We start from the raw sequence: 144,179 nt of genomic DNA, 5'->3' as shown, positions 1-144,179 counted from the left end.
AATATACCATAATATACATGGAGTATACTGTAGTATATCTGTTAGGTCCAAGGTTTCACTTATTAATTTTGATGATAACAAACCAATATAATTATTAATAAAAGAATATTTACTTGTGGTAAATTTATTTTGGTATAGGTTTATTTGATGAGTTAAGGATTTGCGAAGATCTAATCAAATATGGAAAAGAAGATATTACGAGACGGAATTATGGAAGAAGATGGAAGAAAAATACTTACTCAAATCAAGGTGCAAGAATTAGGGAAAGAATATTTACTACAATCCTATGGAAGGAAAAAATATTCTAGAAAAGGAAAAGATCAGATCAATTTGTTACTTTCAATAAGGTCCACAAATCTATGGAGTATCAAGATATGCCAAAAGTCGAAGTGCATAAAAGTGTTCATGTTCGGAGGATTAAAGTCCAAACGTTGTACACGAACGTGATTACATTCAAATTGATGTAAATCAAGATCCAAGGTAAAATGAAGATGATCTTGAAATTCTCTTCGGGTTTCCTAAATAAAAGCTCGTATTTGTAAAAATCGAAGACAAGAGCGTAGAAACTAATGGGAAGAATATTACTTATTTTGGGTTAAGATATTCAAATTTGAATATATCTACCGCAAGCTTGGAAAGAGGGTGGATGGATTTACTACAATATTAAGGAAAGACTATTCAAGTTATTTGGTAAATTGCTACAAGTTTCTTTATGGAAATAAATTATACTTCCAAGATCTATGCATGGAAAGAAAGCACTTATGGAATAAATTATTTTTAAGATTGACACAAGATTTAGAAATGGAAAGAAATATTATTGCATCAGATGGATGGTAAATATTCATTTCGTGATATAAAAGATCTTCATATATTGACTAAGGTTGAAATTACGTGGTGTTCGTGATGATTGAGTTATATTTTTGGAAATAAGACTTTTGCTTGAATTAATATTTAAATAAATAGAAGTTTCAAGCAAAGAGGCCATCAAGGAAGTAAATATAAAGGATATGTTTTTGACATCACGTGGAGAAGAATTGAAATTGAGAGGACTTACTATATTGATGGAACATTAATATTTTACTACAAAAGGAAAAGTCTTTTGGAATGATGATTCCTTTCCTTACCAATACAACTGAATCGAAGCACGAATCAAGACATACATCAAGACCGCAACAAGGAACGTCGTTAAAAGTCAAGAAAAGGAAATTCTTTTCCAAAGTTAGAAGACCAGTCAACAACATAGACTATTCAAGACTAAGTATAAAAGACAAGACAAGTGCAACAATTTAATTTACGTGCCCACTTATATTTCGTCTCAATCTTCTCAAGTTCTTTGCTCTAAGCATTGTAATCCCGAGTGACTTCATCGTGTAAACAAAAAAGAGAGGAGAGATATAGTATAGTTGGCAGAGGCTTTGTATTGAGCGGTTGTGCCATTGTTCGTTTTGTGGAGCGAGTAAACCAAACGCTCGGTCTGCGAGCGAGTGAAAAACCAACTTACAAGACGTAGCGTGTCAAAACCAACCCTTGTTCGTCGTCGGTGAGCGAGTGAAAACCAAACTTGTAAACGTTAGTGGTGAACGAGGAAAACCACAAAGGTCGTATCAACTCAAACTACAAAGAGCTTAAAGAGATAATCTCCAGAACCCAAGTGGACCGGATTAGGATACCACATTGGTTCCGAAATCCGCATAAAATTCCCGGTGTCATTTATTTTATTGCTCTCATATTATATTCTGCACCCTTATTATTTGTTGGGGTTTATACTTTTAAAAATCAAAGGACTAATAATTTTGTGCAGTGTCGTCTTCGCTATCGCCGACCGGGCACCAAACAAGAGTCGACTAGATTTTTTAATAGGTTTACAATTCACCCCCTCTCTTGTACTTTCATTTCGTACCTTTCTATCACATAACAAACAGCATTTGTAATTACCGATTTCTAAATAATGTCCCAAGTCCGCACCTTGGTGCACCATTGGATCAGCCTTCTTCCCACACGTATCTCTGCATGATTGGTTCTTGTGTGTTCCTCACCTTAATCAAAGCATGGTCCATGTACTAACAAATTCTCTCATAGATTGAGCACACAGTGATAATACCACTGCACAAGAACATGTCAATATACAAATCATGTTTGATCTTTGGAAAAATCAAGCCACCGGATTTTAATTATTGAAACTTGGAGTTGAGTGAATTGTATTTGCCTGACTATGTATCATATCATCTTTATTATGCATAGGATCAACGACACAATGAAAATCTATAGTTCCTGCTAAAACCAGTTCCAAGTCATGTCCTGACAAAGTAGGATCCTTGATTTCCAGTCTTGAAGTATCTCCATAAACCTTGTGTTGCACTGAATTGGATGCTTACTTATCATATCCTGTGCAAGGATCAAAGAGGAATTGTCACAACCTCTATTGCACCACCTTCCGAGTCATGCCATTTCCAAGCGACGAACAAGATCAATGACATATTACCAGCACTTAAGGTCTGATTGCTGGAGTTCCTGATTGTTTTCTTCATACAAATTCCATCTTTGATCAAGCTGTAACCTACAAAAAAGAAAAATATATTAGTAGTATTAACTCCATCTTACTTTCCTCCAAAATGAGTTGAGCAAGATAAGACAGTATCCCCATCCTTCTATAAACCTCCATTATCAATATATATTTTTTTGTCCCGATTCTTAAATAGGGACATAGCCTTTGTCACTATTAAGAATCCTTCTCCCCTTTGAGTCTAGTTTTGTAAAACAATTAGCTACCACTTCTCCAACATCAAGAGCAACATTGGCCAAGTAGTCTGCAAGTTGATTGCCCTCCCTCATGATATGCAGAACTTTAACCTCTGCACTGTCTACTATATCCAGCAGTTCTTCTACTACAAAAGTAATGTTCCATGGTGGCCTCCACTCCTTATCCAAAATCTTCTTCATCATCATAGAGTATGTTTCAAGTATGAAAGAGTACATATGCTTGGACAAACAATACTTAGCAGCCTCCAATAAAGCCAAAGCTTCTGATTCTGTATTTACAGCTTCTCCCATTTCCTTAGCTCTTGCATGTATTAAATCACCTGAAGTATCTCTTATACAAAATGCATAGCTGCTTCTACCAAGGTTTCCCTTAGTAACACCATCAGTATTGCATTTCCATCACCCATCACGAGGCGCTCTACAAAAACTTCGAGTCACTCAAGCTTTGGCTTATATCGCTCCAAGATTTTTTAATATCAACCCATTTATGCGGTACCTTTGTGCTAGGTTTCCTAACTTTCACCGACCGCCGTATGTTAACGGGAAGCTCGTATAGTACCCTTGCATTAGAAACCTTGTTATTTTGCATATCTCCATTTCTCTTCTTCCACAACTGCCATATAATGATAGAAGGGTCTGCATAAAACAACTGCTTCATTCTTGGCATAACATCAACATTCCACCAGGTCGTGATTTATCTACGTAATCGCATTCGCAATATTCAATCTCATGGTAAGCAAAGTAAACCCAAGTTCTTTGTGCAACCTCACACTTTAAGAAAATATGTGGAACAGTTTCCTCTTTAGGCTCAGCAGGACAACACAAACATTTTGATGGAACTCTTCACTACATTATCCAAAGGTACTTTAAAGAGCCAAACTCTCCACATAGTGGATGTTATTTTGAATGGAAGTCCTTTCACCTAAATCATGTTGTACACCTCCAGCTTCTCACCCCTATTTCTAACAAGATCCCATGCTGACTTCACTGTGAATTCCTTATTAGGCTCAAGCATCCACCGTAGTTTATCAATTTCACCTTCTCTTGCAGGAGGTTTGATCCCATTGATAATGAAATCTGCCAGTTCTGCAGGCAAGTTGTTTTCCAAACCAGCTTCATTCCATCTTACTTGTGTTACAACATCACTCACATTCTGAATATCCTTATTGCAATAAAAGTCAGGTGGACTTATGAAATACAAGGGACTAGCACCAATCCAGTTGTCTAACCAAAACAAAGAAGATCTCATCCTCAACTGCCACTATATATGATGATCAATATGATCTCTAGCCTCCAACATTTTCCTCCAAGATAATAATCCTTGTTTCAAAGGAACTAGAACTGAGTTATTCTTCTTGAGGTACTTATTTCCCATAAATGCACTTCATAGGGAAGGCTTAGTCCTGAAGTTCCACCAGAGTTTGGCAAATAAAGCCAAGGACATGTCATTTAAAAATCTAAACCCAAGACTACCTTCCTGTTGAGGTAAGCATATTGTGTGCCATCTAGTCCAATGTCTTCTCCATTCTCCATTAGAGTTGCCCCAAAAGAATTGAGCAAAAATCTTGTGTAATTTTTTAATCACAAAGGATGGAGTATATATTGCAGGTAACAAATGCATAGGCATAGCTTGCAGGACATGTTTCAACAATATTGCTCTACCACCAAATGAGAGTAGCTTCCCTTTCCATCCTTGCAGCTTGTCCCTTATTTTTTTTATCAAATCTGAATAGAATAACATCTTAGCCCTGCTATAATAAATAGGACAACCTAGATATATAACAGGAAAAACCTGTTTTCCAATACCAGTTATCTTTTCAACCCTTTGAAACTCAATCTCATCAACTCTATTATGCAAGTACACTGCACTTTTTGCCTTATTAATCAACTGTCCTGAAGCCTTCTCATAGTCTGCAAGAATCTGCATGTTCACTGTCAAACACATCTCACAAGCTGATGAAAAAACAATGGTATCATCTGCATAGCATAAATGATTGATTCTTGGACTCCATTTTGGCAAACCAAATCCATGTGTATCCCGGATTTTGATGCAACGAAGTCAAGGTTTCGAAAAGAACTTCTCAGCCTATTATAAACAAGGTAGGCATAAATGATCACCTTGTTTAACACCTCTAGTGGAGTAAAAAAATCCATGTGGTTGACCATTGATCAACACTGAATACCAATTATTAGCAACCAACTCCGATATATGTCCAATAATTTTCTCTCCAAATCCCATTTTCCTTAGAACACTAGTCAACAATCCCCGTGACAGCCTATCATAGGCTTTAGTCATATCCAACTTCATAACTACATTAGGAGCAAACTACTTATTACTTCTTTTAGTTCTTAGCCTCATGTCTGTAATAATCTCATGTGTCAACAATATATTCTCCACTATACTCATTCCTTTTACAAATCCTGCTTGATTTGGAGAAATCAAGTCAGGTAGTAAAGCTGCAAGTCTGTTATGAATCATCCTTGAGAATACTTGGTTTATGAAATTACTAAGGTTGATTGACCTCATCCTTCTTCTTTGGCAATAAAACAAGATTAGTATGAGTCACATACCTTGGAAGTTCTTTGCCTTAGAAGAAAGGAAGTAACATCCTGAAAATATCATTTCCAACCACCTCCCAACAAGTTTGAAAAAAACAAACCCGTATATCCATCAGGTGCACCAGCACTTGTAGGATTGTGCCAAAAACAACATCTTTCACCATTTGTATGATAGGCATAGCCACCAGTATCTGGTTTTGTTCTGCAGTTATGATAGGATCAACAACATCTTTCACCTCTTGTATGATAGGCATAGCCACCAGTATCTGGTTTTGTTCTGCAGTTATGATAGGATCAACATGCTGAAGAATATCAAACTCAGTAGAACTAGTAGTTTCATGAAATTGGTCCTGGTAGAATCTAACTGCCTCCTCAGCAATTTCCTGATCAGTCTCTAGCCATACACAACCACTGACGAGCATCTGGCGTATATATATTTTAACTCGTACTTTGTCAAATAATAGTATAGAAAGATATCGATCCCACAGAGATTGGAATATTTAATGCTCTACCTTGACTACTACCGTAAAAATATAATGACTTTTCGCTTGATAATCCTTATGAAAGTAATAAAATTAAAGTATCGTGATTAGAATTTACCAAATGGAAAAGATGTTGGAAATTGTGATTTCACTTGTTAATTTCATTGAGATACGAGTCCTTTGGCGAATTAATTATTTCTTGCGAATATAATTAAATCGTATAATTCATAAATTATATTCTTTTCAGATATATAATTTAATTATAAAATGATTACAAGGAGATACCTGCTATAATTCTTAGATTTAAAGATGACTCCTTTCGGATATCAAAATTAATATATTTCATTACATTAATTTCTTTTTCGCAAATAAAAATTGATATAATAAGGTAAAAGAGATAAATCATAAAATCAGTAGCAAGTAATTAGGCTTATTGTATCCCAATTTAATTAACTAGATCCATCATATTTCCAACTGTTAAAGAATTAGTTCATTTTTTCGCAAGATAAGAATGTAAAAGACGACGCAATATAATGCATAATAGTGAGTAGCAACAAATGACGTTAACAACAAAATATATATATAGTAATTTTATTTCATGGTATTATCTCCCTTTTGACAACACAGCTTCTTGAATTCTTCATAGTACATCCCAAGGGTAGCTTCACTGTTGAGAATTCTTTTCCATTAAGGAAGTTCCCACGTATTAAAATCACTTCTTGAATCTAGCTTCCTAAAAGAGAATGATTTCCCAAAGTGGGCCCTTTCATTTCTTCTATGAAGACTTTTCAAAACAAGTAGAGAAAGGCAACTTAAAAAGTAGAAAAGAAAACTTTTGGTGTCTCTTGGTAAGTGTTTTCCTTTTTGTATCTCAGCACCTCTTTTTATAGGTTTTAAAATGTATAGCACGTTGCAGGCTTTAACTCTTCTTTAGCTCATTTGCAGATATTGATCATTGAATGTACAGCGCGTTGCAGGCCTTAACTTTTCTTTAGCTCATTTGCAGATATTGATCATTGAGCTCGATGTAATATATGAACTTTTCATCTGTTCTATCTTTTGTGTATCAACCTTGCAATTTCTCTTTTTTGTAAAACACGTTATAAATTGCTTATTCTCTTCGAAAAGTACTTTTTACCGTAAAAATAGAAAATTAATCAGAGAAAATATAAAATATGTAAATAAAAATAGGTAAATATTCAACATTATTTAAGTGCTATCAACCACTACTTTAAATTCTTCTAAGTTGCAAGAACTTCCTTCTACTATTGACTTGAGCATGAAAGAATTTGGAGTTTTTATCCCTATCTTGGAACCAAGACATTCCAGCCTTTTGCTTCTAATATTTTTCCTCAATAGCTAACACTTGTGTATACTCAGCATTAACTTTATTGAGTTTTTCTTTGTTCACAAATGAAGGATTTGCTTCAAACATAGACACTTGAGCCCTGATAACCTCCTCCATGTTTGTTACTTTCTGAAAAAAGTTTCCATAAGTAGATCTACTCCAAGCTGACAACATTCTCCTCATATTCTTCATTCTCAAATTAAATCTCCAGAAAGAATTGCCTTCAACTTCAATGTTCCAATTTTCCTCAACCACATCCATGAAAGATTCATCTTTGGTCCAGAAATTCAAAAACTTGAATGGCTTCTTGAATTGTGGCACTTCTTTTTTTTGAAATCAAGCAACATGGGAGAATGATCCGAACCATTTTTGATCAAATGACTCACCTCTAGGCCTGGATACAATTCAAAACTGCCTAGACACCTATCAAATCTTTTGAACACACAATCATCACCACCTTTCCCATTCCACCGTGTATAAATATTGCCTTTGTACCCCAAATCGTGAAATGCAAAATCGAATATAGTGTCTAAAGTCTTCAACCTTAGCTGATGATACTGGAAAACCACCATGTATAAATATTGCCTTTGTACCCCAAATCTGTCAAATTGTAGGTCTGAATACAATGTCTAAAGTCTTCAACCTCAGCTAATGATACTAGCAAACCACCATGTATAAATATTGCCTTTGTACCCCAAATCTGTCAAATTGCAGGTTTGAATACAACGTCTAAAGTCTTCAACCTCAGCTAATGATACTGGCAAATCACCATGTTTCTTCTCCTCATCAACAATCACATTAAAATCACCTCCAACTAGCCAAGGTGTTGTCATATATGAGGCCAAATAAGACAGGGAATCCCACAGTTCTACTCTCTCTGCGTCACACATTTAGCATAAACTAAAGTAACCACCAACTCTATATCAAGATCCCAATTAAATAACTTCAAAGTGAGCTGTTGCACACTGTCAATAAGAATTGTACCTTCATACTCTTCATCCACAAATGCCCAAATCTTGCCAAACACATTAGCTATGCATTCTAGAATATTCCTAACAAAAAAGGAAGCAAATATTTCTATCACTAATTAAATCATGAAGCAGTTGGAAAGTAAATTTTAACAATACAATCTTATTAAATGAGCAAGTCATAATTCATAACGAAATTAATACCTTTCTAATAAATACAAGGGAAAAGGTTCAAAACACACTCAAACTATGGCCAAAGTTTCCATAACACACCTGAACTTTGCGGGGGTCCTATGAGCCCCCTGTACTTATTTTTTATGTATTTTGTACGCCTTTATATGGTGACCTGTACAAGCGATTGTACTTACTCTCTTTGAGCGCGTAAGATTCCATATAAAAGTGAATATAATACACAAAAATAAGTCCAAAGTGGGGTCATAGGACCCCGCAAAGTTCGTGTGTTATGGCAACTTTGCCAAAATAAGCAAAAAGAAATTATCGTTCATCTTCTTCATAGAGAACTGGACTGAAATTTGATCCTAATGCACTTCAAATCTCAACCAAACATCACCAAATTTCAGATTCGAATTCCTCTCGATGTTTCAGTTCTTTTGATATATCACCCACTCAAAATGGGGCTCATTTGCGGGAACCCGAAAATTCGAGTTCGAAGCTTCAAGCTTTGTTCATGGCAGTCATGGAGTCATTCAATTCTTCTTCACATTCTAGACGTCTTCTAAGCTCGAGTTCAGCTTCAAACAATCAGCAACCAAGGATTTATTCATCAAATCCGGAATTTGAAGACCCAGATCTGAAAGCTTCAAGTCGAAACTCGACGTCCCTAATGGAGTTTTTGTTTCGGTTCTACTATCTTAATCCACTATTATTAATCATGTTTTCAATGTCGACAATGTCACAAATCCTATATAATATCAAAAAGAGCCGTTTGATTTGGTCGTTACAATGGAGTTTTTTTGGGTTTGAAATTTTGGAAAGTGGAGAAATGAAAAATACCCAATTGAAGAATAATTAAATCTTTTATCCTCAACACAAAGGAAAGCAAAAGGCACATATTCTTGAACAGGCAACACAAAGGAAAGCAAAAGACACAAATTCTTGAACAGGCAACACAAATTCTTGAACATGCAACACAAAGGAAAGCAAAAGGCACAAATTCTTGAACAGGCACAAACTCAACACAAAAAGCACAAAGCAAAAGGCACGATAATTGAAACAAATATTAGCTCTAACGACTGGAAAAAAATTTGGTCACTATAAGTGCACTTATAACGACCGGATTCATCTCCCTTCGTTAAGCAAGTTGATCGCTAAAAATCAAATTTCCGTAGTGGAGCGTGCATACACTCAAACGAGTTTGGTGACTTTATCTATTTGAAAGCGTAGATAATACACAAAAAATAAGTCCAGGGGGTCATAGGACCCCCGCAAAGTTCAGGTGTGTTATGACAACTTTGGCCATAGTTTGAGTGTGTTTTGAACCCTTTTCCCTAAATACAACATCAATTGATCAAACTTTAAAATTTAACATAAAGAGTAATGTAACTGCTCTTAATATAATCCTCCCACATGGTATCAACATAAATAATGGTTGGTAGAAGTTAATAACATTGATAAAAGATTGGTGCGAATAATTATTAAAAATATCTAACTACTCATTCTTTTACAAAATATAAATTTATGGATCAAGTTTATATTTAAAAATTTCACAATTATGATTTAAAATACTAAATCATACATTTTTTAAATGATTTGACATTTCATGAAATCGCATGTCCAAAAGCCTAAAAAAAAAAAAGAAATTTCAAATGTGGAAAATGAAAAATTGTCGACTACCAAAAATACCCTCTCCTCCATTCCAAGCATTGCAAGCTTCTGGCAATTTCCCATTTCCCTCTTTTCCTATAAATAAATACATTTTCAATTGATCCCTCGATTTTTCTTCTCTAAATTATATATACACCAAAAATTAACTTAAGATTTTCCTCAAATTATTCATCAAATGACTCCTCTTCCTACAGATGTAAGTCTCAATATTCTTGCTCTCTCTATGTTATTCTACTCACTACACACATAACACATATTTTCATTTGGTTGTTTCAAAGTTATAGTTTTTTTAACCTTCTTAATTCAATTTTGTGCTTCTTTTTGCCTATGGGTTTTCGTTGTTCTCATTTTTTACTTTGTGTATATTGTTTTAGACAATATACAGACACATATATACACATGTTGTATTGGTGGTTTCAATCTTTTTATAATCAAAATTTAGTGGTTTTGTTGATTTCAGTTTTTTTACCTTATGTATATTGTTTTAGGCTGTATACATAAACATACAGTTTTTTTTTTACCTTGTGTATATTGCTTTAGACAGTATACATACACATGTTCTATTTTTCTTGGAGTTCAAGTTTTTTTCTTTTTAAAATCAATTTAGTTGTACTTCTTTTTGCTTCTTGGTTTTTGTTGATTGCATTTTTTTACTTAATGCATATTGTTGTAGACAGTATACATACACATACACACATGTTGTATTGCTGGTTTCGATTTTTGTTGGAGTTTTAGTTTTTTTTTAATTAATTTGGTGGTTTTTATTCTATTAGTGGTTTCGATTTTTTCTTAAAGTTTTAGTCTTTTTTAATCAATACAAAATTCAATTTTGGTGGTTTTTGTTGATTTATGTTGGGTGTAGCAAGAAGATGAGGAGATGCTAGTTCCGCGTTCAGATTTGGTATTTGAAGGACCTCAGCCTATGGAAGGTAAATTTTGAAGTATTTAATTTATGCGTTTCTTTTACACTACTACATTGCTAGGAATTTGGAGACATTGAAGTTGTGCATGTACCGGGATTTATAGCCTGTTTGGCCAAGCTTCTCCAAGGCCAAAAGTGTTTTTACCCCCAAAAAAAGTGCATTTTTTTTTCAAAGTTGAGGTGTTTGACCAAGCTTTTAGGGAAAGAAAAAGTGCTTTTGAGTAGAAAAGCTGTTTTTGAGAAGCTAAATATAGTAGTTTTTCTCTGATACACTTAAAAACACATTTTAAAAGCTTGACCAAAAACTAATTGCTGCTCAGAAGTGCTTTTCAAAATTAATTAGCCAAACACAAACTGCTTCTCACCGAAAAGCACTTTTCAAAATAAGTTGATTTTAGAAGCTTTGCCAAACAGATTATTAAGTGGCTCTCTTAGTCTTAAGGTGACATGTTGGCAAAAAGAGAAAAGCAAGGGAAAAGGAAACAAGGAGATAATTTGTTTGTAATGTTTCTAAGCAACTGAGGCAATAGTTTAAGTAGGAAATATGTTTCTGCCTTGTAGTTTTGGTGGTTATTTTTATTGATACCACATTGGTAATGGCTGAAGCTTGTCTTAAGGTAGTTTTTCTCTTAAAAAATTTAAGGATTAAGAAGACGACAAATTTTGTCGTATCTGTATTGTCTGCCAAATGTTGTATCTAAATGTGCTAGAATAGTTTAAGTTCTTACTTTGGTCAGTCAGTATATTTTGACGATTTCTCTGAAGATGTATTTGATGAATGACATGTGGGAAATTTGAAGATTTTTAACTCTTCGAAAGTATTTGTTTAACGTTGAACAGGAGTCACTTTTATGTTTCCAGTGTATCTTAACTTTTCTGTTACTCTCCTCGGTTATCTACCAAAGTGGTGGAAAAAATGCAGATATAGGGAGTGGGAAAGGATCACGAAATGCAGCTTAACCACAGCCTGCTAAATTTTATGATATTCAGACCTCAGTTGATTGTTCACTGTATCAATCATGCTATTTTCTTGAGAATGGGCTTGTCAAGGTTTTTTTCTGATAATTTCTCCATAATTACTTGTTAGCACAAGCAGAAACCGGCAATGATGTCGAAAAGCAGCCACCAGAGGATCCTCAAACTTCAAGATTTACTTGGAAGATAGAGAACTTCTCTAGGTTGAATGTAAAGAAACTATACTCTGATACTTTTGTTGTTGGTGGCTACAAATGGTATTGGTTTATCTCTCCATGCTACTTGCTAGGTTAAAACTACTTCCATAATCCCATGATGACCTCTTTTCTGCTGTTTTTGTTGCCAGGCGGATTTTAACTTTTCCCAAGGGGAACAATGTTGATTACCTGTCCATGTATCTGGATGTTGCTGATGCGGCTAGTTTACCTTACGGGTGGAGTAGATATGCCCAGTTCAGCTTGACAATAGTTAACCAAATTCATAACAAGTACTCCATCAGAAAAGGTACTTCAGTAAGAATCCAAAATTCTGATGATCTCAGCTGATAATAGAAAAATTAGATTCAGTGGTTTACTTTATGGTGTGCTTCCACGGATGATTTTATATTCTGTCCTATGACCTTGGGTGTTGGTTGTCCTTGTATGCCATAAAAGAGGTGGTATTTTATGCTTTCCAAAACAGTTCCATTAGATATTTTGGTTCTCGGCCTTTTGGCTATATTTTGTTGAGGAGGCAAGCATCATATTGTCTTTCTACTGTCGATTTGTTTTTAGAGCAAACACTTCTTGATTATTTCTTTGATACATTTTAATGACAAATGCGAATATGTCTCGCCATGTATTTGGTGCAACCTGATCAGCTTAATGTAATTATTTCCCTAAAAACAGAATTGCAATAAAAAACTTGCTTTCCTAGTCGTGGTCATTAGCTGCAAGAGTGGGGCCTGTCATAATAGAAACACAATATCTCGGGGATCGGTTGACTAATATTTGCAATGATTAACCTCTCAGTTTATATCCCAGTACCTTCATCTCATGTTTCTTTACTTCTAAATTGCTTTTTCTAGTAAGGAAGTAAACAATGCACAGATAAGGAGTTTGAGACCCCCTTCTTTTTCTTTTTCCTTGATGGTTTTTCAGATCTAAGCTTTTGTGGAACGATAGTGTACTCAGGAGCTGAGTTCTAGTTGCAGTCAAGTATTGTCATTTCTTACATCGTTGGTTGGTTTCTACCAGGTCACTAAAGTAGATAAACTATTTGTTTTTAGCCTAAAGCTTTTATACTTAAAGAAACCCCTAGTTTAACCTGGTGGCTGAATTTTCCATCTTGAACAAAAATGATGTCTATTGGCTCTTCGCAAAGAACCTAAGAAATGAGAAATCAAGAAAAGCAATGAAGCAAAACAACCAAATACATAGCCAAGCCTAGTTTGGTTATTCTCTCAGCATTCTGTCTCCATATTTAAAAGCATGTCAGCACAACCATAAGTTCTTGCTTTGCATTTGTGAAATACCAAAAAAATAAGCGTACCCCTGTTTGAATGGGACGTATTTGGTCAAATTTCTTGAAGTTTTGCTGTTTTGAGATAAACAACAATTACGCCTCGGTCTCAAACAAGTTAGTGTCGGCTATATGAATCCTCACTAACCATGTTTCTCCATTTAAGCTCAACTCATATCACCATCATACTAAATAAAAATAAAAGTGAATTATAAGTTAAATATGTATATAAAGAATAGTAGTAATAATAGTGATCCTAAAATTTCACTGGCATATAAGGCATATAAATCTATGACTGGTCATTTTTGTGCTTAAAATGCTCAAAAAAATCGACCCAAAAACAAAAAGTTTAAAATCAATGTACTAACAAGACTAAAAGACTAATTCCTATTCCTAGAAAAACAAAAAGTTTAAAATCAATGTACTAACAAGACTAAAACCTATTCCCAACTAGCAGATATCACCTATATGGAACATTTTTTCTTCCATTGCGCCCTATCTTTAGCCAAGTCTGCATTGATTTCAAGAAATTGTAGGCCTTTTGAGACAACTCCCTTCCATTTAATTTTAGGTCTAGCTCATCCCTCTTCAACACTTTCCTTCACCATAGTTTCACACTTACGAACCGGTGCATCTGTAGGTCGATGCATGACATGACCAAACCATCTCAAACGACCTTCTCTCATTTTATCCTCAATGCGTGCTACTTGCACCTTCTGGTGAATGTGGTCATTTTAAATCTTATCTAATCTTATATGACCACACATCAATCTTCACATTCACATAGCTGCAACATTCATCTTGTGAATATGTTGGACTTTAGCGGCCCAACATTCACTGTGATATAACATTGCCGGTGAAAAAAATTATTGTATAGAACTTAACTTTCACTTTGGTGGGCATCCTTCTATCACATGACACTTTGGTAGCACTTCTCCATCTCAACGATCAGGTTTTAATTTATGAATAACGACTTCAGCTATCATTCCATTCTCTTGAAACTATGTGCGTAGATATCTAAATTATTTGCATTTTGGACTACAGTTCGGTCTAGTCTCACCTCAACTTTGCTGTTCTCATGTTGACTAAACTCGCAGTGCATGTATTCGGTCTTACTTCTACCTCTTCTAAACTCCTTACTCTCTAAAGTGCTTCTCCATAGTTCAAGCTTTTGTTGACACACTCTTGGTTTCGTCAATTGATACAATATATCAGTAGATAACATGTAGCATGGGACCTCATCTTGTATTGTATTGAATTGCTGTTTCGAGATAGATATTATAAAAACTATGGGACGAAGGTCCTTTAACAGTCAGGTCACTCACATATTTAATTGTTTCTAAAGGGAAAATTTAGCAGATAGAGCATGGAGGGAATGGTACCCATATGCAATTAAATGCACAGAGGCCCAAGAAACATAGTAATCCAAAAATAGCGCTACATATAACCCTTTGGACTAGTAATCTCCCCTTACAAGAACTAAACCATGCATCAGGTTCTTAAACATTTGATTTGATATGAAACAATTGTGACTTTCTTTTCTTATCAATAAGCATTTAATTTGATATTATTGTTGAGGAATGTCTAGGCTGTGAGTCCCCTACTTATTTTTGGAGGGATAGAGGCGATTATGAAAGGTCCAACTGAATAGTTTGAAGCCTGTTGTAGTAGCAACTAGCAACTTGTTTGTGGCTGAGGAGTAGTTGTTGTTGTGGACTATTATGTAAATGTTAATGAAAGAAATATTTCATTCATCTGGAAAATGATTCCTAGCTGCATTTTTTGGAGTGTTTGGATAGAAAGGAATAGAAGATGTTTTGATGGGATTTTAACTCCTATCTCAGTGCTTAAGGCTAGATGTCTGTTACAGTTTTAAATTATACCTTATGAAAAAAAAAAGATGTCTGTTACAGCTTTTTAGTTGGACTAATTTTGCTCCTGTAAATGGTGTAGGTTCTTTTGTAGATTTCATTGGCTCTCTGAGCTTGGCTTAATAGCCCTCCTTTGCTTTTGGTTAGCTCCCTATGCTTTAAGGCCTATTGTTGTTGGAGCTAACATCTCTTTTGTAACTTTGCATCTATACAACATCTTAATTCATCTAAAAATAATAATTTGTATTTCATTTAAGTTAGTTTTGGAATTTTTGCATATTATATCTGCTTCTATAAGTGAGACTAAGTGAGATCCATGTTGCAACCAAAGATTATTTGGTGGCAAAAAATGTTTTTTTTTGGTGAAAAGGGTATGAGTTAGACAGCGTTTACGTGGTTACTGAACTGCTTGTGCTTGGAATTGGTTGTAGCTTTAAAGATTCTCCCGCGAATAACTAGGAAAACTTTCTTACCGTCATTTTGTTCTTAGTAGATATATACTCCATTCTCTCCCTTTAAGTTAAAAAGAAACTATGCTGTCACTGAATGGCCTATTGAATCAATTGGGTACAAAATTTAGCATCTCTTTTCTTGTTTTTGCTGCGATGTTTAAGCTCTTTATCGTAGAATTTAGAGGGGAAAAGGTCATATATCTCATGTAAAGTTTAGATGTCTTCAAGTCTATATTACTGGTGTAGGAGAAGCACTGAAAAATGCTGAGAAAATATCCTGGAGCTGTTAGACTTGTTTCAGGCATAGAAGGAGCCTACCAGGCAATTTTGCCTGTACAAGTACCTCATCTCTGGGGATGGTATTCTTTGTTTAGGTCTTCCAATTGAAATTTCATTATGCGCTGAACAAATCTCTTCATCGTTTGGAGTCGATTGATTACTCAATCTAGTCCTAATTTGAAGTATCTAAAGATATGAACAAAAATCGTTTTACGAAGTTCTTCTGCTCTAATATCAGAAATAAGTTCAACTTATAGTATTGACTCACGCAAAACTGCTTCTCTAAAGATGGAGTAAGGAACTGTCCACCCAGTTCCATGCACTCTCAGTGAGAAAATATAAGTTTGAAAGGCACATTGCCTCTGTCTTTGCAATTGTTCGGTAATCATAGTATAGTGGAAAAATTCCACACTTGCGCAATAGGTGCATGATCTAGTCATTCTGAGTTTGAGCTCTTAGGCAGTATGAGGTGGTTTGTAATGTAAATGTAGGCAGATAATCAAATATTGACATAACTCTTTTTAGGTTAGTTCCAGTTGTGTGATTATTGATGTCAGGCTGTTTCAGCCAAGGCCACAACTATTTGAAACTGTCATAGTTGCATTCATGGTCTATTAGGTTTATGTAAATGTTGTGCTCTCATGCTTTACAGAGACGCAACACCAATTCAATGCCAGAGAAAGTGATTGGGGTTTCACATCCTTTATGCCACTTGGTGAACTATATGATCCAAACAGAGGTTATCTTGTTGATGGTACATGTGTTGTTGAGGCTGAGGTTGCTGTCCGAAAAATTGTTGACTATTGGTCATATGACTCAAAAAAAGAAACTGGCTTTGTCGGACTGAAGAACCAAGGAGCTACCTGTTATATGAACTCGCTTCTCCAAACTCTCTACCATATTCCTTACTTCAGGAAGGTTAGCGACTCTTTTCCATTCTATTATGGGGCTGATTATTAAATTTGTATCAATTGATTATAAAGTTCGATTTTAAACTCAGGCTGTATACCACATGCCTACAACTGTAAATGATATGCCCTCTGCTAGTATCCCTCTAGCGTTGCAAAGCTTATTCTATAAGCTCCAGTATAGTGACAACAGTGTTGCAACAAAGGAGTTGACAAAATCATTTGGATGGGACACATATGATTCTTTCATGCAGCATGATGTGCAAGAACTCAATCGCGTTCTCTGTGAAAAGCTTGAAGAAAAAATGAAGGTAAATCAAACTTCAGTTGGTTATCTGTGCTTGCGTAACTTCTAATTAACATGATTGCTCTTTGCTGCTGTTAGGGAACTGTTGTGGAAGGCTCTATACAGCAGTTATTTGAAGGGCACCATATGAACTATATTGAGTGCATCAATGTGGACTACAAATCTACCAGAAAGGAGTCATATTATGGTTTAGTAGATCAGACAAGCTCCTGATGTTGTCTTCTATAGCCATTTAAGTCTTGCACCTTATGGTTTTCTGTATATATTGTGTGTTGGCAGATCTTCAGCTTGATGTCAAAGGCTGTGCTGATGTTTATGCTTCTTTTGATAAATATGTTGAAGTTGAACGTCTTGAAGGAGATAACAAGTACCACGCAGAACAATATGGTTTGCAGGTAAGATAGCACACTAGTTTTGCAGTTCCAAGTGCTCCTTTAGTTACTCTGGGAAAAATTCGCAAAAAGTTCTTTAAAATTAAGCTGCAAGGCTGCACCTTACATTTGCCAACGTGGTCTCATATTTCTTCCAGCTTCTCCAGTTGGTTGCACTATTGAGGGTTAGGCTATTTTTCCCAGATTCACTTATCTAATGTTGATAATTGGTTGTTTCAGGATGCTAAGAAGGGTGTCTTATTCATTGATTTCCCCCCCGTCCTGCAGCTTCAGTTAAAACGCTTTGAATATGATTTTTCGCGGGACACTATGGTAAAGGTCAGTAGTAAAAGGTCCAGCAGATTCCAGTTTTATAATGGTCCACAATTTCTAATCTTTATGCTGAAGACTGTTCTTCAGCTCTAATGCCCTGCAATTGGAAGCATGGAGCATCGGAGTGTACATAGTTTTAGAATTCAAACGTAAGGTTACTGCAACGGAAGACCGTCAAATCACAAAATCAGCCCAAAATAACGGGAAAGGAAAGTATACTAGGACTTCATCAGAGCTCGAAATTAGGTAGAAGATCACAAAATTTGATTGGTTTGTCTGAGGTCTTGATCTTCTAATGAAGCAAGCTAAGATTTTGCTCATCTAAAAAGCAAGCCAGTAGCTAGACATCTTTAATCATATCGCAAAGCAATCATTAGTAAAAGTTCTGTTCTAGAAGATAATGGTACAGATTTCTGTAAGAACAATGAAATATTCTGTTTACGTTAAGCAATACATGGAACTCCCCATATAACAGTACAAGCAAGACGTGTAGGTGGATCGACTCATCATTTTCCAATTGAAATAGGATCCACAAGGAAAAGCACTTTCCATTCAATGACTCTGCAGATGAAAATTATGGGTTCATTTAAATATTTCTTATTCATCTTCAAGAAGTTTTAATATATAAAGCCGGATCTCGTTCTTGAATCTTGACAGCAGTAGGTTAAATACCTTTGCATTGTTAATCATGGAACCATGACATTTTTATGAAAATCTTGAGAAAAGGAGCACTCATTGATCCAGTACTTTCATCTTGATGATAATTTACTTAATGATGCTTGAAGAGTGTACTTCTGGGGTGCGTAAATATCATCAAGGGTGGTATTCTTCTGTTTATTCTCTTAAGAGATAAACCAGCTTATCATCATCAAAAGAGATAAAGCAGCTTATATTTTATGCTGTGAAGTGTCAGTAGTGCTTTTATTTAATACAACTTCTGCAGTATTCAGTTGTTACACACAATGGTTTCCACAACTAAGGGTAAATGGTTGCTAATGTTAGAAAGGTAGAAGCCATTGAGTTGGGGGTTCTAAAAGAGATGGAGAAGATGGAGAAAAGCAGTTCTCGTACCTGTTCAGATCCATAACCTGCTCTTTGCAGTCTCCGTTGGAAAAGGAAACCAAAAAAGGATGGAAGGATTATCCTGCTGCTTACCAGTGTCAAATTGGAAAAAGAAACGAAAACAGGAAGGACTATTGGGCTGCGGCATTGATTGTGGGAAGTGAAAGTTGAGAAGAAGTTTTTTCTAACAAAAGGGAAAATAACTGGTGAACAATAAGTTATGCCGAAAAAGAAAAGCAAAGTATTTGTTGAACCTATTAACAATAATTTAAACTGGATCATTATAACTTAATCACTAGTGTCAATCCCAAGCTAGTCGAGTCACCTGTGCATTTGACAGCCATTTACTCGTAGTTACTTCTAGACAATCAGTAGAAACTTGATGGTGATATTTTCCAAACTTCTGTATGACCCTGTCATTTAAAGCCTAATGTAGGTGCATGAACTATTTGTAGTCCTTTAGGTTATTTCTTTCAATAACATTTTAATGATATTTGATGTTTTCTACAAATGTTATTCGATATTCGCATTTCTTGATCAATCTGATATGGTGGTGCTCTTGTTAAAGTCGCGTGTAACTATTGGTGATGCATGTAAGAGGAATTTTCTATATACAATCATCTTTTGTTCCAATTTAACCCTTTCTAGAGCTAACTGCACAATGGCCTTGCACATAAGGTGTATCCTTCTTGGCCCTCTGTTAGACAAAGTACCATCAGTAGGATGAGAGTTAAAGAAAAAGCAGCAAAAAGTTCTTGTTGGATTGCTGACATTCATCAATTAATACGATCTTATTGTTTGCTGATGCAATGTAGATAAATGACAGATATGAATTCCCTCTGCAACTCGATCTAGATAGAGAGAATGGTAAATACTTGTCACCCGACGCTGATAGAATTGTCAGAAACCTTTACACACTTCACAGGTATCGGATGCTGAAGAAAATCTTCATTATGATGCGTATACTTCTTTCGCCGCAATCAGCTTTCTGCTTCTATGTGCTGATAAGAGGTTATATCTTATTGTACTAAAATGTATATTTAATATTCCAGTTCAAGGCATATAATTTAGATGTATAACTATTTCCCTCTCAGTTTGGTGAAACTCCTAATTCTTTAATTGCTAGTGGAGGTAAGGTCTGCGTACACTTTACCCTCCCCAGACCCCACATTGTGGGATTCAACTGGGTATGTTGTTGTTGTTGTCTTCAACGAGTTTTGAGTTGCAACATCACTAGATGGGATAGGGAGTTTTAGAATTTTATTTTTGTTTTTAAGTACTCTTCCTTTAATTTTCTTATGTCACCCTTTTCAGCGGTAATGGGTTAGCATCTTGCTTGAAGTTTTTGTTTTAGCCATTTGATTTTGAACAAACAAGTACATGGATGTCCTGAGTAAGGGTGCATGCCTTCATCCTTCTTGTTTAGTCTGTGAATGACCTTACTCAAGAATTAGCTGTCTCTTGAAGGATTGCAATGGATTTCAAACAGTGTTTATATTGTTTTTACTTCAGTAGTATTTCCAAATTTAGTTAGAGTTCTACCGCTGTGAGTGACTGCCTAAAATTCAAGGCTCGCCAGGCCCTAATCTAAATATTTCCCCAATTTCTCACTTGGAAATGAGAATATCTCAGTCTTATATATATATATATATTTTTTTGTGTGGGGGGGGGGGGGGGGGGTTTCTTGCATTGAAGTTTTGGCTTTGAGTCCTATTGGTTGTAAAGCAGGAAAGAATAATGGGCGATGCTATAACAACTGGCTATGCTATAACAACTGGCTATGCTGTTTATGGATGAGCAAGTAATTCCTGATTATGAAGTTCAACGCAACTATGGTTGGCCTAGTCTATCAAAACAGACTCTGCATGCCTAAATCATATATCAGATTGTCTACTAATTTAGTGTCTTATGTGTATTTTAAGCTGCGAATTCAGATAGAATTCTTTAGCTCATTCATTCATTTTTCTGGCCTTATCATCTTTTTCTTTTTTTCGGGGCAATTTTTTCCATCTGCAGCGTATTAGTCCACAGCGGTGGTGTGCATGGTGGGCACTATTATGCTTTCATAAGGCCAACTCTTTCAGATGAATGGTAAACATTTTATATCTTAGTTTGTATCTGTGCTCCTGAACTTTTTGTATGACAGAATCATAAGGACAGCTGTATTCTTTTTTCATAGAAAAACAGATATTGAGTTGCCTTCCCCTTTTGGTGGCAGATAAAAGTAATAGTAGACTAGTAGCTGATAATCTGCTAACAATGTTTTTGAGATTCTGCTTTGTAGAAGCCACCCATAAACTATCTTCACTTTACTCGTTTTTGTTTTCTCAATAAGGTGATAGTTTAACTGAATATGTAAAAGATGTGGGATTCCATCTACTAGCAGTATGCCAAGAAGTAGATAAGCTACACAAACAATTAGTTGCCTACAAAAGTCATCCAATCTGCAATTTACTAAAAATGAGAGGTTATTCATCAAATGAACACAACTAGGATGTGTCCCTTCAAACACTCCCCTATTCCTTTCTTTTCAAATGACCCACATGAGAGCTGAAGGAGCAAGTACCCATGCCTTGTGTCTCCTCCTCCTCATGAAAGCCTTTTGCTCTTCTTTTGTTCCCTCACCTGATAATACTTTTGGCCTTTGAATTATAGTACATTCAGTTGTATTTTGCAACTTTTGAGTTTTCTGCTCCTACTGTCCAATGTCCTATTAACCTGGCAATGCAACTTAATGCTTCTTTTGGGGCATCCTAAGCAGTTCCCTGGAGGAGAAATATTCCCGAAATGCAGGAAATCCCCAGGGCTGATAGTGATTGACACCTCTATTTGTTGTAATGATTAGAGGCCAAGAGACCAGACAGTCTTCTAATATAGGAAGTTCTACTTCATTGGGCTTAGCTTGGGACCTTTACAGTTTTATCATCCTTTAGTCTGTATAAAGCCAAAACTGTCTTTTTGGTATATGATTTTAAGATTACTCATATAAACTGGTTGCCAACCTATTAGATCAGTACCTGCTAGCACTAACTTGTAGGGAGGATTTTGTTGGAACTTGGAGGGTAACTTTTGAGAGGAGCCTGTATCACTACCTGTATTTTGGAGTAAATGTAGTGATTGGTTTTCTGAAAGGAACACAAAATTGGTAAGGTTGGCACCTGCTGGAGAGCAAACTGCAATTATAACACACACTTAAGTGAAAAGAAAATGCACAAATGAAAAAAAAAAAAACTATATGGGCTGCGAAATGCGTGAAATAAGAAAATGGTGTTAGTTAAACCGAAACTGTTTTAAATTTATGATTCCAGTGCAAAGCCACAAGTTTAAGTTTCTAATTCGGACAAGTGACTATTTTTAATTTTATTTTTCTGATCTCTGTTAACTCTGTTACAAATCACTAACCTATATTACATATTCATCCATAACCTTCTTAATATCTGATTTAGGTTTTTCCCAGCTCTATCAATCTTTAGTGCTACCATATTGAAGACAAAACCCATTATTGTTGAAGCGCACACCTTACCGTCTTGGTACTTGCACTAAAGCACCGCATAACCAAGGCAAAGACATCCAGCAAGTTTCAGGGACTAAACATGCCTCAAGCATGCTTGTAACAACATTGCTTACCACTGTTACCAACTTACCATCGATATTCTCTTACTACATCTTCTTTAGAGCTGGTTTTATCATGGGTGTCTTGATGGAAATTGGTATCAAGTTATTCTGTTCATTTTGCAATTCCTTTTTTAAAAAATAAAATCATCTTTTCCACTTTTCCCATGCTCATTTTGCTGAAAGGTTAGCTTTAATCACTCAGCTAATCCTATTAGCATTATTTAATGGGAACTTTTGACTATAACCTCGCTGGAGTTACTCCTGTTGGAATAATTTCTTTCTAATGCTTAAATCATTGGTGACTAGTCCATTTTCGTGTTCAAAATGGACCTAATAAAGTTGCTTATAGTTGTGGTGCATGAAATACCGTGTGAGGTAATATCTGTGTGTGGCATGATCATAATCAAGATACACTAGTTGGATAATCTACTTGAAACTCCACTAATGTCCTCTTGACTTTTTAGTCCACGATTTTGTAGGATGAGTATTTTATGATTCAATATTTTGCTAATTCTTATACTTTTATGTACCTGGTTTTTTGGGACTTCAAAGTTTTGTGCTTCGGATTGAAATATATACCATGTTTCAGCATGTCTCTTTTTCTTGCACGTCAAAGTAACCTGATTTTTCCAGGTATAAATTTGACGATGAACGTGTGACTAAGGAAGATGTGAAAAGAGCTCTAGAAGAGCAATATGGAGGTGAAGAAGAGGTGATTCTTGATTTGCTTTTACTCATTGGCATCTTTTCTTTGGATTGCAGATTTTCTCTCTTTTTTTTTTTTTTTGATTTATCGTCTCTTTTTAATTCACATAGCAGTTGCCACAGACAAATCCTGGATTCAATAATACTCCCTTCAAATTTACAAAGTACTCAAATGCTTACATGCTGGTCTATATACGGGAAAGTGACAAGGAGAAGATAATGTGTAGTGTTGATGAGAAGGACATTGCTGAGCATGTCAGGGTAAGTTGCTGACTGCCATATGAGTTGTTTTACTTTATGTTGTTGCATTTGTTCACCTATTGGTTTGACGCTGACTAGACTAATGAACATGTTCCAGACAAGGTTAAAGAGAGAACAAGAAGGGAAAGAACAGAAGAAGAAGGAGAAAGCAGAGGCACACCTTTACACAATTATAAAGGTATTTTATTTAAATATTCCACCATTTTCAGTGATTACTGGGACAAAAGCATGGGTGTTTAAGTTGAGAACGTCTGTACCTAATACATCACCTTTTTAGGTTGCTCGTGATGAAGACCTCAGACAACAGATTGGGAAGGACATACATTTTGATGTAGTGGATCATGACAAAGTTGGGAGTTTTCGCATTCAGAAGCAGACACCTTTTAGCATTTTTAAGGTACTGGGATATTCTTTTAAGCTATACCTCTATTTGGTTCCTAGGTGTTGTCAGCTTGTATCTTGATTTAACAGGAGTATTGAATTAAAGCTGAGCTTTTATAAATTCAAATTGAAGTAGGTGTAGGTGTGGAGAAAAAGTTAGCTTTCTTAAACCTATGCTTTGATTAGCATAGCCATCTCTGGCTTTGTTTTGAACTATGGCTGCCCGAAGTAATATTAATTCTGTGGTTTTGTGTCCATTATTGATGCAACATAAGTTTAGGTTGCGATTCATTTTCTTAGACTTTAAACTAGTTAAAATCTGTCTTGACTTATGAAAATTAAGAATTAGTTGAAATCTGTATCGACTCTTGAGGCCTTTAAACTTTTTACATGGAATCAAGCTTAGATGTAAGAGTCACAATATCTCTATTGACTAATTATGTTGCTGCATGCAGGAGGAGGTTGCCAAAGAATTTGGTGTACCAGTGCAATTTCAACGTTTCTGGCTATGGGCAAAGCGCCAGAATCATACATATCGTCCAAATCGGCCATTGACACATCTCGAAGAAGCTCAAACTGTAAATACTTCTCTTTTAGTTATTAGACAGGTCGAGTGAAGTGTCCTTTTACCAAGATGTTTATAGACTAAAATCGGATGTTCCATACATTAGGCTCCACATCTAGGGTTTGTGGAGACTTAAAGTTGTATAACCTCATCTAGGGTGAATATGCAACATAGACATACTGTATCTTTTTTCATAAAAAAAAGAAAAAAAAAAGAAGAAGAAGTCTGTCTCCTCTAACAATTTATCTGATTGCTCAATTACCTGATAAGTTCTACACGAATTTAGGTTGGACAGTTGAAGGAAGTATCAAATAAGGTTCAAAATGCAGAGCTAAAATTGTACTTGGAAGTGGAGCTTGGACTGGTAAAATATTCTTTACAAGTTTTTCGCTGTGAAATGAAAATTTAAAGTTTTCTTTTTATCAACATTATTTAATAGTTTGTGCGTGATTATAAGGATTTGAGGCACCTCCCTCCACCTGACAAGACGAAAGATGATATTCTGCTATTCTTCAAGCTTTATGATCCTGAGAAAGAAGAGCTGAGGTAATATTAATTATCTTCTTTATTTTTCGTTTTAATGAAACAATTGGTTTTGTTGATTGATGATTTCTCTCTTGTACGGAAGGTATGCTGGAAGAATCTTTGTAAAGGGAACGAGTAACCCAACTGAAATCTTGAACAAACTAAATGAAATGGCTGGCTATGCCCCCGATCAAGAGATTGAACTTTATGAGGTTTGTTCCTAGACCATCTCTGGGTATTATTTGATGCTCATTTAGTGAGTATCATAATTAGAAGTTTTGGATGATGCATTAGATAGGAATCCATGCTACTCCAAAACTTGCAGCTGCTCTTCCGGTTGTTTCCTTCTTATACTGGTCGTCATCCAATAGTATCTGGATCCCCTTCGTTTAGCCACCTATGCCTGCACTTTCTTCTGCCTAGGGCCAGGACTAAGTAAAGGGTAAAATGTCTTAGCTTTTCTCCTTCAGGTTCTTATTAAGTGCTCCCCCCCACCCCCTCCCCCCGCCTCCTCCTTTCGTACAGTTGTCGAAGTGGAGGCTTTTAAGAGTTGTTATATTACTCAATTTTATTTATTTATTTTATTTATTTTATTTTTTTTGGATTTAAGATCAAATCCTTGAAGGGGAGCCTTGGAGCAACGCTAAAAGTTGTCTCCTTGTGACCTATAGGTCACGGGTTCGAGACGTGGAAGCAGCCACTAATGCTTGCATTAGGGTAGGTTGTCTACATCACACCCCTTTGGTGCGGCCCTTCCCCAAACCCTGCTAACGCGGGATGCTTTGTGCACCGGGCTGGCCTTTTTTGTTTAAGACCAGATCCTTGGTTTAGAGAATGTGTATAACTTTAAACAAACTTAGCAATTCATGAGAAAATAGAAGATCCCTTTTTAGCTAAAAGAAAAAATAGGAATACAGAATAGCATTATATGTGCAGACCCAGCAACTTGAGGCCTAAAGCTAAAGTGCAGAATAAGACCAAATTGGTTATAGTTTTTGTTATAAAAATTTGGACGGTAGAATATAATATTGTTAGGGATTGTAGTGATAGGACTTCCAATTTAAAGGAAGAGTGTAAAGCAGAAAGGCTCGTATGTGGTCAAACATGTAGGTTCCTCTAGAAGCTTATGTTCCTGATGGGTTCTTAAATCTTTCCTTCTATTTTATAACTTGTGTGTGGGCCAAATTTATGTCTAGGAGCTTATTTCCTGATGGGATCCTATACAATCTCGACATATCATAGAATTTGTATGATCTTAATTCTTTTCTGCCATTTCTAGTTTGCTTTTGGATCAGAATTGCTTTCCATAATTTGGCGGCCTAACAATGCCAAGTGCAATAGTACTATCTTGAAGGAGACTGGGTTTGTCCATTTCACTAGTTCATTGATATATTTATAAGCAAGGTCTAGTGTATAGTATCACATGCTATAGACAGTCTAGGGCTGATGAATTCCAGAAAGTTGTGCTAAATCTCACTTTTGCTTAATTTTGTTTAGGAAATAAAATTTGAACCGAGTGTCATGTGTGAACTTATCAACAAGAAATTTGCTTTCCAATCAAGCCAGGTAAACCTAAACTACCATTAATTGTGTATTGACAAGAGATTTCGTTGATTTCTATGATATTCATTTTTGTGCAGCTTGATGATGGTGATATAGTATGCTATCAGAAATCCCTTTCTCCTGAAAGTCGCCAAAAGTTCCGCTATCCAGATGTTCCTTCTTTCCTGGAATATGTTCATAATCGCCAGGTAATCTATGTATAGATTGACTTAGATGGATTCATCAGCTAGTTTTCTCTTCCATTTTGTCCTGTTAGTTATGTTTTCAACATTACTAGTAATGGATCACCAGATATTGCTTTTTATTGCCTTAGATAATGGGATATTGATTAGTGGCCCTAGTGGCTGAGATTACTTGTATCAACTTAATAGAAGAGAGACATCTATATTGAGAAAACTTGCCGACTTCTCTCATAATTGCTAAGAAGTCTTTGATAGGCCTAGCTGCTGAACTTTAATATCTTATCAGATTGCATTGTTCGAGCTGGTTTCTTCTGTTTAGAATCTTTGTAACAACTCACAGTCTCAAATTTAGGGTTCCCTAATGGGGTAGTTTAATCTGATTGCAAAATATCTATCTATTTTAGTTCTGTATTAGGCCGGAGGCCATAGCTGACTTTCTTAGTTCTTTGCGTTCACTGTAAAGTAACTTCTTTTTGGATGTACTATACACCAACATTCCCTTTTTGCTGGTTTACATCAATAATACACTTACATTACTTATCGAAAAAAAAGTTTTAACTGTTGGTTCCCTGGTGACAAAGTCAAGTTCTGTTTATATCAAACAGAAATTTGCATCTGAGGCTTAGCATAAATAGACCTTACTTCCAAAAGCCGTTCTGTCGTGTCCTTATCGTGTGCCATGTTCAATGAAATATGACATTGAAATTTGTCTTTGGCTTTACTATTCTTTGTTAATTATCAATTTCTGATAATATGATATGTCTTACAGGTTGTTCACTTCCGATCCTTAGAAAAATCCAAGGCTGATGATTTCATTTTAGAGCTGTATGTTCTAAAACTTCGCATATGCTAATAATGTCGTTTTACTCTCTTGTTTTTCTTTTTATCATAAAGGTAGACTAGATGATTCGCCACTATGTTTATTCACCATTTCTTTCTCAAACATTTTCTTGTTAATGGAAAGGTCAAAGATTAATACATATGATGAAGTTGTGGAAAGAGTAGCTCAGCAACTTGGCTTGGATGATCCATCTAAAATTAGGCTTACGCCCCATAATTGTTACTCTCAGCAACCTAAACCGCAGCCAATTAAGTACCGAGGTGCAAACACCCTTGTAGATATGCTGGTCCACTACAATCAGGTGTGTTAACATTGACTGATAATAATGAGCAATTAGTTCCTGAAATTCTAACTATTTAAATTATTGTGGACAGACATCTGATATTTTGTACTATGAGGTACTGGACATTCCTTTGCCAGAATTGCAAGGTTTAAAAACCTTAAAAGTAGCTTTTCATCATGCTAACAAAGATGAAGTAAGCATGCAGCTCTGATTTTCATTGGTTTAATCTTTTACCTTTCTCTATCCGAGAGCACGATTTTTTCCTTTTAATAATTCCTCGAATTTCTCCTCCTTCGCTATCTAGGTCACTTACACTATCAGATTACCAAAACAATCTACTGTGGGTGATGTAATTAATGATCTGAAGACAAAGGTAAAATGGTAAACTTGGTATGGTATTGCCTCGTTTCAACTTATCTCTGAATTGAAAACTTACTCTTCTCCTTTATTGATGCTTCTATATTGTTAGCTTTACTTGATGCTACTCTACTGTGCTGCATAACAGGTAGAGTTGTCAAATCCAGATGCAGAATTAAGATTGCTAGAGGTCTTCTGCCACAAAATTTATAAGGTATTGGTTTCAATCCTTTGACATTTGCTTTATTTTATACTTCTTAACTAGGTCCTTTTATATTGTTGCCAGAAATATTTGCCTCTGGAAAAGTCCTAGTCGTTATGACATAAGCTCAGAAACTGTTGAAGTCGACAAATAATATAAATAGTTTACTGATATATTTGTTTGTAGGCATCGTCTTTGTCTGCATTAAATTTTCCTCTTGTTGTAATGATCTTTTATGCAGATATTTCCAACAAGTGAGAAGATAGATAACATAAATGACCAGTACTGGACATTACGGGCCGAAGAGGTTCTCTCTTACACTCCCCTTTCCAAATTCTCCACTTCTGTCCCTACTGTATCTGCATGTGTCTTTATACTGTGGCCATTATGGTGGGTAGGTTAGTGAGTTTTATATTTATCATCAAGGAAGTTATGAAGGAGTAACATGCCAATAATATTCGATACCTGACATTTAGCATTAGCTATTACTATTTGACACTGATAAATTGCAGTTTATTAGTTTGGATCTTTTCTATCTTCCTTGCAGATTCCTGAAGAAGAGAAAAATCTAGGCCCGAATGATCGTTTGATTCATGTGTATCACTTCACTAAAGAGACTGCACAAAACCAAATGGTGAGATTCTCTCCACCCATATCCAACCTCACAGGGAAAAGGGGAAAAAGAAAAAAGGAATTTTGTCTCATGCAGCGTTGTTTATTTCTTGACATTTGAAACAGCAAATTCAGAATTTTGGGGAACCTTTTCTCTTGGTTATCTATGAGGGTGAGACTTTAGCTCAGGTAAAGGTGCGAATACTGAAGAAATTGCAGGTCCCAGATGAAGAGTTTGCTAAGGTATTCTGCAACTTGACATTGCTTGATCTTCCAATGAATGAATATTGTATTTAGACTAATTCTGTATAATCGCCTCCCAATTTAAGCGTATATTGGTTAGTATTTGTTTTTTGTGTGTGTGTGTGTGTGTTTTTTTCCCAGTTGGGTGATCGGGAATGGTTTGGATTAGTATGTATGTAGCTGATGCTTGGTTTCTTACTTTTGTTTTGCATATAACTTTCAGTGGAAATTTGCATTCCTCTCACTTGGCCGCCCTGCGTACCTCGAGGACTCAGATATATTGTCCAACCGTTTCCAGGTAGTAAGCTCTAACTCCCTCCACCGCTAAAAGAAATGTGCAAAAGTGAAGGAGAGAAAAATCCGTCATCTACTCTCATATTCTCACTAAATGACTCTGTAATTATGCATATTTGGATCTTTTTGTTAACATGCAGCGAAGGGATGTTTATGGTGCTTGGGAGCAGTATCTCGGCTTGGAACATCCTGACAATGCCCCTAAAAGGACTCATGCAGCATATCAGGTAATCTCAATGTTCGGTTCTTACACGTGGGCATACTCTGTATTTGGTAAAAGAAACAACAAATTAACAGCTTAAATACGTAAAGTTAGTTCCAGAGAGATTTAACTCGCGGATTCTGAGGTTTCTTTGTCATGTCCTTGTCATGTTGCAAGACCAAGATTTGTCTTTCTGTGCAGCTTATGGTCCATAGTTGTCATTGCTCACAGGATGAAGGCAAACTTTTAACTGCTTTAGATTTATCTGATTTACTGTAGAATACCCATGTGACGATGATGTCACACATCGTATTCAGGTGGATGAAATGGAGGCTCGCTCTCGAGTGCTATGTGATAAGAAAGTGACCCACTTAAGGGCAAGTTCTACAAAGTGGTGGTTAGACCGACCATGTTGTCGATTAAGATCTCTCATGTTCAAAAGATGATTAGTCCGAGAGCTTGAGAATGTTGAGATGGATGTGGATTAGGAATCAGGTGGGAGTGGCCTCGGTGGAAGACAAGATGCGGGGAAACGAGGGCGAGATGGTTTGGACATGTTGAATTGGGGAGGGTGCGGGATATAAACTTACCGAGGACATGACCTTAGATAGGAGGGTATGGAGGACTCGGATTTAGAAGGCTAGTAGATAGTAAATCCTTTCTGTTTACTTTGATTATCTTATTGCTTTACCGCTCCTTTACAAACTCGCTTCATCATGGCTTAGTCGCTTTAGTTATTTGATTGACTGTAGACCTCGTGTTATACCCAGCGAGGGTCTTTTCTGTCGGTGCTTCACCCGGGAACACGTTGTGGGATTTCACTGGGTTGTTGTTGTACTGTAGAATACCCAGCTTCTGTCGGTGCTTCACCCGGGAACATAACCTAGTTACACTAGTAGAATCGTTGGAAGGAATTGGATAGATCAGATTTCTAGTATTGAATGCAAAAATGGCTTAACAACTGTATAAACAATTGATTTTCCCATTGAATGTATGTATAAATTGCAATGTCGTACTTCAGTATGCTCCTGTTGTCGGCTCTCTTTTTCTCCGTGGGATGCGCTTTGGTCTCTAGCTGAACCTATCCTTTACTGAGTATTCAAATAAATGGGACTTCCTTATCTCTCAATAATACCTACTCTTTTGTTTCATGTCGCAGAACCGCCACACGTATGAGAAGCCTGTTAAAATTTACAACTAGTAACGCTGCTGAAACTGAAGATTGTGGGATGGTTCAATGCTACGAATGACTCATTGCATTTGTCGCTGAAGTTTAGAAGCCAGTTTGAGTAGTCTGTACATGGTTTTTGATTTTTGTTATTGGAGCATCTTGTATTATGATATGGATGTGAAGTTTGATCCTAATGCAACATCCATATCTTTAATACTTGATCTCAACTGTTGCACAATGACCTATTGATAACTCTCAGTTCAATTGTAAGTGTAAGCGAGCCATACGTAGGCGCAGAATTTTGAACAGAAGAATGATTACAAAATGAATATATTGTGCTTGATTCAATTCTGAGGAGAGTACTAAACTTTCTGACATTTTTGGGGCTTTGCCTTTGAATTTGTAACTACAAGAAAGTTTGGTAATTTCTTGCTATTGTAATTAACCAGTAATGAAGAGTGACCAATTGTTTGTTGTAAGTACGTACTTATCCCAAGAACATTATGCATGTTTCATGCAATATGCGACTTGAAATAATTTCTGCGATTGTATAGCAATTTACTCCCTTAATTAGATTTCTTGGCAACATAATCCTCGAACCATTTAATTTAGCAGAATCAAGAAATTCAATTAATTAGGATAAGTTGCAACAAAATTGATCATTGGATAATCTAGGGAACACTCCACAATTAAATATTTAGTAACTTTCTAATTGTCAATATTTGATATATTTCGTCCCAAAATTTGTTATATTCAAGGCATCAAATAAGATAGTAAAATTGACAAAATTGAAGATAAAAGAAAAAACCATCAAAGACTATGGTGGGGGTCATTTGCACTTTTGGCCCTATTTTGCATTAAATATTTGTTTACTCCTGAATCTTAGCCATATCTCTCAATTTTGTCCAGGAAATGAAGTCAGTCTTTGGTAGGAAGTTTCTGTTTTTTATAGTGAGACTTTCGATGCGAATTTGGATTAGTCAATTCTTAAAGCCTATATTGGATGCGAATCTAAATTAGTCGAGTTTTAGGAGCCGTTTGGATATGATTTGAAATTCCAAATCATGCCTTTTTGGATGATTTGGGATTTCATCTCATGACATGAAACCATGAGATGAAATCGCATGTTCAAAAGCCTACTTAGCTGGACTCCAGGTGGAAAATTATAATATATAATAATAATAAAAGAAGAAACCATTAAAGGTCATGACGTGGTGGTAAGTAGGGATACATACTCCTCTATCATCAACCAAAGGTCCCGGGTTCACATCATGGGATGGGGAGCGTTTTACCTCCTAAAATAGGATTTTACGACGTGAATCTGAAATAGTCAAGTCGTAAAGCTCACCTCCTAAAGTGAAATTTTACGGCATGAATCTGAATTAGTCGAGTCCTAAAGCTAATATTAGAGAGAATTTTAACTCCCCAAGTGAGATTTTACTGTGTGAATCCAAATTAGTCGAGTTCTAAAGCGGAAAATTAGAGAACACAAATTAAAGTGGGACTTTCTGACGTGACTTCAGATTAGTCGAGTTCTAAAGGAGAAACTAAAAAGCATTTTACCTACTAAAGTGAGATTTGTAACATGAATTCGAATTAGACAAATCCTAAAATGAATATCGGACACCAGATAGAAAATCAACCAAAAAAGAAAAAGAAAAAAAGAAGAAATTTTCTTTAAAAACCAAAAAAAAAAAAAAAAAGTGAGAGAGTGAGCATAAACAGAGCTCTGAGCTCCACAAATTTAGTTCCAATGGCAACACTCTCTCACTCCTCACTCTATCCATTCCATTCTCTCTCTTCTTCAACAATTTGTTCATCTTTATTTCATTTTACTTGTTGTCCTTCATTTTCTTGTTTTCCAACAAAGCTTGAAATCCCAATCTTGTCATCATCATCATCATCATGTTGTTCACAATTCTTCCCATTACTTACAAATCATCATCATCATCATCCAATTTTGCTTTTCATTGGTTTTGAGTCACCCCCTTTAGATACTCAAACATTTCTTGCCACTTTCAGTGTTTTAACTGCCATTGCTCTCTCCCTCTTTCTTGGCCTCAAGGTACAAAAAAAAAAAAAAAAAAATCCCTTTCTTGTATTTGCTAACAATTTTTCTCTCTTTTCTTTCAATGGGTTTCATAAAGTTCTCTTTTTTTATTGTTTTTACAAGCTGCCTGAGGTTTTTTTTTTTTTTTTTTAAATCTTGATTTTTATCATAAGTTTCACAAAGTTCCTTTTTTTAAAATTGCATTTCTTTCATTTTCCAAAGATTCTTGTTTTCAGTTTATGGGTCAATTTCTTTATCTTGGGTTTCATAAAGTTCCCCTTTTTTATTGCTTTACTAAGCTGTCTGAGGTTTGTTAATATGTTGCTCGGACTCTCTAAAAATATTGTCGTACGCGTGTCAAATTTTCCAAAAATGCAATATTTTTGGAGGATTTGACATGCCCCCGGCAGCTATGTTGCTCGATCCTCCAAAAGTAGTGGTGCTTTTTTGGAGGATCCGACACGGGTGCGGTAGTATTTTTGGAGAATCCGAGCAACATTGCCCGGCTACATTTTTTAAGAGTCCGAACAGCATAACATCCTATAGCATTTATTATTAGCAGTTTCTTTTTATCCTCACACTGTTGTCATAAATAGTGTGTAGATCTTCAGGAAAAAGCATGTTAACTTAGGCTTCACAAAGTTCCTCTTTTTAATTGCATTTCTTGCATTTGCCAAATTATTTTTTCTCTCTTTTCTTTCAATGGTATTCATAAAGTTCCCTTTTTTATTGCTTTAGCAAGCTGCCTGAGGTTTTGTTAAAGTTGGGTTTTTTTGTTAATATATTTGCAGGGAGATCCAGTTCCTTGTGATAGGTGTGCTGGGAATGGTGAGCCTTTTAACTTATGCACTTTGCAAGTTTTATCCCCTTTGTACACCACTTTTTTGTTTTTAATTCTGCTAATTGACATGGCTACCACTTTAAGTATTATGATTTCTTTAAAATATCTAACATAAAATTCTGACTTCACCCCAACGAGGGGCAGAGCTAGAGGTGCGCAAGGGTTCATCAGAACTCCCTCTATCAGAAAATTACACCTTATTGATAAGGTTGAATTGTTGTGTGTGTGTATAATTGATGTTGAATCTTGTTGGTTTCGTCGTGTCTTTACTTCTTTATATTTTGAATCTTCATAGAGAAAATCTTGGCCCCGCCACTGCCTCTGACGCTTGGAACACCCCCAGGAATGGTAATATTTTAGGATTTGATGAAGTAATGAAACTTAAAGAAGCTATTGTTAAATACAGTACGTAGTACCATTTTCTTTTAGTAATTCTGTGTTTGGTGGAACCAACAGTGGTATACATATAATTTCTCATGTAGAGTGATGTAATTGAGCTGAGAAATACCTATGTCTACTAACCAATTCCAACTGTTTAATTAAGAATCTGTGCAAGATATCTCAATTCATAACCAATATTGGTTACCAAATCAATTTAACTACTTGTAAGGTATCATAAAGTCATGTAAGAGTTCCTCCAGTAGCCATTTAGATGCTGCATCGATAACTAGTAAGAACTTATATGCTATGTTAGGTCCTGTTTTTTTTATTTATTCAGGCAACTTTCAGGATTTTGATATTATAATTCTAAATAAGTGGATTGGTAATTTCTCTAACTTCGTGATGGAGTGGAAGAGTATGTTCTGATTAGCCACACATGCTGGGAAAAGACAGGCCCTGGAGGTGGCACTTATTAATCTATGATGTATTCAAACATTGATTTTGGTTTAGGAAGTTGTTGTGTGTGTTTCATCAGGAGAAATGCAACAACTCTGCAGTCAAATATTAGTAGATTGAAACAATAAATAAGAAAAAAGGAGTCTAATTCTTCTTCAGTCTTCATTTCTTCCCTAGGCTAACAGCTTCTTGAAAGTATTAAAGGAGGATTGTAAGGAGAAAGATGCTAATTCTTCCGTTAGTAATTGTGGGAGAGCATACTGATGTTGTATGTGATAGTTTCCGGGTTAATGAAACCTAATGGTTTGAGAATAACCGCTTTACCGGTGCACTGAGTGGATTGTATATTGACCCTTGGTTGTGGGCTCCGGTTCTCCATTCGCCCTTTGTTTCTGAACCAACTCTGCTACTTACATTTGGTGGTGGACCGCACTGTATGGATAGAAGCAAACCCCGAGGGCGGGTTTGAGAAGTTCGGTAAGGCCATAGTTTAGTTTGGCTACAAACGGTGCGCTTTTGATCACACTAATTTCGTAATAAAGGGTGAGAAAGTGAGCCAGATCATAGTAAAGGACTCTGATTGTTGTTGTTTTCTTTTCTTTTTTTTTTCCTTAATTCCCTCCCACCCCTCTCTCTCTTTTTTGGTCGAGGAAGGGGGTAGCGAGAGGAAAGTTTGGACATCTTTTTGGTGCAGCCAATTCTGTTTTAGGTTTTAACATCACAGATGAAACTAACGAAAAGGTCTAACACAAGCCCGAAAGTGTAAAATGATGAGCATATATTCTTCTTATAGATTTCATTGCGCTGTCCCTTTTTGTTCCAAAAGGGAAAGAAGATTCAAGTTAATAAATTTGTCTTGATGCATAGGTGGGACGAAGTGCGTCTTTTGCAACGATGGTAAGATGAAGAACGAAAAAGGATTAGTCGACTGCAAAGTTTGCAAGGGTGCAGGTACCATTCAGCTGAAATTTCTTTGCGACCAATTTAAAGTAATCGGGAAATTTGGAATGCTTATAGCATATCATATTACAGATTTAGATGAACTCTGAATTTGGTTTAGATCATGACATGAAAGAATTTAGATAGTTTATTCCCATCCGTCAAGTTAGTATGTACCCACGCTCCTGTTTATTATTTTCTAGAACCTCAGGAACTATCTTTCTGGCTGCCCCCTCACCCTCAGCTTTGGCCTACGGTTTGTCGACCAACCTGGCATGTTTTGACCGGCACCCTGGATGATGATGTAGTCGAACTAATATATGGTCTCAAGTAGAGTGCATCGAATGATCATTACATTTAATGTTGGTTTTTTTTTCTTTTTCTTTTTCTTTTTCTTTTTCTTTTTCTTTTTCTTTTTCTTTTTCTTTCAGGATTAATACTCTGCAAGAAATGTGCTGGTTCTGGATACTCAAGAAGGCTATGACATATACTACTTGTTCTCTTTTCCCCTGTAGTTATTGACTTGTGTTCTTGAGGCTAATTCACATATACATGAATATTTAAAGCTCACATATGAGGCTATGTCATTTTGTTTAAATATTTTGCTTTCATATATTTTTGTATAAAGAAAAAGGGTTAACAACACTTTTGATCCCTCGAGTATTGGTAATTATGAGGTTAGTCCCTATGATATTTGCCTAAGCACACTAAACCTTCGACTAATTGAATTATTGTGCATATTTGACCCCTTTACTTGTGAATAATCACAAATTTACCATAATTACTAACCGTTCCACGACTTATTGTTCATGTGTTATGTTAAATTTGGAGCATTTCGTGCACTGGTTAAAGCTCCATGTCCTTTTGTTTGTGGTTAAATTTTAATAACCTTCAACTGTGAGAAATGTTTCTAATGAGAAGCGAGAAAATGCATTTCTTGATAATATTATGCCATTATGCCACATGAGTTTTCAGTCTTTCATCTGCAACTTTACAATGTCCTTATGTCAGATAGCAATTATGCAGCTTATGATGTGTGGGTTAGGCACGCATCATGAGTTTGAACAGTGTCGTAGAGGGAAAAACTTAGTATTAAGTCGAGAAGTATAGAGATGCGGATTCATAATCCTTTGAGTTTTGAACTGTGCGTCACACTGGTCCTCGTGAATTTCTCGATTATAAAAAAAAACTATTAAAACACCAAAATGTTAGAGCAAAAGTATGGGAGCTTATTACATTGTATCCATTATTGTGCAAAGTCTCTACTTATGGGCAATTAGAAGCTTTGGATCATAATTTTACAATACGAAATGCAGATAAATTTCTAGAGAACCCCAAAGGCTTCCATGTAAAAAGTATTGTTGAGCTTTTGTCAACTAGCATTTGCCTGCACACAAAACTATATACATTCTTTTGCCATAAGGTCTTTTTTCGTCCATCAGCATTGTATTCTGTGACAAACCTAATCCATATGTGATCACACGATGTGACAAACAGATACAAATAGAACAACAAAACAAAGAAACCACCCTCTATTAACTTTTCCTTTGTAATTTTCTCCCCTCCTCCTATATTTTTAACACACACTAAGTCACTCTCATACACCAGCAAGAACACACATTGAGAGTGATGGAAGAGAGTAAATATGTAGTGGAAGAATGTAGAGGTGTTCTTAGGGTATATAGTGATGGAACTATAGTAAGATCAACTAAGCCAAGCTTTGAAGTGCCTATACATGATGATGGCTCAATTCTTTGGAAAGATGTTGTGTTTGAAGCCATGCATAACCTTCAACTCCGGCTCTACAAGCCGGCTTTTCCCACCTCGACGGCTAAGCTCCCCGTCTTCTACTACATTCACGGTGGTGGCTTCTGCATTGGATCTCGTGCGTGGCCGAATTGTCAAAACTATTGTTTCAAACTCGCTTCTGAGCTCCAAGCCGTGGTTATCTCCCCTGACTATCAGTTGGCTCCTGAGAACCGGCTCCCAGCTGCCATCGAAGACGGTTACGCGGCCGTTAAATGGCTCCAGGATCAAGCCGTGTCCGATGAGCCGGACACGTGGCTTACGGACGTTGCTGACTTTAGCCGAGTGTTTATTTCGGGTGACTCAGCAGGTGGCAACATCGCGCATAATTTGGCTGTTCGGCTTAAAGCCGGCTCAGCCGAGCTGGATCCGGTTCGAGTTAGGGGTTATGTATATTTGCTTCCTTTCTTTGGAGGGACTGTAAGAACAAAGTTTGAAGCTGAGGGACCTAAAGAAGCTTTCTTAAACATTGAGCTCATTGACAGGTTCTCTAAAATTCCAGTTTTTAATTGTTTGTTATATTTTGTTTCATAATCAAATAACTTTAAGTGTCTTTGTTAAGATTTATAATTGAAATGGTTTAGGCATTAAACTCTAAATTCTTTAAACTTACCTTTTTCCTTTGCGATTTCAATCAACAAGTATTTTGTTTAAGGAACTCTTAACTTGGAAATCTACCTTATGCGATTAAAAAAAGAGAGGAAAAACTTAGCTTAAATACATCATCATTTTAGGTTTAAACAGTTTCGCTTTTCTATTAATTATCACCAAAAACTATGGGCTTAAAGTGTAAATGATGAGGTCATCTAATTGGTTAAAGTATGCGAAAATTTGCACAAATATGAGCATTTCTGGGCCGTTTTTAAGTTTTGTCCCCCGTTTATGGAATTTGTCCAAAAATAGCTCCGGTGCTACAACACAGGCATGTATTGTCAATCTGACAAGACTTGTGAACAGTTTAACAAGATGCAAGAATTAAGATTGTACTCAAGTTATGTTCTGACCCGCCCGTCATAACTTTTGAATAACTGAAAAGTACGCTAGTTTTGTCTATCCATCAAGATTTGTGAACAATTTAATAAGATATGAGAATGAAGATTGTACTGACGTTATGACACGTCTGTCATAACTTTGTGAACAATATTAAACACAAGTCATTGTCGCCTATCCGACAAGATCTATGAACAATTTAACAAGACACGAGAATAAAGATCGTACCAAAGTTACAACTTGTTTGTCATATAACCTGTTCATGATTTTCCATTCTTTTAGGTGAGTATACGTCCAGAGCATTTTAGCACAAATTCCTTAGACGAGGACAAAGGTTAAACACCCGACATTAAATGATCCAATTTTGCAAATCATCCTAAAATATGTTACCTGTAAAAGGTCTATTTTTCCTAATTTTGGTGCTATTTTCCTAATTTACAGGTTTTGGAGGCTATCAATACCAATTGGATCAACAGCTGACCATCCACTTGTGAATCCATTTGGGCCCAACAGCCCAAATTTGGAAAAAATTGATCTTGACCCAATTCTTGTGATTGTTGGAGGATGTGATCTTCTTAAAGATAGGGCCATAGACTATGCAAATAAATTGAAAAATTATGGAAAAAAGATTGATTATGTGGAATTTGAAGGACAACAACATGGTTTTTTCACTATTAATCCAAATTCAGAACCTTCCAAGAAGTTGATGCTTATCATCAAGAAGTTCATTCAAGACAATTCTTCTTAAGGGGGAATAAAAAAAAAGCAAGATTTTTTTTTTCCCCTCATTAAAATGCAATTGTTCTTGTTTTTCTTTGTTGGGTGGTTGGCTTGTTTTTGTTTGTTTGTTGGTTAGTGGCTTGTATTTTGCTCTATATGTAGTAATTTAATTAAGGGGTCCTTTTTATGTATGTGTGTGTATTAAGTTTAGACCTGCAAAGTCAGAGCCTATATTAGCAAAGTATTTGTGAATCAAACACTAATTTTTCTGCTTTTGTTATGAAATAAAACTGGAAGAGGAATAATATACAGAGAAATTCAGGTGCATATGTAGCCTAAGTTCATGCAAACAAATTTGAACTTAAGACAGAGCTATTTGAATTTATGCTCTTTATTTGGGTATTCTAAAGACAAACTCCAAACATACATTGACAAGCTTAAATTCAGAAATTTATGTTGGAAGTTCCTATAGCTGAAATAAACGCCTAAAATTCAAACATCCAATTTTCTCTTGCCAATAGTCCTACAAAAATGTCAAAAATTTTAAGACAAAAATGTAGGAAGTTTGCTGCTAAATTTTATACACAAATTTTTGCAACTTCAATCGCAAATCCTAAAATTGATTTAGTAGGCCTTTGACCATAGGATTTGAGGTTCAAATTTAAAATCAACGTTTGATTATGATTCGCGAACAAAACTTTAACTTCAATTTCAAATCATGATTTGAAATCCCAAATTCTCCAAAAAGTAGGATTTCAAATTCCAGATTGCGATTTCATTTTTTTAAAATATAAAACTTGACCCATAAGTTTTTATTTTGCAAAAAAAAAAAAAAAACCCATAAGTTTAAATATGCAAAAATAAAATAAAAAATGCTTGAGGTGAAAAGGTTGTCCATACCACGAGGGTTAAATAATAACACTAGTTACTACTATTGTTCATTTATTGGACCAGTGAATCTTAGTAAAATTATGTGTATTCCAAACTTCGTAATAGCACATAATTGCAAGCATTTATTTATAAAAAGAACACGGAGATATACGATTTATTAATGCAACGCCTTAGGACCCGATACATTCTTTTTAAGCTATAATTTGCTCATTTAATAAGTTTGTATAAGAGTTGAGAACTTTTCATAGTTTTCACAAATTGTGGGGGTCTTCAAATCAACCTAATTCCAAATCAAATGATTAAACTTGCAATGTCCAAAGTCCAAACCAGTCCTTAAAAGTGGCTAAAATTGCAAATATTTCATACATTGTGGCTATAACTTAAATCATCACCTATTGGTCCACCTTCCCCCTCTTGCAAATTGGCTCCATATAACCATTCAAATTTTTCAAATTCCTCTCAAACGGTCTCTTCTTCCATTCCTCTCAACAATTTCAAATCCACCCCACCCCCCTTTTACCCCCCTACCCCCACCCCCCCAAATAGCTACTTCAAATCTCCTTAATCTTCACCCTAATAATCGACAATGCCATTATTTTCTGAAACTCCAAGTGTAATTAAGTCCAGATTCGGGTCAATGGATTCGGGTCACAATACAGCAGCAACACCGATGGATAATACGGCGTCGTTTTTAACGATGTCGTCAGTAAAGAGCACACCTAATCTCAGATTATTCAAACCAGCTGTTAAGGACAAAATCGACATTTCAGAGAACAACAAGGATGTGCTGGAATCGAATCGGAGTTTTGAGTTTCGCGAAGATCCTTCGTTCTGGAAGGATCACAATGTTCAGGTAAAAATAGATGTCCACTTTTACTTGTCCAGTTTAGAAAAAGACTAGAAGCAGAATTTAACGCTTAGTTCCTAATTTACCCTTATTATTTCCTACTGTGCTTTTATGGAAATGATATTTGGAAAAAAGTATAGTTAGGATTTTGAGAGTCAAACGAGAAATTTTTTTGACCGTGATTTATTCGTATGCGCTTTAAATATTTTGAATTGTTAATTATTGTGACTTGTAGTATTTTTTATGTAGTTTATAAATATGTAAATTATTTTTTGAAAAAAAAATTAAAGATTGTATGTCTGAATTCACAGTCAAAATATAGAAGTTGGAACTCTTGAAATTTGAACTGTATCACATAAATTGGGACAAAGGGAGTAGTATTTGGAAAAAAGTTGAAAATGGTATTTAGAAATTGGGGTTGTGTTTGGACATGGATACAACTTGGGAAAATGTTGAATTTTGTGAGTGATCTGGAGTGCAAAATGTGAAAACAGGTATTTGGAGTTTTTTCGAATTCCGGAAAGTTGAATTCCGGAAAATTGTAACAATTCTATGTCCAAAAATGAAAAAAAGTGAAAATTATCCATGGTTAAACGGGCACTTAGAATCTAGATAAGAAATTTGGACTCTTAACATTTAAAAAATGTATACTACAAAGGGAGTACTCGGTGTTCGACAAAAGAGGGAGAATTTGATAAGGATATGTTGGAGTCTTAGTGTCTAACCGGAGTTTCGAGTTCCTTCGAAGATCCTTCGTTCTGGAAGGAGCACAATGTTCAAGCAATCACTCGGGTTTTGCTGTCTAAATATATCAATTGTGGTTTTACGGAAATGCTATTTTTATATTTTTAATCCATAGAAAGATGTAAAGAAAATTTGAATGTTAACATGTGAAAGATATACACATGTTTTAGGACTTTAGAAGACATGTTTGAGTCTCCAAAGAGTAACTGTAAAACAAAATAGGACAATGGGAGTACTTGGAAATAGGTAGATTTTGGTTAATCCAATTGTTTATGTTCTACAGTATTAATTAATTCAGCATTCCAGGTAAGGTAAAATTCCTTTTTCTAAATTTTGTTTTGGGATTGAGGCGTAATTGCTGTTCCAAAAAGAAAATGATTCCATTTAGAGTTCCATTTGGAGTAAAGGTCAAAGTTATCTAATCTTAATTTCCATTAAGGACCTCTCATTTCATTGATGTTATGAATACAAATTTATATATTCCAAAGTTAATTTAAGAAGTCTTACAAACTGGATGTTTAAAAAGTAAAGTGTTTTCCGTTCTCGGTTCTGGTCCAGAAATTCACAGTAAAATAAAAGTTGATTGTATTGGTGTTCGACAAAACCAAAATAAATGGGAACGAATTAGGTTGAAAATGCTGTACAGCGAGTTGCTAACTATCTCCCTGGTAGAATAGACAGTAGTTTTTTCGGTTATATCTTACTGAATCAGGATAGAATAATAACTCATGAGGTAGTGTTCTTCTGTTTGACTGACTTATGCAGGTTATTATAAGAATACGCCCGTTGAGTAACTCTGAGATATCTTTACAAGGGCATGGTAAATGTGTAAGACAAGAAAGCTCTCAGACAATCACTTGGACAGGGCACCCAGAATCACGTTTTACATTTGACATGGTTGCTGATGAGAATGTCACTCAGGTTTGCTTTTCTTGGCTATTGTCTTTCCTTTGTCAGCATCTTTGCTGTGGTCTGTTCTCATTTCTTTAGATTTACAGGAGATGCTCTTTAAAGCTGCTGGAGTGCCAATGGTGGAAAATTGCATGGAAGGCTACAATAGCTGTGTGTTTGCCTATGGCCAAGTATGTTGCTCAGTTATACGGCTTAAGATCTCAAATATCTGCTTTCAGCAGTACTGTCCAACTTTCATGTCGAAATGTGAAAATGACTTGAACTTTTTACTGGTTTTATATTTAGCAACTCTATGTCTCTCTTTGCAGACTGGAAGTGGAAAAACACACACCATGCTTGGAGATATTGAAGGAGGCACCCGAAGACATAGTGTAAATTGTGGGATGACACCTAGGGTATTTGAGTACTTGTTTTCAAGAATTCAAAAGGTAAGGATATTGCATTAGTAATGAATGATTATTAAGGATAGGAAGCATTTGGTATATATTGTTGCTATATCAAAATTTTATATAATAATACTTCATTGTGGACCAGAACCACAAATGACTTAGTTTGAAACTAAGCAGGTTTGTTTTGATATACTATTGAGAGGAAACTTCGATGTTATCTGAATGAATCAAATTAATCACCTATGTACTTTTCAAATGGAAGAGATTTTAAAGGTTATTGATCTGCTTCCATGTCACAGTGTTGGGTATAAGTGTTGGATATGGGTATACTTGGAACAAATACAAGTCCAACTTCTAGCTGTTTCTTTGGGGTTTCTTCCCCTTTTTGTGGTAATAAAGTCCTTTATATATGCTGGTTTGTGTAATATAGATGTTCTTTAGATTACTTCTTGCCTTCAACTTTAATGTAAAATTTTCTTGATTGGAATAAAAGAGTGATCAGATTTTCACTTAGAAGGTTGAGCTTATGTTTCAATTTTAAGTTTGATGAATTTTATTTTGGTCACAGGAAAGAGAGGCACGCAGGGAGGAAAATATAAAGTTCACTTGTAGATGCTCTTTCTTAGAAATATATAACGAACAGATTCTCGACCTTTTGGATCCTTCCTCTGTGAACTTGCAGGTACTGATCATGAATTTTAGCATTTTGTCTAATTTATTAATTAATTGAAGTCTGGTCCAAATAATCATGAATTTATTTCTGTGTCTGGGAGTTAGATGTTGTTTTCTATTGTTGATCATACTTCTTCTGGATATTGTTCATCATTTTTAACAAGGTGAAATAGTGTCCTATCTTTTATGAGGACCTTGAAATTAGTGAGCACATGGATTAGTGCAAATTGCTCACAATCCTGTTCCCTTAAGGCTCAACTAGGTACTCCACCATGATGCATCAGATCAAATGAGTGTATAATATTTGCATTCCTCATTTCTAAATGCAGCCAACACATTGCTTGAACTAAAGCGAATGTGTGCAATTTGTTTTATGCCTTTATCTAAAATGAATATTTGCAAACTGCATTGCCCAAGTGGAAGAAGACAACTGAAGATTTTGCTTGTACTCTACAGATAAGGGAAGATACTAAAAAGGGGATTCATGTAGAAGATCTCAAAGAAATAGAAGTTACAAGTGCTCGAGATGTGATGCAGCAGCTTCTTCAGGTATATTCTCACTCCTAAGAATCAATTATTATTATTGCTTGTGAATCTCTCTACTGTAAACTCCACCTGCGAGTAAGTACTGAGGAAAAGAAGCTGTTGATAGTTCTTGAGGTGGTTATACAAGTCCACATGCACATTCTAAGCATGACATTCGCTGAAGATTTTGGAGATATAAATATGAGTTCCTCACAACTGATAAAGAATACCATAATTAATAGTCAGTTTTAATAAAGTTCGTGTTGTTACTTCCACTTATCATTATGTTTCGTAAGCATGCACATATTTGACATGAAGAGAGTGAGAGGGTTAGCAGGTTGTATCTTTTGTTGTTACTAGCAAGTGGAATTGCTGGCAATGAAAAGTTAAAGGGGTGTGCTTGTTCCCAAAGTTAAAATACAGTCTTTTGTTTATATCCTCAAGATCATTGTTCCAAATCCACATATTGATGAGAGGTTCTTATTGTTCCATGCGTTTAACGTGCTGTAATCCCACCCACCATCATTTACCTAATGTAGAAGTTGTATGATCTATATCGTTATTACTATTGATAGATCTAATGATTTACTAAAGGTGCTTTATATCCTCAATATTTCATTGTTCGGGGATTCCACATATTGATGAGTTTGGTTCTTATTGTTCCATGCGTTTAACGTTGCTGTAATCCAACCCACCATCATTTACCTAATGTAGAAGTTAAGTTAAATGGTCTATTATTTTTTTACTATTGATAGATCTAATGATTTTAAAGGTGCTAAACACTAATATTTACGATATGTTCAGGGATTCTATGAACTAGATCATATCTGGTTTTGACCTAGTTTTCATAATCTGTTACCGATGACTTTAGGTTTGTCTACTAATTCCTGTGGAAATCCGTCTAGGACACTGATAGTAGAACTATCGGGTATGTCGGATATACATTAATGCTACAACTCAAATTGTGCGACATTTTCTTCTTCTTTTTTCCTTTAATTTATTGATGATTAATAAATATATAAATGATAAGGTAAAAATGTGCATACAGTTCGGAAGCTTATAATTTTGGATCAAAGCATTCGCACCAAACTTCCTTATAACCAGAACTGCATTAATCGATGATTAAATAAGTATATAAATGATAAGGTAAAAATGTGCATACAGAGCGCTCTAGTTCGGAAGCTTATAATTTTTGGATCAAAGCATTCACACCAAACTTCCTTATAATCAGAACTGCATGCAAATGTAGTCAAACTTGGCCAAGCTTCATCACAGTATAGACCAGATTAATGTGACACAACCTCATACTCACCATACAATTATTAATTTTTAAATGGAAGATCATAAAAAAAACGAGAACGAAGCTAAAATAGTTGCTCGAAAAATTAAATGCACCAATTTTTTGTTAGTTATGGTTATGATGTTCATACTGTTCTTTTACTTTGCATTACAGGGTGCTGCAAACAGAAAGGTAGCTGCCACCAATATGAATCGTGCTAGTAGCCGTTCACACAGTGTCTTTACATGTGTGATAGAGAGCAAAGTAAGTTCTATCTCTTAACTTCAGCCATCAGATTTAGTCTTTTTGTACCATATCCCCCTCCATACTGGTACATAATTTAAACATAACCTATTTGCAGTGGGAATCCCAAGGAGTAACTCACCATCGATTTGCCCGTTTTAACCTTGTCGACTTGGCAGGATCTGAAAGGTAAGGAGGCTAATTATGAAAAAACGAGAAGATAATTTATGTTGAAATTTTCTTCTAACTGCAATTGTTAAATCACAGGCAGAAAAGCTCAGGAGCTGAAGGTGAACGTCTAAAGGAAGCTACTAACATCAACAAATCTCTTTCAACATTGGGGTAGTTATTATGTTTCATCCTTACTCATTTATGGTTCTTCGGTTCTAGTCTTGTCTTTCAAGTACAGTACTCATCTGATTCTTTAATGTGCAGATTAGTGATCATGAACCTGGTTAGCATATCTAATGGAAAATCACACCATGTTCCCTACCGAGATTCAAAGCTCACATTTCTACTCCAGGTGAATATTGGTGTATCTTAGCTTTATAAGGAGAATCAATTGTTTTCTTTGTGAGTTAATGTGAAGACATCTATACTCTTGCGAGATGCACTTTTAAGTTAGTCCGGAAATAGTCACATTTTGAACATGTTAGTCTTCTTATTGTTCTGCATTCAGAGATTTTACTTTTCTGGTTTTGACCTGTTGCTCTGCACTGATTATTAATAACAACATTATGTGAAGTCTTTCTCAGTTCATCTTCTCTGCTATAGGCTAGTAGGTTTAAGTGGCAGTAACCTTTTCGAGCCTCTTGCTTCGTGTTTTCTTAACATAGAAAACATAGTTTATTAATGTGCTGAAGAATGTCTTCCTTTTAATTCTGGACCGGCTGCACAATATGTAAATTTTTCGTTGGGTTTGACATTATATTTCTTCTTTCTTTTCAGGATTCGTTGGGAGGGAATGCAAAAACATGTATAATTGCAAATATTAGTCCTTCCAGCTGGTATGTAATTTTACTGGTCACCACTAAGATTTCAATTTACTGGCCTTAACAAATGCTGTATTTTTGAAGCACGTGATGTTGTATTGTATAACACATGATTGTGGACTATTGCAGCTGTTCATTGGAGACTCTAAGCACACTGAAGTTTGCTCAACGTGCCAAATTCATCAAAAATCATGTATGCTACTCTTGGACAATAGTGGCTTTCTTATGGTCATTCCACTATCAAATCACGTGATCATCTACTACCTGCTTACAATTTTTTTTTTTTCGATGAAATCACCTAATAGTTTATCGCCTTTTCAAATGGGTGTTTAAATAATCAGCTAACTATTAGCGACAACATATTTGAAAGTTAAATACTAGTACTCTGGATATGCCACTTTATCTGACGTGTGCATTTCAAATATATTATGCATTTATTTTCTCATTTCTCTGTGCATAGAAGTTTTCAAAAATCTTATTTTTGTATGATATTGATAAAGATATGTGCTTTCATTTCTTACTTTCCTATAATTGATTAGAAGGCTGAACAGTTTTCCTTATGCCCTGATAAATATTTACTTCCCCAGGCTTTCGTAAATGAAGATGCTTCGGGAGACGTTCTTGCAATGAGGATACAGATTCAAAATCTGAAGGTAATTTTTTGCTTGAAAACCATCCACATCTGCCCGAAAAGACAGAAAAAACCCTCCAAAAAGAAAGAGAACATATTAGCAAGAGAATTTTATACCTCTGTATTTTTGTAGAAATCCTGAGAGAAGTTTGATTTTGATGGACAAATGACAAACAGGGAGAAGTTAATTGATTGACAAATGACAATAAGTAACAAAAATATAATATTATCTTGTGCATGTCTCACAACATCCTTTGAAATATGCTCATCTGTGGCATGCTAGTTGTTTATGCCAATGTGTAACGTTTTAGTGTTATAATTAGGTTTTACGTCACATAGGCAGAATTCCCTTGAATAAGTTATCCAACTTTCTGCCTTTGATCCAATATGTACCTTAGAAGTAAATATAAGTTCGCATTTATGTTCCCATTCCCTGCTTCCAAAATTCAGTTTTCAGCTTCTTATACCGGTGAAAATTGTGTGTCTATTTTATGGCAGAAACATATGCTTTCGTTTAGTCACTAATCAAATATGTCTTGTCATCTGCTCATTTGGTTCAGCTGTAATATGATAAGGATGAGAAAAGTGTTCCAGTTACCTTTGCTCTTAATGGCCATATTCTAAATGTTGATGTGCCTAATTACTTTATATTACCTCTCAGAAAGAAGTAGCTCGCCTTCGGAGTATGGCTGATGGAGGAGCTGAAAACCATGAAAATGATGCTTGGACAGTTGCTTTTCCAGGATCGCCTACATCTGTTAAATGGGAAGGGCTTCATGGATTTTCTAGTCCACTTACAGCAGATAAACGGACGTCAAAGGTAGGTCTATCCTAAGCTGGCAATGAGGAAACATCTGCTGCATGATTGGTTCTGAAAGTTGAGTCTCTTGTAATTTCAGAAGAAGGACTTCGAAGTTGCCCTTGTTGGGGCTTTTAGGAGGGAAAAGGATAAAGACATTGCACTACAAGCGTTAATGGCTGAAAATCAGGCAGCGATGCAGCTGGTATGTTTTATGGAGGGTTTCAATTCAGTTATTTGACTTAACATTTTATATATGCATAGGTGTCGTTAAGTCTTACCATGAGGCCAGAGGGTTCCAGTAAACATAATTCAGAACTCTGGAAACCATGATCACAAATATGTGTTGATCTACAATTTGTCCTGCTCAGTGTTAGGAATGTTCTAAGTGAAATTGGTTATCTGGAATCCCTTTCTTGCATCCAATCAAGCCGTGAGGATCTTCCAATGTCAATGTTCTCCTCTGTGCTAAGTTGATTAGTATTTGACCTTCAAAAAGTAAATGGAAATAAAAGAGACACAAAATGATCTGAATTTTATATATAACTAATTTGCAGTGTTTTGTCTAATCCAGACCAAACAAAGAGAAGATGAGATACAAGGTTTAAAGATGAGACTAAGGTTTCGAGAAGCTGCAATAAAAAGGCTCGAATCAGTTGCTTCAGGAAAGATATCTGCCGAGGTTCACCTGCTAAAGGAGAAAGAGGAGCATTTGAAGGAAATGGAGGTCCTACGGAATCAGGTTGATCGTAACCAAGAAGTTACAAGATTTGCTATGGAGAATCTACGGCTAAAAGAAGAGATCAGAAGGCATGTTATTTCTGTTCTCTTTTAGTTATTATAAAGTGCGCATCCTCCAACATGGTTCATTCTTTGTCTGAGTCTTGGAGATAAATTCTTGGTTTCATTATGCTAGTCACTGAGAAGAAAAATGTTTCTAGTTATATTAGGCAGTCCATGTCTTGGTGCAACTTCACTAGTTTGATAATCTTATTTGTTGCTAATGCAGATTGAAGTCATTTTATGAAGAAGGTGAGCGAGAAAGAATGAACGACCAGATCATGACACTACAAAATAAGGTTAATATTGACTTCTTCCTCTTCCTTGTTTTCTTGATTTTCTCTTTTTACTCTCTAGGGAATTCAATTAGGCAATCTGTTTTTTGCAAATCTGAGAATAGGCATGATCATCCCACTTCTTTTTATTTCTCTTTTGTTGTTATTCTCAACTGGGCTTTTAGTCATACAACACCAAATTTTATTTCCTAGAAAGCACATTGCATCCGCCTGTTGTTTAATCAATAATTCTGGTCAACAAAGTAAAATTTGTATCTTTTACTCCTTGATTTTGCTTCGATGTATGCATTCTTAAGTCCTCAGCAATTGCATTTCTTAGTAGTCCTTTTATTCTTGATCAGCATGTCTCAGGCGAGTCTGGGATCTTTCTGTCAAATACCAAAGTTGTTTGGGCTGTTGTGCCTTCGGTGAAATACCGAAGTTTTTAGCACTGTTGTGCCTAATGGTTTTCTCTTTGATATGCAGCTGCTAGAAGCACTTGATTGGAAACTTATGCACGAATCAGATCCTGAACCGGTTCAGGTCGTCCTCCAAACTTCGTTAGGATTTTAACGCAGGAACTCAATTTTGTTAGTTTTTGGAAGGAGCTTGTATCCTTGTTAAACTATACTTTGTTGTCTTTGTGTTACAGAAGGGAAGTTCTGAGCTTGGTATGCATATTGAGAATGACCTGAACATGCTAACGTCATGTCAGGTATGACATATAATCTTAGAGTAGTTATTATAATATTTACCATCTGTTTTTTAATCGCTGGGCCATTTATGCTCAATAACTGCTCAGTCATTACACTTATCTATCAAATTGAATCTGCAATTTGTATATTTTTTTCCCGAAAATGCATCAAATTTCAGCAAAGTGGGGTGGGGGTATCTTTTTTATGTTATTTTTGATAAAATTTTATCTCATGTTTCTACTTGCAAGTGAAACAAAGTTCTGGATCTGATTTAAATTGCAGAGATCATTCTGCTTGTTTTTACCATACTGAAATATTCGCTTTTCTTTACAATTTCTGCCACACTAGCCGGCCTCACCTTGGCGTACATCGATCAATGAGGAGAATGAATTCCTCCGAGTGGAGGTAATACATCTTTCAACCCTGAAAATGAGTGAGTTTAGTGGTTATGTTATAGGTTATTCACTATATCTGTCCGCTAACAAGATATTTTTTTTTTTTAATCTTTCAGGCAATTCAAAACCAAGCAGAACTGGATGCACTCCATAGGAAACTTGTTTTTTGTGTTGAAGAGAAAGAAAAATTGGAAAGGTCAGTGTTTCTTATGTCAAAAACCTGTTTGATATTGAGGATTCAATCCTACTATCTGTCAACATCTAAACTAAGGATTAATTTTGAATTCGGTGATTTTAATGTGGTTCTTCTGGGTCCAACTTAATAATTCATGTGTCCAGGGATTAAAATTTCAATTGTTATTCTTGAATCTCTTTGCATTGTCTATACAGGCAATTGAATGACTTGGAAAAAGAGCTAGAATTTGAGAGATCATCTAAAGCAGTTTTGATGGAAGAATCGAAGAAGGGTCAAATTGAGCCGTCTTCTGTCGCAAATGATCAGATACCTACTATTGCAGTCGGTGATCAGACAGAGCTAAAAACTATTGTTGATGCTATTGCAGCAGCAAGCCAAAGAGAAGCAGAAGCTCATGAAACTGCAATTTCTTTGGCTAAGGAAAATGATGAATTGAGGATGAAGCTCAAAGTCCTAATTGAGGACAATAATAAACTGATAGAACTGTACGAGCAAGCAGTAGCAGAAAAGAACAATGGTACTGATCGAGGTCAGAACTGCCAACAAGAAAAGATTGAAGATGACAACCAACAGCATTATGAAAATGCTTTACTGAATCATGATTTAGATGACAATGTTTCGTCAGGGGAGGCAGTAACTTCACAGAAAGCTGGCTTGCACGAGGTAGATGTACATGGCGAGTACAATCAATGTTCTCTTCTTCCAGAGAAAAGCAGTATTACTGCTGACTCAGAAGAACTACCTAGCTACAATACTGCAAAAATTATAGAGAATAAACCATCAAAACCAGATGAAGAAAATACTTTTGAAACATTGGACAAAGGTGATTACATGATGGTGGAAACTGTTTATCCTGAATCAACTGCAGAAGCTGTACAAAATGAACTTCATCTGAAGCTGGATGTTGAAATGGAAGATACGTCATCAAATGTTTTGCGGAATCCTGTATCAGAAGAAGACCTAAGTTTGCTGAGAATGAAGCTTGAAGGAGCGCAGGAAAAGCTTCTAAAATCTGCCAACACCATAAGCATGTTTGGTTCATTAGAGAGGACAATTGTTGAGGTTGACGAGCTTGCAGAAGAAATTGAAGGACTGGAAAAGAGTATTGAAGTGAAAAAACAAGGATACACATCCTTCAAGCTTCAGTCTTCACAAATGCTTGAAAAGAAAGTTTTGCTTGATAAAAAGCTATCAGCTCTAAGATACTCACTATCAAACTTTTCTTCATCAGTTTGTTACTTCGAACAACGGGAAGCTCAAGCAAGAGCGAGATTGGATGCTTCATCTACTTGTCTCAACCAAAAGAAAGCAAAATTGGCTCATCTTCAAGCATCTAAGGCTGAACTTCTGGATAAACAGATGCAGGCTAAACAGTCTGAATCTGAATTAAGAAACATCCTAGCAGAGTTGAAATCAAAATTGGAAGAGGAGAATCGGAGGCTGGAAAGTGACAGGGTTCTCTTTGCCATAGATAACATTGATAAACCCGAAATCCAATTGCCAGAAAGGAGTTGGCAGTTGAGTGGCAAAGCTACTGAATTACTCAAGTGTGAGGAAGAAAAAACAAAGGTACAGAATCAAATAAAGCTGACTAGGGAAAATTTGGGGATGATGATAAAGGAAATTGAAGACTTGAACGAAAAAAGGCTGAATACAGAGAATGATATTGAGGCCACTGAAAAGGAGATAGAGAAGGTTTTGCAGTCTGTAGAGGAGTTGGGCAATGGGCTTCAAAGTGTCATCGGGGAGAAGGAGATGATCTTGGAAATGAAAGAAAACGGGAAACATGAGTTCGAGAACATCATTTTTGAGTACCACGGAAGTATGTTTGAAGCATCGCTGAAGGAGGAAGAGTTGAAGATTTTGGACGAAGAATTGCAGTTGGAAACGAGTAAAGTAGAAGATTTACAAAGAGCAAAGGCTCTTGCCACGAGCAGAAAAAGTCAATTGCTGAATGCATTGTCGTACCAGTCATGCTCTTTCTCTGACAAGGTAGAGGAGGATCTACACGACATACGAAGGTCAGTGTTAGAGCTGAACTCATTGCTTGGAAATTGATAGTTTGGCTGACAGTTAATTTGCCTGTTTAACTGTCAACTATAAAGCATCTTCTCTTAGTTGCATTGCTGCATTTATGTATTGTCAATATAAATTTTAAGCAAATGGTGTATGAACCATCATTATGATTGTGAATAACTTGTGAAAAATACAATCAAATTTTGATTGGGGAATCTGAAAAGGAAATAATATCTTTTTCCTTTTCTGTTGAAACTATATCTCGGGCTGACTTTCATTATGATAACAATTTCAATATTACCTCGATTTTATTGTAATCCAGTTTATAAAAAATTGCAATTCCTTAAGCAAAACTTAGCACCATAGAGTAGCTGAGATTGAACCACAAAGTTAAACAAATAATCGTTGAAAATGGAATAATACAAGACTGGACATCCCCTTTGGCTTTACAATTATGAATCTATAGAATGAAAAATCTCAATGATAAACGTTCGTTAGAATCATTAATCATATTATGTACACAATATTGTTTCTCTATAAACTCTTCTAAGTTGTCATCATAAGTTTGAACTCATCAAAGCTGAGGACTCCATCTCCATTGAGATCAAATCTCCTAATCATACCTTTGCATTTATCAATGGAAGTTGACTCACCAAGTCGACTCAACATCCTCTTCAAGCTCTTAGGAGTGATGTAGCCACTGCCCTCCATTTCTTCATACATAGCAAATGCTCCTTTCAACTCACTCTCTTTATTCCTCTCTTCTTCCATCCCTTCCATTAGCTTTGTAAAATCCTCCAATCCTAACAACCCGTCCCCGTCTGAATCTGATAGTCTCACCGCCATCTCCGCCTCCTCCTCCGTTAGCTTTCCTCCTACCGCCTTCACGCACCTCCTTAGCTCTGCAGGTGACACTTTTCCATCTCCGTTCTCATCGAAGTATGTAAATACCCTCTCTAACTCGCCACTACTACCACTCACCGAAAGACAGTCAGTAGTAGTAGTAGTCGCTTTTTTGTAACCTCTTGTAATCTTGTTGTTTTTTATTGATGCCATACACATGCTTGTCTTTTTTAATTCAAGAAAGTTTGAGTAAGTGTGAAAAGTCTTGAAACAAAGAAAACTTTTTTTGATGAAAGACAACAAATAAAGGATATGCATGGGGACAAAGTAAATCTCTTCCGTAATCTTGAGAAAAAAGATTGTTTTTCAGCCGTGACATTACATGTATTCAATTTTTCAAATATTTTATACATAAAAATATTTATTTGTAAAGTAATTTATAAATAAATTGATGCCATATTACACATGCTTGAATGTCAATAAGTACGTTTAGAACCTTTTTAATTCAAGAAAGTTTGAGATGTAAGTAGAATGTGAGTAAGTGTCATTTTCTTTTATGGCTTGTTAATTAGCAATATTTATTTTGAAAAGGGTTGAACTTGAAACTAAAGAAATATTTTTTTTGGTGAAAAGCTTTTGAAAGACAACAAATAAAGGATATGCATGGGGATGAAGGAAAAAGAATGGGATATTTATAGTTTGTGGGCTGAAGATGATTGGGAAAGAGAGCCGAAAAGGGGTATTTAATATTCCGTGGGCTTACCACGTATTGAACTTGTACGACCTTTTGTTTCTAGAAAAAAAAAAAAACAAAAACCGGTTTTTAGAAGTTTGAAAAGTAAACAGGCAACACGCTATGAAAAAAGATGACATTGAAGTGAGCTAGGAGAGATAAGGTTTGGTTTTTAGGATAAAGTCTTATCTTGAAGATAATTTAACACTACGTGTTATGTGTGTGTTTGGGGGGTTGGAAATCTTACATTATATTGTCATCAATAATGTCATGCCAAATTGACGCATAGCTTTGTTTCTTGTTTCTTTTTCATATATACTTACATTTTATAGCAATATCCAAAATATAGTGTCCTTTCTTTCATCCACTAGAAAATCTATGCCTATATGAACTTAACTACAAAACCTCTTTAAGTAGACATTAAATAATTAAACAAACTGACAAATACAAAATTCTAAACAGATGGAGATTCTCGGACGGGAAAAAGGCACTCGACATCTATTAAACATGACCAAGAATAAAGAGATGCAACAAAAGGCACCTAGTATGATGAGCGATCCTACAACGATAACAATACCGGAACACCAAACTGCCACAACCACATACTTGTACTTTAATTTGCTTTCACTATAATCTGAAATTGTTGTGTTATCTTTGGAGAACACTGAATTAGGAGATGTATCTTCATCAAGGTTGGAAGTTGAAGGAGTTAATAATGTTGTATTAATAACATTGGGGGTTTGTTTTGGAGATAGTAATAATTTTCCGGTGGAGAGGATGGTGGAAGGGAAAACTACTAGTACTAACATCATGATCATGACAAGAGAAGAGGACCTAATAGCCATTATTGTTTGTTGCACAAATATATAGCTAAGAATTAGCAAGATGGGAGATATATAGAACTGGCAATGTATAAGTTGAGTTGAATTTAGTAGATAGTTTTGTATTTATAAGACAATAAATATGCTTCTCTTTTTTGTGTAGGATTAGGATTTCCGTTTCTTTTCTAGTGTTGTATTTATAAGACAATAAATATGCTTCTCTTTTTTGTGTAGGATTAGGATTTCCGTTTTTTTTCCTTTTCGGATTCAATAAGTAAAATTCTCTTTGAGTTTCAGCTTTCTACTTCTAATTTTAGTATGATTAACGTAGCTTGAGTTTGTTTCTTTTTCTGTTGGCCAAGGATATAGGACGACCTGAGGAAGAATGTAAAATTGTTCCAATTTGAATAGTAGAGGGGTAAAATGCTCCAAATCGAATAGTAAAGGGGTAAATTTGATGCAAATAAGGGGAAAAGATAATTGAGTTAGAGACAATTTTTCAAGTGGCATCCACGTAAACGTTTATCAGAATTTTATTCCACGTCGTCAGACGTCCGTTATTAAAGGTCGAACACATTCTTGTTGAATAATATAATGGGGGAAATTTAAACCTTTTCAAAATAGTAGATGGGCAAATTTGAATCCGTTAGAATATGTCCAAGAAATATAAAGATTCATGTGATCATTATATTCTAGTGAACACTTCTGTTGAAAAGTTAGTTGAGATGGCAAATTGCCAATGTAAAGTATGAATGGCATAATATGAGAACATCTAATAAAATTGAAGGAAAAAGAAAGACAAAAATAAAGGAAAAGGTATGTATGCATTAAATATGAACGGAGTAACTTCATTTAAGGTTCGTCAAACTATTTTATATTTTGAATTGTGCAATTAGATAAGGCAAATCAGAAGTAAGTTAACAATTAATTGGTAGGAACAAATGATTTTCATACTTCAACTCCTATAACTTGGAAATCATGTGATTGGAGGTCAACGTTAGACCGTCTCGAAGTTCATATTATTTTCTATGTAACTTAACTGGTGTTGATCAGGGTGAACTAATAATAGGCAAAAGAATCAACTTGGAAGAAATGTTAAACAAGAAGAGCAAATTTAGAGGAAAAAGAAAACAGTTTTTCCTCATTAGTCAATTCTGACCTGCGATTCGCATCGAGTTTATAAATAGGAAGGGGCTTCTAACGGTCTTGAGTATATACATGTCATGATCCAAATCGGAGGCCACAATGAGCATCCGGGCTTTACTTGCCAAGCATCAACATGACACACCTTCATAACATAATCATAAATATAGGTGGGCCATATGGCCATCATACGACAACCTGCTAACTCGTGAAAAATAGACTGAAAAGGGGCAAGTACAAAAGGACATACATATATATACATCACTGGATATAATCGTACGGGCTGACAAGGCCGTCATAAACACCTGTACCACAAGACCTACAAAAGGCCATATAACATCTAAATACATAACGACTGTCTACAAGCCTCTACTAGAGTACATGGCATCATAAGGTCGGGACAGGGCCCTGCCATACCCATATGAACACAAAAATATCGTACCAAGACTAGGCAAAACAACTCCTAGGTGCAAGCGGGAGTGCTCCAATAAACAGCAACTGTACCGATGCGAACCGTCACCCCGTCCGGCCGGCATGAAACACAATGTCCTCGTGCAAAAGACCGCAAGAATAAAGTACCAATTATCTAACATAGGAACGATATGACAGAAATATGAGATAAAAGGAATCAACCTGTACATCTGAAGTGCCTCTGAGGGCAATGATATGCATTAGTACTATATATATGCGTATATAACGCCATCAAGCCTCCCCGTGGATCGTCCGTCACACCCCGATCCCATAGGCGACGGGCACCCGAACACAAAACTCATAGTCTCATTGGGCCCTTAGTCATGGAATGAAATGCATGATGAAAGTTTTTAAAAAAACATTATTTCCGTCTTTATCAAATCAAGTAAGATCCGTGATTATATGAAACTCGTAGCGCAATGTATAACGATACTTCGCTTAAATAGCCGTGCTCCGTATACATAACTCGTCCGCAAAGTCTCTAACATAAATCATTATACCATGACATGGATACTCCGACTCCGACCGAAAGAAATTGAGCTCGCCAATCCAAATTCGGGAACATCTGTCATATCCTTTCCGTATACACCGCGTGGCACGAATGTCCTCGCGCAATAATGTACCGAGTATGTAAGGTACGAATAGTATCATAATATAGATATGAAAAGAAACAACGAAAAAGAGAGATAACTCGAACATCCTGATGCCTCATAAGGCGGATGTCATGCATGCTTAGCCTTTAAAAAACATTTCATACATATACATATGCCCGCCATAAAGCGCCCCATATGTAAATAGTAACAAAGGCTCGGTGTGATATATAAATAGTATCATGCCCGCCATTTAACGTGTTATCATCATTAGCTCGCGTCTGTGCCTCCCGCGTCCGGGCAATATCATAATATGAAGGTGTGCACATCTACGTGCCCTCGCCCCCGGCCGACTATAGCGCGGCGCGCGTGAGAAAAATACATAAATATATATAAGTATATAGCCCAATCAAAAGCCATCAAGAACCTCCGATTATATTATGGAATAATTATCGTCGCTTTGTCTCATCAAGGAACAATTAATTTAAGTGCGAGGCTATCAATGGAGAATAGAACTAAGAGAAAAACGCAATAAGATATCAAGTCATGTACTTTTGGAATCTTAAAAGAGATAGTCATATATCGAGACATCAAGAAATAATTCAATGTTCTCATATCGAAAACATAAACTTGGAAACCTTTAAGCATGAAATCATCCTCATCATTTTCATCATAATAATATATATAGCTCCGTACATGGAAATCTCTGTGAATAAAATTATCTCATAACAACATGAAATCCGTATGCCTTGGAGCTTGGATAAATAAATCTCTCATGATCATCATCATGGTTATCATATAAGAAATTATTCAACTCTACCATTATAGAAACTTTAGAAGTCAGCGAATCTCTAACATGGGAATCAGAGTTTTCATGGAATTCAGCATAGTTTGGTAAGAAAGAATCATGCCTTTGGGAGCTCAATAACATCATATGGTCGCGAGACTCGTGGATTTCTAGCATTTATGAAACAATGATACATGGTAGGACATAAAGGTTTATAACGAAAGGATCATGCCTTTAGAAAGAAGGGGACTAGCCTTAACATACCGAAAGATAATTTCGACTTCCATCTTATTTCATGTCGTGTAATTCGCTCAAGATTATTCGTAGCCTCGTAATCTACATATACAACCATTCATACTATTATTAGAATCATCATCATACGCTCGTCTCGAAACTTTAATGAAAGTCCTTTTTAGATTCCGTCGAAATTCAAAAGATTTCCCCCGTTTACGTGCCTAGCCCGAAATTCCAATTCAACAACCAACAACATCAACAATATAAAACCAATAGCAATACATCATTTCCAACACCAACATATGCCATAAAAACAAATTACACATCGTTTTTCTAAATTTCCCAACCAACCAACTTGGGATACGACTAATTAATAACTTTATTTCAAGAAAGAAGTCGATATTAATACTAACAACATCAATAACAACATCCCCAACATCTTACAAAATAATTATCTATAGATTTTATCCAAAATTCTCTTCAAGCCTCAATCCGTAATTCAACAACATCGACACAACAAACTATAACTCTATTCTTGCAATTATTCCTCAATCAAACTTGATAAAGAGAGAGATTTAATGATTCATACCTTATTTTTATGAAAGTAGCAATATATTCATCCTTTACTTGCTCCCAATCCAACTCCAACACCATACGAAATTATAATCGCGTCTACGCGTTGCCCGGACATCGATTGGTATTCCGTAGCTTGAATTTTGCTCAAAATTCTCAGCGAGCTAAGGAGCCTTTTTAATGGCTGAATTTTCTGGAACATTGTAGCATTTTTTTGTGTTGAAAATGGGGTTTTTAGCCCTTTTATAGTGGGTGACGGTACCGTAGCTACGCACCGTAGCGGTCAAAAGCAAAGAAGAGTTAGCATCAGCAAGAAGCTGTTCTGCGCAGCAGTTCAGTTTGTAACGTCTATAACTCTCTACTCCGATGTCCTATCGACGAACGGTTTATTGCATTACAAACTAGACTCGCCGAAATTCATTCTAGGCTTTTGAAAAACCTTAAAACTCCATATATATACGGGAGATATGCCCTCCAAAGTTGACTAAAAATCCATCCTATTCTCAAATGTTCGTCGAACTTATTTTCTTCAATTTATTCGATCTCTAAATATTTCGAAACTCTCCATACATGATATCTCGTAAACTATTATACTAATAATGGCCATGTTCTCGTGTCTCGAGATAGTCTCTCCCGACTACGACTTATTAGATCGCAATTCACCCTTTTTCTTCGTTGTTACGTACTTTCCATGGATCGTGCCTTTCAAACATCGGGACGTCTCCGACACTAACGAGGTACATGTCATACTCATCTCGAAAGTGGGTGTAATCCACGGTCAATCGATCAAGGTGCGTATATAACGCCATCAGCCTCTGTGGGCATCATTATCATAATATCATATATGTATAAATGCATAAGTATGATAAGAGTACATTCGAAATTTGTCGGAGTGACGTAAGGTCGTTACACCTCCGATTACATTATGACATCATCCCTATCATCATGTGCTTAAAGACTCAAGAGATATACATAAGAACATGCGTGAAACATTGCTATAAGAAAATGAATAATAAGGACATCTCCTAGTTACATGTGTTCATTATGGGGAATATCATTCGTTTCAATCATGCCAACAGTTAGCCTTAACATACCTTAATCTCCTTGTTCCCACAATACCTCCAAAGCAACCCAGGCCATACTTAAGCTACATAAATACAGTAAGGTCTATGATTAATACCATTCGGAGATTTAGTCGAATCCTTACATGAATAACGCATCTATGTAAATTTGGCCACCATCTCCCATATAATATTGACTTCCTCCGACTCCATATCTCAACAACAACAACCAGAGCAATCACAACAAGGACGAATACCAATGACAAGGCACAATACATCAACAATAACTTAATAACATCTCACGACGAGCGACAAGCTCGGATTGGAACCCATATAACCCATATAATCCCCTATGATCTCTTATTTAACTTAATAACATCTATAACAAGATAACAAGTAAATTCATTGAGAATCCCAACAATATACCATGCAAAAATATCTACAAAACAGTCCAAACAACCTCAACAATCACACTAGCATTTTTAGGTGCTAGTTTATACTCTCTTTAACCATTCTCACCAACTAACACCAAAACAAGCTTAAGCACAAGCAAAGTGGTGATATACTTACCTTACACAACAACTACAACTCAAAAACCAATTTTCTCTTAGCTTAGATCCACCATTAACTTCAATACAACACTACACAAGTGCTAATCTTCAAGGTTAATCTTGGGTTAAATTATCAAATTTCACTCTTAATCACTTATGAGCTGCATGGGAGGGGTTTGGGGAGTATGAGGACGAAGTTTGGTGAGGAAATAATGAAAAATGACCCTCAACACTAATTTAAAATATAAAAAGGTCGGCCACCGCCTTGGGAATGCGATGGGATCTGTGACAGAGATGCCCATATGCATTCGCAGATCCTAAGGCATTCCTTAGACAGAACTTTGGCAACTTCCTCAACCTCATATGCGACCAAGAATGCATGGCATTCTCCCAAATGCGTCGCAGATGCCAACCGCAAATTACCTCGTTCACGAGGTATATTTAACACTCGTTCAAGACCTTATTTGACCTTATAGGGGTTCCATGGCCTCTTCAGGCTTACGTTGATTTACTTACGACACAAACAACGCGAAAATTTACGAGGTGTAACAATACACTATTAAAAAAAAAATAGCAATCTCTAAATTGTCTATATTTCTTGCCGTGTAGCTACTACTGTAGTAGAGGGATTTTTCTTTGTCTACAGAGACAAAAGTTAATTATTGGACTAACTCACCCGCCCGCCCTCCAAAAAAAAAATAATTAAGATAAAACCTCCAAGTTATTTTATTTTATTTTTTATTTTTGAAAAAAGCTCGGAGAATTTGATTATACAAAGCCGGACTTTTCAATAGGCAACATAATTGTGAATCTACAGAATGAAAAACCAAGAAATTCTTTACTATTATGAATCTAATAGAATGAAAAATCTCAATGATAAACATTAATTAGGAATTATTTGAGATCAAGAATCATATTTACAGCATTGTTTCTCTCTGAACTCTTCTAAGTTGTCATCATAACTTTGAACTCATCAAAGCTAAGAACTCCATCTCCATTGAGATCAAATCTCCTAATCATATCTTTGCACTTATCAATGGAAGTTGACTCACCAAGTCGACTCAACATCCTCTTCAAGCTCTTAGGAGTAATGTACCCTCCACTCCACTCCCTTCCATTTCATACATTTCAAATGCTCCAATCAATTCACTCTCCTTATTCCTCTCTTCTTCCATTAGCTTTGTAAAATCCTCCAATCCTAACAACCCATCCCCGTCAGAATCCGACAGCCTCACCGCCATCTCAGCCTCCTCCACTGACAGCTCGCCTCCTACCGCCTTCATGCACCTCCTTAGCTCCGCTGGTGACACCTTTCCATCTCCATCCTCGTCAAAGTACCTAAATACTCTCCCTAACTCGCTATTATTATTACTACCACTACCACTACTACTCGTCGAATGACGATCAGTAGTGGTAGATATCGTTGTTGTTTTTGTTGTCGTTATCTTCTTCTCCTCTTCCTTCCTTCTGAGATGAAACATATTCTGAAATCTTGAGAAAATTGACACTTTTTCAGCCGTGGAAACAGAAACTGACGCCATACACATGATTACAAGTACGTTTAGTACCTTTTTTTATTTCCAAAAAGGTTTGGGATGTAATTAGTAGAAATGTAGAATGTGAGTAGTAGAAATATTGTAGAATGTGAGTAAGTGTGAAAAGGGTTGAACTTGAAACAAATAAAACTTTTTTGGTGAAAGCTTTTGAAAGACAACAAATAAAGGATATGCAGTGCGATGAAGGAAAAAGTGTGACATTTATAGTTTGTGGGCTGAAGAGAGAGAAGAAAAGGAGTATTTAATATTCCGTGGGCTTACCACGTATTGAAACTTGTACGACCTTTTGTTTATAGAAAATAAAAACAAAAACAGGTTCCTAGAAGTTTGAAAAGTAAACAGGCAACACGCTAGGAGAGCTAAGGTTTGGTTTTTAGGATAAAGTCTTATCTTGAAGACAATTAAAGACTACGTGTTTCGTGTGTGTGTGTGTGTGTTAGGCTAGTGGGAGTAGGGATTGGCATATATCTTATATTATATTGTCATCAATAAATGTCATGCCAAACTGACGCTTATCTCTACCTTAGCTTAAATTTGTTTTTTGTTTCCTTTTCATATATACTTACCTTTTATGACAACATCCAAAATAGTGTCCTTTTTTTCATCCATAATTAAAGTTTCTCTTTGAGTTTCTACTTTCTACTTCTATTTTAGAACGATTACACTTACCTTGAATTTGTTTCTTTTTCCATTGGCTAATTAAGGATATAGGACAACTCGAAAACCAAGCTGCTCTTAGCTCACATCCACCATTAACTTCAATACAACACCACACAAGTGCTAATCTTCACTTAAGCTAATATTCAAGGTTAATCTTGGGTTAAATCATCAAGTTTCACTCTTAATCACTTATGAACTGCTTGGGAGGGTTTTGGGGAGTATAAGGACGAAGTTTGGTGAGGAAATAATGAAAATTGACCCTCAACACTAATTTAAAATATAAAAAGGTCGGCCACCGCTTTGGGAATGCAATGGGATCTATGACGGAGATGCCCATATGCGTTCGCAGATCCTAAGGCATTCCTTAGATAGAACTTTGGCAATTTTTTCAACCCCATCTGCGACCAAGAATGCTTGGCATTCTCCCAAATGCGTCGCAAATGCCAACCGCAAACCTCGTTCACGACATATATTTAACACTCGTTCAAGACCTTATTTGACTTTATAGGGGTTCCATGGCCTCCCCGGGCTTAGGTTGGTTTACTTACGACACAAACGACGCGAAAATTTACGAGTTATAACAATACACTTTAAAAAAGAATAGCTACGAATTTTATTGCGAATCTATCTATCAATTGTCTATATTTCTTGCCGTGTAGCTACTACTGTAGTTTAGGGATTTTTCTTTGTCTACAGAGACAAAAGTTAATTATTGGACTAACTAAACCACCCCCAGCCCCCCTCCCCCCGGGAAAAAAAATTAAGATAAAACCTCCAAGTTATTTTTTTCGAAAAAAGCTCGGAGAATTTGATAATACAAAGCCGGACTTTTCAATAGGCAACATAAATTGTGAATCTACAGAATGAAAAACCAAGAAATTCTTTACAATTATGAATCTATAGAATGAAATAGAATGAAAAATCTCAATGATAAACATTAATTAGGAATTATTTGATGAGACCAAGAATCATATATTACAGCATTGTTTCTCTCTGAACTCTTCTAAGTTGTCATCATAACTTTGAACTCATCAAAGCTAAGAACTCCATCTCCATTGAGATCAAATCTCCTAATCATATCCTTGCACTTATCAATGGAAGTTGACTCACCAAGTCGACTCAACATCCTCTTCAAGCTCTTAGGAGTAATGTACCCTCCACTCCCTTCCATTTCATACATTTCAAATGCTCCAATCAATTCACTCTCCTTATTCCTCTCTTCTTCCATTAGCTTTGTAAAATCCTCCAATCCTAACAACCCATCCCCGTCAGAATCCGACAGCCTCACCGCCATCTCAGCCTCCTCCACTGACAGCTCGCCTCCTACCGCCTTCATGCACCTCCTTAGCTCCGCTGGTGACACCTTTCCATCTCCATCCTCGTCAAAGTACCTAAATACTCTCCCTAACTCGCTATTATTATTACTACCACTACCACTACTACTCGTCGAATGACGATCAGTAGTGGTAGGTATCGTTGTTGTTTTTGTTGTCGTTAACTTCTTCTCCTCTTCCTTCCTTCTGAGATGAAACATATTCCGTAATCTTGAGAAAATTGACTCTTTTTCAGCCTTGGAAACAGAAACTGACGCCATACACATGATTACAAGTACGTTTAGTACCTTTTTTTTTTTTTTCCAAAAAGGTTTGAGATGTAAGTAGAAATGTAGAATGTGAGTGAGTGTGAAAAGGATTGAACTTGAAACAAATAAAACTTTTTTGGTGAAAGCTCTTGAAAGACAACAAATAAAGGATATGCATTGGGATGAAGGAAAAAGAATGTGACATTTATAGTTTGTGGGCTGAAGAGAGAGCAGAAAAGGAGTATTTAATATTCCGTGGGCTTACCACGTATTGAAACTTGTACGACCTTTTGTTTATAGAAAATAAAAACAAAAACAGGTTCCTAGAAGTTTGAAAAGTAAACAGGCAACACGCTAGGAGAGCTAAGGTTTGGTTTTTGGGATAAAGTCTTATCTTGAAGACGATTAAAGACTACGTGTTTCGTGTGTGTGTGTGTTAGGCTAGTATGGGAGTAGGGATTGGCATATATCTTATATTATATTGTCATCAATAAACGTCATGCCAAACTGACGCATATCTCTACCTTAGCTTAAATTTGTTTTTTGTTTCCTTTTCATATATACTTACCTTTTATGACAACATCCAAAATAGGGTCCTTTTTTTCATCCATAATTAAAGTTTTCTCTTTGAGTTTCTACTTTCTACTTCTATTTTAGAACGATTACACTTACCTTGAATTTGTTTCTTTTTCCATTGGCTAATTAAGGATATAGGACAACTGCGGAAGAATGTAAATTAATCCAATTTGAATAGTAGAAGGGTAAAATGCTTCAAATCGAATAGTAAAGGGGTAAATTTGATACAAATAAGGGGAAAAGATAACTGACTTAGAGACAATTTTTCAAGTGGCATAAAAAAATTATCAGATTTTTTTTTCCGTGTCCCACAACCGTTACTGGAGGTCAAAGACATTCTTGTTAATAATATAATAGAGAAAATTTAAACCTTTTTAAAATAGTAGATGACAAATCTGAATTCCGTTAGAATATGTTCAAGAAATGTAAAGATTCATGTGATCCTTAATTATATTCTAGTGAACACTTATGTTGAAAAGTTAGTTGAGATGGCAAATTGCCAATGTAAAGTATGAATGTCATAATATGAAAACATCTAATAAAATTGAAGAAGGTATGTATGCATTAAATATGAAGGAGTAACTTCATGTAAGGTTCATCAAACTATTTGATATTTTTAAGTGTGCAATAATAAGGCAAATAATTACGTGAACCGTGTTAATGGAGTCATTGATTGGTAGGAGCTAATGATTTTTATATATAACTTCAACTCCTATAACTTGGAAATCATGTGATTGGAGGTCAACGTTAGACCGTTTTGATCATGTCCATTATTTTCTATGTAGCTTAACATGCATTGATCACTGATCAGGGTGAATTAATAATAGGCAAAAGAAGGTCACACAACTTAGAAGAAATGTGTTAAACAAAAAGAGCAAATTTAGAGAACTTGATATAGAGAAATTTAATAGTCCAATTTATGGGTTACAAGGTCGCAATCTCACTTAAATAGGCGCATCCTTCAAGGATACACATTGTAATGTATGCACAAAAGAAATGGGGCATTTGTTTTGTTTCTAGATACAAAAAGAAATACACATAAAGCAAGTTTAGTTTATAGTGGTTTGAAAAGCAAACTGTCAACGGGGTATAAAATACTAGTAATATTTATAAATAATAAATGAAAACAGATGACATATTGATAATGATGTGAGACAGAAATATGTGGAATGTTCTTATCTTGAAGGAACAAAGAAGAGGCCACTGTTGAGTCAAGAAGCTTTTAATTTGTTGAAGTAATTTTTTATAATTGGCGCCTTTGATTCTGTGTGTTTGTATATGGTAATATATTAGGGTCGTTTGGTATGCGGGATGAGATAGGTAAGGATATCTCATGAGATTAGCTATTCCACTTTTTATATGGGATAGCTAATTCCATCATTTCAGCACATGATGAAATAAAATAATTACGGGACTAATTAATACTCATAAATAAATGCGGGATAAAATAATTTAGCATTTTATTCCAGAATTATTATCTTTATTCCACATATCAAACGACCCCTCGGGGTCATCTATTGCCATGCCAAATTGAGCTGTGATGTTCGGTGTTTGTTTTGGGCATTGATTAATTTGGATTTGTACTGGTAAAGCTCTGTGAATTAAAAGGAAAGCACTTCCTATATCAGAATCGAAATTTCTGATTAAAAGTGAAGTTATCTTACTAATAATTAATTATTGTCTTCAAAAACTACAAAACTGTAGTTGGAGCCAATACTTGGGATAACTATCCTTCGAAACTCACAGATAATGGGCTCACTTCTCTACCCTTTCTTATTCAAATATCGTACTTAATTCATTTGACGTCGGACTCGAAGATGTTACCTAAATTACAAGTCCTTTAATCCTTTGTCAATTTAGCAAAGCCCTGAGCGGCTGAGCTATGCTAATAAACATTTATGTTGAAACTTTAGTTGAGACGGCAAATTGCCACATGCCATAAGAATACGAAGGAATTAGATTCGGGTCACCCATGTAACTAATCCAAATCCATATAAATATTATATAAATATATATTTGTTATAGTATATTTAATTTAAGTTAAAAGGAAAGGACACAACTGTTGGAAAAAGTTCCTGAACAGTTGTACCTATTCAGGAAACATAAAAGAAGTTCTGCAGGAAAGAACTTTTCACTTCTTCTAAAAAAGAACTTTTCCTTCCTTCATTTCAAAATAGAAAAGAACTCTCTTCTTCTCATTTAGCTGTTATAATGAGATATGAAAGTCAATTGGGGCAAAGGTGCAAATATACTCCTCAGCTTTGTGATTTAGAATAGATATACCCCTCGTTTAAAAAGTGGTGTATATATACCGTTGCTGTTACAAAATGGTGCAAATATATAGTCTTGCCCTTATACAAATAGTGCAAATATACCCTTTTCGCTAATGTGATTTCAAAAAAAAAAAAAAAATCATTTAGCTTTTTGAATGCCATAATATGAAAACATCTAATAAAATTGAAGGTAAAAGAAAGAAACAAAAATAAAGGAAGAAGGTGTGTATGCATTAATAAAATATGGAGGAGTAGCTTCATGTAAGGTTCATCAAACCATTTCATATATTTTGAAGTGTGCAATTATAAGGCTATATGTACCACGTTAACAATTAATTGGTAGGAACAAATGATTTTCATAACTCAACTCATATAACTTGGAAATCATGTGATTGGAGGTCAACGATAGACCGTTTCGAAGTCCATATAATTTTCTATGCATCTTAACATGTGTTGAGGATGAATTAACAATAGACAAAAGAAGGTCACACAACTTAGAAGAAATGTTAAACAAGAAGAGCAAAGTTAGAGGAAGATGAAAACAGATCTTTCTCAGTAGTCAATTGTAACCTGCGATTTATATCAAATTTATAATAGGAAGGCGCTTCTAACGATGAGGCTATGAATTTCGTCGCAAATCAATTGCTAAATAATCCGTATCTAATAGGATTTCTGATACTTTCACTACTAGAAAAAGATGTTTTTTCCACCGACATTTAGTGGAAAATTTGTGTTATAAAACATGATTTTCTCACCGATTCTCACTTGGAAAATGCATGTTGGGAAACAGGTAACCATTGAAACGCTAGAAAACTTTTTCCATGTGAAAATTCTACTATTTATGTTTTTCCCACCGACATTCAGTAAAAATAGCCACTGAATTTTTTCAGTGAGAAATTAGTAGAAAAATAGTGATTTTTTAGTACTAGTATTTATTGCTAATTCATATTGACTATTGTAATGGACGCATACATATCCTGCATAATAATTCGAGAATTCATTCAAAACGCGTACTCGTGGATTTTTTCGACAGAGTCAAAAGTTAGCCGCTATTTGTAAGATCCACTTTATAATATAGTCGTGTGGTAACTTATGATAAATGTAAGTCGTTGGTATCTGCAAGGAGAAATATATTTTATTATCTGTTTCTTTGTACTGTTTGGATTCGTAACTAGAACTTTAGCTCCAACTTGGGGTGAGTTGACCCAACTGTCTTTGACGGGAATAAGGAAGTTTTTGTTGAAGTAATCTTAATAATTGGCATATGTGATTGCATGCGTGTCATGCCCCAAATTGAAGACGTAAAATATAGAAAAAAAAAATACATAAAGCGTTTTGCATAAGCCGCCACTTGTCAAATTTTATTTTATTTTATAGTATTATTTTTCACTTTTTTCATTTTTTACAACTTTTCGTTTCATTTTCCCACCACTGACACCACCGTGTTACAAATGGTAAGGTAGAAGAATGTTGAACTATAACACGTCTTCTATAGTTCCATGTAACAAAAAGTTTAGTGGTTTTTTAATTTAGTTTTCCCTTAGATATTTTTCTTCATCATTTAGTTTAGTTATGTTTTCTATAGAAATGCACACGTTAAATAGGGGTCAATTGGAACTTGGGTTTGGGTGGAAAGAGTGGAACGTATCTCAATTTTGAAATTTATCTTTTTTTGCAAATTCCACTTATACCACTTGATGTTAGGAGAAGTGACAGGCATTTTAGTTTTGAAAAGTGACTCCTATTAGTAACTTTTATGTGTGTCAAGGGACATTACGGTTAATTGGTTTCAATATAATGAAGAATTCTTTGTACTATACCTTCTAAATTTTTGGAAGTTGAGACTTGACCGATATTTAAATGGGAGGTACAATGCAGTAATAAAATATGGAGAGAGTAACTTCATGTAAGGTTCATCAACAATTTTGATGTTTAATTTGTGCAATTATTATATAAGGTCATCACATGTACCATGTTTATAATTGATTCATAGGAGCCCAGCTCCAATGACTTGGAATCACGTGATTAGTTGGAGGTCAACATTATTGCGTTGACATCTTCGAATTTCTATGTATCTTAATATGTGTTGAGGATGAAAAATAGGCTAAAAGGGAAAAGGTCACGCAGCTTAAAGAAATGTTAAACAAGAAGAGGAAATTTAGAGGAAACGAAAATAGATATTTCTTAGTCAAGATATGTTATAATTATCTCTTGGTCCTAAAGCAGCTTTTAAGCTCAAAAATAATAATCGGGTTTCAATGCTTATTTTAACTTAGACACCGGGTGGAAAACGAAAAAAAAAAGTGAAATAAAATGTTATATGAATCATGGTCGTCTCCTATTTCAAATTTCTCAAGTGTCAAGTAATTTCTCTTCTAGCACCCTTATTACAATCAGGTCCTTATAGAAGCTTCAAAACTTAGAACAATTTTAAGGACCAAAATAATTGCACTGCAGGCCCGACAGCTTACTTTTATATATATATATATATATATATATATATATATTTTTTTTTTTTTGAAATTTCCCTTTTTTCCTTTTTGTTATCTTTCGTCCCAGCGACTTCTTTTCAAATATTGTTATATACCTATTCTTACACCTTCGTATATAGTCTGTAGATTTCCTTAATACTTGAAACGATATTGCCAGTATTCGTTAGAGGCTACAAAAAAACTTAAGCGAAAATTTTGAGGAGCGCTACACATGTATTGTAATAACTAATAAGGGATGCTTATCCGACGTAGTTTTTCAGTAATCAAATGGAAGCTCATGGCCAAAGAATTATATATGTACATAAAGATAAAAAGAGTAGACAAATTCTAATTTGTCATCATATTTTTGAACTCATCAAAGCTAAGAACTCCATCTCCATTGATATCAAATCTCCTAATCATAGCTTTGCATTTATCAATAGAAGTTGACTCACCAAGTCGACTCAACATCCTCTTCAAGCTCTTAGGAGTAATGTAGCCTCCACTCCCTTCCATTTCATACATTTCAAATGCTCCAATCAATTCACTCTCTTGTTCCTCTCTTCTTCCATTAGCTTTGTAAAATCCTCCAATCCCTAACAACCCATATATCTGAATCCGATAGCCTCACCGCCATCTCAGCCTCCTCCACCGTCAGCTCACCTCCTACTGCCTTCATGCACCTCCTTAGCTCCGCTGGTGACACCTTTCCATCTCCATCCTCGTCAAAGTACGTAAATACTCTCCCTAACTCGCTATTATTATTATCACTACCACTACCACTACTACTCGTGGAATGACGATCGGTAGTGATAGATATCGTTGTTGTTTTTGTTATCGTTATATTCTTCTCCACTTCCTTCCTTCTGAGATGAAACATATTCTGTAATCTTGAGAAAATTGACACTTTTTCAGCCGTGGAAACAGAAACTGACGCCATACACATGATTACAAGTACGTTTAGTACCTTTTTTATTTCCAAAAAGGTTTGAGATGTAATTAGTAGAATTGTAGAATGTGAGTAGTAGAAATATTGTAGAATGTGAGTAAGTGTTGAAAGGGTTGAACTTGAAACAAATAAAACTTTTTTGGTGAGAGCTCTTGAAAGACAACAAATAAAGGATATGCATGGGGATGAAGGAAAAAGAATGTGACATTTATAGTTTGTGGGCTGAAGAGAGAGCAGAAAAGTAGTATTTAATATTCCGTGGGCTTACCACGTATTGAAACTTGTACGACCTTTTGTTTATAGAAAATAAAAACAAAAACAGGTTCCTAGAAGTTTGAAAAGTAAACAGGCAACACGCTACGAGAGCTAAGGTTTGGTTTTTAGGATAAAGTCTTATCTTGAAGACAATTAAAGAGTACGTGTGTGTGTGTGTGTGAGGCTAGTGGGAGTAGGGATTGGCATATATCTTATTCTGATAGTTTACTTTTACTTATTTACTTTGAACTTTTCATGCTGTTTAAAAAATAATAAATGAAATACATTATTTATTAATGTACCCATATTAATTGATGCATATTTTTATTGGATTTGAAAAATAATTTAAAATGAGTAATTAATACTATGGTAAAACGAAAAAAAATAAATTGTCAGATTTCTTATGTACATAAATAGTGACAAGTAAAAGTGAAAATCTATTTTTATAATATTGGACAGTAAATTAAAGTGACCGGAGGGGTATAAAATTTATTCCAAACTTAGTCTTGGATATCCCATCAAGCTTTGCTATTATTCTATCCCACCTTCCAGGTTGGATAAATTAGTCTAGAATTATAATTTCAGGATTATAATCACGAGATAACTTAGTTTGCGAAACAAACAACTCTTTTAAGGTCACAAAAGTGCACTTTGGGATTTACATAAATATTACTCTTTTCGTTCACTTTTACTTGTCTACTTTGGACTTTTTATGCTGTTTAAAAAATAATAAATGAAATGCATAGTTTATCAATGTACCCATATTAATTGGTGAAATTTTTAATTGGATTTCAAAAATGATTTGAAATGAGTAATTAATACTGTTGGTAAACAAAAAAAATTGTCTTATGTTGATATGCTAAAAGTGACAAGTACATGTGAAAATTTATCTTTGAAATCTTTGGACAAGTAAAAGTGAACAGAGGAAGTATTATCTTAAAATTACAAATTTAACTTTTGTTACAGAAAAATCAAAATAAGAAAGATAAATCTCGAGGAAGGTTTCCGAAAATTTAATCTTCTATACAATAGTCAAAATATGTTAGTACAAATATTATTGGATAGTGCTAAATACCCAAACTCTCATGGGAGAATTCGTACAACTAATTTAAAAAGTCTATTATAACCTTGTTTTGCTTTTGACTAGCTCCAAGCGATAGCATTTTCCCTATAATTAATTTTCCAGAAAAGTAACAGTATATTATATTGTCATCAATAAGTGTCATGCCAAATTGACGCATATCTCTACCTTAGCTTAAATTTGTTTCTGTCTTTCTTGAAGGTGCGCATAAAAAAACTTAATGATGATTGAACTTATCAATAATTTTTCCTAATATTCAGATATTAAAAATAAAAAAATGAATTCATGTAAATAGACATTAAGATTATTTCAACGTAAATTAAATAATAGGATAATGACCCCAAAGGTTAGTAAATTGCGATAAGATGGAAAAAAAATCATCTAAAAGTGAAACTTAATAGTGATATAATATATAAATATATGTTTAAATTAATAAATTTGTTATTGTCACCAAATATCTCAAGTATTCTCCAACCAATGATTAGAAAGTTTATTTTATAAATTAATACCTATATAATTACTTAAAATTTTATCTAATGTATTGTAAGATTTATAAACTGGGGAACTAGAACTTTAATTCTAAAAACTTGCTAAATTGTATTTTTTGAGTTCAGCCCAAGTTGTTTTGAAAACAAAATGTCTTTTTATTTTGAAACATATCAGAATTTCATGTGCCAAACAAGCCCTAAATATATCACAAAATATTTTTTTTTAAAATGCAAAAAATAAACAAATGCATATACATGAGACTATAAATGTGCTCTTAAACCAATAAATACTCGCTAATCGCAATTTTACAACTTTCAATTAACTCGGATTTTTTTTTTACGTTGAATAATTAAAAAACAATAACTTTAACCATTGTGTTAAAAATCCTTAAAAAAAGAAATTTCAAATTAAGAAAATAGAAATAAGCGGAAAGAAAATCCTTAAAAAAAAAAATTTCTTAATTTGAAATTTTTTTTTATTCATTTATAGATATTAAAGTTATTGTAAAATAGCAAGTTTTTAATTATTCAAGTGTAAAAAAAAAAAAAAAAATCCGAGTTTATTGAAAATGTCACAAAAAGTTGCGATCAAATCAGTATTTATTGGTTTAAGTGCACATTTATATCTACATAGTATATGCTTTATGCCTTATATTTTGCATTTTAAAAAAAAAAATTTTGTGATATATTTAGGGCTTGTTTGGCCATGAAAATTGTAGATTATGTTTGAAAATATAGTTTTGTTTTACAAAAATATTGGATTGTAAAAATAATGATATTTGTAAGTTTAAGTGTCTGTTATAACTATTTTTTATATCGAATACCTTTAAAAATTCATGAGTTTAAGGGTCCATCTAGGTATTACTCCATCTTAATAAAAGATTTGGCATTGTCACACGTATCTCGATCGGTTAGAAGAAGCAATATTTGAATTATTAGAACAGTACTACTTTTTCGATTAACTTTATCGTTTCTATTGATGAGTCTATAAAGTATAAAAATTTCAACTTCATACACGGTGTACATTATGTCATTCTAAAATCGGTTCCAATTAAGATCAACGTTGAGTATACATAAGCTTAAGATATAAGATTGCATTTGAGTCGTATTTGATTCACTTTTTAAGAAAACTTACATATAAAAAAAGTCACCCACATTTTATAATTGAGGTTATTACTGTTTACAATACATTTTTTTTCCTTCAAGCACCACTACACATGAGAATACTAATGATACATTTTTTTTTCCTTCAAGCACCACTACACATGAGAATACTAATGAGAGTTGAACCGTTTTGACCTTTATCCTTGAGGAGTGCATTACTTTTTATATAGATGTAAATTCACCACCATATTTCTCTTATGTATTCTTGCTAAATACATGATCTAACAATATTTGTAGCATAAGTTGTGCTATTCAATCTTGACTTTTTCTGTTAAACTGTTTTGAAATACTCAAAAGTGGATATGCATGTTCAGAAACCAGTCTATAAATCTACAAAGCAATTTCGTCATAGAAAAAAGTAAAACAAAAAATGCTAAAAGAAAGAAAAGGAAGAGAATGAGCAAAATACAAAGGGAGATCACAAGGAAAAACTAAGACGAATAGATCAGCATACACAACGCAACTTATAATGATTTTATGCAATTCTTATCATTTATATATACATTCATAAATTATATCGGTATATATCCCGTAAATCCGAGCTATTCTTGAATAAAGATGTGAACGTATGAAACTAGTATAAAGATCATATTTTAGCTATATGAATCCATTCGGGTGATAAACGTGTCGTTTTGAAGTCAAACAAAAAAGTGAAGTTCTTAAGGCATTTAGACCTATTCGTCTTTAGAGATATAATATGTACATTATGGCCGTTTTCGGGTAGTGACGTTAGGAATTTGAGAAAACTCAAAACATGAAAGTTGTAGGCCTTTGAAATACCTTTCCAACCATATATTATGGAGCTCAAACGGAAGATAGTTATATTAGAAGTTATACAATTGAATTTTTGTACAAATTGAAGTCTTGATATGTTAAGGTGCGCGATCGCGCACCGGAGAGGATGTTATCAATATTACAGAATTTATCACTGTACACGGAAGTACCCTAGTGCGCGACATTCTAAGTTGTCACCACGACATTATAAAGACACACAAACTTCATTAATATTCTTTCCCCAAATCCCGTTTTAAACTTTGCAGGATTTCAATGGAGGTTCATTAAATTTGAACTGGCCAAGTCTCTCAAGTCCTAAGGACTAAGCTCTTCTCTCCCAACCTTCAAGAAACTTTGATAAGGTGTGCCTATATAATTATAGGCAATCAAGTCAATTCCAACATATGTTCAGAGATCATTAAAAGAATTCATCATTCTTAACATAAGGTTTTCAAGTCAATAGGATTATAATCGTTGACTGAGTTCATAGAATTCAATTATTTTGGAAATCTTGTATCTCTGGTCATTTTTAATTCAGACATTTTTGGAGCGAGGTAAGGTATGTAGAGTTATGTTATCTACGTGTGGGAACACGAAAATTGTTTCTTCCCCAAGATATGTTCATAATCCATAATTTATGATTCTCTGCACTAAATATGGGGTCTTCTCCTATTCTATTTTCTCAAAATAGTAAGCTATGCTCTTCACTGTAATAACCCTAGGTCCAATCATTAGTGTTGTATATTATGTTTGAGTTGCTATTATTCTATCATTGTGTTCTTGATACCATTATGATTATTGAGATTTCGTTAGTAACTCTTCTAAAAACCACTAATAATTTATCTTGCATATCCTAATGGGTTCTTTGCTTGCATTTTAATCTTTGTCAACTTGTTTTTAAACAAAAATGCTTATTTCATGAAATAAGGTACATGTTTACAAGTTTTCATGCAATTGTATTTTATAACTATGTTCATGCCATGACTAAGATATTTACACATCTAAATACAAGTTATTTCATGAAACCATGTTTACAAGTTAGTTCATGAAACCATGTTTACAAGTTAATTCATGAAACCATGATTATAAGTTATTTCGTGAAATCATGATTACAAGACAAGTACAAGTTAATTCACGAAAATAATATCACTTCTCTAGCCTTTTATATTATGTTCATGTTTTTGGGAGTATTGCACGAATCCTTTGAGAAGGCTCAGATAGCCTGAAACTATGTAACTTTAGTAGGACAAGGATCGCTGCCGCCCAGTTAGGACGATACCTCGATAATTTTACACTGAATGGATCCATAAGGCACGTTACATATTCAATGCAAGGTACCAAGGAAATGACACATTGTTGGAAAAAGTTTCCGGCGACGCTCTTGGTACATAAAGACTCCACGTACTTTTCACGTGGTGATATCCATGATCGGTTTATGAAATCTCTTCTCCCTACTTATCATGTTTTACGTATGTTATATATATATATATATATATATATATATATATATATATATATATATATATATATATATATATATATATATATATGTATGTATGTATTCATGCTCATGCTCTTTGTTCATGTCCAGGTTTCAAATAATATGTAAAAATCTTATCATGTTATCCCATGTGAAAACCCATATTATTTCATTCGGTTGCTTTACATACCAGTACTTCAATGTGATAAAAATAAACCTTTCTATTGCCGTGTGGGCCATGTACCATTTCACAATAATTGGTAGGTACTAATTTACAGGACGACTCATATCTGCTCATGTGATTGGAGGACGAAGACTCGTATTAAGCTTATTGGTGAGCCCCCATCTCATGTGTTGAGGGTTTAACAAGTCAACTCTTTGTTTTATAATTAGTTATGCATCTAAGGGTGAAAATCTTTCTCTAGGCCTTGTAAGCAAACATGTTTTCCGGTCGGACTCATGATAGAGGTTTCATAGACTAGACAAATAATTATGTTCTGTCAACTTTACGGAGTCGTCATAGCCATTTTTGGCTCATTCATGTTATTTCCGCACTCATGTTTAAACAAGTAATTTTATTAAGTATTATGACTTATTACGTTTTATAAAGGCTCATCATGAACCAATTCACGTTATATTCTCGCTCATATATATGCCTCATGATGATTCAGCAATATATGTGTTCTTTCGCTCGGTCACATGCGGAAGGCACCGACGTGCCGTGTTTCCGCGAAAATAGCCATGGTTCGGAAAATAGGCGTGACAATTTCTTTCAAAATTTTGCCACTGCAAAATGCCCAGTTATTAAATCTTTTTTAGAAAAAAAACGCTAAATCACTGATGATCTAATCGTTAACAGATTCGATAAAGGAACTACACTCATACAATCAAAAAACTAAAAAGGAAAAAATATTTTGATAAACAGATAGCGTTGTTGATTATCCTCAATCTTCCGCTCACAACTCTTAGAGATTATGACCAAGGAGAGATGCCACATCCAAGGATTAATCAATCCAAGTTTTTGTCAACTATTTGAACTGACGGCAAGACACTAAGAACTTTTAGATCATTACATCATTAGAAGAACGACTTGAAGTTTTCATCTCCAGTAACCTACTCTTAAATACCAATGAAAAGTATGTTAGAGACTACAAATTGAGTATGCAGACACAAGATTGACTTACAACCTATATATAGTGCATAAAAAAGAATATCAAAAGGCATAAGAATTAATTATCAATTCAATTGTGAAGGATTATTATATATATTAAATATTATTGTAACTGAATGTTACGAAAATGAAATTCGGTTACGAATACAAATACTATTAATTAGAGAAAACTGTTTGAGAATGAGAAACACCTTTGACAGCAAATGCAATTATATGACACAGTGATAAGTGATGACTGATGAGTCTTTATTATGGTACAAATGGAACTTTTATTATTTTATTTAGTAAATAGAGTGAATCAAGAGAGAAATGTCAAAAAAAGGAGAAAAAAGATAACTATCATTAGAGGCCATAGAGAGGTGCCACATCACCTTGTCTATGCCTAGCTTTATATTATATATAGATTTGTTTCTTGTTTCTTTTTCATATATACTTACCTTTTGTGGCAACATCCAAAATAGTGTCCTTTCTTTCATCCATAATTAAAGTTTTCTCTTTGAGTTTCTACTTTCTACTTCTATTTTAGTACGATTACACTTAGCTTGAATTTGTTTCTTTTTCTATTGGCTAATTAAGGATATAGGACAACTGCGGAAGAATGTAAATTAATTCAATTTGAATAGTAGAAGGGTAAAATGCTTCAAATCGAATAGTAAAGGGGTAAATTTGATACAAATAAGGGGAAAAGATAATTGAGTTAGAGACAATATTTCAAGCGGCATAAAAAAATTATCAGATTTTTTTTCCACCTCCCACAACTGTTACTGGAGGTCAAAGACATTCTTGTTAATAGTATAACAGAGAAAATTTAAACCTTTTTAAAATAGTAGATGACAAATCTGAATTCCGTTAGAATACGTCCAAGAAATGTAAAGATTCATGTGATCCTTATATTCTAGTGAACACTTATGTTGAAAAGTTAGTTGAGATGGCAAATTGCCAATGTAAAGTATGAATGCCATAATATGAAGACATCTAATAAAATTGAAGGAATATAAAGAAACAAAAGTAAAGGAAGAAGGTATGTATGCATTAAATATGAAGGAGCAACTTCATGTAAGGTTCATCAAACTATTTGATATTTTTAAGTGTGCAATAATAAGGCAAATAATTACGTGAACCGTGTTAGTGGAGTAATTGATTGGTAGGAGCTAATGATTTTTATATACACTTCACCTCCTATAACTTGGAAATCATGTGATTGGACGTCAACTTAGACCGTTTTGATCAGGTCCATTATTTTCTATGTAGCTTAACATGTATTGATCACTGATCAGGGTGAATTAATAATAGGCAAAAGAAGGTCACACAACTTGGAAGAAATATGTTAAACAAAAAGAGCAAATTCAGAGAATTTGATCTAGAGAAATTTAATAGTCCAATTTATGGGTTATAAGGTCGCAATCTCACTTAAATAAGTGCATCCTTCAAGGATACGCATTGTAATGTATGCACAAAAGAATGGGGCATTTGTTTTGTTTCTAGATACAAAAAGAAATACAAATAAAGCAAGTTTAGTTTATAGTGGTTTGAAAAGCAAACTGTCAACGGGGTATAAAATACTAGTAATATTTATAAATAATAAATGAAAACAGATGACATATTGATAATGATGTGAGACAGAAATATGTGGAATGTTCTTATCTTGAAGGTACAAACAAGAGGCCACTGTTGGTAAAGAAGCTTTTAATTTGTTGAAGTAATTTTTTATAATTGGCGCCTTTGATTATGTGTGTTTGTATATGGTAATATATTAGGGTCGTTTAATTCAAGGTGGTAATATTATTAAGGATGAAAGAAGGAAAATGTTTAACTAATTAATCTTGCATGGTGGTTTATATGAAGATGATGATGTTAATTCCGAGATTTAGCACAGAGAGAATAAACTAATTACGTGGACTAGTTAATACTCATAACTTCCATATAATCGCAGGATTAAATATTTAGCAACTTGTGTTATATACAAACTATTATCTTTATTCCACATATCAAACGCCCTTGGGGTCATCTATTGCCATGCCGAATTGAGCTGTGATGTTCGGCGTAATATTTTGGGCATTGAGTAATTTGGATTTGTACATATGGTAAACTATTGTAATGAATGCATAAAGGACATAATTCTTATAATCAAATTGAGCTCATGGCCAAAGAATTATATATGATTAAAGATTGAAGTTATCTTATTAATAATTAATTAATTAATGTTTTCTTAAGAGGTGTATAAATGAAAAACACGACAAGTATTTTGAGACGGAGGGAGTATTATCCCATCCTATTACAATTGTTTTTAGAAGGAAGAAATCAAGAAAAAACAAGACCAAAACTAAGATCAGATAATTATGTACATAAATAATACAGTATATACTATGGAGCAATATTTGGGTTTTGAAATCTTCTCCTAAGTTGTCATCATAGTTTTGAACTCATCAAAGCTAAGAACTCCATCTCCATTGATATCAAATCTCCTAATCATAGCTTTGCATTTATCAATGGAAGTTGACTCACCAAGTCGACTCAACATCCTCTTCAAGCTCTTAGGAGTAATGTAGCCTCCACTCCCTTCCATTTCATACATTTCAAATGCTCCAATCAATTCACTCTCCTTATTCCTCTCTTCTTCCATTAGCTTTGTAAAATCCTCCAACCCTAACAACCCATCCCCGTCAGAATCCGATAGCCTCACCGCCATCTCCGCCTCCTCTGCCGTCAGTTCTCCTCCTACCGCCTTCATGCACCTCCTTAGCTCTGCTGGTGATACCTTTCCATCTCCATCCTCGTCAAAGTATGTAAATATCCTCTCTAACTCGCCATTATTACTACCACTACTACTGATCGAAAGACGATGATCACTAGTAGTAGCAGTTGTTGTTGTTGTTATCATCATCTTATTCTTCTCTTCTTTTCTTCTGAGATTGAACATATTGCGTAATCTTGAGAAAAAAGATTTTTTTTCAGCCGTGGAAACAGAAACTGATGCCATACACATGCTTACAAGTACGTTTAGTGTACTTTATCTTGTTTTTTTTTTTGTTTTTTTTTGTTTTACAAGAAAGTTGGATATAAGTAGAAAATGATATGAATGTAAAAAAGGTTGAACTTGAAACAAAGAAAACTTGGGAAACTTTTTTTGTTGAAAGCTCTAGAAAGAAAACAAGAATAGATATTGTAATTATGATGGAAGAATAATGTGATATGTAATTTATAGTCTGGGGGGTTGAAGGACAGAGTGTGGAATTAGTTGATCAGATACCGTGGGCTTACCGTTTATGGAAACTTCATCCTGGGAATTGGGGAGGAACAAAAATGTGGCATTTGGATATTTCTTGATTAAAATAATTTAGTAGAAGTTTGAAAAGTAGACGGTCAACAGGATAATAAAACAATTGATAAATCAGAAATGGTGAAGAGATGACAATGACGTGAGACAGAACTAAGGCATGGTTTTGTGGCCTTATCTTGAAGGTGTCATAAAAAACGGATTCAAGAGTTCTAAATTTCTCAAAAGATATATTAATAGATTTTGAATTAATTACTTCCTCTGTCCTAAGAAATTGACATTTTCGCTTTTTGAGAGCCAATCTTTTTAATTTTGACCATATATTTCAATATAGAATTTTTAATTTTTTAAAAATAAAATTTACATATTTGAAAACTACGTATAAAGTATTATAAGTCACCATGATTAATAATTTAAAATATTTAAAAGACATATAAAAAAATTACTGTAAAAAAACACTCGTTTTACTTTCGAAAATCAAAAAGTGCTAATTTTTTTGGTACGAAGGGAGTATTTTTTATAAATTCAGTATAATCTTTAATATAATTACAAAATTTTAACTAAAATTATTTAATTTTATCAAACTTGTAACTAGAACTTTAACTCTATCGATACTTGCTAAATTGCTAATACAGCCTTAGTGGATGAGTTGACCCAAGTGTCTTGACGGGAGTGAGGAAGCTTTTCTTGGTGTTATCTTGATGATTGACATATGTGATTGCATGTGTGTCATGCCCCAAATAGAAAACGTTTTTTTTTTTTTTTTTTTTTATATATAGAAATGACAATTCATAAAGTGGTGTTTTGCTCAGGCCGCCACGTGTTAGATAATATTTTTTCACTTTTTTCATTTTCTACACCTTTTTATTTCGTCTTCCCCACCTCACCACCGACACCATTGTGTTACAAATGGTGAAGTAGAAGAATGTTGAACTATAACATGTCTTTTATAGATATAACAAAAAGGAATTAGCATCCCAAACCCACAAGGGTCTTGAATTAATTTATGGTGTTATTAATTTAGTTTAGTTTATTTTTCTATAAAATGCATATCTTAAATAGGGTCAAGGAACTTGGGTTGTGTGGACAAAGTCAAAGGCGGAGCTAGTGTATAATATACAAGTTTTGGAGAATTCAATAATTTTTTCATAGTTTCTATAACGAAATTTATTAAGTATTTATAAATATTTGATTGTAAATCAGGTTAATGATATTGTAACTTGAGATTGTTATAAAGATTCATAAACTTTAAATCCTAGAGTCGTGAACGTATCTCAATTTTGAAAATTTATCATTTGTGCAATTTTCACTTAGACCGCCTGATGTTAGGAGAAGTGACAAAAGGGCATTTTAGTTTTGAAAAGTGACAACTATTAGTAACTTTAATTTTATGATTGTCAAGGGACATTACTGTTAATTGGTCTCAATAATGAACAATTCTACATAATGGACTGAAGAGTGTCAAAAGGCATTTGACACCATTAAGAGGTATCTTTCCAACCCATCGATGCTAGTTCCTCCAAGATCGGGAAGCCCGTTATTCCTATACTTGTCGGTATCAGACAATACTTTTGGATGCGTGTTGGTTCAACACGACGAGACTTGAAAGAAAGAACGAGTCATCTACTATCTGAGCAAGAAATTCACAACCTGCGAAGCCCGATACACTTTGGTGGAGTCTCAATAATGAACAATTCTTTGTAAAGATACCTTTTAATTTTTTGAAGCTGATACTTGACTGATTTTTAAGTGGAGGCATAATGCAGAAATAAAATATGGAGAGAGTAACTTCATGTAAGGTTCATCAATTATTTGATATTTGATGTGTGCAATTGTATATAGGGCACATCACATGCACCATGTTTATAATTGATGATTCATGGGAGCCCAACTCCAATGACTTGGAATAATGGGATTAGTGGTCAATCATATACCTTTGACATCTTCGAAATCCATTATTTTCTATCTACATTAACTGTGTTGTGAATTGAGAATAGAAGGTTGCACAACTTAAAACAAGAAGAGGAAACTTAGAAAAATAATTCTCTCAAGTCTTACCCTTGTGACGTTAATTTTCATATTTAAAAAGACATATTTGTGGTCTTGTGGAAATTACTAGAGATGAACACTAAGAAAAATAGTATTTCAACTGACAAGGTGCAAGAAAGAAGGCCAAACTCATGTTGCCCTTTAACTAATCGACTTTTTTTATTTAGACATCTAATCTAAAATGGTTGAGAAAATATGGAGTGATTGAAGAATGTGCCTTTTATATGTGGTTAGATGAATTTGAAAATCATATATATATATATATATATATATATATATATATATATATATCTTTTTCACTCAAAAGATATATATACCCGAAAGAGATGTATTATCTATTTTGAATAAATCCATCTTTTCACAAAATGTTGACTCTTTTTCAATAATACAAGGACATCAAATTTTAAACCGAAACTAAAAACCAAAATCCCCCCCTCCCCCTACCAAAGAAGTCTTTTAACATCACACAATGTAAATTATTCGGTGAAAAAATTAAACTTTGATGATATTTTTGTCTTAGTAATATAAAAAGATATGAAAAAAATTTATCATTCAAAATTTTTCTTCCACATTTACTCAAATCGGCTATCTTATTTCCTTTTCGTTTTAAGAGATATAATTCCATTTTCATTTTAATGCTTTTATGAATAAATCAACTAGTTGTTCTCCTATCTTCACGCAGCCAGCGAAAATTTATTTTTTCTGAATCTTCTCACAAATAAAATGATAGTCAATCTCAAGATATTTAGTTGTTGATACGTTGAATTTGAGGCAATACAAATTGAAAGCTTGATTCTTAAGAAGTTATACAAATCAACAAGAAACACTTGACCAAAGAATTACATTTATGTACATAAAGATTATAGTGTAGAGACTTCTTAAGTTGTCATCATAATTTTAAACTCATCAAAGCTAAAAAAACTATCTCCATTCATATCAAATCCCCTAATCATAGCTTTGCACTTATCAATGGAGGTTCATTAGACTACCGGGCTTTAAGAATTATAAAAAAAGTCGACTCAACATCGATCCTCTTTAAGCTCTTAGGAGGTTCATTAACTATTTGATGTTAGATGTGTGCAATTGTATATAATTAAGGCAAATCACATGCACGTACAACCATGTTTCTAATTGATTCATAGGAGCCCAACTCCTATATGACTTGGAATCATGTGATTAATTGGAGGTCAACATTAGAACGTTGACATCTTCGAAGTTCATATTATTTTCTATGTATCTTAATATGTATTGAGGATGAAAAGTAGGCAAAAAAAGAAAAGGTCACACACAACTTAGAAGAAATGTTAAACAAGAAGAGGGAATTTAGAGGAAAACGAAAATAGATATTTCTCATTAGTCAAGATATGTTATGATTAAGTGAAATAAAATGTTACTAGCTATATGAATATGGGGTCTTCTCCTATTTCAATTTTCTCAAAAGTTAGTAATATCTCTTCAAGTAAGAACCTTCATTACAATCAGGTCCTTACACAAGCTTCAAAATTTAGAACAACTTTTAGGACCAAAAATAATGAGCTGAACTTCCCTTAAGACTTGAAACGATATTTTATGTATTCGTTAGAGCGCTTCTAAAGACTTGAAAATTACAAACTTCTAATTACACCCTTCCTAATTAATGCTTTCTTATCCAGCATAATTTTTCAATAATCAAATTGAAGCTCATGGCCAAAGAATTATACATGTACGTAAAGATTAAAAGAGTACAGACTTCTAATTACACCCTTCCTAATTAATATTTTCTTAAGGGGCGTGTAAATGAAAAATACGACAAGTATTTTGAGAAGGAGGGAGTATTATCCCATCATATTACAATTGTTTTTTAGAAGGAAGAAATCAAGAAAAAACACCGAAACTAAGATCAGATAATTATGTACATAAATGATACAGTATGGAGCAATATTTGGGTTTTGAAATCTTCTCCTAAGTTGTCATCATAGTTTTGAACTCATCAAAGCTAAGAACTCCATCTCCATTGAGATCAAATCTCCTAATCATAGCTTTGCATTTATCAATGGAAGTTGACTCACCAAGTCGACTCAACATCCTCTTCAAGCTCTTAGGAGTAATGTAGCCTCCACTCCCTTCCATTTCATACATTTCAAATGCTCCAATCAATTCACTCTCCTTGTTCCTCTCTTCTTCCATTAGCTTTGTAAAATCCTCCAATCCTAACAACCCATCCCCGTCAGAATCCGATAGCCTCACCGCCATCTCAGCCTCCTCCGCCGTCAGCTCACCTCCTACCGCCTTCATGCACCTCCTTAGCTCCGCTGGTGACACCTTTCCATCTCCATCCTCGTCAAAGTACGTAAATACCCTCTCTAATTCACTATTATTACTACTACTACTACTTACTGAAAGACGAGGACCAGTAGTAGTAGTAATTGTCGTTGTCGTTGTTGTTGTTAGGCCCTCGTCTTTCTTCTGAGAAGTCGCCTTATCTAGCGTAAACCTATTCCGTAATCTTGAGAAAACGGATTTGTTTTCGGCACTAGGTACAGAAACAGACTCCATATATATGTTGCACGTAGATTAAAATGAAATGGTTATGCTTCAGTCTCAAACAAATTGGAGTCGATGATTAATGTTGGTAGAATATGATAAAGTGTGAAAAGGGTTGAACTTGAAACAATTAATTACTACAAAACTGCAACTTTTTGGGAATGCTCTAAAAACAAAAATTGATATGGTGATGAATTAGCTATAGGGAGAAGAATAGGACATTTATAAGACAGTAGTATATAGTTGATGATTACTAATTCCGTGGGTATACAGAGTATAGAAACTTCGTGCTGATAAAAAAAAAAAATACAGCATTTAGTTGTACGGCGTTTGTTTGTAGAAAAAAGAAAAACAAAAACAGGTTTTTTGAAGTTTGTAAAGTAAACGGTCCAACACGATAAATATAAAAGATGAGATAATGATGTGACATGTGAGACAACACTTGTGGAATAAATATTACGCGTTTGGTGTGTGTGTACAGGGTGTTGGAGCTTAGCAAGCAATTGTTGAAGTTATCTTAATACTTTAAGGGGTCGTTTGGTAGATAGTCAAAATTATAATCCCGGGACTAATTTATCTCATCTATTGAGATTATTTTATACCATCATAAGTGGGATAAGAAGGTATAAAATAATCCCAGCATAAGTGGATAAGAAGGTATAAGCTGGGATATCCCAGTACTAATTAATTTATACCTTATACCAAACATGGTACAAAAATTAGTATTAGGATATCCCAGCTTATACCTTCTACCAAACGACCCCTAAAGGTGTGCTTGCAGGGAGCAGTTTGATAATTTGTACGGAGGAAAATGCTTTTCACGGAAAAAGTAATTTTTTCTTGGTATTTGATAAGTAAAAAACAAATACTATTTAGAAGTATTATTTTGTACTCTAGGCAAACACTATGACGGGCGAGGGGGTGGGATGGTGGGGTGCGGGTTTGTGGTGTTCATGGGGCAGATTGGGAGTGGGGAAGTGGTGGCAATGGCGGATCTAGAGCACAATTGTGTTCGCAAGAACCGAATAACTTTTGCTCGGACTCCATGTATATACTAAGAAATTCACTAATTATCTATATATTGGTGTTTGACCATGAACTCAGTTATTTTTATATATCAATTTGAAGTTATTGTAAGAGTCCATAAATTTCACATCCTGAATTCACTTTCGAGTGGGTAGGGTGTTTGGGGGTGGAGGAGACTATTAGTGTGAAATGACCCTTACAAAACTTTTTGTTCTACCCCCATCGAGGAAGACATTTTCCAGTTTTTTAATAAATTTGTTTTCCTATATCAAATGTTTCTAGAATATTGACCAACCAAACATGAAAAAATTGAAAAAGAATTCTCCATATACGTACCAAAAACGCCCTAATTGGCGTCTTAAATTGTCGTGGCTGTGCCTGTAGAAAAGTAGCTATATATCTTCTTAATCTAATACCATACCAAATTGAGGGTTTAAAAATACAAAATATCTTATTTAAATTTGTGATCTCTCCCTATGTTGTTTCTTGTTACTTTTTAATAATTAAAATTTTGGAGTAGGCATGGTTTGAACAATGGGGTGTCTTCTTTTTCTTTCTTCTAAGAAACTTAAAACTATTTCTGGCATATTTTACTCTTGTTTGTTACCTTGTCACCTTTCTTTATGGTCTAATTAAGGGGTCAAGTGAGGTAGGAGAATTTTGACCTATCATATATCTTCGATGTAACAAAACATATAATGGTCTTAGTGTTTAGTTTTTTCTATAGAATGCATATAAAAAATAATGTTCTTTTTATTGTTTGGTGTAAGGTTACTGGAACTCTGGAAGGGAGTCTTCTTTTGGTGCGGAGTCGCCTTTATTAGAGAATGTTTTACTCTTAATGTGGAACTTTTCGATGTGAATTTAAATTAGTCGGGCCTTAATACGAATACCGCACACCGACGAATGAAAATGAAAAGAAAAAAAAAAGTAAGGCTAATATGAAGGGATTTGGCTGGAATTAGTAGAACATTTCTCAATTATGAGATTTATCATTTGGGCAACTAGATGGACTATGTCAGGGGGCATTTTACCTTTTAGTATCTTTTCAGTAAAATTGACATTTAATTGGACTTTTTCTAAATCATATGCAGGGTACTATAGATAGATTTGATTTATCCCTGGAAAGTTCCCTTATGATAATAATTGACAATAATTCAATGTCCCAAAAGATAAATTCCAGTGCGCAAATTGAGAAATTTAAGTGTATGCTTGTTGCTTCCTCTCATTATCATGGACAAGTTGACTACATAAGTCCATACATCATGCTGTAAATGGTTTTCTCCTTAATTTCAATGGGCAAATAATGGTATTCACTTGTGGAATTATAATGATGATGTGTTTGAAATCATATATAGCAAGCTTATCTAAAATCATATATAGTCAATTGATCGTGTATAATTACAAATTATAAATAAGTAGAAAATAATACTACTAAAAATATCTCTTTTTCCCAAATTTAACCTTGAAATGTTTATCTCCGTAAGTTCATATAAGATCCATTCATGTTGACCTCAACAAACAAGTCATCAATATGAGTATTCACATTGATCATTCACATTAATTTGTATGGATCAGTCAAACTAATTTGTATTTTGTTTTTTCATTTATAATTATTTACTTAAAGATTTATTTTAACAAAATTATGTCATAACTATATGACGCTACACACACATGCACGAGATACCAAGTTCGAAAACACATATATATGCTGATCCAGATAGAGAAATGCACTGGATTTACCAATTATTATAATGCACCCAAATTTATATACGGTAATGTTCGTTTATTACAAATAAAAAAGAAGTCAATTATGAATTTTATTAGGAGTAGAAATAAAATTGTAGGAAAAATAATTTGAGGAAAAGAAGAAAAATAAACAGGTCATGGAGGTACAGAAGATATGAAACGACAATAATACCAAAAAGAAAAAAAGTAATAATAATAATATAGAAGGAGTATTTTCGTGTAAGGTTGATCGGATGAATGTTATATTTTTTTGTGTGCAATTACATCATTTATCACATGTACCATGTTAATTATTTGATTGGGAGGTTAACGTTAATACCGTTGACATATTTGAAGTCCATTATTTAGCATGTGTCTTTAACATGTGATTAGGATAACTAAATAATAGGCAAACATGTTAAACGAGAAGAGGAAATTTAAGAGGAAATTTCAGAGGAAAAAGAGGGCAAATTGTTCTCATTAGTCTATATACTGTGACTTGTTTTTCTCATCTCCCACTCGATATTCTGTATTTGATTTGGGATCGAATTAAGCTAGATTCGCATCGGAAAGTCTCATTTAGGACTAAAACACTCCTTATCAAAAGCGACTCCATTATCAAAACAAGAATCCTACCCAAAACTTCTTGTTAAGAATGAATAGTACTTACCATCGCACTATACCCTTCCGGTGCTCTATAATATTACAGCTCCACCCCACAAAAGGACCGCAAAAAGCAGAGGATGAGTGCAATAATCTTGTCAAGGCCCAAAACGTTTGGGCCGTGACCGGTATCCAGTGGGCTGACCTCACTAGACGAACCATGTATTATGTATCTTATTATCCAGAGAGTCATTTGCACTTTTGTCCCTATTTTGTGCTGGTCTTTAATTTTTGTCCTTCAAATGGACTGGTCGTTAAGTTTTGCCCTTCAAAATCGATGCCTAGGGAGGCATAAATTCCGCATAATAATATCCACAAGTTATGCCCGCGCCCTTAAAAAACTTATGCCCTATAGGCATAAGTTCTATTTTGGTCATTTTTGGAGGACAAAAATTAAAGACCAGCCCATTTGAAGGTCAAAAATTAAAGACCAGTCCATTTGAAGGCTAAACCAGTGCAATTACTTCAATTTGCTCAAATATGACACTTCGTGGCCATTGTTTAAGTTTTATCGTTTAAAAATTATGTAAAAGTAACTTGAAGGTATGTCTTGTCAACCCGACAAGACTTGTAAATAATTTTACAGTAATAACAGTATAAGATTAAAATTGGCTGAGAACTTGAGATAACTAGTCTGTTTCCTCTAAGAAACTTCAAAAGCATAAAAGCATTAAATAACAAGAGCAAAATATAGAAAGAAAACAAAGTAGAAAAGCAAAAATTCCTGTTTGCTGGTTTATATTTGTCAATTACATCCAAAAAGAATTCAACAGAAATGCTTTGCAAATAACTCTTTAATGCCATTACAGTGTCTGCTAACAAAATTTCCTTATAGTAATAAGAGTATAAGATTAAAATTGGCTGAGAACTTGAGATAACTAGTCTGTTTCCTCATAAGTAATGAAAAAGGGGACAAAAATGGACACAACCAAACATGGGTGGATTTATTTTTTTAAAGCTACGTGACATTTTTTTAATTAAAAAATAAGCTAAATGATTTTTTTTTTTAAAACCGTCAGCAAAAAGGATATATTTGCACCACTTATATAACGGCAGGGGTATATATGTATCACTTTTTTTAACAAAGGGTATATCTATTCTAAATCGCAAAGTTAGGGAGTATAGTTGCGCCTTTTCCCTTCCTATTATAAAGTTGTTTGGATTGATTTTGTTTTGTTAAAACTTTGGCCTTAAGAGTTGCATGAGATTATGTTCCTGACCTTTCAACTTTAGGAAATTTCTTTCTGACACTTCAACTTTATAAATCTGCTATTTTAAACGTGTTTGACCCTCAGTTGTCTGCAACTCAAAAATCTCGAACAGCTATTGTAATTAGAATTGATTACATGAATTTTTACAATTTATTTCGCTTCAATTTAGATACATGTTCAATTGAGGTCCGTGTTGTTCCAATATTCAAGAAATTAGATTTGAAAATTTTAAGATTCCTTTACCTTTTCTGTTGTTAGAATTGAAGAAATCATTTGGTGACCCTTTTGGAATTTTGTCCAGCTAGAAATCAGACAATTCTAGCTATTGTTCTTGGTATGGAGTTTCATGCAGCTCAAATTCAAGGGTTTCAGAATTGATAATTAGCGGTAATACTACTAATGCTACTTTTTGTACTAATAATCCTGAGTTAGCATTGCATGTCTTTGGAATTAGAAGAAAAAGTCGCTTTGTTATGAATGCTAAACTTGTTGGGAATGTCTGCTGTTATTGGATACCTCAAAGAGTTTAGGGTTATACATGTTCCATTCAATGATCTCACCAGTGAAATTCCTGTTCACATATGGGAAGTAGAGAATCTTGTAGTTCTTGATGTAGAAGGAAATTCCATTCAAGGTATAATTTTGAGAAAATTGAGAGTTTTTAACCTGGGGCTTAACAGAATTATCGAAAAGTTTCCAGCTTCTCTAGCAAAATGCAGGTTTTTAAGTATGTTGAATTTAGCGCAAAACAGAAAAAATAATGTTATTCCAGGGTTTATAAGTGATTTAAAAAAATATTGATTTTAGTCCATGTACAACTGATTCCCTGAAGCAAGACGTTCTCATTACAATAGAATAAAAGGGAACAAAATGAATTAAGTACACGAAAAAAGTATTAGACCCAAAATTAGGACGCAATTACATTAAAGTCGTAAAGATTTAGAATATCTATAAATCTTCTGCAGAGAGTTTTTCTAGACAAGTAATTTATTCTGTTAAGAACTCTCAATTTTCTCAAGCCAGCAAAATTATAACTCGAAACATTTTCCTCGATGGAGTTCGCTTCTACATCAAGAACAACAAGATTCTCTAATTTTCATATCTGAACAGGAATTTCACCAGTAAGATCATTGAATGGAACAGATAGAATCCTAAGCTCTTTGTGGTACCCAATAACAATAGACAAATTTCCAACAAGTTTAGCATTCATAACACATCAACTTTTTCTTCTAATTCAAAAGGCATGCGATGCTAACTCAAGATTATTACTACAAGAATCATCATTAGTATTATTACCTCTAATTTCCAATTCTGGAACCGTTGTATATGAGTTGCATGAAACTCCATACCAAGAACAATAGCTAGGAATTATTTGATTTCTAGCTGGACAAAAAGCCAGAAGGATTACCAAATGGTTTCTTCAATTCCAAAAACGAAAAAATGCAAAGATCTCAAAAATTTCAAACCTAATTTCTTAAATATTGGAACAACATAGACCTCAATTGAGCACAGATCTAAATTGGTTCAAAATAAATTGTAAAGATTCATCTAATCAACTTTAACTATGATAGTTGTACGAGATTTTTGAGCTTGCAGACCACTCAAGTTCAAACACATTTAAAACAGTAGATTCAGAAAGATTGAAGTAAAGAAATGCAAAATCGGTATAATAGGGTTATGGTGTCATCTGCGGCGATGGTGAGAATAGGAAAAAAAATCTAGGGTTTCAACTTTTATCAAAAGGGTGATGTCTTAGGGGGTTCTTTAACAACAAATTAGAATTAATATAGAATGAGAAAATAGTCCCAACTTTACCCAAACGGGCCGGCCCAACCCAAGCCTCACAGGCCAAGAAATTTGATGGGCTAGGATGGACCGACCCTTCATTTACAAGAGCCTTAACATGGCTAGCCCAACCCAACCCTAGAGGGGTCGCGGGCTGAGGCAGGCTAGCCCTTCATTTTTTATTAAAAAAATTCTTTTTAATCTAATAGTCAAACCTATAAGTATGTCGGTTTGTTAACATTTCTAAAATATGATTATATGAAAGTATATTATTCTTCGACAACTTACAGTTTATTCAACACCAATACATCGTCAAGTGTATTTTAATTTGTTTGTGATAAAGTTGTCTTAATTAACATCTTCATTTTCATTTACATTCATATGCAAATTTAATTAGTTAAACATTATCAAATAACTACATTTCAAAAATCAATAATATTTGAATCCACTTTAAAAAATTTACCTCTTTGTATTTGGGCAACGTTGTGCAACCAATTTTGAGTAGCAACAACCAACAAGTGTTCTGACATTTTCATGATAGGGATGCAGTTTTTATACTTGGTGATTAAATAGTTTTGTAGTAGGGATTAATGCTGAATGAGTAGCGTATTGTGTAAGATACTAAACTTATTCAGTAATCAGTAATCAATATTCCTAGTTTTTACTTCTTTTTTCACATTTTACTTTTAAATCTTGAATTCAAATTAAATAACTATCAATGCGACTTCTATACTTCATAATTAGGATTTAACGCTAAATGAATAAAGTATTGTGTAGGATACTAAGCCTTATTTGGTATCACTATTCCTAGTTCTATTTCTTTTTTTCACAATTATCTATTAATTTTTAATTTAAATAAAATAGCTTTTTGGCGCCTCGGTCAAGCCTCAAGGGCCAGCGGGCTATATTGGGCCTGGCTTATAAGCTTAAATTTATAAGTAGTGTATACTTCGATTATGTTGATAAACTAGTTGATCGAAGCGTACATTTACTTAAGTTTCCCAACAATTACTCCTAATAACCACATCTATTGAATGCAACAAAACACTTATGAGTAAAGTAAAATACTGACTTAGAAATGAGCATTCAACAATTCATGTATTGTATGGCTAACAAAATAAGGATAAGGTCTACTAAATCTCAAGGCAAACCCAACACACATCCGCTACAGAGTTTATGGAGCATGACTTTAATAAATCGTACTCCCTCCGTCCCAATCTATGCGACACTCTTTTCCTTTTTAGTCAGTCTCAAAAAGAATGAACCACTTTTATATTTAGTGGCAATTTAACTTTAAATTATCTTTTTACTTTTAATGAAATGATTTCTAACAACACAAATTTCTATAATTTGTTTTAGATCACAGGTTTCAAAAGTCTACCTAACACCCTCATATAAAATGAGACGGAAGAGTAATATTTTTATACGTAAAAGCGCAAAAAGATAGGTTCTCTCTTTTCTTTTCTTTAAAGGTAATTGGCCGTAGAGAGAGCGCCTATCTCTCATAAGAGAAGGATAGCCACTTTTTGGATACTACATTAATGAGAATACCTACCCTGCTGTCTCTGCTCGGGTTCGGGCCTTGGGAATCTACTGAAATGACACGACAACAATACCATAACAGATGCTCTTTTCAATCTCTTACTTATTCTCTCGTGCGATTAACGCTCAAGCCACAGCGAACAAGTATAGAATGCCTGAACGAAGCCGCTCTCTATTCCAAGATAGCTATAAGAGATGATACTTACAAGGTCGGGAAGCGTTATCGAACAAGAGCTGGAAGCGAAGAACCCTCTGAAAAGCTTCTATCTGACGGGAGGAAGTACTCAACTAGTGATTCTTTCCTTTCTTTTGTTTTGGCTTAGGTAAGTTTGAGATCTAAGAGTCCTCAAGCAATTTTCAATAGCTGTATTCTGAGATGTTTTCTTTGACAGTATAGTTCTCATTTACCTTAAGAATGTACATATTCAACTTATGTTTATTGTCTTAATGCTCAAATTAAGTGGTTCACCTCATGGGTCAGCTCATTGAGTACCCACCACGGCCTTCTAGTACTCGGATCATAACAATACATGCATATATATACAAAACTAGGTGAGTATGGCCGTGCCAATAGTGTGAAAATTAACACTATTATTTTTATTTTACTTTGTTTTAATATGAACTCAAAGAAAATAAAAAGTCGGTCATGTAACACGCATAATTCATTAAAAAAAAAAAAAAAGGTATTGTATTGCACCGATCAATTTTACATCGACCGTATATCAAGTTTATACAAGCTATCCAAAAAAAAGTAGTTATATTTGGATATACATACATCCTGGTTACTTTATAGTTGCAAAGTTTAGAGAGAATACATCGGAACCTCCTGAGGTTAACATTTTTTTTCAAAAAGACACCTAAACTTTACGGGGTCCTATGACCCCCATGAACAACTTCAAAATAGTATATATTCACCCTTTTTCAATCAACTCCAAGTATAGAAAGATCTGTGCAACTCACGCACCAATCATCACTTGCCACGTGTCAAATTGATTTTTAAATTTTTTTATTTTTTATTTTTTATTTTTCCTATTTGATTCCTTTTCTTTCTTTTCTTTTCCGCCTTCTTCTTCACCTAAACTTCTATAGAAGTTCCCCCCACCTTGGCCACCCCATCACAGCCACTGCACCACCAATTCCACCACAACGCCACCGAAAGTTGCCAAACCACCACCAAATAATTAAAATTAGCACCAAAACCAAATCTGAAATTTAAATCAACATCTATCCAACTTCTTACCCCCAAATAAATATCCCTTAACCTCACCACTTTCAACCTCCACTTTTAGGAGGGAAAAAAAATCAATGAACCCAACTAAGAAAGAAAAAAAGAATAAGATAGAAAACAAAAGTATTGTTTTTAAACCGGCCAAAATTGGAAGAACCGTCATTCCATCTCCAATCACAAATGGCATTAACCATCACCAAATCAAACTTTGAAAATTAGAAATCACCTTCAAACCACCATTCCATCTCCAATGACTTACCCCAAGCTCCATAACAAAAATCAAAAGCAAAAAAAAGACAGAGAATAAGGATGAGTTGGAAAAGTCCATAGAAGAACGATCTTGAAGAAACAGAGGAAAAAAGAAAAAGGCAAAAAAAGGGTAACCAATTGGGTCTTCCTGGTGATGAAGAAAAAGAAAAAGAAAATATTAAATAAAATAAATAAAGTAAAAGGAAAAGGTATTTTTAATGAAACAAATGTTGAAATGAATTAAAAAAAAAAATCTTATCTCACGCGCTATTGGAGAGTGAAATACACTCTATGCCACGTGGGCTCATAAGGGGTGATAAATCCACTGTAAACAAGATTAAGGGGGTGTTAGGACTCCCGCAAAGTTTAAGTGTCTTTTTGAAAAAAGTGTTATACTTGAGGGGGGTAACGATGTATTTACTCGCAAAGTTTACTGCCATAGGCTCGTAGAGTCCAACTCCTAACTTCATGTTGTACTTCTTGCCCTTATCCATCTGCAAAAAGTTAAACATAGATGGCAATTCAAATCTTAAAACAAAAATGATAAGACGACAGAAGCAAGGAAGAGCAAAGTAAAAGAGGCAAACTAAGTAGGTTATAATAACTATGCTCAGCTCCTCTGCTAGTTCGTCCATATACTGAAGGTCGATACTACAAGGATTATCGCCTTAAAAAAAACCGTTCCTCAAGCTCCAATCACGGTTACTCTGGCATCCGCACGTTATATCATTACCAGAAAATAGGACGGAGACATAATCCACAAAATAATGATGTTTCATAGAGCACTACAGTTTCTGTTGCCCGACAAATAAGCACATTACATTCCTCAAGGAAAAACTGATAGCAGCAGAAACAACAAGAACAGATATGTAGAAGGCCATAAATGATTGATCTCAATAGACACATGAAACAAGTAAAAGAGGTTTAGGGCTGATGCACGTCACACTAAGAAATCATATAAATTTAAAAACTTTACAGAGCTCTTTCGATGTCAAATAACAAAAGAACTCTTAACATCCCCAAGCACAGAAGAGTGTATGTTTTCGAACCAAAATTAGTTAGTTCACCTTTCGCAGAGGCTCCCTTGCAAACACAAGATATGAAGTTTATTGTACTCAAGAGTACTTCATCTGGGACAACCCCTTTACTTGGAAAAGAAAGCCCTCCATCTCCCGATTTTGCAGTTCTTCATGAGAAGTCGCAAAAATAATTGAGAAACCGATTTCTCGTACCATGTTAAATTAAGACTTAACAACTCCTCTCTTGCTTCAGGACCTGCCATGTATCCAACAATACTTTTAGGTCTCAAACTCTTGATTTTCACTTTTAAACATTGTAGTCTTCCATTCAAATAAATACAATGTTTTTGAATATGTTTTGAGATCAATCTTGACCATGTCCCACTTTCATGACAACAAATCGAAAAAATAAAGAAGGCAAACGTCAAAGAAGTTGGAACAAATCTTCTTATCTCATACCTTTTCTATCCTTTCACCGCAAGATTGGAAGAGGCCTCTTTAAGTCACAAGTTGATGAATTTATCTTCCTTATGATATCCACTTTCTTCGAAATGATACTAATGTATTTCCATATCTGCATGTATGTGCTCAGTCTAGAAATTTTTCAACTTCCAGTCCTAATTCTCCACCTTCTCAGGGCACAAAATGCTTCAGAGGAAAAAATAACAGTAGTATTAAGAAAATGATTGCAACTCATTATAAATATCCGGTAAAGGAACATAAGATGGACGTAAATATTACAATACTCTTCGAACATAATAAACATAGGATACATAGATCATGTCCGCACTATTGGGAGCTCTGGTAAAGCCATGTTTAAAATTGGTAGGACTTAGTTGATTTTTCTATTTTGTTGTGATGAGTTATTTTGAGTTTCTAACACAATAAATGACTACTATTCTTGAACCTTGACACTTCTAGAGAGTAGATGTATAGTGTAAACATGTTTAATTTCTATTATAGTGGCAAATTATATTCACCATCGGTACCTTCCACTTGGGTATATGATTGCATTTGAGAAGAAATATCACTCGAAAAGCACATAGAGCAAAAAGAACAGAACAAGAATTTAGAAGAGCGAAAAAGAGCACATAAATTGCATACTCCTCACTGCTTGTTATCTCCCTGGACCAAAAAGGTGGAGAAAGATGAAAAATTACACCAATTTAAGTGCTAGCAACAGTCATACATGTGAAGAATTGAAAACAAAACGTTATGTAACTCTGCAATTTGTGATAGTATAAAAAGGATGGACCTTGATCATTTTTTCCTGGTGTTTTTTCGGTTCTCCGACATTCTCGTGGATAGAAATTTTAAGGGAATAATGATATTAAAGAGCAGGAAAGTCTTTAACTGATGAATTAGAGTCCACAAGAACTATAGAAGGAAAGAAACCAAGTCCTGAAATAGTAATTTTACTGTTTTGTTTATGTTTGTGTATCTCCCTCATTGCAACAGATGACACACAAAGAGCACCTCTATACGAACACTTAGTAGCCTAGTGATTCACAAGGAATATATCCACATATGAAAATCACGAGATACCTCCTCATAGAATGAGAATTAGAAAATCAGGAATAAAGGAATATTACCCGGAATGGTATAAGGTGATTGATACAGACCCACTTCTCAAGACTTACCCTAGGAGAAAAGGATAAAGAGTTGAAGAGTTTTGGACAAACACAACTTCTACAGCAGTTGTCTAGCAACTGTTCCCTTGATTTTCTCCAGCAGTTGGTTTAGCAGTTATTATTCTCAGTTTATCTTATCCTATTATGTTTTCTATAAATATGTAATTAGGATTAGTTATTTGGGTATGCAATATCAGATTTAACACTACTATATTCTGGAGTCTTGTCCTCTCCATACGGACATCTTTATTGGTGTAATTGGGTTTAAGATTCTTGCACAAACTATTGCCAGTAAAACTACTTTCTCTGTTCTATTTCTTCGGTTCTCTACTTCTGCTTACACTCTCAGTTTGGTATCAGAGCAGATCGATCCATCATGGTCAATACCAGATCCTCTAATTCTCAAGAAGACACTGCTAATGTTGAATCTCTTGCCCAGCAATTATCTGCCATAGCGTCAAAGTTAAAGACAATTGATTCGCTGGCAGCAGAAGTTGCTACATTTAAAAGCCCAGACTGGCCATGCCCAACAAGAGGAAACCAGTCACCAAACCCGTAATGGAGGAAAATCCGCTTGGCAGGAAGAGGAAGAAGACATTGAGAGTCCAGTGTGGCCCAAAAAACCTTCCCGGAGGCCACACACAAAGATGGAATTCCCCAAATTTGAAGGAGGTGATCCAAGGGAATGGATTTTGAAAGCAGAAAAATATTTTTGCTACTATCAAACTTCAGAGGAACACAAAGTTGACATTGCAGCGATGTATCTGGAAGGCGATGGTCTTGATCTCTTCTCTTGGATAAATCGTGAGAGAACTTTGCTTTATTGGGAAGAGCTTGTTAAAGCATTGCAGGAAAATTATGGTCCTGCGGAGTTCCAAAATCCGGACGAGTACCTTTGTAGCATTCAGCAAACAGGTTCTATACAGGAGTATCGTCAAGAATTTGCAAAACGTTCGTCTAGGGTCACAAACTGGCCAGATCACTGTCTCTTAGGAGTATTTCTGAATGGGCTAAAGGAGGAACTTAAATCTGATGTTAGGATTCACAAGCCCAGAACAGTTTACAGGGTTATGAGTTTGGCACTTGAATTTGAGAATAAGTTGGGTCCAATTCGCAGCAATAGAGGGCCCAATTGGACACCAACCAGCACACCCACTATACAGAACCCATTGCACTCTGCTAAAAACATTCAGAACAACGCTGCTTCTTCTCCACATCAAAATTCACGGAGCAATTTTTCTTCCAATCCAACCGGTTCCAACCTCTTCAAACGGGAACATGGGATAACGAGAGGAGAAATCTTATGGCACAGGGACTTTGCTATCGTTGCCATGAGAAATTTGCACCCAGTCATAGATGCAAATCTCCGAAACTATCTCTCATGGAACTTACAAGAGGAGATCAATTGGAAGATGTTGATGAGGTCAATGCAACAGTCGTTGGTGATCCTCAAGAAACTGGCATGCTGAAATTTCTTTCTTTGCGCCTTGAGGACAAGGCGGCTTTTGAGGGGGGTGCACTGATACAGACCCACCTCTCAAGACTTACCCTAGGAGAAAATATCGACAAAAGGATAAAGAGTTGAAGAGTTTTGGACAAACACAACTTCTACAGCAGTTGTCTAGCAACTGTTCCCTTGATTTTCTCCAGCAGTTGGTTTAGCAGTTATTATTCCTAGTTTATCTTATCCTATTATGTTTTCTATAAATATGTAATTAGGATTAGTTATTTGGGTATGCAATATCAGATTTAAAACTACTATATTCTGGAGTCTTATCCTCTCCATACGGACATCTTTATTGGTGTAATTGCGTTTAAGATTCTTGCACAAACTATTGCCAGTAAAACTACTTTCTCTGTTCTATTTCTTCGGTTCTCTACTTCTGGTTAAGTTTTCAGTGATTGTGACCATTGCCATCACTGTGGCCTTGGTTTATAGTCCTCTGTTCTTTCGTACTATCATTTCGTTTTCTGCAATCTATCTTCATTTGCATCTAAAAGAAAGAGGCAGAAGATCGTCGTCCAAAACACTTATACCAACTATATAAAAATAATAGTAATAATCAATCAGCAGGACATACACATACCATTATCATACACCAACAACATAACCTGCAAAATAAAGAAGCAGGATCCCTTAAATTAAAACTTCGATGAATTTCTAAACGTAACTCGGACATCTAAGAGGCTAAAGTTTATCATCAGGGGTGAATCGTGCAAACAAAGCCTCCTTCAAATTATCTAGAAGGGCATGCCCATTAATTGTACCAACCATGCAAAATATCAGAGCCACCAACAGGATTGCCGAAAACTTACATTATTATTATATAAAATAAAAAGAGGAGGTTTTAGCATCTTGTTACTCAATAACTTGCTTATTCTCAATCTATCGCACGATGAAGCTTCAGTCTAAAGTGTTAAACTTTCAAGCTATGTAATCAGCCATCTCACCAAGGCAAAAGAAATTTTGACCCCCAATTACAACAAATTTGTAGGCAGGGGAAAAACTTTATAGTAGTAACATCAGAGAATATACAAGTATATAAAGAATGTAGAAAAAGTATACCACAACATTGAAGTTGCGGAAATCAGATAAATGAAATACTTACTGTCTTAACAGCAAAGTGATAACATCAGCCTATCACCAATCAACATTGTTCTCCTTTCAGAACCCTTCTTGTTTCCACAAACTCCCTTGTTAGCCTTCAAATTCTGACATTGGAGCTCGTGACAATATCTAAGACATAAGCAGATACTACTGAAACGACTCCGCGTATGAAAGAAGACTCAAATTTGCCCCTATTATTATCCAGACACTCACAAATAAAATCACCAGTAATTGCAGTAGAAAAATAGCATGAAAGAGCCGAAAAAGAAAATTACTCGAGCTCTTGTAAGATTATGGGACGGAAGACACGTCATATGTTACGTGGCTGTTAGGTTACAGCACGGAAGATACATATATAATGAATAGATTGAAAAGTCCAATATGCCCTCAATTGAATTTTTAATGACGAAGAAATAGACAGTTGAAACCCTCTTTTGTACATAATAGAAATTTGCACAGATATGACACTTCTTGGGCCATTGTTTAAGATTTATACAAATTTGTGCAAAAATAACATCGGCAGTAGTACACAAGCATGTCTTGTGAATCTGACAAGACTTGTAAATATAAGATAGGAAAATGAAAAGTATACTCCCTCCATCGACTAGACACGGAGTCTTAGAAATATAGAGTGGCTTTTGACTCTTATCGTCCTAAATTAAATATGTATGTAACTAAAATGTCCTTTGAATCATGTGGTTATAAATTTGTCATGTAAAATGTTTGAATTGTCAACTTACTAAATATATAGGAAGAGACACTCTTTTCTAGGACAGACCAAGAAGGAAAATAAGATACTTAAATTAGGACGGAGGGAGTACTAAAATTATAAGAAACTTCAAAAGCACAAAAGCATAAAATAACAATAGCAAATAATAGAAAGAAACAAAGTAGAAAAGCAAAAGTTCTAAAGCTGTTTGTTGGTTTATATCTGTCAATTACATCCAAAAAGAACTCAACAGAATTGCTTTTCAAATAACTCTTTAATGCCAATACAGTGTCTGCTAACAAAATTTCCTTCTAGTAATGAAACAGTATAAAACTAAAATTGGTTGAGAAAACTACTATATTCCCTTACATGAGTAATGAAAAAAGGATAAAAATCACACAACCAAACATGCATAGAACTTCTACACCTTACGAGCCAAAGTCCTCTGCTTCGTCGCGTGTTGTACTACTTTTTCCTCTACCGGAAGACCTTTCCTCCGTCTCACGGAATCCATGAGTTTTCTTGCTATACTCTGCGGAACACTGGCACCATCTCCAAATTCTTCTTTCTCCTCCTCGGTCCTAGGTACAAAGAACGGATCCTCCGGAAGTGCTTCCCAATGGCTAAGAACGAGTAACGCACTTGCAGCTCCAGAAGTCTTTCTCCTCAGCTCATCGGAGAATCCAAAACTTTCTGCAACTGGCACATAAGCGTGCACGGTGAACAATGATGAACCTTCCTGCATTTCTTCGTTCACCACGTGGGCCCGCCTACGATTAAGAACTGTATAAGTGTTGCCTAACTGGTCGTGTGGGGTGTTCAGCTCACAAAAGTACATGGCTTCTACGAGTCGAGGTTTTCTCTGAAGAACAACAGCCCTGCAGGCATCCTTAACAACAGTCATAACCTGGCCCGGGAAGAGCCCATACTGTTCATGCTGTGGAATAGGTGTGTCACTATCGTTCTGTGGAATAGCTAATGGAGATATGGAAGCCTCGATAACAAATGCCAAACCCCACATGGGCTCATCACACAACGGGCCCGATGCTGTAGCTAACTGGAATCCAGATAATATACTGCTTTCAAGATTCTCAGCTTCTCGTAGAAGGGTCTGATCCACACTGGTTGATGATTCTGGTGATGCACTGGTGTCGTCTTTGTCGCCCATAAAGCCCAATTTTTCTGATACATAAGGGGAACCCTTTATAAGAACGGAAAGGTCATCGCTTTTTCCTTTCACATCTGGATTAAGGAGAATGTTGGGACCGACCTGTCTAGGCCCTAAAGCCCAGATCCTCTTAAAGAATTTTTGCCACATTTCCTTATATTTATCAATCCTATCCTTTTCTGTCTCGGTAAATCCAGTTGAAGAGTCATTCTCCACAGCATCTATTAGGCGTTTCTTAAGTGCTTCAATTGGATTTTCGTCTTCTACAATGCTACCTCTAAGAGTTTCCAAGCTTTTACAAGCCTCCAAAGATTTACCTCCAATAATGTCTCCAAGCAACTCGGAACTTTCATCAAGCAGCTTGGTCAATGCAGTTGGAAGCTTCATAACACGCACTCGAACAACACATCTTCCATCTGGAGTTGTTTTCTCCAAATAATCAGAGGTGCGATTCAATAACTTCAAGTTTTCTAAAGGGTTAGCAGTATCTCCTTCAATAGTCTCTTTGAAAGATACAAGGGGCGGGGAGACTTCCAAGTTTATCTTTGCAAATCTGTCCTTTAAGTCTTTAATGCATCTCTCCAGGTGCACCTCACCTGCTGCGGAAAGTACATGCTCGCCCCTGGCGGAAACAGAAACCTCAACAAAAGGGTCCGCTCTGTTTAGAAGCCTCAACCCTTTAATAAGTGCACCCATGTCAGCAGGATCAGAAGGTTCAATTGCAACTTTAAGCATGGGTGAAACCTGGAAAATCATACTGGATAAAGGCCAACAATTTAACGTAGATGAAAGAGTCGCACTCTTCAATATATGCTGAGCAAGCCCTCGGATAGCTATGACGTTACCAGCCTTTGCTGATGCCACTGGTGTCAATCCTTGGCCCATCATCAAATATAAAGACGCCAATTCAGCTTCTTGCACGTGCTTCTGCAGTGATTCTTCCTTTAGCGGATCGTACAATGCTGAAAGCACAAAAACCTTTTGTCCAGCATGAAGAACCCCACTAAAGATCCTGGCAAATGCAAGGAAACATTCATCAGAGTCGCCATTTCCATTGTCATCTAGAATCTCTCCACGGGGAAGCAATTTTGATGGAATAGCAAACATCTTAGAAACAAAAACAACACAAGGCGCATCAGGACTCGAATCACAGGACTCCACAGATTTCCTTACAAGTTCGGCTTCAGAAAGCACGTCAGGGTCGGCGCCAACATCCAAAAGCTCTCTCTTTGGAAGCAACCGAGATATACGGAAAGACTGAGCAGATATAGGATCAGGCATGTATTTGATAACCATAGACAATATTGTATCTGACAACGGAAGCCAACGACTCATAACAGATTGAAGCACGGATTTAGGGTCCTTGTTTTGAAGTTCACGGGGAGGTATAGACAAATTGAAAGACTTAATAACTTTCTCAAGCATCGCTTTGCCTCCATCAGCTTCCACAACAGCTTGATAAACCTGCCAAAGTGGCTCAAGAACAAATTGCACAAACATCGGCCTAACCTTACTACTTCCACTACTAAGTCCCTTCTTACCTACAATCATTTTAGTCTTGGCATTAAAATACCGAGGTCCCCATAACGCCTTCTGCAAGGCAGCCGAACTTGCACCCAATTTCGAAGCATAAAACTCAGCAAAATCACTAATACTAAAACCCCATCCGTCTAGTGCACACACAAACGCGACATTCCCCTTCTGGGGTTGGAAAGTATCCTCTTCATCATCATCTACAAACTCAGGGTCCGCATTCTCATCTTCCACAAGCCCCGACGGGGCAGAGAGCAGAGAATCCACATCCGACAAGTACTTCTCAGACTTATATGCACTCACAATACTATTCACCTCATGAACAATCCTCTGCAGCCGCGTATACGCCTCCAATGGCGTCAATCTCAATTCAACAATCAACCTATCAATCTTATTCAAAACCAAACACGGGGTAAGCTTCTCAATCCACGCTTGCCTTAGCACCGCGTGTGTCTGAATGTGTACACCCTCAACAGCATCAACCAACACCAAAGCACCATCACTCAAACGCGCAGCAGTCGATACTTCACTACAAAAATCCATGTGACCAGGAGAGTCAATAAGATTAATCGCGTGTTCCTTATAGTTAAGACCAATCGAAGAACTCTTCATCGTTATCGCTCGTCTCTGTTCCTCATCTAAATAATCCATAAACCTAAGCTTACCCGCTTGCTTAGGATGAAGCACACCACCACCAGATGAAGCAATCAAATGGTCAGCCAATGTGGTTTTCCCATGATCCACATGAGCAAGTATACATATATTCCTTATTTTTTCACCATCAGAATCCCCCATTTTTCAATATCCTCAACTAATAAAAACACTTCCCTTACACAACAAAATAATCAAGAAAACAAGAAAACCAAAAATTTATCCACCCAAATAACTATATATTACAAATGTAGACAAACCCCAAATATTATTTCAGCTATATAAGCTAAAGTTCTCAACTTTTTCACTCAAACACAAAAGGTAAAATTTTAACAAAATATTCAAGAATTGAACTCACCAGACCAAAAAAAAAAAAAACCCCAAATCTTTGAGGAAAAAGATTGGATTTTTATCAAGATCTTGAGAAATATGCAAAATTGAACTTATTGGGACAAACCAAATTGTAAAAAAACAAGATTTTGAGGAAAAGAGATTGGATTTCTAGCAAGTTGTTTTCTATGAAGAATTGGAGAAATAATGGTTATGGTGATAATATTGTGATTATTATTATCATAGGTAGCTACAACAAACATGACTAATTGGTATGAGAAAGCAAAGGCAACAGTGTTTTGGGAAACGTGTAAAAGAATTGTTAATTAGTCGGCTATGGTGAGAGAATAGAAAGAAAACTAGGGTTTCAACAAGGTAAAGTTTAGCTTTTGACAAAGGGAGATGTTTTAGGGGTAATTTCAAAGACTTGGATATTTTAACGGCAAAATGTGGAATTGGAATTTTAATTTTAGTAGTATAGAATAAGAGGAAAATAGTCCCCAACTTTTACCCAAGTTGGGATTCAAATTAAGACCCCGTTTGGATTCGGTCAATTATAAGTCATTTTTAACTTATTTAAGTGTTTGATAAAAATAAAAAATAACTTAAATTAAGTTAAAAAGTGCTTAAAATAAGTCAAAATCAAAAAGTTGCTCAACCCCAACTTATTTTTTTGGCTTAAAAGTCATTTTAGTTTGACCAATAACTTTATCCTTTCATCCCTTATATTTTCTATTCATTCCAATACTACCCTTACTTCTAAAACCCTTTAAGTACTTTTATCCAAACACGTAACTGCTTATTTATAAAATAACTTTCAGCACTTAAAAGCACTTTAAGCACTTATGCTTAAAAACCGCATTTTTTCAGTTAATCAAAACGAGCTCTAAATCTCTTATAATAACTTCTTATTATTATTATTAGGGTAAAGGTGCAAATATATCAGTCACTTGGGCGATTTAAAGTAGATACACTCTTCGTTAAAAAAATGATGTATATATACCCTGTCATTATATAACTGATGCAAATATACCATTTTCGTTGATGAAATTTTTTTAAAATAATTTAGATTGTGTTTTAATTAAGATTTTAAATTTTATTGAATTGGCAAGACGTGCAAGTGTTGTAAGACAGAGATCATTTTTGCACAAATTTCTCGAATTCAAGAAAAGTGAAAACAAAATAAATAGAAAATTTACCAGAAAAATCAAGAAAAGATGGTGAAGAATGGATTTGTGAGGAAAAGGAGCTATCCTATTTTTTCCTTGCCTTTCGCATGTTTAAATAGAACAACTCTATCACAAGATATAGATCCTATTAGTGGTAAAAAATTATTAACACTAAGTTGATAGATGCATGTGTTTGTACATAGACTTTTGAATTTCGCATTTAACTATAGGTAATTAACATGCATTCTCACTCTTTATGTAGCTTTTAAAAAATAAGTCTATTCATTTTATGGTAGACATTCTTTTTTAAAGCCACATGATAATTTTTTTTATTAGTCGGGTCTGGTTCGTTTAAAAAAATAGGTACACTTATTTTTTTAACGGAGATATTTTTTAAAAGAACCAAACAACCCATTAGAAAAAAATTGTCACGTGGCTTTTAAAAAAATGGGTAGCTTTATTTTTTTAAAGGCGTATGACATTTATTTTAATTAAAAAATAAGCTAAATAATTTTTTCTTAAAATTCCATCAACAAAAAGGATATATTTGCACCACTTGCGTAACGGCAGGGGTATATATCTCTCACTTTTTTAACGAAGGGTATATCTGCTCTAAATAGCAAAATAGAGGAATATATTTGCACCTTTGCCCTTACTATTATAAAGTTGTTTGGATTGGTTTCGTTTTGTTAAAACTTTGGCCCTAGAGTTGCATGAGATTATGTTCCCGACCTTTCAACTTTTAGGAAATTCTTTCTGACACTTCAGTCTTTATGAATCTACTCTTTTAAATGTGGTTGACCCCGAGTTGTCTGCAAGCTCAAAAATCTCTGACAACTATTACAGTTAGGGTTGATTACATGAATTTTTACAATTATTTCGCTTCAATTTAGATCCATGTTCAATTGAGGTCCGTGTTGTTCCATTATTCAAGAAATTAGATTTGAAAATGTTAAGATTCCTTTAGATTTTTTGTTGTTAGAATTGAAGAAATCATTTGGTGACCCTTTTGGGAATTTTGTCCAGCTGGAAATCAGACAATTCTAGCTATTGTTCTTGGTATGGAGTTTCATGCAGCTCAAATTCAAGGGTTTCATAATTGATAATTAGAGGTAATAATACTAATGCTGCTTCTTGTAATAATAATCCTGAATTAGCATTGCATGCCTTTGGAATTAGAAGAAAAAATTGCTTTTGTTATGAATGCTAAACTTGTTGGGAATTAGTCTTCTGTTATTGGATACCTCAAAGAGCTTAGGGTTATATTTGTTTCATTCAATGATCTTACTAGTGAAATTCCTATTCAGATATAAGCATTAGAGAATCTTATAGTTCTTGATGTAGAAGGAAATTCCATTCAGGGAAATTTTTTGAGATATAATTTTACTAGTTTGAGAAAATTGAGAGTTCTTAACCTGAGGTTTAACAGAATTGTGGAGAAGTTTCCACCTTCTCTAGCAAAAGGTAGGTTTTTGAATATGTTGAATTTAGTGCAAAACAGAATAAATGATGTTATTCCAGGGATTATAAGTGTTTTAAAAGGAAATATTGGTTTTAATCCATGTATAAACGATTCCCTTGAGCAAGACGTTCTTATTACAGTAGAATAAAAGGGAACAAAATGAATTAAGTACATGAAAAAAGTATTAGCGCTAAAATTAGGACGAGATTACATAATTTACGTCGTAAAGATTTAGAATATCTATGAATCTTCTCCAGAGAGTTTTTTTAGATAAGTCATTTATTCCGTTAAGAAATCTCAACTTTCTCAAGTTAGCAAAATGATAACTCGAAAAATTTCTCTGAATGGAATTCCCTTCTACATCAAGAACTACGAGATTCTCTAATTCCCATATCTTAACAGGAATTTCACTAGTCAGATCATTAAATGGAACAAATAGAATCCCAAGCTCTTAGAGGTATCCAATAACAAGAGACAATTTCCGACAAGTTTATCATTCATAACAAAGCAAATTTTTCTGCTAATTCCAAAGGCATGCAATTCTAATTTAGGATTATTAGTACAAGAAGCAACATTAGCATTATTACCTCAAATTATCAATTCTAAAACCCTTGAATTTGAGCTGCATGAAACTCCATACAAAAACCAATATCTAAATTTTTTTGATTTTCAGCTAGACAAAATGCCAAAAGGATCACCAAATGGTTTCTTCAATTCCAACAATAGAAAATGTAAAGAACTCTCATTTTCAAATCAAATTTCTCGGATATTGGAACAACACATACCTCAACTGAACACAAATCTAAATTGGAGTGAAATAAACTATAAAGATTCATGTAATCAACCTTAAATAAGATAGTTGTTTGAGATTTTTGAGCTTGCAAACAACTCAAGCTCACACATGTTAAAAAGAGTAGATTCAGAAAGATTGAAGTAAAGAACTGCAAAATCGGTATAATAGGATTATGGTGTCATTGGCGGCGATGGTAAGTATAGAAAAGATCTAGGGTTTCAACCATTGACAAAAGGGCGATGTTTTAGGAGGTTCTTTAACAACAAATTGAAATTTTGGAATTAATATAGAATGAGAAAATGTCCCCAACTTTTACCCAAACGTGTCAGTCTTGCCCAACCAACCCAAACATCGCGGGCCAAGACATTTGATGGGCTAGGGCGGGCGGCCCCTCATTTGCAATGGCCTTAACATGGCCAACCCAACCTAGCCCTAGAGGGGCCATGGGCTGGGGCGGGCTAGCCCTTTATTCTTTTCAAACTTCTTTTATAAAAAAAATTCTTTTTAATATGATATTCAAACCTATAAGTATGTTGATTTGTTAACATTTCTAAAATATGATTATATGAAAGTCTATAATTCTTCGACAACTTTTACTTTATTCAACACCAATACATCGTCAAGCACATTTTAATTAGTTTGTGATAAAGTTGTCTTAATTAACATCTTCATTTTCGTCTACATCCATATGCAAATTTAATTAGTTAAACATAATCAAATAACTACATTTCAAAATTCAATAATATTTGAATTCACTTAATAAATATTAACTCTTTGTATTTCGGTAACAATGTGCAACCAATTTCGAGTAGCAACAAGTGTTCTAATATTTTCACGATGAATGCAATTTTTATACTTGGTGATTAAATATTTTTGAAGTGGGGATTTAGCGCTAAATGAGTAGCGTATTGTATAATATACTAAAACTTATTCAGCAATCAATATTCCTAGTTTTTACTTCTTTTTTCACATTTTACTTTTAAATTATGAATTCAAGTTAAATCGTAATCAATGCGACTTCTATTCTTGGTAATTAGAATTTAATTCTACATGTATAAAAAGTATTGTGTAGGATACTGAGACTTATTCGGTATCACTATTCCTAGTTTTGTTTCACAATTATCTATTAATTTTTAATTTAAATTAAATAGCATTTTGGCCCATGGGTTGGCCTCAGCCCAACCTAGGTCAAGCGTCAAGGGCCAACGTGCTATATTGGGCTGGGCTTATAAACCTAAGTATTAAATGGGCTTGAAAAAGCTTAACCCAACCGTACTCCAATAGCAGGTTGGGTTGGGCTGACCTCATAAGCCAAGCCCATTTTGACAGCTTTATCATGGCAGGCAAGCAATGTTTTTTAATAAAGTACCTAGCCCGTTAATTGCAGAGATTATGGGCGTTCGAGAAGCTCTTAGGTGGTTGAAGAGCGGCTTTGCTAATAGTCATGTGGTGATTGAGACAGATAATAAGCAAATTCATTAAGCTCTCAAGTGAAACATTTCAAATAATTCTTATTTTGATTATCTTGTTTATGATTGTAAGACGCTAATGAAAGATTTTCAATTAGTGGTTGTTTCTCTATTTAGAAAATCAACGAACCAAGCTGCTCGTGCTTTAGCTAGGGCGGCTTTTTTTTATATCTGGTTTGATGGAATGAAGGTCTGTCCCACTATATTTTATTTCTGATGAACTCGATTTTGATTTGAGTAATAATTAAGAAGAAACTTTTTCAAAAAAACAAAAAAGTGTTTGGTTGATAACATAGCAGTATGGGAATTTTTCAGAGTTCTTGGATTGCTGCGAAATTAATTTTCTGTGGCATTATATCTTATATGTTAATTCAAGATAACAATAGTTCCGTGCTCAACAATTTTACTTTCCCTATATTAGTACAAATCTTGCTTTGTAATGTACTCCCTCCATTTTTTTATTTTTTTTAATTAAAATGGGGGTAGAGGAAGGGAAAATAGGTAAGGGGATTACAGTGGGGAATCGAATCCTCACCAACAAGGTAAAAGTTCAGGTAGCCAACCAACCGAGCTACTAAGATTCCCCTTGCACTCCCTCCATTCACTTTTACTTGTCCAGTATTCCAAAAATAGATTTTCGCTTTTATTTGTCACTTTTAGCATATCAAGAGAAGACAATTTTATTTTTCTGTTTTGCCCATAGTATTAATTACTCACTTTAAAGCATTTTTCAAAATCAATAAAAATATACACCAATTAATATGGGTATATTGGTAAATTACGCACTTCATTTATTATTTCTTAAATAGCGTGAAAAATCTAAAGTGGATAAGTAAAAGTGAACGGAGGGAGTATTGTTAAGCTTAATATTTTTTGATATTTATTTCTTCAATACTCACATAGGTTTGACGAAATTAAAGTATGACAGTGGAAATGACAAAAGCACCTTTTTCAGTAAACAATAGGGCAGACATATGTCAACTCAAAACATATGTTCATATAAACCATTAGTTTTCCATATGCCATTCTATCTTTACCTTTAAACACATAATACTTTTTAAATGATTCAATTTTAACTTATAATGATCGCGCATCGCACGGATACATATACTAATTTTGTTATTAATGGAGATGACACATAAATAAAGTAAATATTTAATAGAGAAAGATTATAACTTAGATATAAATAAGGATAAAGTTAGTCAAATACCCCACCTAATTAATATTTCTTAAAAGACATGTAAAATAAAATAAAAAAACGACAAATAATTTGACACGGAGGGAGTAATTTCAAGTAGTAGTTAAATCACTTTTTGAAGTTCCCAAACATGCATTGATTTCTAATGGCATAATACATAAACAGGCCCTCAAACTTAGGAGCTATTTGGACATGATTTCATCTCATGAGATGAAATTACGAGATGAAATCATGAGATGAAATTATGTTTGGACATGTAATTTAGATTTCTTAAGTTGCAGTTTTTTTTCTAAACATAAAAACCCCACAAGTTGTGAAACCATCAAAATTTTTCCAATTCTTACCAAATGAGTAAATCATAGTATATAATAAAATTAATACGCTACTAGAAGGCCTTTCTAAAAAATACAACATGAATTGATCAAACTTTAGTTCAATAAAAAGAAAATTTAACATGAATAGTAATGTAACTACTCTTTAATATAATCCTCTCACATGGTAAATATGATTGGTAAATATATTTTACCAACTTGCAGATTAATATTTAATACAAATGGTTGGTAAACATGATTGGTAAATATATCTACCAACTTATGGGTCTTTTTTTACAAAATATAAACGTATGGATCAAATTTTACATTTATATTTTTTGTAATCATGATTTCAAATCCCAAATCATGCCTTTTTGGATGATTTGGGATTTCATCTCATGAGATGAAATCAGTGTTGAAATCGCATGTCCAAACGCTGATTTCATCTCATGAGATGAAATCGCATGTCCAAACGCTTACTTAGCCTCAATTGGCAAGTATGCCCTCAACTTTAGGTGTGCACAAGTAAGCGCCTCAACTTGTCTCCACTTTGTCAGTTGAACACTCCAACTTACAAAATGATCATCTAGACACCTCCAAAATTTATGTGTTACGTCAGTGCCACGTCAACATTTGTGTTTACGTGTTCAACGGAAGCCAAGTTTGAAGGCCTGTTTATGTATTATACCATTTCTCATTTGTGATTATGTTCTAAAAAGAAGCCTTGAAAGTTGAAATGTCTAATTCTGCAAATGGCACGAAAACAAGTAAATATAGACCAAATTCTATCTAATTAAAATTGGGCAACTTACACAAATGATTGCATTTTCTTTTTTTAGGCGTAGCTACACTTTTGCTAATTATATTTTGTAGCTACAGTAGCATGTATTCTAATTCAGTTGCATTCTAATTTGGCCGTATTTCGCTATATTCACTCGTAACTATTTTTACACTGTATTCAGCTTATTGTATTTTGAATTTGGTTGTTCAAACAACATAAGTGCAAAAAATATAGGGAAATTCATTTGTAGTCAAATTCACTGTATTTATTTGTATACAAAAAACTCGCCTTCGAAAAAAGGCGAAAAATACATAAAGAAACACTGTATTTTACTCTAAAAAATAATAATAAATACACTTAGATCTGAGATACAAGAAAAAAAATACCCTCAGATTTGTGATACAAGAAATAAAATACACTCAGATTTGAGATACAAGAAAAAATACACTCAGATCGCCAGAGATTTTTTCGCTGCCGCAATGGCGCCGTCGTCTAGTAAGCTCATAGAAACTGTAGCAACATCGGTGTTGCACAAGTTATTGCCGCTTCCTAGTCGAATAACAACACCGACTTTACTCCAACGGTGGCTAAAGTCGTCGATGCTTTACTCTAACCCTAATTCTTCTTCCTTTCATGCCACATGGACTTGGTGTATTCACCAATGGCCAATGCACTTCGTCTCCATTTCCTTCTTTTACTCATCGTCCACTTGCACTATTTTCTAGGGTTTCAGTTTCACCCAAATATGCAAATGCTCGTTGTTTATGGAAGATGTGTTCTGCTTCTTCCAGTTCTGATACACTTGTTGAAGGGAGGTGGTGGCGGTGATTGTGGAACGACGCTAGATCTGAGAATACACTCGTATCCGAGAAGAAGAGGAGCAAGGTTTCGCCGGGAGCTCGGCAAAGAATGTCAATGGCGATGGAGAGAACGGTGCCGATCGAGAGCAGTGGGTTTCACTGGAGCTCTGATGGCGATTTCCTGGTGGCTGGCAGCGGTACAGGGAGAAGAAGCATCTCAAAGCTAGCCCTAAGATTCTCAGTCAAGAATTAAAAAAAAATAAAAAAAATAGAGTATCCTACTTTAAATATATAATGTAGCTATGATAGGTAATTCAAATATAACATTTAGCTACTAAATGTAATTAAAATAAAGTGTAGCTACTAAATATAAATAACTCCTAATATTCTCTACACCATGTAGAAATCCCATTAAAATTCTAACTGCCATCAATCATGGAATTTTCCAGGTGCATATTTTAATTTCATATCTCTAATCAGACAAAATAATTATATTTCCTTTTGCGTTGATATCAACTGCAAAATACGAATTATAGTGGATTGATTAAAATGCGGATTTTGCAATGTAAAATACGAATTCAGGATTTTCTCTTTGTAAATTTTACTGGTCAATATGTACGATTATCGGCTTATAGTATATGATTTTCATGTGATAATAGCTTCAAGCTGTAATGATATACTACTTATTTGCATATAAGAGTAAACGTCAAATTTTCCTAAAATCTAATTGAATAAAATTAGTCTTGAGATTGCAGTGGGTGTAATTTGTGTGTGACTGGGAACTGTCAATTGTTTGTGAGTTTTGAGGCAGAATTAATGCAATATAGAACATTACTAGTTTACTACCATATTTAAGAATGATTATATGACCAGATTAATATAAGAGGAAACTACATAAATTAACATATTTTTAGCAAATAACACAGCTCTATATAATCACTAGCCTAACTGATGAAATGACAAGGTTTAGAGGACCAAGTTCTCATTTCCTCGAGTGCTAAGTTTCTCGGACTCGAGTGCGGATTTAGAGGTCGGATCCTTCATGATCCAAATTTTAAGATTCGGGGGTATGATTCAGGTATGGATACAGGTGCGGGCATTCGGCTAAAAATAAATCAAATATCTAAAAGAGAGTTTATATGTCTAAATAACGAGATATTACATGGAAAAGTTACCAACTATTCCGAGGAGAAAATATTGATCAAGAGGAGAATCCTAGAAGGCGATATAAGGAAAAGGGCTGACGTAGAAATTTTTATATACAAGGTATTACATTTTCTTCAATTTCACCTTAGCATTTGTTTAGATTACAAAAATCATTTTATGTATCTCAAATTTCTCTGTCTATTTTGGTTTAAGTACCCAAAATCGGTTGACTATATCTGGTATGGATCCCACACCCACACCCATGTCTTGTCAACAAGGGTGCGGCATAGAAATGAAAGAGTCCGAGCAACTTAGGTGATGTCTCCATGGAAACACATCTTTTCATAACATCTAATATATCCTCCTGCAAATTTCAGAAGCTATTCACATGAAAAATTGTTAGGTTTGTGTTCTAGTAATCAAACCTTAACAGCTGGTAAGTCTTTTCTAAAGTACTAGATTTTCCAGCTGTAGGAAGAAATACAAATGATTATTAGTGCTTGTCATATTTTGGCAAAAGTAGAAATTTCATGCTCTTTGGAGACTCAACAGTCAGCAATGTTGTTTAAGGCAATAGAGGAAACCACAAGAAGCAGAGTGCATTCAATCAGGATTACTTCTTTTATCAGGTAATTAGCACATTTGCGTTTTAGGTGCCGGGGGCAAGATGTAAGAACAATGTACAAATGTTGCAAAATAAAATCAAGTAGCTTATAAGACATTTATTGTTGGAATGACTTAGAAAAGGAAGCAGTAAGGTGCAAGTATGTTACAACAACAACAACATACCCAGTGTAATTCCACAAGTGGGTTTGGGTAGGGTAGAGTGTGCGCAGAGCTTACCTCTACCTTAGGAGGTAGAGAGACTGTTTCCGAAAGACCCAGTAAAGTGCAAGTATGTTCTTAAAATTTTATCATCTCCCCTTGTTATATCTTCGCCATTAGGTCAGAGAGTAGCAGTTTTAAAATGTTTGTCGTTTCTCGTCTGAAGTTATCTGAATAGTGCAACCGATTCCCATTTTTTCCATCTATGGTTCAAGACTTTGAATCTTCTACATCTGATCTTCCATGATATGTTCATTCAGATTGTTTTCCATATTGACTGTAAGTGCGTCAAATTTCCTCCTTGAATTGCTGACATACCTTTACCGTCATTTAAAATTTTTGAGTGTATGGGAACATCTGTTAGAGAGGAGCTCCAAGCCTGCAAATTGTCATCTGCTGTTTCAAACCTTCTATCCTTGTTAATATATTTGCCTGGAAAATTCATGAATGGCAAGTGGCATTTTCTGTGTGAGAACTTCTCTATTTGGGTGGTTAAAGAGTCGCTTCTGGACTCTGTGAATTAGGTGATCAAAGATACATAGGGATTAAAAAAGGCATAATACATAATTGGACACCTTAACTTGGGATCAACTAGCAACTAGACACTCCAACTTTGAGAATATACATCTAGACGACTCAACTTATCCCCATTATGTCTAGTGGACACCCGACGCTAACGTGGCACATAAACTTTGGAGGTGTCGAGATGATCATTTTGTAAGTTGGAGGGTTCAACTGACACAATGAGGACGATTTGAGATGTCTAGATATGCATTCTCAAAGTTGAAGTGTTTAGTTGTTATTAGAGGCCAAGTTTAAGTGTTTATTTATGGAATTCCCTTCTACATCAAGAACTACAAGATTCCCTAATTCCCATATTTGAATAGGAATTTCACTAGTAAGATCATTGAAAGGAACAAATAGAATCCTAAGCTCTTTGAGGTATCCAATAACAAGAGACAATTTCCAACAAGTTTAGAATTCACAAAAAACATGTCACGACCCAAATCATGGATCGTAAGTGCACTCACACTAACCCTCCCCGGTGGGCGAACCCTTCGGATAACTACCTTAATTTGATACAACATGCGGAATAAATACTTTTATTATAAGAAATTCCCAAAATCGGTCTAGACTCATACAAGAGCTTCTAAGAAGTTTACAATTTGAATAGATACCGACTCAAACTTGGATACGACTTCGCGAAGGATAGAGAACAACAGAAATCTAAGGAGAGGCTACGGGTTGTCAGCTCACCCAAACGTCTTTGACGAATGCCTCGAAACGGTCGTGAGACTCCGAACATCACACGAAAATAACTCTACACTCCCGGAAGGGTGTGGCAAAAGTAGTATGAGCACAACACTAGAAACTCGTAGGTATCATAGGCCGACAATGGTTAGTTCACGCATATAAACAAGAAGCAACTAACAAGTAACGGATAAGTAATCAAACACACACACATCTAGCACATGAGAAAGTCTTGCATTAACGATAGTCACGGGGATCTCAATATCTCGCATTATAAGCCTAGGGAGAATTCTATAAACCTCGATTCCATCCAACCTTTAAAATAAATACTCACAAACAACAACTCGTAATTCACAAATCAAGAATCAATCGAAGAATGTGCCATGCAATGACATGAATGACCATTCAAATGGAGTGCTATGCAATGCAATGCAATGTCGTGCTATGTAAATGTTATGCAATGCGGTAGTCACCTCTCACACTCCACTCCCGTACACACATGCTGGCAATGCCTCATAGTCATGACCCATGGGGGACCTGCGAAGTCCATGTACCACTCGCTCCGGAATATAACCTCGGATCACGGAGCACACTCTCGCGATCCCGGCAAAGACCTCGGGCGTCGGACACTCCATCGTTCCCGGCAAGAAACCTCGGGCAACAAACACTCACAATCTCCGGCAGAAACCTCGGAGTCTCTCGTCACTCTCGATCTCCGGCAGAAACCTCGAGTCTTCTCTCTTGTCACTCTCAATCTCGGCGAAACCTCGGAGTCTCTCAATCACTCTCCTCACCATTATAACAACATAAGAGTAATATGAAAGCATGTCATGCATGATATCGATCTCTCAATTATATCACCAATATGCAATAAACAAGTACAAGTCATATTATTGCCCACGGCTCAATCATCAATATTACCCTTCCTTTCATAGGTGAGGGAGCTAGTATGTGATAAAGATACAACTAGGTGATAATTACATCACATAGCACATAGAATATGGGATGCATGCCTCGCATGGAATCAACCTCAATAATCACCGCAATCATAGGTTCCATAGATTCATACTAGGAATTGCAATTCAATATTCAATTCTCGTAATAACCTTCCTCTTCCATATGACCGGTGGGATAACAGAGAGAGAGAATTATATCAAATACATGAAATCACAATACAATGACAACTCACATAACAATATCGTAATAATGGCGACGAGCCCACATATGATATCACAATAATGGCGACAAGCCCACATAACGGTGGCAATACCAACCTAGATGGAATTTACCTCCACACCATGCCCGAAGGCCTATCATGCTTTCCCCCGTCAATCACTACTATTTACATACGTTTCGCTAACGGAGTCTAGACATAAAAAAACCGTAACCTACCTCAATGCCGAACGGTGTCACGAACTTTCACGCCAAAGCTTTTTCCTTCGAAGTGCTTCCGAACGGACGGGGGTCTATAGCGCTTATTCGTCACACAATATGTGTACGCTACCCAATAATACTTCAACCTATATTAAGACGCCAACAACTATGGTTAAGCTACGGGGAGATTCAAACGTATTCTAACGTTAGTAACTCCTTTCTAGATGTTTGGCGATGTTTTCTCTTGTATCTAAACCAACCACATACTACCAATACAACATCAATAATTATGTGTTCAATACCAATCCGGACAGCCCACACAATATTCTAAACAACCCACATTCATAACATGCGATAACGATTCACATACGGTTTCGACATCCTCAAGTTACTTTTATTAGTTTTAGCTTAACGTTTGCATGTAACAACTTATAACAACCCATCCAACATACAATATGATGTATACTCTTAACTTATAATTATTCTTTCCAACTTAATGAAAACACAAGTCCAAAACTTGATCCACTACCACAACATGTCCAAAACCCGGTCTCTCTAACCGACAACATAACGATGTTCGGAATTCTTGCAAACGTTTACGAACATACTAAGCCAACCACATGCGATTTTTATACATCATTTCATGTCTTCTTTTCATATAATTTTAGTAAGTTATGACCAGCTATCCACACGACAAGTACAACATCAATTCATACGCAACTACGCTATATCGTCATTTTTATAATCCTTAAAACAACTCACAAATGACTTTAGTTTCAACTCCAACCATTAAACACCTTCCTTTCCATCATAAAATTCATGATAATAACAATCAAAATATCAAGTAAAAAACAGTTCACTAACTTCTTCACAAAACAGTCACACTTTTGGCCACACCATGCTTCAACATCTCTCACATAAAATCATAGATTCAACCATTTTCATACTAACATAACTTCACCTTTAACCTTCCAATTCTTTTCATTCTTTTTACCATGAGATCTATGATAGTAAAAACCATATTTATTAAAGAAAATCAGTCCATTAATTCACCAAAACATCCCTACGGCCAACTAACATTCAATGCCAACTTTCATGATTTTATGCATGCGATTCATGTTCGTCAAGTTACAACCATACTTCAACATCAACACATATAACCCCATAACTACTATCATGTTCCAACATCAATACACCTTATTTCATGCATACAACTTATATTCACACATCTACATCACCCTTAATACTTGAAAAGAAAGTTAGATCTTACCTTGACAACTTGACTTCTCTACTTGGCTAGAAGTTGGTGACTTGAGATGGAAAATGGTTCTTGTTGCTCAAAGACTATCTTCACGTTTTAGGGACCTTCTAAAGGGTTGAAACACCTTGGAAAATAATTTTTGGATCAAGACTCAAGGGCTCAAAAATCAGCCCCTTGGCCGAATGCTCTCTCTCTCTAGGCTTAAGTTTTCTTTCTTTGTGTTGTGTAGTTGAAATGAATTGTGATGGCTGATTTCTTGGTCATTATTTGGTTCAACTTTGATGCCTACAAGTTGGTCACATGCTCCACTTATGGCATGAGTCACTCCATTAACTTTACACTTAAAATTCCATTTTTTTTCTACAACTTTAGGCCAAGTGTGGCCAACCTCACCTTCTTGTTTCTCCTTTCTTCTTTCTTTTCAATTGTTTACAAGACAATTGTATGTGTGGTGAATGATTCATACACCATCCTTTGTCCATTGTAATTATGCCAAGATGAATGAGCAATATTTAATGTGAAATGATCCCTCCACCGTGTTGGGTCTTCCTAAAATAATGTATACTTTCATAAAGTAGTAGATGCTTAAATATTCAAATGCATGCTTCACATGGATGCCTTATTTTCAGTCACTTGGCTGAATTCCACACACTCCTTTCTTTCAATTTGGTTGTCCACAATATAATGTAAGTGTAGTGGATGAATCACATTTAAATGTATATTTGTATGTCTCCCATAGTAGTCTTATTTAAGATGACTTTGAGTCATCTTTTGGACATGGCATGTTAATGTTCATATTGGCTCATTGTTGCCACTAATTTTAACTTAACACCACGATTAGTAGTTCCTAATTTCCATTAATGCTTCTATACCAAACAAAATTTGTAGATAAATTGTGACTTCAAACGAAATCGGAAGTTAAAGTCTCTACTTTGTATCTTGAGATAGTCTTAATACTCAGCCCGACTTGAATCATCCATATCTCCTACCCCGATATCATTTTGACAGCTGTTTGTTGCGTTGCAAACTAGACTCGATGAACTTAATTTTAGGCTTTTGAAACACCTTAAAACTCCTCATATACTAGGAGATATGCCTCCTACAATATAGGCTAAAATCGTCCGAGATTTTACTGAAATTGTTCCGATTCATTTCGTTTAACTTCTAATCCTCTTCCAACCTCATGTAACCTCTTATACATACATATACACTATCATTTACATCCATAACAATTCATATACATGTCTCGAAGGGTCCGTAGAATCACAATAACCATAAGTAGAACTCACAAAGCTTCGACGAAACTCAATCGAAAAAGTATATTCCTATCTTTTGTCCATCTTCTATATCATTACTAATAATCTCAAATACTTTAAAAGGTCACTCCATTACCTCCTTATACATACTCATAACGCGATTTCAAATCTTTTAGGTTACCGAGGTCACCTCGAGATACTTAAGACAACCATATTTATAACGATATTCTTACTAACTCGATTAACTTTCTTGAACCTTCTTAACTCATTCTTTCTTGTTTTAATACAAGTAGCAAGGATTATTATGGAGTGTGACATTCTCCCCTCCTTTAGAACATTCGTCCTCGCATGTCAAATGAGGACTAAACTCGTCAATTAAATAACCGAATCACCCGTTATCGCGGACTATAGACCAGCAAGATTTGACCACGAAAAGGGTGTTTTAGGAATATTATGCCTAAAAGTGCTAAACGACCAAATGGGTCGTTACAAAACAACTTATTCTTCTAATTCCAAAGGCATGCAATGCTAACTCAGGATTATTAGTACAACAAGGCAAAATTAGTATTATTACCTCTAATTAGCAGTTTTGGAACCCTTGAATTTAATTGCATGAAACTCCATACCAAGAACAATAGCTAGAATTGTTTGATTTCCAACTGGACAAAATGCCAAAAGGATCACCAAATGATTTCTTCAATTCCAACAACAGATTGAATATTGGAACAACACAGACCTCAATTGGACACGCATCTAAATTGGAGCAAAATAAGTTGTAAAGATTCATGTAATCAATCTTAACTACCATAGTTGTTCGAGATTTCAGAGCTTGCAGACAACTTAGGGACAAGCATGGTTAAAAGAGTAGATCCATAAAGATTGAAGTAAAGAACTGCAAAATCGCTATGATTGGGTTATGGTTTCGTCAGCGGTGATGATGAGAATAGAAAAAAATCTAGGGTTTCAACCTTTGACAAAAGGGCGATGTCTTAGGGGGTTCTTAAGCAGCAAATTAGAATTTTTGAATTAATATAGAATGAGAAAATAGTCCCAAACTTTTACCCAAATGGGCCAGCCCAGCCCAACCAAACCAAAGTCTCTCGGGCCAAGAAATTTGATGGGCTAGGCCAAGGCGGCTCTTCATTTTCAAGGGCCTTAAAATGGCCAGCCCAACCCAGCCATAGAAGGGACATGGGCTGGGGTGGGCTAGCCCTTCTTTTTTTTTTTTTCAATCTTTTTTTATAAAAAAATCTCTTTTTAATCTAATATTCAAAACTATATTATGTCGATTTGTTAACATTTCTAAGATATGATTATATGAAAGTAAATAATTCTTTGATAACTTATAGTTTATTCAACACCAATATGTCGTCAAGCACATTTTAATTCGTTTGTGATAAAGTATTCTTAAATAACATCTCATTTTCGTCTACATTTTTATGCAAATTTAATTAGTGAAACATTATCAAATAACTACATTTCAAAAATCCTTAATATTTGAATTCACTTAAGAAATATTACATCTTTATATTTAGGTAATGTCGTGCAACCAGTTACGAGCTAGTAGCAACAACCAGCAAGTGTTCTGACACTTTCACGATGGATGCAATTTTTATAGTTGGTGATTAAGTATTTTTGTAGTAGGGATTTAACACTAAATGAATAATGTATTGTGTAGGATACTAAGACTTATTCAGTATCACTATTCCTAGTTTTATTTCTTTTTCACAATTATCTATTAATTTTTTAATTTAAATTAAACAGCCTTTTGGCCCACGGGGTAGCCTCGGTCAAGCCTCAAAGGTCAGCGGGCTGTATTGGGCTGGGCTTATAAACCTAAGTTTTAAATGGGTTTGAAAAATCTTAACCCAGCCGTACCCCAATGGCGGGCTGGGTTGGGGTGGCCTCATTGGCCAAGTCCATTTTGACGGTGGCGGGCAAGCCAGGTTTTTAAATAAAGTACCCAGCTCGTTTGTTGTAGAGATTATGGGCGTTTGAAAAGCTCTTAGCTAGTTGAATAGCGGCTTTGATAATAGCTGTGTGGTGATTGAGACAAATAACTAGCCAATTCATCAAGCTCTCAAAGAAAACATTGCAAATAATTCTTATTTTGATTCTCTTATTTAGTTATTTATGATTGTAAAACACAAATGAAAGGTTTTTGATTGGCATAATATATAAACAGACCCTCAAACTTGGCCTCAACTGGCAAGTATGCCCTCCAACTTCGGGTGTGCACAAGTAGGCACCTCAACTTGTATAAAGTTGAACACGTAAACACAAATGCTGATGTGGCACTGACATGACAGTGACATGGCACATAAGTTTAGAGGTGTCTAGATGATCATTTTGTAAGTTGGAGTGTTCAATTAACGAAGTGGAGACAAGTTGAGGTGCCTACTTGTGCACATCTAAAGTTGGAGGGCATACTTGCCAGTTGAGGCCAAGTTTGAGGGCTTGTTTATTTATTATGCCTTTTCAATTAGAGTCTGTTTCGCTAGTTAGAAAATCAGAGAATCAAGCTACTCGTGCTTTAGCTAGGGCGGTTGTTTCTATGCCTGGTTTGATGGAATGGGGTTTTCTCCCGCCATATTTTATTTCTAATGTACTCACTTTCAATTTGAGAAATAAGTAAGAAGACACCTTTACAAAAAAATATATATATATTTGGTTGATAACATAGTGGTGTGGGAGTTTGGAATTTTTCGGAGTTTTTGGATGTGTGCCGAAATTTTATTTTCTGTGACATTATAGCTTATCTGTTAATCCAAATAATTAGAGATTAATTATTATGTAATAGGAAAAAAGTTTTGTTTAGCTATGTCTGGCCATTAGTGATTAACAGTCAAACCAAAATTATGAAGTACTTATATGGATAATACCAATGTTTAGCATGTGAGAAAAACCATTTCGCGTAAATCAGGAGAAAATTTAACCTTTTGCTCTTCATTTTACATAGTAACAACGGGTTAAACGTCCAGAAGAAAAAGAAAAGAAAAGAAAAAAAACAGTTTCACCACCTCTTTGCAGTTTGCACCATTGTGATATATACAAATTAATTACATCATTGCAAGTCCCTTTCTATTTTTATAGCACATGTATTACAATTCACAAATACATCATCAATGCTTCAAATATGAAAATCACTCACTTAAAATGTCACGCCCCAGTCTTCGACTATGGCGGACTACATTCTACATGCAACTACTATAACCTTGTAATGGGTGCACGTGACATAAGTAAAGTCCGATAATCGTAGAAACATGAAATATATCTCAGAAACATGAAATATATGATGCTCTGTCTATATAACTAAAGTAAAACTTGTACACCACTAAACCTAACCACAGACGTCTATGAAGCCTATAGGATAACTGAAACTATACAACTCACATCTTTGTCGGGACAGGGCCCCGACCTACCCATAATCTCTATACATAAAAATACAAGACTTGACTTAGCTCCCGGAAGAAATTGAGCTTACACCACTCGCTGATCATCTGCACTATCTAGAATAGACGCTTGCCACTCTGTATACCTGAACCTGCAATACAAAACATAACAAATGCAGCGCCCCTAGCCAAGGGACATCAGTATGGATAAAGTACCGAGTATGTAAGGCAAGAACAACAACATAAGTAAAGGCATCAATGCAAGAATGAGTAAGATGATCGACCTCGTCTCGGAATCGCCTTTGAGGGCTCTGATATGCATGAATGCAGTATGTATATATATGTAGCCACACACGGACTCATAATGTCATTGGAGCCACACACGGACTCATCATAATATTATATAATTAAATCAATAATAAACTATTCAAAGTCTTATCTTATTATATTATAATATTAATAAATCACAAAAATAACATATAAATTTTAAACACACACTAACATTTCATAAAAATTATGACATCTAAAAATATAGTTTATCAAATTCTAATTTTTCCAAATTAATATCAACAGTACAAATTTTTGTACTATTTATTCTCAAAACGGGAAAAATATACTTTTCTTATGAGAGGGTAATTTTTATTCTTATAATAAATAAAATCTCATTTAAAAACTCCCTCAACGGACCCTTATGTTATAGATACAATTCAAAGCATATCCAAAAAGTATATGAAATCATATTTAACAAACTTTTACTAAAAGGTTTCACCTGAAATAACTATATCGTATCAATATAATACCAAACGGTATCAAGGTTGTCAAACTTACGGGGTATTACAACGACACTGTCATAAATTCTCTATAACCTCATGAATGACCTTAATCCCTTCACGCTTATATGGATTTACTACGACACATCCTAACGCCAAGGTACGAGGTGTTACATAAAATTTCTTCTATTAATGAAGAATAAATAAAATTTGTACCTGAACTTAAGAACTGCACAAAGATTTTCAGTTCAGTTGAATTATATTGTATATTTGATTGTTAGCTGACGATAGTGACATTTTTTTTTTCACTCATCAGACCTTGAACTAGTTTGTATTTCCATTTCTTATCCTATTAGTCTTCTTCAATCTTTCCTTTAAGATGAGCTCCTTCCATATCCAGCAAAACCATAAAATCGGTCCCACATCTCCGTTTGTTTCCAGTGATCCTACCTTATGATCATTGTAGGGCCGGCTCACTGGGAAAGCCACTAAAACATTTGCTTTTGGCCACCAAAAATTATACCCCTCGATTTATATGACATTCATTTCTTTTTAGTCATCTCAAAGAGGTTTAGCTTTAGGCCACTAATTTTATTAAGATGCTCCCACATCGTCTCCATCGGAATAATCCTTATCATCGTCAATATAGTAAAAATAGGACGAATCATTCATTTTGTTCTTCTTCTTCCCTTTAAGATGAGCTCCTTCCAAATCCAGCTCTACCATAAAACCGGTTCCATGATCTCCATTTTGAATTCAATCGTTTCGTGTGATACTACGTACATCATGATCATCACCGTCACCATTTCCTCCACCGTCGGATTGCTTCTGATCGTCGGTGTAGTGAAGCCGAGGGAATCATTGAAATCCTTTTGTTTCTTCAAGAGCTTCTTATTTCTCCATGCTTTCTAGCGCCATCCCTCCCGCCACTTCTTCTATCCTTTTATGTCCGCTTCGCTTCTTATCCTCCTTCATCATCGCCGTCTATTGGAAATAATAATTTAAAATCGTAAGAAATCAAAACTAGTTAGGATTTGACATTTTAATTTATGTATAAATATGATTTATAGTTAGAACTATACATGAATAGATTTTTGTTTTGAGTTAAAGTAGATTATGTACTATTATAAATAAGAGTGTTGCTAGCTATTTTCATAGATAAAGAAAAATAGAGATATTGTGGAGATTGCAGAGAGGCATCATTGAGTTTATGAATAAAATTAATATTTTTCTCGCCGGTGACCGTTAACCGAAAACAACTGCGAAATTCACACTAAAAATGCTCTGCCTTAGAATTTTTCAAGCGAGATTTTCACGGAAATTGATTTTATTAGAATTCACAGCTTTTTGTGATCAAATTAACTGAGAAAATCACTACAATTCAATAAAATCATAATATGTTGGACTGATTTAAATCAGAATATTGAGAAGAGACGTGAAGAAGTGGGAGAGAAATTAGTATATAAAGGTTTTTTTTTTTTTTTGGGGCGGATTATATGAATTTGAAATACTATTAATTTCCTACGCCTAATTTTTATGGTGAATAAAAATTATAGAATACAGGCCAGACCCGGAAATTGAATGACTTCCTTATTTGTATATTTTATGGACTGTGATCATTTGAAATTGGATATTTCTTAATTTTGAACATGGATTATATTTAAAAGTCTTTAAATGGAATAGCAGAGAAAAACAAAAAAATATAGAAATTATTAAAAAGGAGAATGAGTGTCATGACCCAATTTGTGAATCGTGATGGCACCTACACTATCCCCCAGGTAGGCGAACCATTCCCAACTCATTTTAACCATTTATAAAAATTATGCGGAAATAAACAATGATTTAGTTAACTAATTCAAATCATATCGATAATAAGTGCGGAAATAACAACAACCCCAAAATCTGGTCTAGACTAGTTAAGAGCTACTACCAAGAAGATACAAAATCTCATAAGAAATAAAAATCTCAAAATATCAATATTGTCTCAGAATACAAAGTAGACAGTTGGATACAGGAAGAGTCTCCGGGTTGCGGGTGTAGCCAAAGCTCACCCTGGAATCTCGATCAAGTAGATTCGGATCACTCCGGACGACAGGAATTTGAACTAGTAACAGGCTCTGCACTCAAAAGAAGAGTACATAATGAGTAGCATCAGTACAAACAACACATGCTGAGTAAGCATCATAGGCCGACTAAGATTAGTTCACGCATATAAGCATAAAATCAAAAAGATAAATAGATAAGCACATAATATTCAAATCAGGGTCACCAAATATTCCCCAACCGAATCACAACCTAAGATGAAGCTTCTAAACCACAAGTCTGTCTAGTCTCAATAATCTCAAAACCCATTACTGAACCTAGATAGAGTCACTAATCCACAATTTAGTCCAGACAATAATCAGATTTTCACACAACAACTGTTGTAAAAAACCATACCAAAATCAGAACTCAAAGAGCCATATGATAATGCAGAATAAAATGTAATGATGTGTAATGCAAAATATGATGGTGTGCAATGCAATGCAATGCACTGGCCAAATACCTCAAACCTGTACACACATGCTAAAGGTTATTTCCGCACAATAGTCATGACCTACAGGGGACCCATGGTGTCCATGTACCACTTGCTTCGAAATCTTACCTCGGATCACAAGCCCTTTGCCCTCCACCCGAAATTTACCTCGGACTCGAGCCCTTAACTAGGCCACATCCTTACCCCCTGTCAAATGTAACCTTTATATATATATATATATCAAGATAGACCACATCCTCACCCCTTGTCAGATGTTCCTTTTATACATATATTGTATGCAAGATGAATATTCAAAATATGGTTCAAGTCTAGAACCCTAAGATGAAACATCAACACAAAAGTAAGTATGATCATTTAATGAAATCAAATACCAATGAATATGCAAGTCACAATGCCATATGTCGTATCGGGACTTAGATAAGTCAGCTCAACCATGGAATGAATCATTCAAACCATCTCAGTCAACATGAAGAGTCTATGTCCCTCTTTACTTTCAAATATAACGAGTACATCTCACCACTAAGTCTTGTATTACCAAGGTGCTCCATTTATCATATATCATCATCAACACCAAGTCATAACTCAATATCAATATATGTATGAAATGAGAATGTATGCCATGCATGATATCATCATCAACAATAAATCATACGCCACGTTTTTATATGAGTATTATTATAAGTATATATCACGACTCAAGTCTAACTCATTAGCCTTTCTTTCTCCGATGATATGTGTCACAATAAGAGAGAATTGAGTATAACATATATCACAACGCAACAATCAAGTTAATAGCCTAATCACAATAACAAGGCAACAAACCATCATCAACAACAATCAACCTAATAGAACTCCATCCCAAATCACCACAGTATGAACACACATACACCATCACAATGCGTAAATAACAGCGACAAGCTCACATAATCAAAAGTCATACCAACCTAGATATATCCAACCAAACACCATGTCCGAAGACCTAATCATGCTTTCTCCCATCAATTCTACACAATATATACGTTTCGCCAATCAAAGTCTAACTAAAGTAAGTCGTAATCTACCTCGAATGCAGAACAGGAGCTACGAACCACTCCACACAAGCCTTCTGTTTCTGAAGCACCTCAGAACGGTTAAAGTCTACCAATATGATGCTAAGTAAACGATAGACCTTCTAATCAAACAAGAACAACAATTGGGGAAGAAGACCCAATTACTTCTACCCTTTTTAAATGGATGAAACTACCTTTTAATGGTGAATTTATCATAATCTCAATCCCAACAATCATTATCCTCCAATTTGTGGGTTTTCTAATTAATTTAACCCTTTCAAACAGATTTTAGGCCAAAGTTCTCATTTTTATTAGAACCCTAAGTCTCAATACACAATTCTCATCATTAATAATCGAATTCTCATCCTAGGAAGTGATAATCTATACTCCTAGATGATTAAATAATGATAAAATCAACTTTCCACAATTTATTCAAGGTTTTACTATTTCTAGGGTTCTAGGACCTTCATCTACCATTAATGGACCTTAAACTAATTATGGAACTTGAAGAAGAAAAGGGAATGAACCACCATAAAGATTAGAACTTACCTTCAAGGAGGAATTTCACCATAGCCTTAGAAAACCGCCTCTCACTTTCTTGGGAACCGTTTTTGGTGTTATGTGGGTAATGACTTCGAAATTTCAATATAAAAAGTGGATTTCTGCCCCCATGGACCGCTGCAGCTGACCCTAGGTTCGTTGCAGCGGACCCTAGTTTCGCTGCAGCGGTCACTAGCTTCGCTGCAACGGACTTCCCAGTACAGCCCGCACTAAAATGACTGTAACTTCCTTGTACGAAGGTGAAATGCGACGATTCTTTATGCTATAGCTTCGTAATTACGATACGAATCTAATGGTTTAATCAAAACACAAAACAAAGGTCATTTGATCAATATGGTGCCCTTTATCCCCAAAGAACTACAGCGAAAGCATCGAATACGAGCGCGATACAACCCAAATTCATTTGAAACTCTTCGGAATCTCACAAAAACTTGTGGACATGTCCAAAATCATCATATGAACTTGTTGGAATATTCAAAACATTGACACGGGATCATCTAACCCGATGTTGACCGGGGTCAACTCTACCTTTTTAACTTAACTAGTTCCTCCACCAATGACTCAAATCACACTCAAAACTTTCGGGAACCAAACCAATGACTTCACTAAGTCATAACTCATATTAACGGGACTGGGAAAAGGGTCAACAAGGGTAAATGGGTCAAAACACTATAACGACCAAACAGTCGTTACAATGAGTGAATTGTAATATTGTTTCATTTTTTCTATTAGCAACAAAGAACCATTTCTCAACTTTATTAATTTTTATAAGCAAGATTTAATCTGTCATTATCTTTGCCTACTTAACTTTTTTTATTTTTAAAAAAGACTTTTTAAGCATTTCTTGTCAATGCATGTTACTTGAAAACCAATAATATTTTAAAGGTTTAAAATAACATAATTTCAAGTAAGTTGACATATGAAGAGGTTCAAAAAGATATTCCAAAAATATACAATCCTATAGTCAAATTATAGAGTATCCACAATACATTCTGTGTGTAGTTGATGCTTTCTTGGAGCCTCTTATATATCCTAATTACAAGGGCGGATCTAGGAGGGGGTGAGGTGTTCACCCCAAACCCTTTGGCAAAAATTATACTGTACAAATAAGATAGTTTTTTTATGCTTTATATACATATATGTAGATTTTTAACCCCTTTAACACAAGGTTAGAGGTTGTCTCAGTGGTTAACGGGTTCAAAATTTACCTTGAGCTTCCAAGTTCAAATCTAAAATATTATATTTTTATTTTTCTAACCCCCTTAGTGAAAATTCTGGATCCGCCACTGATCCTAAACGGGCCTTAGCTTATTCATGTTACCAAACAACAACAAAGAGTTGACATCGGGCGTCATTTTATTGACATACATTAGTTTAGAAAGAAAGAAAGAAATTAAAGCACAGAAATAAAGACAATCGGGGGGTGGGGGGGGGGGGGGCGGATGGAAGCAAACATAAGCAATTAGTCAACTAATTTGGGTTCGCGTCAGGTATGCGCCCGTTATGCCAATTAAAAAGTATTCTTCATTTCAAAGTTCGAATTTGAAACCTTTAAATAAAGAGAGATCACGTGTCATCACCAGCAACTACAACACCAATTGTGTTCTTGTACCCCCTTTTACAAAAGTTGCCCACCAAACAAATGATGGATTATTTTGCATATGAATAGGGAATACTGGTGAAGCTAGAAGAACTAGAGTACTGTTCCACTTGAGATTTATTAGATAAATCTATAATCAAAAAGTAATTTTTGAACCTTGCTTTGACACTACACTAAAATCTTCGCTTCTATTAAGGGAATTCAAACAGTTCATATATAACGGGAAAAATCTTTGCTTCTATTAAGGAAATTCAACAGTTCATATATAACGGGAAAAATCATTTCTATGAAGGGATAGGACTCCCTAATGTTTTGCCTTTCTTTCCACTTTGTGCTTCACATCTCACTGTAATCTAAAAACCTGAATTTTTATATAATTAGGAAATATGTTTTTTTTTCTTTGACTCGGAACTCTTCCATATGTTGACGCATAAACCTTGACTCTGTTTTTTTTTTTCTTTCTTTTTTCACACAAATAACCGCTAATCCTTATAATTAAAAAGAGATAGTCATTGTATTGAAGTTTATAATCCACGAGAATAACTCTAGGATAAAAAACGGATTTATTTAGAGCTACTAAATTGGACTTGCCTGATTCAACCCGCTAGGCAAAATTAATTTATGTCCAGAACTTATGCCTTGTAGGCACAAAAGTTTTGGCTCTATTGCCCTTCAAGCATAAGTTTTAACTATTGCCTACAAGACAAAATTTGTAGTCAATTCAACATGTTCACTGTCTTGAAAATCTTGAACTTCTGTCTTATAGGAAAAACTAATTTATGTCCACAACTATGGCCGATGGGCAACAAAAGTTTTGCCTCTGTTGCCCACCAGGCACAAGTTCTCGCCTTTTGCCTATAAGGCAGAAGTCGCGGTCAATTGAACAAGCTCACTGTCTTGAAATATCCTGAACTTCTGCCTTGTAAGAAAAACTAATTTATTTCCACAACTTATATTTAATTGACAATAAAAGTTTTGCCTAACTAATTTTCTGAAGCGGGGGCTGCTTTTTAATAATTTTGTTAAGCGGCACCAAAATATGAAGACCACCCTTGTGAAAAGATCCTCTTCCAAGCTCCATATGACTAGCATAAAAAGGAAAATTTTGATAAATAACCACTTTACAGTTTCGACATGAAAGGATAGGACTCCCTAATGTTTTGCCTTTGTTTCCACTTTGTTCTTCACCTCTCACTGTAATTTAAAAACCTGAATTTTTATATATAATTAGGAAATATGTATTTTCTTTTCTTTGACTTGTAACGCTTCTATATGTTAGACGCATAAAATTGCCCCCCCCCCCACTTTTTTTTTTTTTTTTACCCATATAGCCACTTCTCACATTGTATTGAAGTTTTAAAATCCACGAGAATAACTCTAGGATAGTAACTTGAGGTTTCACTTTTATAATTTGAAATTACATAGTGGTATTTGGGTTTTCAAAAAACTGACAATTTACCATTATTTTACCATAAAACGGATTCATTTAAAACTATTAAATTGGACTTGCCTAGCTCAACCCAGCTCAATTTTCGTTGAAATAATTGCACGGTTTATCCTTCAAATGGGTTGGTCTTTCTTTAATTTTTGCCTTTCAAAATCGAACATATCCTAGCTTTAAGGACACGGAGCTGAACTTATAAAATATTATGATATGAAAATATAATCTTATGTCCCTGCAAAAGTTGTTCCGCTTGAGGGAATTAAAGACCGGCACAGAATAAGGACAGGAGCGCAAATGACCCATTTTCATGGGCTATTGAATTCAACAGTACGGTCCAAGTCAACTCTCATAATTTGAAGGGCCTTCAAAAATGCTACGAGTCCAGCCCATCATTTTGTTTTCTTCGTTTAGTGTTTGTGCATTTTGATAACGTAAATTTTCAATCATATATTTGTTATGTAAATTTCCATTTGCACATAATAGTTGGCTGAACTACTTTGAATGAGCCTTGAATCTGTGATACACTAATCTTCATGTATATGTACTGCTCATGTATGCTTAGCTTCTCAATAATACCAACTTATAAAGTTCAGCCGATGTAGCCCACTTCATTTTTATATAAAAAAAATGGCCCAAACAATTTTAAACATCCGGTCATTTAGCCCAAATTTTCGCTATATTATACGTCTTTCTCGTGCTTCAAACGTGATGGAGCCAATCTCTATCTCCTCCTTCCATAATTGATACATCCTTTTAGAGAAACGGTGAATTATTCACAACAACGGAAGCGTTCAATTTCTCAGTTGATTCATCATCGATTTTTTTTTTTTTAAATCATGGCTACTTTCTCAAGAGGGAGACTACTAACAAAATTATCTTAAGATGAGATTTGTTAGTATAATATGGAAATTAACATTAGAAAATATCTTATCAAAACTATTTACTAGTAAAATTTTCTAATAAATGCTTGCAATATTAAAATTTATTGGAAGCAAAATAAATTGAACTAGTTGTGTTTAGCGAAGACAATAACAAAACGGGTCACAAAATTCATGAATAGACAAATCACAAACAAACTACTCCCTCCATCCCATAATAAGTATCACTTTAGCCAAAAACACGCTTATTAAGAAATCAATCATGCAATGTAAATTTTTACTAAACTATCCTCGTATTAAAAATAAAATTCTTTTGAAATTAAGATATATTTTACCTTGGGTTTTCCGCAAAATCTACCGACCGTAATATTCCCTTTCCTTACACAATTTTCTCTTTCTCGGTCCATTTTTTCTCAAAATAACTAAAAGAAAAAACATTCAAACGTAAAAATTCAAATTTCAAATTAAATATTAACAACCAAGTCCTAAAATACATTGACAAAACAAACACGATCAATCAATTGATACCAATGTATTTGAAGCGTTCATATTTTTCAAATTCATATTTTTTTCATGGCTACTTTTTATTTACAAAAGAAAAAGAAAACATATATGATTTTAAGATGAGATCATTTTTAGTTATAATTGGCATACTCTTCCACTATTTTAGATGTATTTCCATAACCGTTTTCTATTCAAATTTCATCAATCTTCTATTCAAACGTAAAATTTTCTTCAAAATTTTATATTAAATATCATGTATTTGTGTTTTTAATTTACCCGTGGTTTTGATAACAAAATAGTAACAATTTGCAATCAAACTCCATGTATTATATTGGTAATGTATTTTGAAGTTTTCAATATTTTAGTGGTAATGTATTTGAGGTTTTCAATATTGATTTTTTATTTACCCATGTATTTGATAGCATAACTAATGTATTTGAAGTTTCCAATCAAACCCCATGTATTTTATATTAAGTTTCTTTGTAATTTGTCAACAATTTTCAATCAAACTCCATGTATTTTAAATTAAATCTCATGTATTTGTGTGAGTAACAATTTGCATCACCCATGTATTTGATGGGATTAATTTGAACAAAATACATAAATATATAGAAAACTTACCATGTATTTGCGTCACCCGTGTATTTGAAACTAGATGAACTAATGGAATTAATTTGAACAAAATACACAAATATATAGAAAAACTTACAAAAATACACCACCAACCACAACAATTGGTAGTTATATCATAGAACATACACAAATACATATATTTTTCATCTTCTCAAAAACCCTAAAAAACTTTCTCTCTCTCCCCTTCTCTCGTGTGCGCCCCCATAACCACCACCACGGCCTGGAGCAAAAACAATCACTTCCACCAAGTTGGTTTTGTGGAAGAATAATAACATAAATAGCGAAAATTTCACGAAACAAAGGAGATGGGATAGAACGTAAAAGAGGCCCACTTTGACCACATTTTCCTTTTCGAAAAAATTTAAGAAAAGAAGATTGCAATATCCCAAAATGAAAAATCGAACTTCTTGATTGGTGAAGAAGGATCAGTGAAAACTATTTCATGGGTGCAGAGAGAAGAAGACGATTTTAAAAAGGTAAGAATTTATGAAAAAGGAGAGAGAATGGTAATGTATATTAAGTAATTAATATTGTTACCATTAAACATTGGGGATATGGGATTGGGGTGCTAATTTTTAGGTGTATTTGTGAAATGGTAATTGAAAATTATTTTGTGTAGCTATAATAATTAAATTAGAAAAGTATTTAGTTATTATTAATAATTAAAATAAAAGGTAGTTATTACCACTAATTATGTATTAGAAGTAGCTATAACGCGTAAAAATTCCTATTTTATAACTATATATAAGGGAGGATTCATGATTTTTGTAGTGTTCACAACTCCAAAATCTTCATTTTTACCTCTATTTTGGCTTTTATTTACATAGTTACCTTATACCTAATTTGGTAAATTTTGCAAAACTTGATGGCAATTACATGTCAAAAAACAACATAGGTGGAGACACTTGGCAACTATCAACAATTTTTTCCAAAATTGAAGGGCCCCATGTATCCTCATTTAGATTAGTTAATTCTTATATACTATCAAGAAACCATATAAAATTGATAATATTAATTAAGGATAATTGAGTGAAAAGACTTCTTAATTTCTAGGTATGAGTGATTTGTTAGAGTCAATATTGTTGTCAACTAAAACATTTATGAGGTCTTATTTTACATTTAAACATGCCCTACGTCATATGTTTCTTTCCATATGCTTCTCTCTATTAAACATCCAACATTTTACTTCTTTAGTGATATCATATGTGCTTACAAATACAGAAAGTTAAAAAAATTATTGAATGGCATTGTTTAATGTTGAAAATGAAGGTAGAGTTATCAGTCAAGATTATATTATCTTTAAGTTCTCTTGTTTGATTAACCAAGAATTATTTTTTTCAAGCATGAAGCATACATGAATAACTAAATTGATTCTTGAGGTTCACTATGAATTTAGTTATTTATTGAATTTCGTCTAAACCTAATGTTAAAAAACACATTTGACTAGCATAGAGCCTTAACGCATAGAATAATGAGTGAAAAACTAAAAATATCAAAAGAAATCTATTTCTATCTATAAATAACAATCGCTTGCTCACAAATTCATAAAAATACAAAAACAATTTTCAATTTATGATCTTCGACGAGTTGCAATTATCAGACTTTATCATGTTAGTTTATAGAATATTGAATTACTTGCACACTTCTGTTATTTGCTAATTTTCCTACCAAACTTATTTTCTCATAAATACTTTTTTTTAAAAAAATCCAATTATATGACGAAAAACTTTAATAATTATGAAAATTTATAAACAAAATATGATTAACTTGCAATTACATTAAATTAATTATGTACTAAAAAAAGTGACACAATTTATACTTATTTGATAAAACTTACGCATTCTTTTTATATTTTGAGTTTGGGCCTGGGCTTAGCACGGGCCTGTGACAACTAGTATAATAATACAAAGGGATGATAACCACGGCCTCTGTAAATAGGGTTTGCAGAGAACACAATTACTCATCAATTTTCCTTATGGATGCCAAACGCCAAAAGTGTATGTTCTCTCTGTCTCTCTTCACACTTTTTAGTTTTTTATATTGTGATTATTATTGTTAAGAAGATTTAAGTGTAAAATTGCTAATTTAGTTGTTGTTTTATTATTTTGATAGATCTATGGTCAGTGAATCGAACAAAACAAATTATGATTAAAGATGAGACTCAATGGGGTGGTTGGTTACTTAAATCAAATAGTTTTACACTAATGGTTGATCCAAAAGATACAATAGGTGCAGTTAAAGCTTACATTCAAGAGGAAAAAGGGATTTCTTTTAAGAAACAAAAGCTGCTGCTTGGAGGAGGCGATGTTGTGTGTGATGAGCAAACTCTTGATTCTTTAGGAATCAAGAAAGATTCTACTTTGATCCTGCGATATGCACCGATAACGGTAATGGAAGAAATATCTGGTGTGAAAATGCTTATGTTGTCCTTTATTGTCAAAGATCCATGGTCACTAAGTCGAACAATGGAAATCGTTATCCATGATGACATTTACAAAGACGTGATTAAATTCCGGTCAGTATCAAAATCCAAGTTATCGAAATTTGGACTTGAGGAGGACACTATTAAAGATTGTCGCAATTCTTATACCCTAATGGTTGATCCATATGATACTGTAGCTGCGGTTAAAGCTTACATTCAAGAGCAAACGGGATTTTCTTTTAACAAACAGAAGCTGCTTCTCAACAACGACCAGGGTGGTCGTTGTGCAGTTTTAAGAAACGACCAAACTCTTGTTTCACTAGGAATAAGGAAAGGTTCTAGCTTAATCCTTAGATTTGGACTGGTATACAAAATCTCTTTCACTCATACCCGTACCGGTTGTATTTTTAATATTAGGGTTAAGCCTGGTGACACAGTTGCAGATGTCAAAGCCTCTGCTCAAAAAAAGACCGGGGAGCCATTACCCATAAGCTGCCGTGGACAAATATTACCCGACGATCACCCTATGTTTGGCCTTGAGATGTAGTACTAGTATTACATTGTGACTGTTGCTACTTCTTTCATATTTTCTAGCTCGTCTGATTGTAAATTTAATAGTAATTAGATGACAAAATTCATTTGTTGCCTGTTATCATGAGATGATCTAGTTTGTATATTAATTTTACTTTTCCTTTTTTCTTGAGTACCCTCTTATTTCCATTTTCTCTCTTTTTTTTTTTTTTTTTTTTTTTGATCTTAGTCAACCCATAAATCTTAAGATTATTATCGTGACTTATATGTAGTACTAGTGTGCTTCAACTGAGTTACTTTTGATATTTTCATTTTGTCCGAGAATGTGAGGTTTATTACTATGGAAAGCAATAGAACTACAATAAGATCTCACAAATACGTCCTGATACATGCATTTAGCATTCGATTTCCTATGTGTTTCCTGCTCCCTCCCATCCTTCCTAGAAAGACAAGTACAATGATAAAGCAAAAAGTGGGCAAGTTAGTAAATGAGTTTTTAGGAAAATTTCATGTGGCATATGAAGTGTCAAAAGAATTTTGAGCCTAGAAATGACCTCTTATATTACGATTTTTTAAAACATTTGCAGCAGACAACATAGTCCTGAAAGATTGTTTCCCTGGAAAAGCATCCTAAAAATTAGAATGAGAAAAGGACGGAAACTACTTGTGGTAATGAGTGTTGAATGCTTCTTATTTTATGTATTGTTATCTGCATGTGTCTGAAAATTACTCTGCTATCTAAGCAGTTGAAACTTATACAGTCAAATCTCTTTATAATTGCCATTCGTTATAACAATATTTCACTATAACGGTCTGATTTTTTCCGGAACCGATTTTTCATATTATATTTTACTTCTCTATAACAGCATTCTGCCTATAACAGCAATAACATCCATTATAGTGGTACACTCTTTGTAAAATTACCTCTCTATGACAGTCATTGTCAAATAGCATGTAATAATATTTTGTAAGAAATATATTATGTGACAACAAAAGTGTAACGACCCATTTGGTCGTTTAGCACTTTTAGGCCTAATATTCCTAAAACACCCTTTTCGTGGTCTAATCTTGCTTTCTATGACAAGTCAAAATCTTCGATAACGGGTGATTCGGTTATTTAATTAACAAGTATGTGAAGTGTGTTAAGAAATTAATTATGCGTAAATGGTTATTTGATGAACTTAGTGGGAAGTTAATTATTTGATTATGGATTAAGTGGATGAATTATTTTGGATGTCACCCTAACGACTAGAACTAGCATGACAAATTTATATATATTGTTATGTGGCATTCTTTAATTAAAGGGATTAGGAGTACACATCATGATTCCATGACACAAGAGGATAAAATATTTGTGCTTTGTAAAAGAGTTTAAAATGCACATGGTATGTTTTATCATTACATTAAGCTAGGCATTTTTTAAGGTTTCATTGGTACTATAGTGGAGGACAAAGTGGATTTATGCAAAGAACATAAGACTATTGCTATGTACTTAGTGGACACGTTTTGAAAATGAATGGTAAGCATAGAGTTATTAATTTTGTAGACCCATTTAAATCCCTTTTTTGGCCGGAGAGACCCTTTTTTAGTGATAAATTTACAAGTATATTATGCACCAATCAATCTCTTTTGGCTAATTCAAAACGTCACCAACAAAAGTCGAATGATACAACTCGAGAGATTTCTTCGAGTAAAGTAAGGTTGAAGGAGAGTATTTCTTGAAATATAAGTTATTCTCCTCTACTAGATATATTAAATTCGTCCAAGCCATAGGTAAATTGTGAGATGAGAACTACCGGATTAATGGTAGGAAACCGTATAACTTCTTATTATCATTAATTATGTGTGCAATTGGTTAAATATCGGAATAAGTTTGAGAGTAAAGATTAATTGTGGAATTAATGGAGAGAGGATATCATTAAGTTAGTTCATGATTGACACGTGATTTTTTGACAATTTTTTCGTAAATGACAAAGCAACAAAATGTAAAGATGAATTACTATTGGAACCCACGGTCCACTATTTTATGGAAGGTGCTATATTCATGCTCTATACTAGTTTGATGAATATTCCAATTAAGAATTTAAGAAGCGGTTGGATATAGCAGTCTACTCGTAATTATATCACTTCAACCTGATGGACATAGTGATTTACTATATATTGCACAACTCCCCTCTTTACGTTGGTCGATAGTGCAACATTAATTTATTTTAGCTATGCAAAGAAGATACATATTTCTCTGTATTCCTACATTAATTAATGAGATATTAGACTGGACAACATTTGCAAATCTTTCAAAAAAGAGGCGAGTTACTTACGGAAGTAACAGGAAAAAGCTTTGGCGTGAAATTTCAACTTCAACTTTATGTTTCTTATGGTATTGATTAAAGAAGGTATGTTTAGATGATATTGTCGAAGAAAATCGAACTTTTTCTATTAGATATCCTGGAACTTGTTGTATGATTTTAAAAATGACTTATCTTGATCTATTTTTTTTTTTTCTCACTCGAGACAGAACGACTAATGATATATCATGACTATGATATGTTGCTTTACTCGGGATTGTGGAGATGAGAATGGTGATTCCATTTCTTTTGTCATATCAACTTGTATTCAAGAAGATTGAATTGGTTTTTAACATTACATTTCATCATATCAAACGCATTTCCATGATACATTGATATACTATCCACCAACAAAAGATGATAGAGAAGCAGAGAAAGATTTCAAAGAGAAAGAGTGTTTTTTTTGTCTTTTAACCTTGGAGTGTGTCCTCGGTCTAGCCGGGTCGTGAGGTGGCGCTCTGACCGAGGTTATATTCCATAAGGCTGTGGTACAACACGGGTCCCCTATGGGTCATGATTGAGACAGTGCATTATTGATTTGCTATGCATTCTTCTAACACATACATTATTGCATTGCTGTTATTAACATTGTTGTGATACCACCGTGAGATTCAGGAGAATGAGACATTTTGACAAATTGGGTTTAGTAACATAAAAGATGACTTATGGTCACGTGGATATGGATTTAGACTTGTACTTGTTGATTTATATGTTTTTCTTGCTTGTGTCTTTATATACGTTATCTAGTCTTATTACAAACAGTTCTATGTGTTGTTTGACGGAAACAATAGAAACGCATTAAATTTTTAAACATCATTAGTGAAGAGATCGATTTCTAGCCTAGAAAATCGTGGCTATATTCAGCAGATTCGAGTCCTTCTTGAAGCATGAGGACGATCGTTGGACTCTTTTTATCCATCTTGTTTCATTATTGACTGATCTTTTAGGCTACATGATTATTATGATTCGGACTTATGACATTTAGTTAGAATTTCTCTGTGACCGGGTTGGATTCTCAATTTCTATATTTCTTTATATTTCTTGAACCATTTATTTTATCTTCTTTCTTTATTTATATATTTTTGATTATTGGAATAAGGGTTCGCCTAGCATAGGTGACCACATCCTCAAAAGATTGACAAAAATTCACCTAAACCAAGACTGAGATTCAACTATTGCATTTACAACCTTCCCAAAGCTTTTGAATTTCTTTTTCTTGAAAGTTTTTCTTTCTTCTGCCTTACGTCAAATTAGGAATATTTGTTTCTTTAATTTAAAAGGCTAGTCTTATAGATTTTAATTCTTTATCCGTGTGGTGCAACTAGTTATGGATTTAGTAGTAACTTATTAGTCTTTTCAATTTTTAGTTTATGAGATGAAAATCAATTCCATTTTAAAATTTACAAGTATATTGTTTTCGTTTATAACATAAAAAATACAAAAAGTTAATTGTTTGCGTGCTTTTGTTTATAATCTAAATGTGATCTAAATATCGAATCGGTATATTAGTTGTGATAACTTTTGTTTATATTGTTCTCCATCTATGTTTGATTTGCATTTGTACCAGATGATCCATTAACACCATTATCAGACATCTTGAATTTGTAAAAGAACCAACAACTTTAGACAGAATTTTTCCAGAAATAGAAAAAATGACTATCCTTATTAGTGGAATTTAGGAGATAGTTTGTAGGATCTTTCCACGAACAACTAATCAATTGTTCAGCCTCTGATACCATGATCTTAATCAGAGTTCAATATGAACTCCATGGACGAGAGAAATGAGAAAAGAAGGAGAGAAAGAAGAAGAAGAAGAAAGTGAAGCAGTTGAGATCAAGAAATGAAGAAATGATTCTTATTCAATGTAATTCAAGTTGTGTTGTACATAATGAGACGTATGAGATATATATACAAGTGAGATTAGCTTCTAGAATCATCTAATCTACAACTCATAATCTCTCTAACTAATTAACCACAAGTTGGTTAAATAACTAACTTTGTGAACCAAGTAACTAACTTTTAAATAGTCTACTTATTTACAGAATTGCCATTGCCTTTTTTAACTATATTTCAAGCTATCTTAAATCCTATACATTAACAAAAATGTACTCACACATCTAATTGTTTGTTGGGTGTGTGTGAACAAAGTTCACGTGGAAAGTAGAAGAGAAAAAAAAACTACTCGTAAAATGTTGAATACTCTTCGATGTGTACTAGAAATTGAGAACAAATTTAGAAAGTGAATGAATGATCTAAAGAGAAGAACTGATCTCTCTCTTGAACAGATGCACTCAAGAACTCAAATTGAGCTTTAAATTGCAATGAACAATGATAAGCAAAGGGAAATTCTTATTTCAATTATCAAAGCATGAGAGATACAATGAATTTGGACTGGTTCTATATAACCACAGATTAGGTGCCACAAATTATTTAACTAACTTTTGAAACAAGCGTGTGTGGTTCACGCGCTACTAACTACCTCTCTAACTAATTTCTGGACTTTAATTGCCAACTAATTACCACCTTTTAACTCGAATCAGCTAATTATTCCAACACTAATTATGCTAATTAATCCCAAACACAAAATAAGAAAGAATCACATTAAGATCAAATCACTCTTAATGATGTCGTCCTTTTGGGAAAACGCGCAAGCTTGGTCCAAAATGAATATTATGTCACACCAGATTAAAAATATTTTTGGATTGTTTTAACGCAATACTGACCCCAAAGCAAGCGAGCCTCGGATAAGGAAGCGACAAGGCAAGAAAAGAAGCCACAATCCCAAGGACAGTGCTGCATGCAACACGAAGAGGGTGAATAACAACACTCGCATGCACTTCACGAATAACAGCATCAACAAACACAAGCGCCAACTGCCCAAAATTAAAGCAATTTATTTTGCACCTAATATGTGTACACTCTACGAGAGCCACCAACAACGAACTTACCGCCAATGCCAGGGCCGAAGCGGCTGTGCTCCATGGACACGGTGGTTGCGGCTACTACTGCCATGTTGCTAGTTAGTGGATTGTTGAGGGAGGAGTTATAGTCAAGTAAGAAATGAGTCGAAGAGGGTATTTGTAGGACTAGAAAACTAGGATGAATGTAGAAGTACGATGTAGAAAACGTATCGAAATGCAAGTACTAAGTCATAGTATATGTTACCCATTATTAATGAATGAATATACACTCTCGTAATACACATTGATTAAGAAAATACTATAGGGGTCCCGTGGTACTACGTAAGCATTTATATTAGATCTGATACAATCTATGCTTTTTACCAGCAGGCTTAATATTTCTTGTATATATGGTTAATAGAGTACTGTATTGCAATTTCTCCAGAGAACAACAGGCGTATATAACCTTTAGATTTAATTGGAATGTTAGCCATCGAGATAGTCTCTTTTGACCCTTCATAATAAGAGTAATATTTTGAATAATGTTTTGTAAATGTCTTGTAATTAGCACTAATATTTTGTAAGTGTCTCTGATTATATTAACGAAAGTCCCGTTTTCTCAAAAAAAGGACGATGAAATTCCTTCTAATTTATAGTATGATTCGTGGTCTGTAGAATTTATGTTACTCCGCCGATTTGAAAAATAAAGATTTACCTACACCCAATTTTTGTATTAAATTAATACAGACAAGACAATGTCTCTTTTGTATAAACTTCGACATATTTAGTTATATATAGTTGATTTTTGTTTCACTTTAATTAGTGACTGTCTTAAGTATTTCTATGTTTTGCGTGTGAAACAGCTTTATAAGATCATTTTGTCACGATATTGCCTAGAAAAGCATAGATGTAAAAAGCAAAAGGCATGTGTGTATCTTCCTCATATTAACATTTTGTAACTACACAATCTAGGTTTACAAAGTCATTTTAAGTTTGCATTAAGTTACATGCATTAATTGGCTGATATCCTACATTTCATTGTGGAATAAGTAAAACGTCATACCCATCGTTTTCGTTTTTAGTAGGATCTAGTTGTGTGATGCATTCTTTTTTATTTTTCTGTTCTATAAATTATCGTGGGACCATTTTATGCATTAAATAATGAATCCTATTTTACAAACGTGCTTTGTCCGGTTTGGTTTTCTTGGTAGCTAACCCTTAAAAAAGTAAATTATGCAAGTCAAATGGAATATAGGTTAATTGCTGATGATCATCAGCTGACATTTCGGGTTAAACTTCAACAAATTCATGAAATTACAGAGAGGTGCAGTAAACACGCTACAATTGACCAGAACTGACATTTGCTTAATATAATAAAAATAAATTACTTTTCCCTTTTGATTAGAGCATGCATGAAAAGTAAGCCTTTTGACATTGGGGCTCCAATAATACCAAGTTTCTATGTGCTTTTTGTCTTGAATACATAAATTTGTCAGTTTTTGTCTAAGGGCAAAGTTGGAAAAAACTTGTCAATATATGCATTGATTTCCTAAGGTGACACTTATTATGGGACAAAAAAATTTGACTAAGGTGACACTTATTGTGGGATGGAGGGAGTATATTCAATTAATTGCGCGGTTTTCCCTTCAAATAGACTAATCTTTAATTTTTGGGCAAAAATCAGGCTTGCTCAACAAAAACTAAAGACTAGCACAAAAAGTGGAAATGACCCAACTTAATTGGTTGGGCCCATGGGCTTAAGGCAACAAGTCTATCGTATCCTATATATAATAATACAAAGGGATGATAACACGGCCTCTGTAAAAAAGGGTTTGCAGAGAACACAATTACTCATCAATTTTCTTATGGATGCCAAACGCCAAAAGTGTATGTTCTCTTTGTCTCTCTTCACACTTTTTAGTTTTATATTGTGATTTATTATTATTGTTAAGAAAATTTTAGGTGTAAAATTGCTAATTTATTTGTTGTTTTATTATTTTGATAGATCTATGGTCGATTAGATCGAGACAAAACAAATTATGATTAAATGATGAGACTCAATGGGGTGGTTGGTTACTTAAATCAAATAGTTTTACACTAATGGTTGATCAAAAGATACAATAGGTGCAGTTAAAGCTTACATTCAAGAGGAAAAAGGGATTTCTTTAAGAAACAAAAGAAATTGGCTGATATTGACAAGTTTCAACATGCAAGGAAAAAGGGATTTCTTTTAATAGTTTTAACATTTTGTAACTACACAATCTAGGTTTACAAAGTGATTTTCAGTTTGCATTAAGTTACATGCATTAATTGGCTGATATCTACATTTCATTGTGGAATACAAGTAAAACGTCATACCCATCGTTTTCTTGTTTAGTAGGATCTAGTTGTGTGATGCGTTCTTTTTTTTTTTCTCGTTCTATAAATTATAAAGTGGGACCATTTTATGCATTAAATAATGAATCCTATTTTAAAAACGTGCTTTGTCCAGTTTGGTTTTCTTGGTAGCTAACCCTTAAAAAACTAAATTATGCAAGTCAAATGGAATATAGGTTAATTGCTGATGATAATCAGCTGACATTTCCGGTTAAACTTCAACAAATTCATGAAATTACAGAGAGGTGCAGTAAACACGCTACAATTGATCAGAACTGACATTTGCTTAATTTAATTCTTGAACTGCTTCCATGCAAAAAACGATTGTGTCTTTTTTTCTATTCTCTCAAAATTCTAATTATTTCCAGACAAGCAGGAAAGTTGAATGTGATGAAGAATTGAAGATACGATGATCAAGCAAGTTGGATAGCAAAATGACTAGTTCATTTTGTTAATATATCATCTTAAATAAATTAATAGTTACGCCGCCTGTTGCAGCATATGTTTTAAAACTATGTAATTAGTTAGTTTGCATGAGATATAAGGATAGCAAAATGACTAGTTAATTTAATTTTTGAACTCGCCGCACGAAAAATAAGTGTATGTGCTTCTTTTTTTAATATCTCAAAATTCTAATTATTTCCAGACACGCGAGAGCATTAATAGAATATTACGGTGACAAATTTAGCTCATAAAAACATGATATGTCCAGCCAGTTTATTTATTAATTTAGCCCATCTAAAAAATGGACAAATGTACATTTTTTTTGTGCGGATTGCCCTTCAAAAGCACTGGTCTTTAATTTTTTCCCCTTAAATTGGTGGTCTTTAAATTTTGCCCTTCGCTGCCCCTTGAATCAAGCCAACCCCGCTCAATAAAAATAAAAAAATCGCAAGGCATAAGTTGGGATTCACGGGCAGAGTTTTGCATGCCTCGAGTGTAATTTTAATGTACAAGCTTCCGCATTTTGAGAATTTTGATTTTTTTATTTTTGATTGAATGATTCTAACCCCGTCGTGGTAGGAGAAGGACGAAATATTAATGACCACCAATTTAATCAAAAATTAAAGACCAATTCTAAAAGAAGGGTATTCCTCGAATTACGTATATATATAACCAAATATTGACCCATGAGAAACATTGTCAAACTAATTTTGTTTGATATGCTATTTATAGCGATGATAAAGAAAGACAAATTATTAGGTCTTGCATTTTTTATTGGACGTGATTTGAAATTATGCATTTGAAATCATGTTGATTTGAAGTTGAAGTTTTGTTTGGACATCCAATTTGAATTTCTTAATTTTGTATTTTTCTCATAAACATGAAAATCCCACCGCTTATAAAACTATCAAACTTCTCAAGTTATTAATTAATACAATTTTACCAAATGAGCAAATTATACCATATCAAAGTTAATACGCTACTATAAGTCATGTCAAAAAATATAACATCTAGCGATTGAATTTTAATATAATCCACAAAATAAAACAATCTCTTGCGGCGGGATTTGATCG

General features: G+C 34.6%; 10 protein-coding genes, 1 long non-coding RNA gene and 2 pseudogenes across 14 annotated transcripts; 5 read left to right on the top strand and 8 right to left on the bottom strand.

The window, feature by feature from the left end:
• Positions 1–9,969: 9,969 nt before the first annotated feature.
• LOC132065555 (ubiquitin C-terminal hydrolase 13-like) lies at positions 9,970–31,301 on the top strand. Of its 4 annotated transcripts, none has more exons than XM_059458987.1 (32): positions 9,973–10,158; positions 10,825–10,891; positions 11,972–12,116; positions 12,206–12,363; positions 16,614–16,879; positions 16,962–17,180; positions 17,255–17,363; positions 17,456–17,571; positions 17,788–17,886; positions 19,758–19,867; positions 20,959–21,033; positions 23,191–23,269; positions 23,377–23,523; positions 23,621–23,701; positions 23,801–23,920; positions 24,360–24,482; positions 24,756–24,833; positions 24,927–25,015; positions 25,098–25,206; positions 26,492–26,560; positions 26,635–26,745; positions 27,509–27,564; positions 27,704–27,881; positions 27,955–28,056; positions 28,168–28,236; positions 28,369–28,434; positions 28,664–28,729; positions 28,970–29,056; positions 29,161–29,277; positions 29,501–29,575; positions 29,712–29,798; positions 30,933–31,301. In XM_059458987.1, exons 1-32 carry the CDS (start codon positions 10,138–10,140, stop codon positions 30,972–30,974), a joined length of 3,336 nt encoding a protein of 1,111 aa, XP_059314970.1. In that variant the 5' UTR covers positions 9,973–10,137; the 3' UTR covers positions 30,975–31,301. The 4 variants fall into 4 exon arrangements, 3 of the variants coding, with proteins under 3 accessions (XP_059314970.1, XP_059314969.1, XP_059314971.1); XM_059458986.1 differs by having other exon boundaries at positions 23,374–23,523; XM_059458988.1 differs by lacking the exons at positions 9,973–10,158; positions 10,825–10,891; positions 11,972–12,116; positions 12,206–12,363 and adding an exon at positions 15,352–15,372 and having other exon boundaries at positions 23,374–23,523.
• A 1,343-nt stretch (positions 31,302–32,644) lies between these two features.
• On the top strand, positions 32,645–36,281 carry LOC132065554 (protein SPA, chloroplastic). Its single transcript, XM_059458985.1, has 4 exons — positions 32,645–33,009; positions 33,786–33,822; positions 35,540–35,623; positions 36,043–36,281. Exons 1-4 carry the CDS (start codon positions 32,698–32,700, stop codon positions 36,093–36,095), a joined length of 486 nt encoding a protein of 161 aa, XP_059314968.1. The 5' UTR covers positions 32,645–32,697; the 3' UTR covers positions 36,096–36,281.
• Positions 36,282–37,174: 893 nt separating this feature from the next.
• LOC132062949 (probable carboxylesterase 15) lies at positions 37,175–39,199 on the top strand. Its single transcript, XM_059455409.1, has 2 exons — positions 37,175–37,902; positions 38,849–39,199. The coding sequence occupies exons 1-2, from the start codon at positions 37,241–37,243 to the stop codon at positions 39,153–39,155; spliced, it is 969 nt and encodes a 322-aa protein (XP_059311392.1). The 5' UTR covers positions 37,175–37,240; the 3' UTR covers positions 39,156–39,199.
• Positions 39,200–40,543: 1,344 nt separating this feature from the next.
• On the top strand, positions 40,544–52,666 carry LOC132065553 (kinesin-like protein KIN-12E). The gene is made up of 22 exons (XM_059458984.1): positions 40,544–40,871; positions 42,375–42,530; positions 42,608–42,691; positions 42,830–42,949; positions 43,479–43,592; positions 44,039–44,131; positions 45,561–45,650; positions 45,748–45,818; positions 45,897–45,971; positions 46,065–46,152; positions 46,578–46,636; positions 46,751–46,814; positions 47,209–47,274; positions 47,914–48,072; positions 48,152–48,256; positions 48,626–48,861; positions 49,061–49,130; positions 49,593–49,649; positions 49,759–49,821; positions 50,150–50,206; positions 50,313–50,392; positions 50,587–52,666. Exons 1-22 carry the CDS (start codon positions 40,605–40,607, stop codon positions 52,448–52,450), a joined length of 4,038 nt encoding a protein of 1,345 aa, XP_059314967.1. The 5' UTR covers positions 40,544–40,604; the 3' UTR covers positions 52,451–52,666.
• Positions 52,667–52,785: 119 nt separating this feature from the next.
• Positions 52,786–53,470, bottom strand: LOC132062294 (putative calcium-binding protein CML19). The gene has a single exon (XM_059454893.1). It carries the CDS (start codon positions 53,468–53,470, stop codon positions 52,955–52,957), a length of 516 nt encoding a protein of 171 aa, XP_059310876.1. The 3' UTR covers positions 52,786–52,954.
• A 7,643-nt stretch (positions 53,471–61,113) lies between these two features.
• LOC132065551 (putative calcium-binding protein CML19) lies at positions 61,114–64,268 on the bottom strand (annotated as a pseudogene).
• On the bottom strand, positions 63,192–64,139 carry LOC132065552 (putative calcium-binding protein CML19). Its single transcript, XM_059458982.1, has one exon. It carries the CDS (start codon positions 64,029–64,031, stop codon positions 63,435–63,437), a length of 597 nt encoding a protein of 198 aa, XP_059314965.1. The 5' UTR covers positions 64,032–64,139; the 3' UTR covers positions 63,192–63,434.
• A 5,320-nt stretch (positions 64,269–69,588) lies between the features above and the next one.
• LOC132062948 (putative calcium-binding protein CML19) lies at positions 69,589–70,507 on the bottom strand (annotated as a pseudogene).
• An 8,502-nt stretch (positions 70,508–79,009) lies between these two features.
• LOC132062947 (putative calcium-binding protein CML19) lies at positions 79,010–79,876 on the bottom strand. Its single transcript, XM_059455408.1, has one exon. The coding sequence runs from the start codon at positions 79,679–79,681 to the stop codon at positions 79,094–79,096; it is 588 nt and encodes a 195-aa protein (XP_059311391.1). The 5' UTR covers positions 79,682–79,876; the 3' UTR covers positions 79,010–79,093.
• A 3,802-nt stretch (positions 79,877–83,678) lies between these two features.
• Positions 83,679–84,874, bottom strand: LOC132062946 (putative calcium-binding protein CML19). The gene has a single exon (XM_059455407.1). The coding sequence runs from the start codon at positions 84,554–84,556 to the stop codon at positions 83,963–83,965; it is 594 nt and encodes a 197-aa protein (XP_059311390.1). The 5' UTR covers positions 84,557–84,874; the 3' UTR covers positions 83,679–83,962.
• Positions 84,875–100,125: 15,251 nt separating this feature from the next.
• On the bottom strand, positions 100,126–104,053 carry LOC132065550 (uncharacterized). Its single transcript, XM_059458981.1, has one exon. It carries the CDS (start codon positions 103,437–103,439, stop codon positions 100,365–100,367), a length of 3,075 nt encoding a protein of 1,024 aa, XP_059314964.1. The 5' UTR covers positions 103,440–104,053; the 3' UTR covers positions 100,126–100,364.
• Positions 104,054–112,836: 8,783 nt separating this feature from the next.
• On the bottom strand, positions 112,837–119,708 carry LOC132065548 (uncharacterized). The gene is made up of 2 exons (XR_009416753.1): positions 119,296–119,708; positions 112,837–113,134 (listed from the first exon to the last, which is right to left on the bottom strand). It is a non-coding gene; the product is annotated as an uncharacterized LOC132065548 (long non-coding RNA).
• A 14,316-nt stretch (positions 119,709–134,024) lies between these two features.
• LOC132062945 (uncharacterized) lies at positions 134,025–135,097 on the top strand. Its single transcript, XM_059455406.1, has 2 exons — positions 134,025–134,085; positions 134,201–135,097. The coding sequence occupies exons 1-2, from the start codon at positions 134,064–134,066 to the stop codon at positions 135,055–135,057; spliced, it is 879 nt and encodes a 292-aa protein (XP_059311389.1). The 5' UTR covers positions 134,025–134,063; the 3' UTR covers positions 135,058–135,097.
• The last annotated feature ends 9,082 nt before the right edge of the window (positions 135,098–144,179 follow it).

The sequence above is a fragment of the Lycium ferocissimum genome, chromosome 7, assembly GCF_029784015.1.
Source record: "Lycium ferocissimum isolate CSIRO_LF1 chromosome 7, AGI_CSIRO_Lferr_CH_V1, whole genome shotgun sequence".
NCBI classification, from domain to species: Eukaryota; Viridiplantae; Streptophyta; class Magnoliopsida; order Solanales; family Solanaceae; genus Lycium; species Lycium ferocissimum.
This window is presented reverse-complemented; position numbering and strand designations above follow the sequence as displayed.

Excerpts from the sequence above, each read along its gene's own strand:
- LOC132065555 (XM_059458986.1), top strand. The coding sequence starts at position 10,138 with ATGACTCCTCTTCCTACAGAT. Across the intron at positions 24,834-24,926 it reads TGGAAGTGGAGCTTGGACTG|GATTTGAGGCACCTCCCTCC; the intron begins GTAAAATATTCT and ends CGTGATTATAAG. Across the intron at positions 28,730-28,969 it reads GGACATTACGGGCCGAAGAG|ATTCCTGAAGAAGAGAAAAA; the intron begins GTTCTCTCTTAC and ends TCTTCCTTGCAG.
- LOC132065553 (XM_059458984.1), top strand. The coding sequence starts at position 40,605 with ATGCCATTATTTTCTGAAACTCCAAGTGTAATTAAGTCCAGATTCGGG. Across the intron at positions 42,950-43,478 it reads TGTTTTCAAGAATTCAAAAG|GAAAGAGAGGCACGCAGGGA; the intron begins GTAAGGATATTG and ends TTTTGGTCACAG. Across the intron at positions 46,815-47,208 it reads CCAAATTCATCAAAAATCAT|GCTTTCGTAAATGAAGATGC; the intron begins GTATGCTACTCT and ends TTACTTCCCCAG.
- LOC132062945 (XM_059455406.1), top strand. The coding sequence starts at position 134,064 with ATGGATGCCAAACGCCAAAAGT. Across the intron at positions 134,086-134,200 it reads GGATGCCAAACGCCAAAAGT|ATCTATGGTCAGTGAATCGA; the intron begins GTATGTTCTCTC and ends TTATTTTGATAG.
- LOC132065554 (XM_059458985.1), top strand. The coding sequence starts at position 32,698 with ATGGCAACACTCTCTCACTCCTCACTCTATCCATTCCATTCTCTCTCT. Across the intron at positions 33,010-33,785 it reads CCCTCTTTCTTGGCCTCAAG|GGAGATCCAGTTCCTTGTGA; the intron begins GTACAAAAAAAA and ends ATATATTTGCAG. Across the intron at positions 35,624-36,042 it reads CAAAGTTTGCAAGGGTGCAG|GATTAATACTCTGCAAGAAA; the intron begins GTACCATTCAGC and ends TTTTTCTTTCAG.
- LOC132065550 (XM_059458981.1), bottom strand. The coding sequence starts at position 103,439 with ATGGGGGATTCTGATGGTGAAAAAATAAGGAATATATGTATACTTGCT.
- LOC132065552 (XM_059458982.1), bottom strand. The coding sequence starts at position 64,031 with ATGTGTATGGCGTCAGTTTCTGTTTCCAAGGCTGAAAAAGAGTCAATT.
- LOC132062947 (XM_059455408.1), bottom strand. The coding sequence starts at position 79,681 with ATGTGTATGGCATCAGTTTCTGTTTCCACGGCTGAAAAAAAATCTTTT.
- LOC132062294 (XM_059454893.1), bottom strand. The coding sequence starts at position 53,470 with ATGTGTATGGCATCAATAAAAAACAACAAGATTACAAGAGGTTACAAA.
- LOC132062949 (XM_059455409.1), top strand. The coding sequence starts at position 37,241 with ATGGAAGAGAGTAAATATGTAGTGGAAGAATGTAGAGGTGTTCTTAGG. Across the intron at positions 37,903-38,848 it reads AACATTGAGCTCATTGACAG|GTTTTGGAGGCTATCAATAC; the intron begins GTTCTCTAAAAT and ends CCTAATTTACAG.
- LOC132062946 (XM_059455407.1), bottom strand. The coding sequence starts at position 84,556 with ATGGAGTCTGTTTCTGTACCTAGTGCCGAAAACAAATCCGTTTTCTCA.